Consider the following 144,179-nt stretch of genomic DNA (forward strand, 5'->3'; position numbering starts at 1 on the left):
AACATACTTTTGAGTCTATGAATGTCTTGGGTGTATTCATTCTTTCTCTCCCGCCCTCTTTCTGTCACTGTCTTAATAATCTTTCATTTTAAACCTTTCAAAAGAGTTTTGGTCATAAAGTCCCAATCTAACCTTACATGCACGGCATGTTTTTCTATTCTGAGATTCCATGTTCTGTATATTTCAATATTCTTATTTTCTCTTAGCCAATATTAAAACCATCCAACTGGAGCTAACTATGGACTTATGAGACTTTGAGGGACCACGTGAATTTTATTAAAACCAAATTCTTTTTATAATACTTCCCGATATTTTTAACAACACAGCTGAATAGGAATATACTTGTTATGCTTGTGGAGAAAGAGAAAATCAAGACAGATCAAAAAGATTAAATTAAATAATTTAAAAATAAACTAAAATAAAATAAAGCACCAGTTCTCTGAGAACTGTAGTCTAATTAACTATCATTAAACCATCATTTTATAAATGGAAACTCAGGAATATGACTCCTACTTGTGACTTCCCTAAGATTTGTGAATGGCAGCTCCAAGAATACAACCCAGGTCACCCAGCTGTAACCCAGTCCAGCAATTTAGCCCCTCCATGAATGAGAGTCTCCACTCTGCTGGGCATGAAGTGGTGGCTCTTAGACTCTCCAAAGTATTCAAAAATTTCCAACCAGTTCTCCCATCTACCTCACCCTGCAAGCCACAAGAGCTCATGGCCCAGGCCACATGTCACTTTGGGTGAGGTCCCAGTTTCACATCCCTCCCCTTCTCCATCCACCACACCTTTCCAACCATTAGTGGTAGATATAATTGGGGGTTTAGGTCTTGAAAGATTTCACTGTGGCTTCCCACATATTTTGGACTTTTAAAATCATCCACAGGGGAAGAAAAAATTGGGGGCCAAGTTGCCTTTAATACACATGTAGCTATTAACATAACTCGGAATGTTCCTTCTTTAAATAGGAACTTTTAAGGCCTCTTCTCTTTGAGGAATGCTTGGAAAGAACATGAAATAACAATGATGAAAATTCTTCCTGAGCTTCAGAGACCCCCGTCGTTGGCTGGCTAATCCCACTGTGGACATGCAACTACACTGTACAACATGTGCACTGCTTAACTAGGTAATTGTGCACAGATGATGTGGTCTGTGCTGAAGTTGGAGTAGTTTTTTTTTTTCTTGGCTCTTTTTCAACAGAATGAAATGAAACTTGAAAAAATGTGGCCAGTTTAAACAGGCTATTTTCAAATTATAAATCTATAATGCTTCTGAAAGTTTGCCTTTGCATCTGAAACAGATAGGTTAATTTCAGCCTATACAAGGGAGCATCAGCAACTAAAATGAATCTACTCATGGGTAATACCAGCATCAAAGGATGTGGCATTACAATAGGGAAAAATGGCATAGCCCTGGAATCATTCTCTTTACATAAAGTGGAAACTGGAGTTATTAACAACAACAAAAAAAAACTAAACTGGGCTTCCCTGGTGGCGCAGTGGTTGAGAGTCTGCCTGCCGTTGCAGGGGACATGGGTTCGTGTCCCGGTCCGGGAAGATCCCACATGCCGCGGAGCGGCTGGGCCCATGAGCCACGGCCGCTGAGCCTGCGCGTCCGGAGCCTGTGCTCCGCAACGGGAGAGGCCATAACAGTGAGAGGCCCGCGTACCGCAAAAATAAAAAACAAACAAAAAAACTAAACTATAGATTCTAGAGGGAAGCACAGTTAATTAACTGACTCCTTATTGAAGCTAAATAGCAATATTAGGAAAGGGACATATGTTTAGACTTTATTGGCCATATTTGATATCTGCACACAAGCAGAGGGAATAAAACCTATTCTTTCCTTGTCCTGATCTCCCTCTATTAGGCTACAGGCTCCCTGGGTAATAAGAAGTAACAATTACTATTCACAGATGTGTGGAGAGTCACTAAAATATATTACTTACTGACACTCTTAGTTTATAACCAAATATAATGGGGGTACAGTGTTCTCGTTATATAATCAGATTTTTTTTAACTGCAAGACAACTAAATCTTCACATTTGAAGATTATAGGTTTCAGCATAAGAAAAATCACTCATTTCTCAAAGACCCACCAATGTGCTTAAAACTCCCCAAGTGAACCCCAAGCTTCTTGCTGCTCCCCTCCTATATGGTTCCCCTGTCTTCCCACCCCTTTTTCCATCCCAACACCCAGGGCTTCTACCTACCCAACACATAATCACTTGCTCTGACATAACAATAGATGGATTTTTCTGGAAGTGTTGATGTCCACTCATCCCTTTTCCCTCTCTATAGCCCCAACGATAAAACTGCTACACATATTAAGAGAAAACAAAGCAAGAGTGGTGGAAATCCCTCCCAGAAAACTTCATCCATACTCAGACCCCTAGCTTTATTCTCCTTTTCGTCTGGCATGGGCATCCAAACCGTTATTCCAAGTGACAAATGATCAAATTCCTGCATCTCCAATGTGGGATTCAGGAATTTGCAGGTATGCTTCTGCTTCTAGGGGATTTCAAGCAGTTAAAAGCAACGAACTCCTTTTCTGCTCTCTGAAGAGTTTCAAAGGCAGACAGCCTCTAAAACTAAAAATCATTACCAAACCAATAAAAAAGGAAACCCTTTCGAATTTTTTAGGAATCCCTGCTATTAGCCTCTTCAGCTACCTACCTCCTACAAAGGATTTATGTCAGTGTGCAGAACAGGCACAGCTATTAGAAACAGAAGTGAGTGGCATAAAAATAATGATAATCACTGCCGATGTGTTTTTTAAATGATATAAATCAGGAGTGATGCGAAGAGGCAAGAGAAAAAAAAAATCCTATTTGGTGGCTGGAAATACTGAGCCTTTTTTTTTTTTGGTGAGCTGGAGTGTGCCAGCTTTTTCAGACGGGAGGAATGCTGAGTGTCAAGGGGTCAGGATCAATCCGGTGTGAGTTGATGAGGCAGGAAGGTGGGGAGGAATGCGAGGAATGTCCCTGTTTGTGTAGGACTCCATTCAGCTCATTGGCGAGCCGGGGCCGCCCTGAGCGTATAAAAGCCTCGGGCCGGCCGTCCTGGCCTCACAAAACAACTCTTCCCCGCCGAGAGGAGGCAGCCAGTGCGACTCCCACCGCCGGCGACCCACTGTCTTCAGTTCGACGGCAGCCGCCCAGGCCGACAGCTCCCGAGACAGCAGCCCGGCGCGTCCCGACCCCACCTCCGGCCCGAACCCGAGCCGCCAGCCCGGCTCGCCGCGCCGCGCCACGCCCGCCCCGCCGCCTCCCGCCGCCCGTAGCGCCCCGACCATGTCCGCCACCGGCCTGGGCCCCGTCCGCTGCGCCTTCGTGCTCCTGCTCGCCCTCTGCAGCCGGGTAAGCACCGGAGACCCCCCGCGGCGGCCGGGGCCGGGCGGGAGACCGGGAGGGACCCGGGCGGCGCCGAGGGGCGTGCGTCCGGCTGACAGCCGCCTCCCTCCGCAGCCCACCTCCGGCCAGGACTGCGGCGGCCGGTGCCAGTGCGCTGCCGGCCCGGCGCCGCGCTGCCCCGCCGGCGTCAGCCTGGTACTGGACAACTGCGGCTGCTGCCGCGTGTGCGCCAAGCAGCTGGGCGAGCTGTGCACCGAGCGCGACCCCTGCGACCCGCACAAGGGCCTCTTCTGCGACTTCGGCTCCCCGGCCAACCGCAAGATTGGTGTGTGCACCGGTAAGACCTACATACCCCGTCCCCTCCCCGCGCCCCTCGCCCCGCGCCTCCGCCACCGCCACCGGGGCGCCGGGGGACACTCGATGACCCACCACCTCTTCCCTCACGCTCACCGTCCCTCCGGAAAAGAAAGCCGCTCGAATTGCGTCCTTTCCTCAGGCTGTTTCCCTGGAGCCCTGCTCCCAGCTCGCATCCCCGACGCGCTTCCTGTTCAGGCTCGAGAACCGATGCTTGACCCCTGCACGTCCCCTTTTTCCCTTCCGCTCCTTCAGCCAAAGATGGTGCCCCCTGCGTCTTCGGAGGGTCGGTGTACCGGAGCGGAGAGTCCTTCCAGAGCAGCTGCAAATACCAGTGCACTTGCCTGGACGGGGCGGTGGGCTGCGTGCCCCTGTGCAGCATGGATGTCCGCCTGCCCAGCCCCGACTGCCCCTTCCCACGAAGGGTCAAGCTGCCCGGGAAATGCTGCGAGGAGTGGGTGTGTGACGAGCCCAAGGACCACACCGTGGTCGGCCCTGCCCTCGCTGGTGAGCTGAGTCTTCCTCTAAGTCAGCCTCGTGATTCTCGCCCCTGGGGCTGAGTCCTGACTTTGCCAAGGGCAGGGGGAAATGTCTTAGCCTGGGGTCTTACCTCGTGTTTGCGTTCCCTGCTCTCACAGCTTACCGACTGGAAGACACGTTTGGCCCAGACCCAACCATGATTCGAGCCAACTGCCTGGTCCAGACCACAGAGTGGAGTGCCTGTTCCAAGACCTGCGGGATGGGCATCTCCACCCGGGTTACCAATGACAACGCTTTCTGCAGGCTGGAGAAGCAGAGCCGCCTCTGCATGGTCAGGCCTTGTGAAGCTGACCTGGAAGAGAACATTAAGGTACGTTTTCTCCTCCAATTAACTCATAATCATGGAACAAGAGTGGACAGGACCAAAGTTAGGACAGGACCAAAGTTAGGTCTCTTACCACCCTTGTTATTATAGGCCTGTCATCTCCAAAAATATCCAACCATTGAACTGTTTTGATGGAATGAGATGTTATGTAATAGGAGCCACCAGTTTTCCACTCGGAAATCCTCCACAGTGTTAGTTCATTCAAGACATCCCAGAAGAGGCCATGTCTATTTTTGGAAAACTGGCAAATGAGACTCAACCTTCCCATCCTCAAAATATAAACAGAAGTCAGACAGCCCTAAGGCGAGAACACACAGAGGTTGAAGAAAGCCACACCCCTTGCAGAGTCATTGATCTTTCTCTCCTCCCTTGTCTTCCTCAGAAGGGCAAAAAGTGCATCCGGACCCCCAAAATCTCCAAGCCTGTCAAGTTCGAGCTTTCTGGCTGCACCAGCGTAAAGACATTCCGGGCTAAATTCTGCGGCGTGTGCACCGATGGGCGGTGCTGCACCCCACACAGAACCGCAACCCTTCCCGTGGAGTTCAAGTGTCCTGATGGCGAGGTCATGAAGAAAAGCATGATGTTCATCAAGACCTGTGCCTGCCATTACAACTGCCCCGGAGACAATGACATCTTCGAGTCACTGTACTACAGGAAGATGTACGGAGACATGGCCTAAAGCCAGAGACATGAACTCTTTAGGCTGTCACTTGAACTGATTCACATCTCATTTTTGTGTAAACATGATTTCAGTAGCACAGGTTATTGAAATTTGTTTTTCTAACTGGGGAAAAGAAAAATTCCCACCAAACTCAAAATCTTGTGCCTTATGACATTCAAACAGTCTGTCAACCCCAGACACTGGTTTGAAGGAAGTAAGACTTGACTGTGGGACTGCATTAGTGCATAGCACCAGCATGTATGCTAGGAGCAGTGGGAGGGGACCAATAGAAAGCCTTGTCATCTTACAGTAGTGATGTGCCTGCTATTTGGAGTGTCACTGGGAAGGAAGACTCACTGACCTGCCTGTAGCTCCAGTGACAGCTAGGATGTGCGTTCATGAGGATGAGTCAAGTTCTTCTCTAAGTCATAACAGCAGATTCAGCTCTGACCTTCTGATTCGGATGACAGTGTTCAGGAATCAGAATCCTGTCTATTAGACTGGACAGCTTGTGGCAAGCTAATTTGCCTGTAACAAGCCAGATTGTTTTTTTATTGATATTGTAAATACTGTGTGTATATATATATAAATATATATATATTTGTACAGTTATCTAAGTTAATTTAAAGTTGTTTGTGCCTTTTTGTTTATGTTTTTAATGCTTTGATATTTCAAATGTTAGCCTCAATTCTGAACACCATAGGTAGGACGTAAAGCTTGTCTGATGACTCAAAGCATGAAAGGGATATTCAAATGGAAATTCTGCTCAGAGCAGCAGTCCATCGAAACAGGATTTTTGCTGAAGGTGAGGCAGCAATGTCCTTGAAGTCTGATTTGTAGGTTGGAAATGTGGTAGGCTCACTTTTAATGTACAAATGACCTTTATTAAAAAATGAATGGCTCTGTATAGCTGATTGGTTTTTCCACCTGGAAGCATTTGTTTCTACTTTGACTATGACTGTTTTTTTGGACAGTTTATTTGTTGAGAGTGTGACCAAAAGTTACATGTTTGCACCTTTCTAGTTGAAAATAAAGTATATATTTTTTCTACAAAGGGCTTGGTTATTCATTTATTCTCTAAACATTTCTGAGTAAAAATGGAAAGCTTTTGTTTGTCTTAAAACAATTCACTTATAATTTTCTAGATATCTTTTATCATCTAATCAATTGGTTAATCCCTTCAACAGAACTTTTACATGAATACACATCACACTGAATCAGGTGTCACAAATTTGCAGGCATATACACTGTATTGAGTACACAGGCATTTTTTTGTTATCTTCACAGTATTTTATAAACACTTCAATGCTCTCTAGATTATTTCAGTCTCCACTAACCCCTGTTGTATTACACTTGGCCCTGTTTACATTTAATACCTCTCTGGCCATTGTAGGCATCTAATTTCCAACCTGTCATCACACAATAGCCCATGTGCCTTGCACATAGAAAAATTTTTTGAATTTGTATGCTCTACTGTAGATCACACACTAACTAGCCTATGTGCCTTGCACATAGAAAAATTTTAACTATTTTTTGAATTTGTATGCTCTACTGTAGATCTATTTCTAAACTTTAATATCTTACTGTTAAGTCTGGAAAAGTATAAAATCTCCACTAAAGTGGAACAACTTAATAAGTCTTATTTTGCATAGTTCTGCTTTCAGTTGCCAGAAAACAAATCACAAATACATGATGGCATAAGTAGAAAAAGAAGGATAAGCAAATCTTCCATTCATTTGTATCATAGAAAGTTGCCTTAAATTAAAAGCAACTCCTCCATTTCCCCAGGCTTTTCACTTTATCACATCTCAAAATCAATAATTTAGCAAATGGTTTGACAAAATGAAATTGTTCAAGAAGCCCTGTGTAGAAATGATATTGGACCTCACCAGGTCTCCACTGAAAAATCAACCGACATAAGTGGCAAACAAAAGAAACACTCCAGGGATGACTAAAAGCCCATTTTTTTCTAGATCAGAATAGCTGTGGATTCTAGGGGAAAAAAAATAGTTGCAGGCAGAAAAAGCCCTCACAGGGTAATCAGCAATGTTGTAGTGCCAGTGTCATTCTAAGAGACAAAAATACATCTGAAAATAAAGACTAGTTCTACAAAGAGTACCCATGCCACAAACCAAAGGGAAAGCTTCCCATGTTCAAAATGTGAAAAGTATTTCTGGTCAAAACATTGGACTTTAAGGATAAACCTACATACGTATACAGCAATGCCATCAGTAGCTGCACTCCACTTCCCCAAATAAGCCCACATGCAAACACACACACACCCAGAGCACACTGTTTGCTTTACATTTCCTTTCTGTCAGTTGACTCCTAGCTGCACAGATGAAGGGCCATTGTAAATGAGCCTAACTGTTTAAAAAGGAATTTGAGAATTCTGGGAAGATAGTAGTAATAACAGAAGCATAGATTTTAGATTTTCCAAATCTCTACATAAAAACAGAGTAACTAGATTACAAAATCAAAACACCATGAGACATATTTACAACAAAGTTAGATGACAAAGCATCCCTTGCCCCAAGATAAGAGAGGGGGAAAATCATCAACCACCACAAGACCCACACTATGTCAGCATAAATGTGAGAAAAAGCAAAGGCATGCAGCAGGGTATCTGATGCTTCTGAGAAAGGGAGAGCTCCAAAATATCCAACAGTGAAATATAGGAGATCAATCTGAGGATAGCTTATGAAACTGGTAAGAGTTTTGCCCATTCCAACAAAACTTAGAAACCAAGGCTCTCTCCCAAGGGAGGACTCCACATTCTTGGGAGTAAAATAAAAATTAAGCAAGTCAGAGACAGCAAAAACATTGAGAGAGAGGGTCCAGGTAAAAATGAGAATAGAAACAGATTCAAAATCTCAGGAAGCAAATGACCATATTTTTAATGCTGCATGAAAACAACCAAAGAGGGAGCTCTACGAAGTCAGAAAAGCTATTTAAACCAAGCCTCCTTCCTAAATAAAGTCCAGGAAAACTAACTTTACCTAAAACATAGAAAAACAAAATTATCAAAGCCAAATCCATAATGATAAAAATCCTCCAGAAAGTAAGCATACAGAGCACTTACCTCAATATAATAAAGGCCATATATGACAAACCCATAGCCAACATCATTCTCAAAGGTGAAAAACTGACACCATTTCCTGTAAGATCAGGAACAAGAAAAGATTGCCCACTCTCACCACTATTATTCAACATAGTTTTGCAAGTTTTAGCCACAGCGATCAGAGAAGAAAAAGAAAGAAAAGGAATCCAAATCAGAAAAGAAGAAGTAATGACGTCACGGTTTGCAGATGATATGATGCTATATATAGAGAATCCTAAAGATGCTACCAGAAAACTACTAGAGCTAATCAATGAATTTGGTAAAGTAGCAGGCTACAAAATTAATGCACAGAAATTTCTTGCATTCCTATACACTAATGATGAAAAATCTGAAAGAGAACTTAAGGAAACACTCCCATTTACCATTGCAACAAAAAAAATAACATACCTAGGAATAAACCTACCTAAGGAGACAAAAGACCTGTATGCAGAAAATTATAAGATACTGACAAAAGAAAGATGACACAAACAGATGGAGAGATATACCATGTTCTTGGATTGGAAGAATCAACATTGTGAAAATGACTATACTACCCAAAGCAATCTACAGATTCAATGCAGTCCCTATCAAACTACCAATGGCATTTTTCACAGAACTAGAACAAAAAATTTCACAATTTGTATGGAAACACAAAAGACCCTGAATAGCAAAAGCAATCTTGAGAAAGAAAAACAGAGCTGGAGGAAACAGGCTCCCAGACTTCAGACTATACTACAAACCTACAGTAATCAAAACGGTATGGTACTGGCACAAAAACAGAAATAAAGATCAATGGAACAGGATAGAAAACCCAGAGATAAACCCACGCACATATGGTTACCTTATTTTTGATAAAGGAGGCAAGAATATACAGTGGAGAAAAGACAGCCTCTTCAATAAGTGGTGCTGGGAAAACTGGACAGCTACATGTAAAAGAATGAAATTAGAACACTCCCTAACACCATACACAACGATAAACTCAAAATGGATTAAAGACCTAAATGTAAGGCCAGACACTATCAAACTCTTGGAGGAAAACATAGGACACTCTATGACATAAATCACAGGAAGATTCTTTTTGACCCACCTCCTAGAGAAATGGAAATAAAAACAAATATAAACAAATGGGACCTAATGAAACTTCAAAGCTTTTGCACAGCAAAGGAAACCATAAACAAGATGAAAAGACAACCCTCAGAATGGGAGAAAATATTTGCAAATGAAGCAACTGACAAAGGATTAATTTCCAAAATTTACAAGCAGCTCATACAGCTCAATAACAAAAAAACAAACAACCGAATCCAAAAATGGGCAGAAGACCTAAATAGACATTTCTCCAAAGAAGATATACAGACTGCCAACAAACACATGAAAGAATGCTCAACATCACTAATCATTAGAGAAATGAAAATCAAAACTACAATGAGGTATCACCTCACACCAGTCAGAATGGCCATCACCAAAAAATCTAGAAACACTAAATGCTGGAGAGGGTGTGGAGAAAAGGGAACCCTCTTGCACTGTTGGTGGGAATGTAAAGTGATACAGCCACTCTGGAGAACAGTATGGAGGCTCCTTAAAAAACTAAAAATAGAACTACCATATGACACAGCAATCCCACTACTGGGCATATACCCTGAGAAAACCAGAATTCAAAAAGAGTCATGTAACACAATGTTCATTGCAGCTCTATTTACAATAGCCAGGACATGGAGGCAACCTAAGTGTCCATTGACAGATGAATGGATAAAGAAGATGTGGCACATATATACAATGGAATAATCCTCAGCCATAAAAAGAAACGAAATTGAGTTATTTGTAGTGAGGTAGTTGGACCTAGAGTTTGTCATACAGAGTGAAGTGAGTCAGTAAGAGAAAAACAAATACCATATGCTAACACATATATATGGAATCTAAAAAAAAAAAAAGGTTCTGAAGAACCTAGGGGTAGGACAGGAATAAAGACACATATGTAGAGAATGGACTTGAGGACACGGGGAGTGGGAAGGGTAAGGTGGGATGAAGTGAGAGAGTGGCATGAACATATATACACTACCAAATATAAAACAGATAGCTAGTGGGAAGCAGCCACATAGCACAGGGAGATCAGCTTGGTGCTTTGTGACCATCTAGAGGGGTGGGATAGGGAGGGTGTGAGGGAGATGCAAGAGGGAGGAGATATGGGAATATATGAATATGTATAGCTGATTCACTTTGTTATACAGCAGAAAGTAACACACCATTGTAAAGCAATTATACTCCAATAAAGATGTTTTTAAAAAAAAGCCAAATGCATACAAAGCTTTATATGAAAAAAATAATAAAGGACAGAATAACATATCTACAGATAGTAAAAGCATGCCAGAAATGCATGCCCAGAAAACATGTCAAAACTATAACCTACTCTTTCAAAAGAACATTAAGAAAATAACACTGGACATAAATGATTAAAAGGTAATGACTAATGACATAAAATAACAACATAAATGAGTTAGTAAAACCTGGAATATGATGATAAAAACTCAAGAAGGAATTAGAAATTAAAGAAATGTTAGAAAAATAGAAGGAACACAAGAGTGAACAAAGACAACAGTTAATTCCTTAAGAAGAAGAGATAATGAGGAGAGAAATTTTTTTAAATAAAAAAAGAATTAAATGGTTTCAAGAAAAAGTGGTAAATATTACTGATAGGCAAAGAAGGTCCAACATATGAATAGTAGGAGTTCCTGAAGAAGAACAAACCCAAAAACTATAAATCAAGAAAACTGAACTAAAAAGTGATTTGAAAGTGATACTGAAAAGAAAGAGAGAAAGAAAGAAAGAAAGAAAGAAAGAAAGTGATACTGAAAAAGAATGCCATATACCTAATAAAATCAGCCAACACTAAGACATATTCTAGTAAAATTGCTTCACTATAAAGAAACAGGAAAAACTTTTGGGACATCTAGGCAAAAAGAACATGAACATTATAAGTAAAAGGAAATTAATTCATTATTCTGATAATGACAGCAACACTTCAAATCAGAAAAATTACAATAACATGTTTAAGATACTGAAGGAAAGAAAATGTGAGCCAATGAATTTTTACCCTTCAAAACTGATATTCAAGAATAAAGGACACAGATAAATCATCAAAACCATGTAAGACCTCAGGGCATATTGTTCCTATGAACACTTTCTGAGGAGCCTACCTGAGAAGAAGCTCAAAAAACAAAAATGTCTGAGAGATGTTAACGTAAGTACTGGTGGTGAGCATTAAATATAGCTTATCTTTAGAACTAAGGCTAAAGAGGAAAAAGTATAGTATACAGTGGCTATATACTCTGATAGTGTGGAGTGCAACCATAAAATGTTTGGGGAGAGAATGAAAGTAGCATATGCCACACACACACACACATTTAACTCCTTTCATTGGTGGTGGTGGTGGTGGTATTGTTATTCTTAGACTGTGGGGTGTGTAAGGTGAGATCAAGTAAATTAGCCATTATGGATATTCTAACACTATCCCAAGTGGTGGTGAGTTCCTAGGATTCTTAGTGAGGAAGTCAGAAAATACAGATGTAATATAAAAGTGATTAAGTTAGATTCTGTAGTCCTGACTTTGAATTAGAAATATCAGCGTAAACTTATGATGTATTTTATCTTTTAAAACACACACATGTATGTACATTTCTTCCTATGTCTGCTCACTGAAAAAGCTTAGCTACAATGACAACTAAAAAGCAATGAGCATCCCTAAGTCCAGATTGTGCTCTTGTTATTTTCCACTAAAAGAACCTAAGGCTTCTTGGAGAATGGCTGACTCCAGGACTGGGGCAGTAAATGTGTAAGATAAATACTTTTATGCAGGGAACACCTTTATATATTGGATAATAATGAAGTTAACAAGGACCATTAAGATCATACTGAAAGGATTCAGGAGGCAAATTGAAGAGACTCCTACTAAAGATGGGGCAATTTGAGCTTCTATGAGAATAAGAATTGCAGTGTATTAAGCCTATCATCTATCCTTAAATTGATTGGCTCATTATGATAGCTAAAGAAAAAGCCTAATTGACCACCTGAGAATATTAGGAAACCTATTCATTATACACTAAATGTAATACTTCCATGACTTTGGTTTCATATCTTTGTTCACATCTTTGTTATTCTACACAGCTCATGGTGCTTCAGAAGAGATTGGTTTAATCTGTACCAACTCCAGACATAATCCAGAGATGACTTTTGAGAGAAATAAATCTCTTAGTAGTATTCATCTCATGATATTCAATATAAAGTAATTTTATATTCTTTAAAAATAATTTTCTATAATTTTCCAAAATGAACATGCATTTTTTTATAATCAGAAAAAGTTTTAAAAAATAAATCTTTTAACTCCTCATTAAAAAAATCGCAAGAATATGCCCAAAAGTGTTAGAGTTTTTCATGATTTCAGATTTCGATAAACAGCTCACGATACATAAACAGATGGCTAAGCCATTCAAGTCACTATTCCTTAATGTGCCAGGTGCCCAGGAGCATGTGCAACACACATATAACCTCTAGGCTACATGTATTCATGTATATTAAGTGTATTCTCTTACCTCATTTTCCAATTCCATAAATAAATTCATGGAAGATTTTCTTCTGTAAATTTACAATAACTATTCTTTATCTCATGAATCATACTGATTATATTTAGACTGTTGCTAGGACTAAGAATAAAGTAAGCAATGTAAAATGTATTCTTAAAATACTGTCACATTCCAAATCTAAATACAGGATCCAAAACAGTAGACATGGAGACCCTCTTCCATATTAGATATTTAAAAGACAAAGAATAGTAAGAAATGTAGAATGTCACTGATTAATTCAAATTTATGTCTCAAGAATATAAAACATATGTAAGATTTGCATTAGGTCAACAAATTCTAATACAGTTTTTGTCAGCACAGTTAACACAATTGGGTTAATTCAAATTGGGAAACTGAGATCAAAATTTAAATTTATACTTCTACATTAACTGCTAACAATGTTTATATTCTCCATTTTTCAATCCAATATATATTTATTTATTCTATGTTTGAGATTGAAGTCCTTTAAAATGGAAACCGTTAGCATTAAAAAAAAGACAAACTATTATTATTTTATTCTTTTTTCAAATGTTCTTTTATATCATTCCAGAGGAATTTTTTTTTTTAACTAAGCATAGGCTCAACTCTTTATTTTTCTCCCCAATTCTTCTCTTCCTGGATTCTTTCTGATCTGTGGTCAGTATTTGTTGTATCCTCTCTAGTGAGTTACTATGAAATACTGAAAATGACATTAAATCCAAGGGCTTAGGAAATATTTTCTACATGACTGTTTTTTGTTTGTTTGTTTTTGCATTTTGCTTATTTGCTGGTTTTTAAACTTTACCCATAATTTGGGCTGATGAATCTCAATATGAAAACTATTTCATGTCACTGATAATTTGTAACTCTAGGCAAGTTTCCATGTTTATATTAAGGAGCTCTGAGAAGTCTGAGAAATTCCCAGAACTCCATTTGCATAAACACCTTGAAATAGGGATGTGGTGAGAGACGGGACATGTGTGGGGCATGAGCCAAACACTAAAATTGCCTAGATTTGAGGAGGGAGTTATGGGATTTATAATGTGACCATTGGGAGATACATTTTAAGGAAGACGGGAGCTTGGCTGGAAGTCTGGGGAAGTCAGTTCATGTGTTCTGCCTTGGTGAACAGCAAAAGAAAGTGGGAAAGACAACTGAAAATGGTGTCCTGTATACAGAATAGTGTACATATTCTCAGTTCTCTCATTTCTGGTTTCTGGTGGCTTTCAACCTTTTGGGATTGAGTCTTTGTCAATTTTCTAACTATCTTTTCCAGGTAGTCTTTCTGTTTCTCTGCTCCAAACATAATAGTCTAGTGACCTCCTACACCCAGAGATGGCTCGGCTAACTGGAGTACATAGAGGACCCCACAATGAGTAAATACCCATCAGTCCTTCAAGCCAGAAGCCCAGCATCTCTGTCTATGGGACTTTTCTACCAGGTATGTAGAGTAACCAATGGAGATATAAAGGACTTTGAAAGAACGGTGTGACATCTTAACTGCCCCTAAAGGGCTTACTAGAGAGCCTACTGAGATATGGGCTTGAGGAGTGATGCTGGAAGTCTAATGCTCCCATTAGTCACTGAGGGAAACCAGAAGACTTTTGAGAAGATGTATGGGATTGAGGTCCTTTACAATTAAATCTTTTAGAATTTAATGGGATTCCAAGGATAAGCTGTCAAGAGCTGTTGGCAATCTCTTGGAGGAAGGAAGGAAGAAAGGAAGGAAGACCTGCTGGGATGTGTTGCTGCTGGTTAGGATCTGTGACAATACGGGTGGCCACTGGAAGCTGCTGCTATGGAAATTCTGGCTGACCACTGTTGGAAGTAGTGGCCAAGAAGTGGTCATTGCCAAGAGCAACAGCCAAGAGGCTCTCCTGGGAGATGTTGACTGGAAGCACCCTTGGGTGTTTTTAATAGAGAGCTGGGTCCAGGGATCATCTGCTTGAAGAGCTTTTTGAGGGAGGATGTTGTTCGTTTTGTGTAAATATGCTTAGGTGAATCATCCTTGATGTTAGGGAAAAAAGAGGAATACTATTGGTCTTATTATGATCCTCACTAAAAGAACATCATAATTTCTCTCAAAATCAACTTCTCTATGTGACTCTGCATTTCTATTAATAGCACTATTAATCTACTTGTTACCCAGGTGGGAACACTCCATTATCATGGAATCCTCCACTTTCCTTTTACTCATACTCAAATATTTTAACTTCAATTTAGAAATTTATTTATAGAGAAAGTAGTCCCAGACCCAGTCATAAGGGCAGGCCCATGCTTTTGTGAATCTTACCTCCAGGAGCTCTATGAATATTGAAGGAAAATCCCCTCTTGCTTGACGCAGGGGAAAGGGAAAAGTGACCATTTAAAAATACACCAGAGCACTCTGTTCTTCTTAACAAGGCCAGGCCCAAGGAGAAATTATTTTACTAGAGCCTTACCTATTGGGATTTTGTTCGAGTCTAACCTACATGGAGGAAGGAAAATACTTAACTTCAGCTCCCTCTAGCTATGTGATCACACCAAAGGGGGGGTTACTGAAAGTACAGAGGCACAAGCTCACCAAAAGACTGAGGCCCAATCATAGGACTATAAAATGCTTCCCCTCCCCCAACACCTTACTACTACATTACTAAAGGCCTATTTACTGAAGTTCCTTTCACTCAGTACATCATGTCTACCTTTCAATAAAAAATTACAAAACATACTGAAAGACAAAAAACAAACAAACAAACAAACAAACAAAACAGTTTGAAGAGACTGAACAAACATCAGAACCAGAGTCAGATATGGTAGAAATATTGGAATTATCAGACTAGGAAATGTTTTTAAACTATAATTAATATGCTGAAGAATTTAATGAAAAAAGTAGACAACATGCAAAAACAGATGGACAATGTAAGCAGAGAGATGGAAATTCTAATAAAGAATCAAGATTAAATGTTAGAGATCAAAAAACACTGTAACAGAAATGAAGAATGCTCATCAGTAAACTTGACACAGCTGAGGAAAGAGTTTCTGAGCTTGATATGAAATAGATACATCCAAAACTGAAAGGCAAAGAGAAAAGAGACTGGAAAAAAACCCAGAATATCCAAGGATTGTAGGACAACTACAAAAGATGTAGCATACACATAATGGGAATACCAGAAGAGAATAAAGAGAGAAAGGGACAGAATTGATATTTGAAGCAATAATGACTGAGAATTTCCCATAAATTAATGTCAGACATTAAACCACAGACCCAGGAAGCTCAGAGAATACCAAGCAGGATAAATACCAGAAACGAACAAACAAACAAACAAAAATCCAAAAACTATACCTAGGCATATAATATTCAAACTTCAGACAATAAAAGATAAAGAAAAATTATCAGGAGAAGCCAGAGGAAAAAAATACCTTACCTATAAAGGAGCAGGGATAAGAATTACATCTGATTTCTCTCCAGAAACCATGCAAGCAAGAAGAGAGTAGAGTGAAACAATTGATGTGTTTCCAGCAAAAAGCCCACAAACCTAGAATTCTGTACTTTGTGAAGCTATCTATAAGAAAGAGCATCAAAGAAGAAGTAAGTAAAGTAAAATTAAAACTTTTGCTTTTCTTTAGTTGATCTAAAAATAATAATTTGTCAACAATATACTTATGTATGCTTATGTTTATGAACTAAATAACATCAATGATACAAGAGACTGGAGGGAAGAGTTAGGATTATTTTATTATAAAGTACTACCCGTGAAGTAATATGATGTTATTTGAAAATGCACTTGGATTATTTTAAATGTATAGTGTACTCTAGGGCAATTACTAAAAAAAGTTTAAAAAGAAGTATAACTGATGTGCTAAGAAAGGAGTGAAAATGGAATCATATAGATAATCACATTAAAAGTCAGTGTTCCAACCTATTAAAAGACATAGATTATTAGAATGAATCAAAAAACAAGACCCAACTATAAGTTCTCTACAATTAACCCACTTTAACTGTAAACATATATGTAACTTAAAAGTAAAGAGGTGGAGAAAGATAAGCCATGCTAACAGTAATCAAACGAAAGCAGGAGTAGGTATATTAATTTCAGACAGAGCAGACATTAGAACTAGGAAAATAAGGAATACAGAGAGGCATTACGTAATGATAAAGAGGTCAGTAGCCCAAAAAGACATAAAAATCTTTAATGTGTATGCACCTAACAACAGAGCATTGATGTATGTGAGGCAAAAACTTAATAGAACTATGAAAAGCAATAGATGAATCCACTATTATACTTGGAGACTTTTGAATCCTCTTTATCAGAAATGAACAGATCCAGCAAGCAGAAGATCAGTAAGGACATAGTTGAACTCCAAAGCACCATCAATCAACTGGATATAATTGACATCTATAGGCTACTTCATCCAACGACAGCATATTACACATTCTTCTCAAGCTCACATGGAACACCCACCAGTATAGACCATATTCAGGGCCATAAAGTATTCTTTAATGAGTTTAAAAGAATTGAAATCATATCATGTCTGCTCTCAGACTACAATGGAATTAAACTAGAAATCAAGAACAGAAAGATTTTCAATAACACATGGGTCAAAGAAGGACTTTCAAGAGAAATTTTAAAATATTTTGAATTAAATGATTCTCTCAGTAGGGCTTCCTAATGGGGCCCAAGCAGTCACTGGGTAGTTCTACTATGTCTTCCGCTTCTCTAACCTCTCAGATGCTTCAGTGAACAGTGGAAACTACTAAGTCCTCTTTTCCTTCTCTCTGAAATCTTCATAAAATTGTTAATTGGGTTGCAGTTCCCTCCATCTTATTCCCAGGTGTCAAAATCCCTTCCCACCTTAATGGTGACAGCTATTACTGCATGCCTACCTTCACAAATCTCTATAGATTTCTATTCACATGCCTCCAAACTCAGAAAATTCTAAACCATCTCCAGCTTTCCATTTCTGTCATTCTTATTACAGATTTCACTACTTTTGCCAGCAATATTTGTATGAGTCTGCTAACTAGTTTTCCTGTTCCTCCACAATTCTTCTTAATTACTGCCATCAGATTATCATCTCTGGTCACATAAGTTTTGTGCTCTGAAAAAGATGCAAAAGTTATTATCAAGGTAAATACCATCTTTGCAGGATGGTATTCAAGATCTACAAAATAACATCAAAGCATCTACTCAGAATAAGTTCATATTACTTTGTTTTTTGCTTTTTTTTTTTTTTTGATTGCATTGGGTCTTCCTTGCTGCATGAGGGCTTTCTCTAGTTGTGGCGAGCGTGGGCTACTCCTTGCTGTGGTACACAGGTTTCTCGTTGCGGTGGCTTCTCTTATTTCAGAGCACGGGCACTAGGCATGCGGGCTTCAGTAGTTGTGGCACGTGGGCTCAGTAGTTGTGGCTCGCGGGCTCTAGAGCTCAGGCTTGGTAGTTGTGGCACATGGGCTTAGTTGCTCTGCGGCATGTGGGATCTTCCCGGACCTGGGCTCGAACCCGTGTCCCCTGCATTGGCAGGCGGATTCTTAACCACTGTGCCACCAGGGAAGTCCAAGTTCATATTACTCTTGTACATACTTTTTATGCCAAAACCAAACTGGGCTTACCATAGTTTCCAAATAGTTTCCACATTTTGCCTTCATTCAGTCTAGTCCCTCTGCCTGGAAAATTCTTCCCCTGATTCTTCCATAATGTGTATGTGTGTAAATGCATAAATACATTTATATATGTCAACCCTACACATCTTTTAAAACCCTTCCCAGAAGTCACTTGCACAAATCCTTTCCTGGTTCTCTTGACCTATCAGCAGCCATCTTTTCTTTAAAACTATCTAGCAAACATTCTGTTTATATCTGTACTATGTCACTTATGTCAATTTTACCCACATTCTAGTTCTTTGCTGTCCAATAGACAAATGTGGCTATTAAACTTAAATGAATTAAAATTAAATAAAGTGTAAAATTCAGCTTCTCTCTCACATTAGCATTATTTCAAATGCTCAGAAGCCAGTGGCTTCCAGATCAGACAACGCAGATATCGCAAACATCTTCATTATCACAGAAAGTTGTACTTGAAAGCACCATTCTAGTTGTTCATAGATTTACTTTCTCTATCAACTCCAAAGTTCTTGAGCTCAGAAACTCAGCTTCGACATGGAAGATTCTCAATAAACATGGGTTAAATTAAATGGGTTATTTAATTATGTGAGTACATAAATATATGGGTCATATCTTTAAATTAATCAGGTCTCATGTTTATTTGTGAATAATTTAAAAAATTTAAATATCTTTTTAAAGAGTTGATCATTTGCATTTAAATTCCAAAGCTAGAAATGCAAGACAAATCAGGCATAATATATGTAAATAGCTTATTGAATGGATTGAATTCAGTAGAGTACACTTAGGAAATAGTTTAATTTCTCACCCATCCCCAAACCCCTAGCCATTACACATTTTTTATAAGTATCCTGATCCTATTTCTTTATATTTTAGGTAGATCCCAGAGATTTGGTTTATTTTTAGCTATTATACAATTTTTATATTGAGGTATTTAAAAAAAATCTATTCCAATCTAAATCAAAACTATAATCTGCATCTAATTTAAATATCTTCTCCTTCCAAGTAGGGAGCAAAGTTTGCAGGGGTGGTGGGGAGGGAGGTGGCACTTGTTTTCTCTTTCACTCAACTTGTTCTACTTCATTTTGCCTCATCTTTAACTTGTAGCTTCAAATTAAACTGCTACCAAGGCGCACTCAGTGATTTGCTTACCATCTTTTAAGTCCTTACTATTGGTAGTGCTATGCATTGTGTTAGGTTCTAGGGGAAATGCATAGGTGAGTAAGATGTGCTTTCTGCTCTCACAGACCTTAAAACCTATGTATAGAGTAGAAATATTTCCCAAATAATCACAAAGTAAGGTAGAACATGTTAAATTTCCCAAGTGTTGCACTGGAAAAAAATCCTATAGGAGAGGAAAGGAATGAAAATTCACTTTCTGCTGAGACTTTATGACAAAGGAACAATTTGAGTTGGGTTTTCTAGGAAAGATGAAATGTCTAAGGCATACATTTCTTAATGTCATCTCAACATCAGACAAATCACATATATTATGACCCAGCATGACATCCATTTACATCTATTAAGTTTCTTTCAGTGGCAAATGACCAAAAAACTCAATCTAGCCTGGCTTAAGCAAAAAGGGGATTTATTGAAAAAAAAGGAATTTAACAGAAAAGTCCTAGGTACACTGGTTTGAGACAGGACTGGATGAAAGAATTCAAAGTACATGACCAGGGTTTGGTTCTCTCTCCCTCTCTCTCTCTCCCCCCACCCCCTCCTTCTGCACCCCCTCTTCCTCTCTCTCTCCATCTCTCTCTCCAGAACTCTTCTTTTCCATCTTGTATTCTTTTGTCGCCTAAACAAGAGGTACCAGCACTTCTAGACCTACAGCCTTCTGGATTCACAAAAAGCTGTAGTCTTTGACCCAGAATTCCAGGCAAAATTCTGAGTTCTCATAAATTAGACCAGCTGAGGTCAGCGCTCACTCCTGAACTGGTCACTCATGCCAGCGGAAGGGAATGTGGAGAGTGGTTTAACTCAGGCGGACCTTGGAGTCTATGAGTGGAATCAGCCTTACCCAAGGCACCTGGGTTGAAAGCTGGAGGATGATGATTCCACCAGTGCAGAGATCAGCAAACTTGTTCTGTAAAAAGCCCCATAATAAACATTTTAGCCTTTGAGGAACATATAGTCTCTGTCTATTCAACTTTGTCATTTGTAGCTCAGAAGCATCCATGGACATTATGTCAACAAATGGGGATGGCCTCATACCAATAAAACTTTATTTACAAAATCAGGAGGCAGGCCCTGTACTAGAGAGAAATTGAATACAATTATCAGGATGGAAGTCAGGCAACAAAAAAAACAAACAGTAGGTATCTACGACATGCATAGTACAATATAGGTACACCTGCTTCTCTGAGTCTTCAGCCCTGCCCCCTCTTTATAATGAGAATCTTAACAGATGACTTTCAGGAGGCTGCTTTTCCTTTAAGTCCACCTGGCTTCATATTAAAATAGTCTACTGAGTGTCCAGGTGGCTCTTACAAATACTTGGAACCCAGGAAGAAAGGTGACAGCCTTCATGATAACAAGTACCAGTTCCAGCAACAGATAATATGCCTCTGGATACAACACTTTCATGTGCTAAGATATATAATCTCTCCCCACTGCTCCACACCCAAATAATTTGCTTCTTCCCCAGTCTTTTCCATGCCAGGTAATGCTACTGCCTTTTAGCCAATCATCCAGACCTAAAGCTGAGGTGTCGTCCTTGAATATTTTTCTGCTCACACCCCACAGTCAGCCAGTCAGCAAGATCTACATCCAAAATACATTCTGAATCTGACCCCTTCTTCCTGCTGTCACTGCCACAACTCCAGTCCACGTCACATCATCACGGTCCCTCTCCTGGATTTCTCTAACCACCTTCCCAGAGGTCTCCCTATGTCCTCTGTGAAACATGCTGGTGTTCTTTACTGCTTATTAATGCAAAAATCGTCTTTTTCAAATTAGATCAATAAAAGAACAAGGCGAATAATCCTCTTACTTGGAAGTGTCTACCTCCTAAACGCCTATATTAATCGGCTTTCCTGTGGTGACAAACAAGTCCCAAATCTCAGTGACTTGTAACAACAAATGTTTATTTCTCGCACAGTTCCACGTTAGTAGCTTTGCCTTGGCTGCTGTGGCTTTGCTCCATGTGCCTTATCATGCCAGGAACAGGGCTAAAAGAGCAGCCCCTCTTTGGGACACTACATCATTATTGAGTCCAAGGGGAAAGGGCAAGACGCAGAGCCAAACCACCCAACTGCCCTTAAAGCTATTACTTGGATGTGGCATTTGCATTTCCATTGGCTGAAACAAGCCACATGGCCAAGTTGACACGGTGGCCAAGTGTATTCAGCCCATAGGGTGGCTCTACAAGTCCTGTGGCAATGGGTGAGAATGCATAATTATCCTACAGGGAAGGGGACTGAGTCGTGGGTACAGTGATGTAACTACCATGAGAGTCAATTAACGTAGGTATCTTAAGTGTATCTTTCTTGCAGTAAATGATGCTGAATTTTGTAAAGTTTGTGGTTCTGAAACCTCCTGCAGTTTTTAACTCCTTAGTTAAGTCCTTGATGACGAGTTCAGTTTTATTCCTTTGTTTCTGTTCTGCCATGGGATACAAGGATTTAACCCATCCTCTCTCTTTCTAGACTGTCCTACCAACCTGCTAGATACTGAACTCAGTTGTCATCTTATGTAATCCTCCCAGGAATCTCTGAGTATTCAAATAAATGAAAGGTCTGAGAGGCTTATGAAGTTGCCAACTTTCTCACTGCTAGAAATTGATTTGTCCAGGATGTGAATTTCATGGACTTTCTAACACATCATGCTGTCTGCTGTGTGGACTTGTCTTATCCAGGAACAGAAAAGGCGGGGTATGGGCTGGGTGGAGAGGGGTTTTCAGGGTAATTTTAAGGCCTTGTTAGGCCCTGAGTTCTTTTATTATGGAGGCTTCACACTGCATCACATAAAACATATCAAAACAAATCTGCATCCTACACTAAATATAATTTTCAGCTGTAAATTTTTTTAAAAGGATGCTTATAATTTTACCTTTGAAGTTATTTGGCTACAAATAGCATTTGATTGATGGTTGACTATGATTTGTCAGCTATCACCATGTATACTTAGGAAGTATTTCAAAGTAAGAAATTCCAAATACCAAAATTATATTCAAAGGCAATGAAATTGGTATAAATACTAAATTTGACAATTAATACAGTTGACATGGTGCTATATTTGTAGATTTTAGTTAAACACTTATTACTTTCAATTTTCCAGTCTTCTTATATTATTTGGAGCCATACGTGTTTTTCTCAGGACTCAAATATTTTGCGGGGGGTGGGAGAGGGGTCTCTAAAATGCTTATAGGCTCCAGGATTTGTGCATACGCCGCCCAGTGGGTTAAAGCTTTATCCTAGAACTATTCTGGGTAGGGAAAAACACATCCTCAAAACGTGGAGCCCAGAGACAGAGCTTCGAGAAGAAATTAAAAGTCAGATATCATCCAAAGATCAAAGACTAGAATCTATGTGTGAGACAGCAGGACAAAAGTGAGAAATTTGAGATTAAACCTGAGGAATATGAGTGAATGGGAGAAGTGTGGAAAGAGATGCTTATGCAGTGAGATGCCTGCAGACACTGGTAGCTCCGTGGCCTCTGGGGAGGTGGGAGCTGCTGAAAAGCTGGCTTTTAAGTCCAGCACATTTTTGTGGTTGACCCAGGGCAAAAATGTGCCTTGAACTTTCTGGCCCCAAATGACTGCTCCCCCAGACTCCAGAACTCCTGCACTGATACCATTCTCACTCTCTCCATCTTTCCAAGAGATCTCTGTAGCTCCCCTTCTGGGCTCCTTGCAGGAGGCACTTCTTTTCCTGAGCGGCCCCAAGGGTTTCTCCCTCGGGCATTTGGCTGTCCTGAACTTTCAATGAAGGGTCACTGACTTTGATCCCAGGAAAGCCTAGTTCCTCTTCCTGATTTAACTTGTCCAATGGAAACTGTTCAGTTGTTGAGGCAGATTCCTTCTGTAAGTAAAGCTGCATTTCTGCTCCCAAGATTCAAAGTGATTTCTACATCCCACTCTCACTTTATTACTCTACAGAAATAACTCTATTACTTTTAGAGTCATGGGACCTCAAAAATTAATGGATTTCTCTTACTGTGATGGAGCATCTCAGCCCTCTGGTTTTTTCCATTTCCCATTGAATTCATGTTTCTAGTCTGAAGAAGATACCACTAGGTTTCCTCTTGATTTTGAAGCAGAGGTGATTGATATACCATTAGTAAAACTGTTTCCATAGCTTCTCTTTAATGATAAAATCAGGTGACTCTTCACCTAATTCCAGCAAGAGAACTTCTAGAATCTAATTACTGTTTCATATTTTTATAAAAATATTTTTTCACCTTCAGTACCTTGATTGATGAGGACCAAGATTATGAGTCTGACTCCCAGGTCTAATCTCATCCCTTCTTCATCATGGAACATAAGGATATTGTCTCAATCAATTTCTAATCACAGAGCTATTACGGAGGTGTCCGTTCATGTTAAAGAGATCTTCAGAGGAGACGTGGCTGCCTGCCTGGATTCTGGGCAGACTTGGAGGAAAGTTGAGGAGCTGGAGCAGAGCACATCACAAGAGAGATCTGATGGAGGGAAAACCTGGACCTGAGGGTGCTCTGGATGGCCCGCCCACCAGGACAGTCTTTAGGTGAGACTGACCTGCAGCAGCATCAAAGTCCACTAGCAGGGCACTACAGGGCAAGTGGTATCCCCTGGAATTATGCTGCATGCCATCTGTGTAACTGTATACTGTGGGCCTGACAAAGGGAACTGTGTCTGCTAAGAGAGAAATGGCATTGGGAGCAGGCCAAGCTAGCAGAGGGCAGAGCCTCAGCTGTCCTGGGCGTCAGAACAGGAAGACCATCCTCTGCGGTCTGGAAGTGATTATGCAGTCAGAGACTTCGTGAAAATAATGTTATTACCGCACCATCCAGAAAGGCAGCCACTAGCCACATGTAGCCATTGAGCACTTGAAGTGTGTCTAGTGTAACTGAAGAACTAATTCTTAAATTTTAATTTTTTTTTTTTTTTTTTTTTGCGGTACGCGGGCCTCTCACTGTTGTGGCCTCTCCCGTTGCGGAGCACAGGCTCCGGACGCGCAGGCTCAGCGGCCATGGCTCATGGGCCCAGCCGCTCCACGGCATGCGGGATCTTCCCGGACCGGGGCACGAACCCGCGTCCCCTGCATCGGCAGGCGGCCTCTCAACCACTGCGCCACCAGGGAAGCCCTAAAACTTAACTTTAATTAATTTAACTTTAAAATTGACATTCAATTCAGTTATTGGAAAACTTTTATGTATGACTTATGAAATGGAATAACTCAGTATATGAACCTATTTTTAGCTATAAATTTTATGAAATCTAAACACGTCAAATTTAGTGTCCAAATTGAGATGGGTTGTAAATGTAAATATGCACCCGATTTCAAAGACTAATGTGAAAAAAATGTAAAGTATATCTATATATATATAATTTTATATTGATTTCACATATAAATAAAATCAGTCAATATATCATTAATATATTTTATTATATAGATTAATATATTGTTAAAATATATTATTAATAGGACAAATTAACATATTTAAATATAAAATTTATATATTGTGTAAAATATATAATTGCATAAATATATACATGTAAAATTAATATAGTTTAGAACATTTAATATATCATTCCAATTAATTTCACCTATTTCTTTTTGCTTTTTAAATGTGACTTCTAGAAACTTTAAAATTACATATGTGACTCATATTTCTATTAAACAGTGCTGCTGTATTATGTATTCATGTATATCCTCTAGATTGTTAAATAAACATAATTTTTAATGGTCAAGTACTATGCAAACTTTTTAATAACGTTTTTTCCACTTCTCGACGTTAAGAACATTTTGTCATATGAATAGATATTCATCTACAACCTCATCAGGACTAAAATAAATGAGATCCTTGTTTGCTGGGTGAGCTTATTGCAGAGCAAATTATGAGTTGAATCTCCATTCCTTAATTAGACTTTTTCCTAAAATATTGATGGCAGAGAGCTAGTAGGTGGGGGAGCCCTGGACCATTCAGTGAGATGTGTTTTTAGGAAACAGAGTAGAGACTTGGATGAAAGGAGTGTTTGTAAGCTAAACCTTTCATATTACACTTGCCCTAGTTGCAGTAACAATAACAGACTATTGTCTGTCAGTAGTAGCTGTGGGCTATTCTCTCGTACATGCTTATCATCAAGCAATAATACTATTTTTAGGAGGTGACTCTGTAGAGTTGACAAAGCATAAAGTAGCTACAGACTGCCTCTAAGCAACCAGTATAAAACAGATTGATGGGACGTGCTGCATTTAAAGTCTTATAAGAGAATGGGGAATAATAAAGTCTCAAAATAGATTTTCCTATAAGAAACTTTCCCCTTAAATGTCAACTTTTGAAGTTCAACTCAAATATAGCAAATCTGGACTTCTCATACATAAAGAATAATTATTTTGTACATATGCCTACATATACTGGCATAGAAAGGCTTAGTTACTTCACAAGTTTCCAGATCCCAAATCAATAGTAAATGGCACCAATATGCCTTGCACGGTAAAAATTGTCCAGAGACAACATTCACTGTTAATGCTACTTCTCAGAGAAGTAGCATGGTAGTGTGGAAAAATCATGAGTTTCTAGTGTCTAAGACATTTAACTCCTGGATCGACATTTACGGTTGTGTGGCCTTAGCATGTAATTTAACCTTTCTAAACTTCAGTTTTCCCATCCTTAAAAAGTAACAATAGTAAACGCCTCCTTTTGTGAGGCGTGAATATCAAATTTAGTATTGCATTCAATGAATTCTCTCAATCGTCTATTAGGTAGCAGGCACATAGTAGCTGATATAAAGTAAGAAATCAGTAAATATTCTTTCTTTTTCATCTTACGTTACTTAAACATCTAATGTCATTACATTAGAGAACGCACAGGAAAAAGAGCAGAGATAAGAAGAAAATAGAAATCAAGCATGATACCCTGCCAAAACAGACTAATAGGGCTATATAGTCTGGGTTTTTTTCTCGTTTCATTTGCCTATAATTATTTAGTTTTGAAAGACATTTTAGTGGGAGTCTACTGTAGCATAGTCATTTGTTCTTTCCTTTAATTACACCAATATTTGTGGTCATCTGAACACATGTCTGGAAATTGACGATTGTCCGTCTGCATATTTAACCTTCATCTGCAGGGATGCCATACGAGGAGTTGAGTCTCTATGTTCAAGAAGTAAATAACGAAACAAGACCAAAGTATACACTTATTTTGACGGTGCACATCATATCAAACGTACTAAAATGCACCCACATTCCTAATTGAACATATAGATAATTATAAGAATTGAGGTTTGGTTGACTGATATATTGTTTTGTGTTGTAGATAGTGACCTATTTATGAATTTTGATTTACAGTTTGGCATTTTCTTTTTGTGACTTGTAGATGAAACTTTGTTTTTCAAATTACAAACGTTTTTGTAGGGCTTCACAATCTTATGTACCTGGGCAAGCACTGTATCAGAGTATCTAACAGATAAAAGACTGATTGTGTTGTGAGGCGGGGTTTCTCATAAGTTAGTGGAAACAGACTGTTGGTCCCCGCACCTAGAGTTTTTGACTCAGCCCATCTGGGTAGAATATGAGAATTTGCATTTCCAACAAGTTTCCTGGTGATGTTGATACTATTAGTGTAGCGACCACGCTTTGAGAATCATTAGTGTTGTGTTGTGTTTGTAACTACTACAGTGTAGACGATCTAGAGCAGACCGTTAGTGAGGGTACTGCACTTAAATAAGCAAAGATGTGTGAAGATATACAGGAGATGTTTGAGTTGTACTCAAACAGCTTACTGCGTGGCAAGAGTTAGTGTCTGAAAGACGTGACATTGGTACAGAGAACAGTGGAGTTTCAGTTTTAACAGTAATTGGTAGAATTCTCTTGGGAAAGTCACTTCTTTCTGGGTCCCGGTGCTGCCTGCATAGAGTGGGTTTTGAGTATCAGTAAATTACTAAATAGTAATCACTATATTAAAAAAGTTTTTTTTTCTTTTTTAGTATAAGTGAGAAGTGAAAAGAATGGGAGCTTAATATCCTTGAGAAAAATATACACAGTCTAAACACTACTGCAAAACAGGAGGGCAAGAATCTGAGTGAGAATAAGCTGGTTGGCACAGTGGTTGGCTGAGGCGAAAAGGCCCTAAGGACCTGCTACTCTGTCACAGCTTTAGAAAACAATTGCTGAAAATCTGAGAGTGAACTAAAAGAGCTGTAACCTTGCTGTCTAAATGAGGCTACCAGCAAGGAAGAAATATGTAGCAGTAAACAACCGTCCCTGGACCCGGCCGGACTCACGCTCAACAGCGACACCATGTGGCAATGACTGACAATAGCTGTGTTGAGGTACAGGGCAGATCTCTCCGCCTGGGGCTGGAAGAGGACTGACTCCCTTTGTATTAAATAATCCCTAGGAGTTCTTGAATAATTTGCTGAGAGGGTGAGGCCTCAAAAGAGAGACATTGGACTTTTTCAATAAAGGCAGTTGGATTTAAAGTGATTCCACAGAAAAATAAAGAAATGTGACTGTATTTGTACACTAAAAATTGGCGATTTGGTTCATGTCTGAACTATATTGTTTCTGCCATGAGGAGTAGAAGGCAGGACTCAGTCTTCTATATCTAAGCCTGTAGAGGTCCAAATAATCAGATAGGAAGACATTGTCACAGGTCCCATTCTGTTTTCATGTATGTCTATGGATGCTAAGGACGGCTTGAATGATGTTAGGTTTTAAGTGTTTGCCAGATGGATTTCTGTTTCTGAGCAGTAGACAACTTGAACATTCTCCAACCATGTCTAAACCTAGAAATTCTGGGTAAAATACAGCCAACAATCTTTAAAATGCATGGTTGAGCTCTCAAGAAAAGAAGGAATTCTATAGGGCCTTCAAATAATAAGATATTAAAAACTAAAGCTATGAGTGCAAAATAACACTGAGGTTATCCTGGGAGGGAAGAAGGTTCCAGCCCCGGGAACCGTAAGTCTGGGGTCTTAGCACTCACATGAACACAGCATATGAAGCTCTGATGCCAGGAGGTGGAGATGAAAATAAGACCACCACCCCAAGCTCTTCTCCCAGTAAAGCCAGAACATTTGAAAGGGTGGTCTAGAAAAAAAAAAAAAAATCAAACTACTAGCACAAGAGAAAGTTTTGTCTGACTGGATAGGAAAAAAAAGTCTCTTCTGGCATTAATAGTTGTGGGCTTTCCCATAAGTAGTTTGAGGTTTGAAGGAGCACTACTTATATAGTCTGGGAACCCTCAAGCTAGGAGATTAATATAAAGGTTAGTCCCAAAATGCTAATATCTTCAGTGTGCCTGACTAAAGCAAACTGGAAACCATTTTGGGGCGGCATATTCCCAAGTCAGGCTGTGGAGAATTTCCATGGATAAATATGTGTTCACAATTCAAAATTATAAAACCTTGATTAAATAATCTTTCATGAGGGAATGTTAGGGCACAAAAACAGGGATTTTAGACCCCTAAAAATTAATGTAATGGGGGAGTAGCATATCAGTTCGGGAGGGGTTTTGGGGTGAGAAATAGGTCTCTACTCTGTGCAAATGGCAATGGCTATGAATGGCTCCCCTGAGCTCTTGAGTTGAGAGGATTCTGAGGCCGCGTCCAGGCTCAGTGGAAAAGCCTGGTTGTCGTATGTAGTGTTCTCTTCTTATTGGAAAAGTTTGTTTGTCTATTTTATCTCTCTGGATCAGGGATTCCAGGGCCTAACAAGTAGTTTGCGATAATAAAGTGTGTAACTAAAAGAGACAAAAATAGCAGTGAAGCGTTCTCAGTCCTCCATAATGCCTCCCCCAACTTACTCCCTCCTACAAGTCTCCATTGCACTTTGTATATCCTTTAATTATAATTTATCAGCAACTAATATTAGAAGTGTACAGATCTGCCTCCTGTACTAGGCAGTGAGCTCCTTAAAGGAAAAATAGATGACGTTTCATTCAAATATGTATACCTAAGGCCTATCAAAGTACTTAGCACAGAGCATGGGTTTACTAAAAGTGTGCTGAATTGAACTGAGGGAGAGGAGTGAGCGATGGGGCGTAAGCAGCCACTTCATTCTTTATGCTGTCTTGCCAGGCAAACGAAAACCATTCACTTTATCCAAAGTACCAAAGAGGAAAAAACAAACAAAATTTGAATCACATATTTATTTTTGTATATCTCCCTCTAACAAACTCTTGATAAGTGATTGATAGATCAGCTTTTTCAAAACAAAGCTCTTTAACTCTTTGCTAATCTACCTGTCTTTCTGGAATCCCAGATTCTATGGCCATGGTAGTGACACCAAATGGTTAGATACATCAAAGGCAGCAATCAGCCTTCAGAGGACAGTCCCCGAGGGACACAGGAAGTCAGCTAATGGAAGGGTTAGCAGCCCAACTGCCTCATGTGCCACCTAAAAGCTACTATTTTTATTCCTCATAAGATATTTTCCACATCAAAATTGTTGCCTTCTTCCCCTTGATATATCTCTTACTTCCCAATTAAGTTTCAGGCTTTCTTTTTCTTTTCCAGTTTCAACCCCAAATTCCCTCCCCAGAGATATCTCTCCAAACATGGTTTTATGAGGAAGGCTAACAGTCCTGGCCTGGAGGGTGTTAACGGTACCTTTGACACGGGTGAGAGCACAAATGCCTCTCTCACCTCCAGGGAGGGCTGCCAAACAGGCAACCAGTTTAAAGAGATAGAACTCAAGCCCTTCCCTCCTTCCCTTCATTATACCCCACATCCAAAATCACTATGTATCACTCACACTCCTGTTTGGTCTGGACAAGGGAGTGACTTTGGCAAGGCTCTCAGAATATTCATGAACTCTGGCATTCCCCTTTGCGGTCCAGTCAACCACAGTGGATTAGTTCAGTTTCCCCTTTTCATGGAATATTAGGAGTTAGTGGACAAATTTGGAGACGTGCTGTTGAGAGATCAGATTATTAGAGTGGCAGAATCGAAAGAATAAGGAGGAAAAAAAAGCTCCACAGAAGATAAGGCATTTGAGCAAGACCTTGAGGGAAATGGATAAAGATACTCCATGGGGACAGGGCAGAGCACACACAAAGATGGAGACGATCGGAGGTGGCCATGGGGTACATCAAGGGTCATGGTTTGAGTAAAATGTAACAAATATAACAGAATAAATGAAAATGAGAAGTAAAAAGTGATGTTAATAATCTGGTTGGGGTCAGATGATCAACGTAAAAGAATTGCAAAGTTATTCTGTGGCAACAACCAAAACCACAACCATTTGAGTAGCTACTATGTGCCAAGTTCTACCATAGCCACTGAGGTTACCATGAGGTCTCAGGTATGGGCTCAAAGTCCCCTCTAGGAACCCACAGTCTAGTATCTACTCACTAGACTTTTGAGAAACACACATTATAAAATAAGGGTATTTTACCCTGTGGCATAAACCAAGTGTCTTAGGAAGCCAGAAGCATGGGGGGAAGTGCAGGGGTCAGAGAAGCAAGTTCAGTATTACTGCAGGAGGAGGTGAATTCGTTTTTTCTGTTTTTAGCTTTTGACCCTGTTCGCCTATTTCCCCTAGTCTCCAACTCTGGCAACCACCTATCTGTTCTCTGTTTCTGTAAGTTCAGTTTTTTTAGATTCAACATATTAGTGAGAACATACAGTGTTTGTCTTTCTCTGACTTATTTCACTTTAACAATATCCATCCATGTTGTTGTAAATGGTAAGATTTCCTTTTTTTTGGTCAAATAACATTCTACATTTACACCACAATTTCCTTCTTTATCCATTGGAACACTTAAGGTTGTTTCAGTGTTTTGACTATTATAGATAATGCTGCAATAAACATGAGGGTGCAGATATCTCTTCCAGATAGTGAATTCATTTTCTTTGCATATATACCCAGAAGTGGAATATCTGGATCATGTGGTAGCTTTATTTTTAATTTTTTGAGGAACCTCCATACTGTTTTCCATGGTGGCTGTACATTGTTATCTCTCGCCTTTTTGATGAGAGTCATTCTCATTGTGCTTTTGATTTGCGTTTCCCTGATGATTAGTGACTTTGAGCACCTTCTCACGTACCTGTTGGTCATTGGAAAATATCTCTTCAGGTCCTTTGCCCACTTTAAAATTGGATTTACTATTATTATTAATTATTATTGCTATTGAGTTGTGTGCTTTCCTTATATATTTTGAGTATTTACCTCTTATCATATATGTGGTTTGCAAATATTTTCTCCCATTCTGTAGGTTATCTTTTTATTTTGTTGATCATTTCTCTTGCTGTGCAGAAGCTTTTTAGTTTTATATAGTCCCACTTGCTTATTTTTGCTTTTGTTGCTTTGTGCTTTGCTTTAGGTATCATATCCAAAAAAAAAAAAAAATCATTGTGAAGACCAATGTCAAGAAGCTCTTTCCCTATATTTTCTTCTAGGAGTTTTATGGTTTCAGGCCTTATATTTAAGTCTTTAATCCATATCGAGTTAATTTTTGTGAGTAGTGTAAGATAGGGGCCCAGTTTCATTCTTTTGCGTGTGAATATCCAATTTTCCAAGCACCATATTGAAGAGACTGTCTTTTCGGCTCCCTTGTCAAATACTGGTTGACCATGGGAGGAAGTGAATTTAAATTGGGCTTTGGAGAGTGAGATAATCAGAGGTTTGGGAATTGATAGGATGTGTGAGCAAGACAAGAGGTATTGTTAAGGGACAAAGCAAGTGTGTTTGGATCAGCAGAATATTGGTAAATATTTAACAACTAGCTGGAAGAGATGGAAGGTACTGGTTTGTAACAACAGAAAATTTCTATTGTAAATGCTTCTGTGATAGACATTTCAAGCTACCAATGTAAAGTCAACCCACTTGCAAACTCTCTGACAAATTATCAATCCGCTTTTATGAGCCTACTGAGGCTGGACACAACACAAAACAGCCTGGTTTGAACATGTTGAATTTGAGGTGACTGTCAGACATCTAGATAGAGGTTAGTCACCTAGTCGTAAGAATTACAGGTCAACTGTTCCAATGAGAAGCTAAGCCAAAGCAGGGCCTTCAAAGTCCCACAGGTCTGCTGTACTGGGGGAGAGTGGCTTCACGCCCCTCTTCAACTAAAGTAGCTCAGCTCTAAATCTGTTTTATGCTTAAGCAGTAGGTACCACTTCACTAGTTTAGAGACACCAAATAAAACAGTGTTTCAGGTGATATTCAAGTTAAAAGATACCTTCAGATTAGCATTATGTCCCACAAGCCCTCAGAATTACCATTTCTAAGCAGCCTAAGTAAACTCCTAGGTCCTTCACGCTGATGCTTGTTACACTATTTCCCATAATCACTTATCGCCACCTGCTGGATGAAGAGAAGCAGCGCTCAAGGACAAATTGTATCTCAAGGACAAACTGAACTCTTAAGTAGCTATAGCTTCTGGGCTGTTTGTCCTCTGTCACTGTTGTTGTTAAAGCAAAAGCCAGTTGATAAAAGATAGTACAGACAGTTCAGAGAAATGGCATCTTCCACGGACATCTGCAGCCATCGTTGGCTGTTCTGAGAGCATCTACATGCCTGCTGAAGGTCTCTGCTGATTGGCCCAGACTTCAGTGACTTGTGAGATACAAGGGGAGGTACTTCTCCTACATAATACTCTTGCAAACAGTTCTTCTCAGTGGTCAGTGCTCTAACGGAAACTCAAAATGATAGGCAGTGCTTCCCAAGGAATTCCCATGGCATCTGTATATTTAGTTCATGAACATCATACGCCCTTAATATTTCCCAACCTGAAGGGATCCTATGGTGACATTTCACTGTGATCTAATAATATTTTAAATGTTTTGATTATCCACTTTATCCTATCAATAAAATGAGAGTCACCTCAATTTTTTGGCAAAGTGATTACGGCTTATCAATTCTACATAAACATAATGGCCAGGGCCAACTATAGCTGCTGACTTTTTCTTTTCCTACTTTAATCTAATTCATAATAATGAGGATTTTGTTATAAGAAGAAAAACAATAACCAAGAGAAAATACAAAAGATATCTTAAAGTAATTGGTCAGATAATTATTAATGTGATCACTGCTTTTCATATAATCACTGCAAGGTGAAAAATTCTACCAGGAGTATGAGTTTTCTTTGTATTGAAGGGGTTCAGAACAAGTCTCCCCAAAATGTGTCACTGTGGTGTGTGGATTATTTTGCACTAAAGGCGATGGAGAACTTGTAGATTCAAGAGAAACTTTTGCCCCTCCTGTGAGTACCTGGAAGAATTTAAATTAGGAGTTTTTCCCAGAATTAGAGTTATTGCCAGAGATCAGTTTTATTTGCGTGGCCCATCTGTGTGGCAGGGCAAACATCTAATTACCCAACATCTGCTTTTCTTCTTATTGTCCTGTGAATGACCCCCCTAACCTTGGAAGGCTCAGGCCCCTAAGCCATTCCTTAGCTCAGAATGGCATATAGACTTCATTTTACCTTTCTGTCTTTGAACCTCTCATGTATATGGAGTTCTCATATGTTCAAAATTAAACTTTGTTTTTCTCCTGTTTATCTGTTTCACATCAATTTGATCATTAGATGAGCTGAAAGAAACTTTGAAGAGTAGAGGAAAATTCTTTCTCCACACAGTATTATCTATTATTTTTTCTAATTGTTTTATATAAACCTACTGTTTTTATAAACAAAAAATGGATGCTCATCAGAAACATAGCAACTAACGTTCAGATTTAATCTGATTGAGAAAAATTAAATAAAATGGCATCTCTATCAACCAACATTTGTCAAAAAACCTCCACTTAACATTATTGTTAAAGGTGAAAAATAATGTTTGCTTGCTAGGACTGGGAACAAGGTAAGGACGCCCATTCACCACTGCTATTCAACATAATACTGTATGTTCTAGCCAGTGATATAAAGCAAAAAAGGAAATAAAAGGAATACAGATTGGAAAGGAAGAAATATAACTGTCCTCATTTGCAGATGATATGATTATCTACATAAAAAATTCCAAGAAATCTATTCAAAAAAATCCTAGAGCTAGTAAAAGAGTTCAGCAAAATTGCATGATACAAGATCAATATACAAAAACGAATTGTATTTCTATACACTAGCAATGAACACTTGGAGATCAAAATCCTAAATACAATACTATTTACAATTGCTAAAAAAAGAAAAATGCTTCGGTGTAAATCTAATAAAAGCATGATGAAAACTGTAAAATATAAATGAAAGAAATCAAAGACCTAAATAAATGAAGAGACATACTGCTGTCATGGACTGGAAAACTCAACATAGAAAAGATGTCCATTCTCTTCAAATTGATATACAGGTTTATTGCAATTTCTGTCAAAATTCCAGAAGATATTTTGTTGGTAAGGACAAGATTATTTTAAAATATATACGGAAAGGTAAAGTAGCTAGAATAGTTAAAACAATTTTGAAGCAAAAAAAAAAAGAATCACATGGGAAGACTCACTCTACCTGATTTCAACATTTACTATATAAGTTCAGTAAACAACATAGATCAATGGAAAAAAATAGAGAACCCAGAAATAGACCCACAAAAATATGCCTAATTCGTTTTTGACAAAGGTACAAAAGCAATGCAATGGAAGAAGGATAGATGTTTCAGCATATAATGTTAGAGAAATTGAATACTCACAGGCAAAAATATAAACTAAACACACATTTTGTACAAAAATTAATTCAAGGTTTTGGATCATAGATTTATATGTAAAACATAAAATGATAATGCTTTAGAAGAAATCACAGGAGAGAATCTTCAGGACTTAAGGCTTGGTGAAGTGTTCTTAGACCTGACACCAAAATCATGATTCATTTAAAAAAAAAAAAAAAAGGATAAATTAGACTTCATCAAAATTAAAAGCATTTTAATTTTGCTAAGTAAGTGCATCAAAAGTTCCTCACAAGGCCCTGTTAAGAGGTTGAAAAGACAATCTACAGACCAAGAGAAGACTACTTCCAAGCCACATATCTGATAAAGAATTCATATACAGACTTTTAAAAGAATTCTCAAAACACAACAGTAAAAAATTTAATTAAATAAACCATCCAATTAAAAAATGGGCAAAAGACAGGAAGAGATATTGCACTAGAGGATATACAGATGGCAAATAGGACATGAAAACATTCAACATCATTAGCAAATAAAGAAAAGCACATTAAGATCTCTATGAGATATTGCACACCTATCAAAATGGCAAAAATGAAATACTGACACCCAGCTTGTTGGCAAGGATGAGGGAAAACTGGATCTTTCATACATGACACGTGGCGATGTAAAATGGTACAGTCGTTCTGGAAAATAGGTTGGCAGTTTCTCAGAAAAACTAAGCATACACTCACTATACAACCCAGCAATTGTCCTGCTGGGCATCTACCCCAGAGAAATGAAGACTTATGTCTAAACAAAAACCTGCACGTGATCGCTCATAGCAGTTTTACATGAGATAAAAACTGGAAATAACCAAAATAGATGAATGTTTAAACAGACCATGTGCATCCATAAAAAGTATGCTACTCCGAAATTTAAAACAAAAAAAGAACTAGTGATATATGTAACAACTAGGATGGATCTCAAGGACATTGTACTGTGTAGCGATAAAAGCCAATATCAAAAAGCCACATACTATATGATTCCATTTATATAACATTCCTGAAATGACAAACTACCTTAATATATGTATATATCTCCTGAATTTGATTTACATGATTTACCTGTCTATATCTTTCTATTAGTTGTTATCTCTGGGGGCCAATGTCATCTTTTACAGATGAACTGTTGTTAGGAGTTAGGGATGATGGAGGGAGGAGGTGAGTGTGACTCTCCAGGGTTAGCTGTGGGAAGTCTGTGGTGATGGAATACTTCTGAATCTTGATTGCAGTGGCACTTACGAAATCTAAACATCTGATAAAATGACACAGAACTATGCACACACTTTATACCATTATCAACTTTCTGTTTTGAAGATGCAATCACTGGGAAAAGATGCAATCACTGGGAAAAAAGGATGCAACTTCCTGTGAGTCTATAATTATTTCAATATAAAGAGCCATTCTTGAAAAATCCAACTAGAGAAAAAAGAGAATGTATTAATGTACAATTAATAGATTAATATTTGTATGATCAGATTACTTCTTCTTAGTGAATTCTAAGGGCAGGGATCCCATTTACTAATTATACTTCTGCTGAGTCTCTTTATGCCCCAATTTTTATTCTCTAGTACACAGACAAATTCTATCACATTTATAACTCTTTACTGAATTTAATGATTTACGTGTCAATGTCACTCTGTTAGATGCCAAATTCAGTTCTACACCAGTGTCATCTTTGAAACCTGTGTTTACCACAGCTCCTGGCACCTATTAGGGGTTAAATAAAGGTTGGTGAATGAGTGAGCTATATCCAAATGAACTGTACGTTCATTTAAAACAAAATGGAAGAATGAATGAGTGAATAATTGCAGATAACAGCTATGGGAGTTTAGAGTCTCTACAGGAAATATTTTGGTAAATGAAAGCACCTAATCTTACAGGGAGCATGCTTATTCCACCAGTCCTGGTTATTTCCTAAAATGGAACAATTCCAAGATGGCCAGCAGGAGGCGAACTGCTCCTTACTTTAGTGCTGAAATCTACCAAGTACCGTGGCTACAGGAGTTTCCTATATTCAGTTTATCCCATGTTTACATTTACAGAACTAACAATGTTTCTAAAATGACACATTTTTTTGTTATTTTTGCTCCTGCTATATTTATTTTTGCTGTGAAGCATAACTGTAAACTTGCAAATTCCTCATCTACAATCAGGATTTACCACCTATCTTGTCACCATGTCCTTCCCCACCCCTCGATTGAAAAAAAAAAAAAAATGTGGTCAAACAAACAAAAACCACCTTACTTAAAATATACTGTGTTGGGCTTCCCTGGTGGCGCAGGGGTTGAGAGTCCGCCTGCCGATGCAAGGGATACTGATTCGTGCCCCGGTCCGGAAAGATCCCACATGCCGCGGAGCGGCTGGGCCCGTGAGCCATGGCCGCTGAGCCTGCGCATCCGGAGCCTGTGCTCCGCAACGGGAGAGGCCACAACAGTGAGAGGCCCGCGTACCACACACACACACACACAAATACCGTGTTAACCATTTTTAAGTGTACAGATCAGTAGTGGTGAATATATTTGCACTGTTGTGCGACAGATCTCCAGAACTTTTTTGTCTTGCAAAACAGATGCCCATTTAACATTTCCCTATTTCCCCCACCTACACACCACTGGTAACCACCATTCTACTTTCTGTTTCTGTGAATTTGACACTTTAGAAGCCCCATATAAGTGGAACCATACAATACTGTCTTTTGTTGACTGACTTATTCGCCTATGTCCTCCAGGTTCATATATGTTGGAGCATGTAACAGATTTTCTTTCCTTTTAAGGCTGAGTAATATTTTATTGTATGTATCGACAACATTTTGCTTATCTGTTCATCCATCCATGGACATTGGGGTTGCTCTCAGCTATCGTGAATAATGCGTCAATGAACACTGATGTACAGCAATGTGTCCTTTCAAACATGGAATCAACACTCGCACACAAATGCCTTACGTCTCAATTTTCAGCTCAGCCTTGTCCCCTTCAGAGTGTTTCACAAACAACTGGAGACAGATTTTGAAGAACAGCAACATCGTATAACACAAGTAGTCCTTTCTTCTGCCTTCAACAGTCTCTACCATTTCCAGCCTCTGCCCACTGCCTGGTTCCAAAGCCAATGTCACATATCTCAAGTTGGCCTTATGATACCATCCATGTTCAGCTATCAATTATATATTTTTGCATAAAAACCTCCCTAAGACATAGTAGCTTAAAATAATGCTTTAATATTTCTCATGATTCTGTGACTGATCAGCTGGGTGGTTCTTCTGATGGTTTCCTTTGGGGCCACTCATACAGCTGCAGTCATCTGGCAGCTCCATTGGGGCTAGAGGCCATCCTCTCATTTGGGCCCTTGGAACAGGCTGCGAGCTGAGCCTCTCTCCTACATAGTTCCTCATCATTCAGTAGTTAAGCACCGACTTCCTTACATGGTAGTAGGAGCATTTTCAGAGCCAGAAGCATAAGTGGCAAGGTGACCTCACTGGTGGACAACCTCATCAGTCGAGAAGTGTCACTTCTGCCACATTCTGTTGGTCAAAGTAAGTCACAAGGCTAACCCACATTCAAGGGATGGAGCAGCAAAGCCACATAGCAAAGAGGCATTCGGAATGGAAAGAGCCAACCATCTATTATAATGGTTAACTAGGGACATAATGGGAGGAAAACCAGTGAAACAGAGAAAGAGAAAATACGGTTGACAGATATGTGAAATCTCTTTGGTATGCACTAAATTGGAGAAATAAGTCAAAGTCTACAATTATCCAACATAGGATTTTTTAACCTAAGGTGAATTGTACCTTTCTCTGAGACACAATCTCTGAAGAAGGAAAGATCTCAAATATCCTAGAAAGTCTAAGACAACCTCAGTCCATCTTTCCTCCCATCCCTACACTCCCCTTGGACTTCAGAAAATTGGATAGGACATAAAATATTCCTCCCTGACACAGTTTAAAGGAAAACACAAACAACTCTCAGATACCACTGGAAGATGATTGCCTCATCTCAGAACAAAATAGGATGAGTAATATGAAAAGAAATGGCATTAAGCTCAGCAAATTAATACAGGATATAAAAGGTGGAAGGCTGGAAGGAAGGGCGGGAGAGAAGAAGGAAAGAAGGGAGGGAGGGAGGAAGGAAGGAACAAAGGAAGGAAGGAGGGAAGAAAGGAAGAGCTCATTACATCAATCCCATCTAGAAGAAAAACACAGGTCAAAAGAAATGTTTCCCATTACAGAACAGGTTAACAGAAATGTGAATCCAAAAAATAAAAATAAACTTAAGGAAGGTATAGTAAAACAATAGGAGGAGATTTTAAAAGAGGGGATAGTAAGCTCAAAGAAGTAATAATATAGAAATAATAAATTACAAATAAGAAAGAAGAAAATAAACATTACTGAAAAATGGAATCTGGGCCATGTAAGGAGGCTTAAGATAATCATAGTGTTTGAAAATATAAAACAAAAAGATTAATGCAATTATCAATAAGTTAATAAACTAGAAAGGATGTTAACAGTGGGTGGCTGCACCGGATGATTTGTTATTTTCCTCCTTATATTTTTTAAATTGCCAAAATAAAAATAAAATCTGTCAATTAGGAAATTGTTATTTTTTTTAAGAGAGGTTATAAGAAGTAGTGAAGTTTGGAGAGGTGGTCTGAAACCAATTTATTGGAGTTTCCAAAAAAGGGGAGAGGTTGGTGAAGAAATAACATCAGGAAGTAAAAACCAATCACTTATCTGTCCTTTTCCTACAGTGAGAGGAGAAGACTGAGGGAGCCAGAGGGAACAGATGCCACAGGGTAAATACTTTAGAAAAATAGAAGAAGGACACGTGCATAGTCAAAGCAGAGATGTGGAATCAGTTCAGAGGCAGGAATCACAGATGTGTGTGTGAGAAAGAAGCATTAATCATTAAGAAAACAAAGCCCTGGAGGAAGTGAGGAGTCAGGTCTGGGGAAAAAAAAAAAAGAATCACACTTCTTCTATGATGGATTAGAAGGAAGTTGGACCAGGTGTGCACACAGAAAACAGGAAGGAAGATGATAAAAGACACATGTCTTGTGCAGTATGGCAGAATTCAAGTCAGAATGGGCCTTTTGGAATTGTGTTAGCATCACCATGGCAGACAGCAATGTGATGAGGGAATGGCACATACACACTATTAATCTGTACCTAGCCAATATCCTTTGGTACTGGATCCTTTCTGCTGTTCAGACATTTATTACCACCTATATAGACATGGGTAAAGACACTTCAAATACTTCATGAATTTTCAAAATATTTTTTGCCTAAATGAATTTTACTGTTTTTTTCCAGATTATAAAATTAATGCATTATAGGGGAACAAGAAACTGAGGATCACCCCAAATCCCACCACTCAGATACAAATATTGTTAATATTTTAGGGCATTAACTTCCAGAGGGAACAATGAGAGGGGTGACACTGAAGAGGAGAGAAAGAGAAGAAAAGGAAGAGAAGAAAGAAGAAGCGGAAAGAGGAGGAAAAGGGATTTTATTTTTCCTTTCACCAGAATCGATAAATTATCATATGCTATTTTAGAAGCTGTCATTTTGAATTCCTATGGTGTGAAGTTTTCCACTTTAGTAAATTTAGATAAGCATCACTTTTTAAGAGTTTATTCTACTATATGAATATACTACACCATTACTGTTTCTCTAGTAATAGTCAACCATTTAGACTGAGCATTACTTTGTATCTTCCAGCAGTTGAATCATGGCTTCTTCAGAACAAATTTGAAGAACTATAAGTTCTTCATACCGAAGACTGAAGTGTTTGTGGACAATTTTTGGACTTTCAGAACACAGTTATCAAATTGCCGTCAGAGATGTCATAGCATCTTATGTTGTGCTGCTCTCCTCAAGGTCTGACTGCCTATAACTTTGAAACACTGGAGATCTGCATCTTTTAAATCTTTTTCCCACGTGGTAAGCACAAAAATACATTAATTAATGAATTAAAACATTTCATGCATTTATGTTTGCCCTTTTCATTTCTTTCCTGTGCATGTCTTAATCCAGACTTTTGCCCATTTTTCAATTGAGGGTTAACGTATCTTTGTTTTATTTTAAGTGCTTTTTTTTTAATTGATGATATGTTATACTATTAATACACCATTAATAAATTTATTTCAAGAACTGTTTCAGAGTTCAGTTACTGATGGAGTACAACTTGATGAACTTGAACATTTTCAATGTGTTTATTAAGAAGTCAATATGACATACTCCTTAAATGTATGAACTTTGCCAGGACCTGGGTTCAAATCCCTGCCAGGGATAACCCACTAGCTATGGTTAGATGAGTATTTTCACATTACAGGATTGTTGAGAATATATATGTAAATCATTTAGCACAATGTCTGGAACAAAATAAGTACCCGGTAATGGGTAGTTATTATAATTAACATCATATTTGATTGATCTCAAGATCTTTGTTATCGTAATAATATTACTGATTCATTGGTTATTTGAGAATTTAAGTTTAATCATTTGTCAACCTTCCATCAGAGATGGATGGGATGATTTCACCCGCCTCTAACACTTCTTGGTTCACTAATATCTTAGCCAATGCTAGATTCCATTGCCCTACATTTCAAAGATAGGAGGAAGGTGTAGGAAAGAGGAAAATCTCTCCTCTTTGGTAAAGGGACGTTGCCTGAAGTCTGTCTGTTCCAGAAGCTCCGGTGTGGTTGCTACCACCTACCTATTTCTTCCAGGCTGATTTGCTTTCCCCCACAGCAGAAGGTGTAACCTGGAGTTGATGAACATGAGAACTAAGATATTCTCCTGTATGAGATGTGAGGCTCCCTCTTGGGGCCCTAGCTGAACCAAGGCCCCCCCCACCGCCACCCCCGAGCTCGGTCAGCGGCTTCTTTCCCACTCAGGTTCGCGCTGCCAATAATGAAACTGAGTTTGGTGCAAGCAAGACAGGCTTTTATTCAATGGCCAGAGAATGGAGAAGGAGAGCTCATGCTCTAAAGGCACCATCTCCTCTAAGGGAGGGGAGTAAGGGAATTTTAAGGGTCAGACAGGTCATCAAGGCACTAGGAAAGGGGTGGAGATTTCCAGGGGAACCCCAGGCGTGCGCGGTCTTCCACACTCCTTTGCACACGGCACCAATTGTGCAAGCAGAGTACAAATCCCCCCGTTGGGGGAAGATCTTAGCATGGGGATGAAGCAAAGGTAACTCTTAGACTCCTCCAGGTTTCATCTGCACAGGTGTGGTCCTGTGGTCAAGTCAGGGCCGGGTTTGGAGCAGCTGACTGCTGTGTATCTCTCAAAGCATGTAGTACAGCTGCAAAGCACCTCTGCCCAACACCAGGTACTTTTGAAACAAGCAGAGATGAGTCAGGGGAAGTGTCTTTCAGCTTTCAAGTGTTGGTATGGAAACACAGAGATAAATCAAGGCAAGGAAAGTGGTGACATTTCGCCTACTTTGTCCACCATCTTGGATCAAGCCAGTTCAGTCTGGTTTGCCCCAGGCCTTTGTGGCAGCCTGTTGATAAAACGCAACTAGCCTGTATGGTTAAAAAAACAGTTTTTGCTCCTGGGGCCTGGGCTACATAGCATGGATGACACTCCCATGCACCTTCACCTTTCCCATTGAAGGTTTATGACAGCAGCTTGTTACTGGAGAAACGCTGTGTGCTTTATGGAGAGGTTTTCGTTTGACATGTCAAAACTCTGAAGAGTTCCTAGTTTTGTTTTCAGTTCACCAGACATCATACGTTCCACAGGATGTAGTCAATGAAACAACTGTGAACGACCCTTGAGAGGCATTCTTGATCTTTTGTTTATTATTTTTTAAAAAAATCTGCGTTGTGCACTAGAAACATATCTATAGATGAACTCTTTTTAAAAACTATCCCATTGAGGGCTTCCCTGGTGGCGCAGTGGTTGAGAGTCCACCTGCCGATGCAGGGGACACGGGTTCATGCCCCGGTCTGGGAAGAGCCCACATGCCGCGGAGCGGCTGGGCCCGTGAGCCTTGGCCGCTGAGCCTGCGCGTCGGAGCCTGTGCTCTGCAACGGGAGAGGCCACAACAGTGAGAGGCCCGCGTACCACAAAAAAAAAAAAAAAAAAAAACTATCCCATTGAAAATTCCATCTGGTGCTTAAAAACTAGGGATGCAAAGAATAATTAATTTCAGTGTGATTGTCCTCCAGCTGCATTTCTGTAACCTGTGATTCCTTGGCTATCGTAAATGGATATTTTGCTAGGATCGTCTCATTGGTTTTTATTCACCTGGGCATTTTTTAAATTGAGCAACTACTACGTGCCAGGCATTGTGCTAGAAACAGAGGATATAAAGATTATTTCTGTTCTCAGTGACAGATGACTTTGCAGACAAGACAATAGATACATGAAAGGAATATATCAATTTAAGAAACATGCTAAATACCAAATGAGAGTTATGTGAAATAAAATTCATATTTATGGCAAGACAGGAAAAATTTAAACATAAAAATTCTTTTTTGCCCTTTGTCCTCCCCTCTCCCCCCCACTGTGCATTGTGTATCTGCCTTATGCATTTACCAAACCTTCCCCTTCAGCAGGAATACCTGCTCAACCATAAAGAGCAACATTCTCCTAGCATCAACAAGACAAGTCCTTAGAAGATAACATTCCTTCTTAATCTTGTAAAGGATCACATGACCCACCATCATGGTACTTAGATCTGGATTATGTAAACTGTCAATAATACATCATTTCATGTACAGCCATCTGTCTCAAAAAACTTATATAAACTGTGTCTTGACTTTTAACAGGCAGAACAGTTCTCACAGCTTTCTGAGATGCTCTTCCCGGGTTATAATCCTCAAATTTGGCTCCAATAAAATTTTCCAATTCTTTCTTAGATTGACAGATTAATTTTCTTTGATGGTTACAACCACTGGGAGGAATGAAATCCCACAGTATAGAGTTGCACTCCTGGCGAAAGAGCACATTCAACATCACTCAACATATATCTCATCAAAGTTATAGCTTTTGGAGATAAGCTCAAAGGATACAGTCTTAGCAAATTTAACAGAAGATTACAGGCTGGGAGAAGTATAGATGATGCAGCTTCTTGGGACTTCTCATTTTCCTTATATGGTTTGTGGTAATGTGTTCTCTTTAGTAGACAATCCTGCCAGGCCCCTCCCTGGAAGCCCCAAGTAGAAGCCAACAATCCTCTTATACCTATAATCACATCACCTTAAGATCATTTTATTTCCTTTTATGGTTGCAGGTTGCCTTTAGCAAGCCATGTATTTAGACCTAGCATGGGGTGGGGGGGCGAGGCGGTGGGGGAAGAGAGGGGTTGGGGACAATCTCTTAGTAGGTCTCAATGCCATCTAGCAACACTGTGCCCAGTGGAACATGGGCAGTTGGGTGCAACTACCTAAGAATGTCTAGCCTTGAGGGCATGTGCTATTTATAATCTCCAAAGGCTAGGAGGGTATGATCCCATGATTGATTCCTTAGCAGGATAGAGACGAGGTTTCAAAAGGACATGTGCATTGGGCTGGAACTTAAGAGGTTGATAAGTACCAAGGGTGAGGCATCCCATCTGTCCTATTCCCCAGTTTATCTCTAATGCCTAAGTCCTTGACACAGAGTAAGCACAGCTTTGAAATTTATTGTCAATCTTGATCTGATTGAATCTAATCTAGTTGCAGTGTCTTAAAGTGTGCTATGAAGTTAAAAAGTGGCGTTATCTTAAAAACAAACAAGTCCACAAATAAAAGCCCCATAGATCTACCGGCCTGTTTGTTTTGACCTTAATAAAGGTGAGTAACTCTTCAAAAGAGTGAAATTGTGTCAAGGTATAGAATAGCTTATGATTGAGAATTTTGAGATTTTTTAAATTATGAAAATCTGAGCAATGAGATCTACTCATTGGACTGAGAAAATTTTGTTCTCATTTATTTAAAATTGTTTCAAGTTTTTATTAGCTTATAAACGTTCAGTTCTGAGACCTGTTTTGCTTCCTTTATTTAAACCCAGCGCAATGCCATCTAAGTGTAGGCATAAACGATTTTTGATAGTGAAAAATACCTGGACATCATGGGACAAAATTATCAAGAGATGTAAAAATCTCATTTCCTGGATGTTTATTGAATTGTTTTGTATCTCTATTCTGTGAATGCCAAAGTCGATTCTGAGTTCTGAATTTCTGATATATAATGAAATTGGATATGAGTTTTTAAAGTAATGTGTTAGATATTTTTATTAAAATCCTCAAATAGTCCCTTGAATTGAGGATTTGAGTGAAAGTATGAAGTTAAATTTAAAACAACCACGTTGGGGTAGGATTACACTGCTTCCTTTTGCCAGCCTATGGGTATAATACCTATTCCAGAGATTCCTTCATTTCTAGTACACTAAAACGTATTTCATACCTCTACGGTTTCTGGTACAGATATGATTTCTAGCAAATATCTTTTCTTTCACTCATTATTTATCTATCACAGAAAGGATAAATGCAAAAATTTTATGTTGAAAAAAAATCTATGGAAGTTACAAGTTGGAGACTTTCCTCCTGGTTTCAGACCATTTGAAATACTGGAAAGATATTTATATATGCCTGTCACTCGCTGTTACCTAGAAGTACGACTAAATGTAATTAAAATAACACAAACAAGGATATAGGTCACAAATCAGAAATGGTTAACTCTGTGAACCTGAAATGAACTTCAGATCTTTTTTCCTCCTCCTGACAACACAGCTGGAGTTATTTGTCTACAACCCTTGTACTCAGCACCAATCCCTGGAGAAACACCACCACCCGCCCTTCCTGACCCCACCCTCCAAACACACACCCACATCCAGGCAGGAAAGCAGCCAAGATTCTGTATATACAACTTTTATTTGTAAATTCACATTTCTTAGCTTAGAGACACTTATTCTATAGAAGTTTTTGGGTTTTTTTCCCTACCTTACAATATTTAGACTGGCCAAAAAATCAGGGAAAATGCCCTTGGACTACAGCCATGATAAAATTTAACCTGGTGCTTATGAAAGCACCCACACACCAAATTCCTGTGACAGGCTTCAGCGTGAAGTATAATCACATTTAGTTTCGAAGTTCAAACAACAGTTTCAATTACAGATAAACACGTACCCACAGATCCGGGCTGGACAGTTATTGCAGCTAATGGCAGAAAATAGTCAAGGGGGGGTGGCCGTAGTCTATCCTGGAGGACTCAGTGGTTCAGCTCTATCCCGGTGGGTCTTATCTCCTTAAACAGGACCAACCAGGCCAACTGGCCTAACCATGCTCTGCATACCTCCTTACCCTGCTAGAACCTGAACATTCGCCTTCTTCCCCCTAAGGTTTGCCCTCTTTTCTCTGATTCTTGGAAATATCTTTAGGTTTCACCTGATTTTTTGCTCTGCCATGAATAAACTAACCAGCTAGAAAATTATGTATGAGAGTTACTTACCTCATTTAAGGAGTACTGACTGGAGGCATGGCAGCAAAATTAGGGATAAATAAAGGTTTTGCTGTGCACTTGAAAAGGAAAGAATAGCCTTTATTGAAAAAAGTAGGATACATACATTTCCATATATGATCATGTGAATTTACCATTCAAACTGGGGACTAGTCACATGTCTTAAGTAGATGAAAGAGTGCAAGAAAGGGTCTCTTTCAAGACAAGAGGAAAAAAAAGGCATATTGTATAAGAGCAACTGAAAGCTAAGTAGGAACAGATATGGATGCCTTTTCCTTTAAAGAATCAGCCCAGAATTTATAGTCTGACATTTCTTTTAAGAACGGGAGATTAACAAAGTAAGAAAAATGAAATAGTTGTATATTGTAAGTTGGTCACAGTGACACTTGTAGAAAGTATCGGAAGTAGCAGTAAAGGGAAAAATGCCCCAAATGTATCCACCCAAGGGAGGCTAGAATGCCGTTTTTTCACCTATTCACCTGCAGAGCTCCAATTCATCCTTCACGTCCTAGCCCAGTCATTACCACCTCTGGGAAGCCACTGCTGATACTGCCAAGCAGCACCCAGTGCCTGCTTTGTACTCCCTGGCACCCTGCCCATGGCTCCATGATAACATTTACCATCTTTTAGGGATCATTTACACTTCTGCTGCCTCCTCTCTCTCACCAGGACTGGAAGGATTGTAACTTGCTTTTCTCTGTATTCTTGCTGTCTGGCAAAGGAGAAAGGCATCTTTCCATTTGATTAAGATCTGCTAAGATGCTCTATGTAGAGGCAGCTGTGTCTGCATGTGTTTTGAAAAAATATATAAAAATCAATGAGACACTTCTATAAAGAAGTAGATATCCTTCTGCTAAGTGCAGATAAAAATCTTCGTTATTATATATAAAACAAACATAGGAAGATTCTGAAAGGTGGAGAGGAGAAGGCAGACAGGCTAGGGATCTTGGGACCCAAGGAACAACACTGTAATGAGTTCTGCTGGGTTCTCTTTTAGTTCATATATGCCAGACTTGTTGCTGAAGAAGTCAGCAACCTGGAAATGTCAACGAGTACAGACAAAAAGAAGTCCCAAGAAAGGCCTGCTACCTCACCAGCCAAAGGACCAGAAGAGGAGTGGCCTAGCAAGGGAGAAAACAATAACTGCTCCACTCCAACTACACACCACATAAAAGACCATGATCCCACCCATGCCAGCAAAGACAGTGGTTTGCCAGGTTGTGAAAAGGTGCCCCAAGTCCTATGCCAGGATAGCATCAGAGAAGACTCAGTAGGAAACTGGTAATTTCATTCCCACTTAGTGATCATAAAGTTTTCCCTGCCACCCCTGTCCACAACATCAGTGGAGACCACATGGGGGCAGTAACAAGGTGCCCTGCACATCTCAGCCAGGGAAGCATCAATGGAGACCCAGTGGGAAGCTGAATTCTCACCCTGCCTCGTAACAAGGGTCCCCTCTTACCCCATGTCAATAGAGGCTGAGTAAGGAACCTGGCAATAATGAGACAGTGCCCCCTGCTAGGGTGGTGACAGAGAAAGTCAGCTAAAACAGAAGGTTTAAATAAGATCCATAGTTTCATACATAATCCCTAAAATATCCAGGTTTCAGCTGAAAATCATTCACTACAACAAGAACCAGAAAAATCTTTTTGAATGAAAAAAGACAACAGATGTGAACACAAAGATGACACACGTAGGAATTATCTGACAAGGATTTTACAACAGCCATCATAAAATCTTCAATAAGCAATTATGAACATGTTTGAAACAAATGCAAAAATGGAAAGTCTCAGCAAAGAGATAAAATTTCTCAGCAAAGAAATAAAAGCTACAAAGAAGAATCAAATGGAAATTTTAGAAATAAAAAAAACAATAGCTGAAATACAAAAATCAGTGGGTGGGCTCAACAGCAGAATGGATTAGACAGAGGAAAGAATCCGTGAACTTGAAGACAGATAGAACAATAGAAATTACCCAATCTGAACAACAGAGAAAAAAACAGACTGGGGGGAAAAAATGTACAGAACCTCAGGGATCTGTGGGACTAAAACAAAACCAATGAGACTTTCTAAATTAGTAAATAATTTTCAGATGCAAATTGTATTATCTAAATTAGGTCTTTGTGGCCCCTATGCTTTTGAAGAACAAGTATCATATGAAGGACAAATATAGATCTTTGTTGTATTAATATAGCAGTTATATCAGACCCAAGTAGCCTAAAAGTGAATGTAGCTTTTGAAAGTCCACAGGTTGGTACTAAAGGGTATAGTCTATGAAACAGAGAAATCAGGTTCATTTATCATGACTACCAAGAAGATATAAAATGATGGTAATACATTCTCTTCAAATCAATGAAACTTCAAAATGAACAGCTCAGAACAGTATAGCTCTGCTGCTGGTAGCATCATCTTTTGTGCACAGAGGAAAACATTCCTACTATCTGGAAGAAAAATGCCACCTTGCATGAGTTGACAAGCTCTGTGAAGCTTCACTAAGACAAGACACACTTTTAACAGTCTAAAATCACCATTTGGGGAGTTATTTCCAACCTATGTTAAATACCAGTGAGAAGGATGGGAATATTTTTCTTCTTTGGTACAAATGTTGAGTAAAATTTTATAAAAGGATGTACTCAATACAGGTCTTCCCTCAAAGTTTAACTTGAAAGAATCATTAAATCTGAAGAAGCCCACTCACAGTTAAAAAATAACACAGGATTACATACTTTGGCTTTTGAGGGGCTGTACAGAAAAGACCCTTTTATGATTAAAATTAAAATAAACTCCAAGTTAAAAAGAATCCAGAATCACTTTTAAATTCTTATGAAGAAACGAATGAAACATGGCCTATTCCAATCCTACTCATTAGTGTAGTGTTTGCCAGCAACATAGAAGTTTATTAATTATAGTAAGATTCAAACATCTGGTGTCCAGAGAATGTTCACAGCTACTTCTGCCCTTAAGAGAAGTAGAAGAGCAGTTTTAGGTATGGTCTGTCTTTATTCCCAAATCTGAACAATTCTTACACATTCAGACACGTGCGTGACTCAATAGGAACACTTTCCTACTGTTATGCGGAGGCCACAAGTTTCCCTGAGATGGTTGTGTATCACAAGAGGATTCCCAGTTCTAACTCTGGTCAACAGTCTCCAAACAATGCAATAGTGTAAATAGAGGATGTATAAAATAGAAGGTTCTTTCAAAAAGATTTACGGCGTGGTTTTGGAATAAAAAACATCAGCCTTCTTGGTTAAAGGTTGGCAAATGTGTTTTCAACTTTAAAATGTCTGAAATTGGCTCTTTTCTTTCTTGATAGAAGCTGAGTCCAGTGATGTGTTCAACATCTGTGATTCGAGCTCTGTGTCGCCTCAACAACTCTTCAACCCATGAGGATTCATGCTTCCCATGCTATGAGCGTGGGAAAGGAAGAAAAGTCACTGGAGAGCAGTCAATTAACCTTCCCTATGAACTTTCCATCTCCCCCATTTTAATCAGCCGTGACACCCTGGCTTTTAAATGGCATATACCACGAGAGTTGTTAGGCATAATCCCTGCTCTTGAGTAGCTCGCTATCTAATACGTACCATGCATGCTTGTTTAATAGATGTATCAAATCTGGGAAAAGTATATGTGGAACAGATGTTCCTCTATTACTTTGGTGCAAGAAACGTCAACAGTATGGGGTTAAAAAATGTTAGAAAACAGAAGCAACAGGCCATGTAGAAAGAATATGGAAATTAGCATAAAGAAGCTTGGATTCAAGTCCTGTTTCTACCATTCTCCTACCAGGTAAACTGAGGCAAGTTATTTAACATCTGAATCCTAATTCTCTCACCTGTACCCTCCTTACTGGGTTACTCTGAAGATCAAATGTAATGATGTGTGCAAACGCACCGTACAAACGCTAGCTCTCATCTGAATCAGTTATCTATGTGGTTGCGATGAAGAAAGGATTAGGGGAAGTGGTAAAACGCACTTTCATTTCTGGTGAGGCAGTGAAGTTTTAGCTAATACGAGATCAAAAAAGAATTAAAGCCTTATGCTCTGGCACATGGAAGCAGAGATGGTAGCTAAGGCAGGTAATAGGGATGGAAATCATACATCCATGTGTTGGTATACATTTTTCTGAAAATGGCTACTGGAGAAAGTCAGATGAAGAATATATCCACTGGCTGGTGTGCTATGATTATACTTTAAAGGCATACTTCAATAAAGGTTCATGTACCCTTAAGATATTGTTAGTTGGAAATGGCAAATATAGACGTTTCACATAAAAAGGAACAGACCAATAATTTCCACTTTCCCATTAGCCTCCAATCATCCACTACCCAGAATTGCTGTTCCACTCAGTCTCCTCCTCTGCAGCAGTCCTCACTCTCTGACTCAATAGACTACTTGGCCAGTAGATATCTGCCATCTGTTCCAGTATTTACAGGAATAAATAAAAAGTACACACAAGGGATCTGTTCTCTCAGGCCAATATCCAGCTAATCCTCAGTCACTATTTCTGTAAGTATGTGTGATACACCTTCAAATAATCCTCTTTCTGGATCACGTTCAATATTTAGTATCTTCTAATTACACTGCCATTATAGAATTTGTTAAACGCTTGTATTTAAGATATCGGTACAATAGCTTTTGGAATGTACAGATGGAAAAGGAACTCAATGCCTAATTCATGGCACTTAACATCACTGTGGTCAGTGAAATGTAAGCGTAAGTCTATTGCTGCCTTTTTTTGCAGGGGAGGGCCCAGAATTCATACATGGATTTAATGGCTAAGCCATACGAAGTCACTACGTTTCGACATTTTGATCTTACTGTTAGTGCTTTTAACAGACAAGAATGATCTTCTCTGAAGATATGTCATCTTAGAGGATCAAATTTAAAACCACCCTATAATGTCGAAGTACATGTACGTACCTGTTATGTTAGATATGACACACACAAACATATTTATGTATCAATGTTTAAGGTAAATTAAAAAAGGTTACTTACAGCACAGCTCTCACTGTTATCAGTCCTGTGAGGCAAAATGAAAGCCAAGGTATCTAGATTTTCACACTGTGAGGGAGTCTGAGATGTATCTTTACAACTTGTTAGCACAATGAAGAAGTGAGTTGGAATCAGAATTTCTTGATTACGGATGATTCTGCTGTTTCTGTAAAATATGGTAATATTCACTTTAAGAAAGAAATAACTATCTCCCTCTTATTGAATATTTCACTCAAGTATATTGTTAATACAATACATCCCAAAATAAAATTCAGTCAAATAATTAAACATACTGTAAGAAGCTAGTTATCATAATACCTCAACATTTTCTGCCAGATGGAGAAAGAAAAAGAATTAGAAGACAGCTAAACACAATCCAAATAATGTGATTTTCTATAGAAATTTATTAAACTTTGGATTTTGGGGGGTAATTCTACATTAACAAACTGAAATTGAGACACTAAAGAGAAAAATATCAATTTTGAATATGTACAACCAAGACTCTAAAGCATTACTGATAGCCTTTTATATTCTAGGCAGTTATGAACAGAGAGTGAAAGAGAACTGGTCTGGGACTCTTTTATTCTAGATCCTTCAGAGAACCTATGAATTCTCCTATGTTTTACCTGGATCTTCTTTCCTATCCCATAACTTTTTTTTTTTTTTTAATTGAAGCATATTCTCAAAGATGTCCCAAGTGACACTTTTACCTCATCTTAATTCTGCCATTTCCTTTGGTCTCAAAACTAGATTTGTTTGAAATTAAAAAAAAAGACAACCTAGATTTGTTTGGGTGGTATTTTAGCATCTTTCAAAATTTAAGGCAGTGGTATCATTGTTTTTAAACATAATCGTATGTGGAACCATGATACATAAAATAGATGGAAACAGCGCTCTGGTTGAAGCTGTGAATGGGAAAGGTATAAGTTCTCTTCTTTACCTGTTCTACTGCTGTCATCTCTGAGGCATTTACATGGGACCCTTATGCCTCAAGGGATATAGTAAAAACAACAAAAAGAAAAATGTAATTTTACAAACTAAAGTGGTCACAGGTGTATGTGTGTAAACAGCAATCCCTAAATCTGCCTGAGAGAGTGGTTCTCAGAAAGGGGCTGAATCTCAGTGGATGTTTCACTCTCTTTTTCTTACAGTCTGAATAGCAACAAAATTGCTCCCAAAAATCTTGTTAATTATTGTTTTAATAAAGATTAACTAGTCTCTAAAATGTTCTTCCCCTCTCCTTTATAAAAACAGCACCACTGATGGTTTCTCAAGAAGGTCACTGTATCATTCCCCTCCCGGCAGAGTTGGGTAAAAGCTGTGACATTAGACCAGGGGCAACCCTGGGGCACTACTGCTTTATAAACCTTCTGCTTCCTTGACTCAGGGTGCCTCCAGCCACTATATCATATCATTATATGATATATCATTCTTCATCTTCTAATTGGCAGTATGCAAGTTAAGACAGTATCTTAACAACAGCCACACAGAGAGATTTTCAACACTGATGTTATCTTCTTAACAAAGGCAGAGTTCAGTATTTAATAGGAACTACAGAATTATTCATCAGAGCTGAGTGGGCGATAAACGCTACTTTCATCTAAAAAATATTTAACACTGAGCAAAACATCAAAATTAATCAGATATTTCAAGGGGCTTCCAGCGTAATCAGAAATGTCATGTACATAAATATGAACAGTATCAGATAGAAAAGGTTCTGCTGACTCAGCTGGATGGTAATCTCACTTGAGAGCTGTTTTTAAGAGTAAATGAAATACGTTCTTACTGTTTCAGAGTCTCCAAGGAATCATAATGTCCGTCATAATCAAAATCAAAGACGGGACCACTGACAACATTGAGACCATTTCTTTCTTCAGCATACCTTTGCAGTAGGGTGCCATGAAAGTAGTGCCATATAACTGAAACAAGAAGGAAGACAGTATAGTTTCAAAAGAACAAGGTGCCATGTTGTCATGTGAAATAAATCAACACCATGATTCCAAATTAGCATTTGTCATAATTAGGGATAAAGTCAAGTTTGGCCAGAAATACACTGTTCAGCTTTGGCCCTTGGAAGGACTAACCAGCAAATGCTGAATTCAACTCTATTTCAGGCATCCTTAAACATGTGCATTATCATGAAGCTGTGATCACACATTATCATTAAGCATAAAAAGAAATCATGAACACAAACAAGGCGGGTTATTCAAATTCATTGTTAATATCTGAATTTTTTTGAAATACTCAAAAGCATTCTAGATGTAAATTAGAGTAAAAATTTCCTTGTATGCTCTATATTTTGAAATTCTATATATCACAAAGCATAAATGTGTATTCTTATAAGAGTCAAGTATTGCAATAACTAATAATGATGTAAAATCTATTCATTTTAAAATAAAAAACAATTATCAAGAACTTCAAAATAGTTAAATAGTACAATAGACTGAAATTTAATATATGTTAGTAGACCGTATTAGCTATATCACTTAGGAAGAACATTACATACTTTTTCCACCAGAAATGCTTGTAAACACTTAAGTACAAAGCATAATAATAACTATAGGAATATATCCATAAAAACTATAGGAATTTTTTATGTACTGGTATTCTCAAAGTTAAACAAACCTATAAGAACACATCTGATGTTTAGTCATTTAATTTAGAGCATCAGTCTTAGTACATATAAATCATACCTATAATTTAGGGAAATTCATTGAAATTATGAGATATAAGATTAAAATTTTTTACCTTGAAAACTCTGGTACATGGGCACTATATTAGTAATAAGCAATGCTTCAGAATATACTTGACTTGAACCTTTATTTAATTCTACAAAGAAAATAACAAGGTCAACTATTTCATTCTTCACAAATAACACCAGGAATTATACTTTCTCATGGGAGGCATTTAAAAACATCAGCTGAGTATCATCTTAAACTTGTAAAACTTTCCCAGGTACTGGGTCAAGGGGAAATGCAATGTGTTTGGTCAAGTCCCTTGAAAAAAACAAAATATTTGGATCTTTTCTTCTTCAAGATGAATTTATCAATGAAACAGAATCTTTAATATGAAGCTCCCAAATTAAACATATTCAAATTTTACCTCATTTGCCTTATTTCAACTAAAGTGTATAGTGTTAACAATCGTCTTTCCTTAAACTCTCTCAGAGTGAAAAGAAAAAAAGAGAATATCTGGCTTCAGAACAACACCTACTAACTAGAAAAAACATCACAGGATGTCTGCCCCAAAATGCTGTACAAGGCTTCTTTGTATGGACTTCTGGCTTAGACCTGTCTATTTTTATAATGCAATAGCCAAGTTCTGACTTCAGAAGCTTGCTCTGGGGACTCGATTGGATATTGAGTGTATTTGAGCACCTGGAGGCTTCTGAGTTTTGCCTTTTTAGGACAGATTCAAATTGTCTTCTCATTCAGATACAAGTCTGCCACTTGAAAACACAGAACACTTAACTTCCAAAAAGCCATTCCCTGGGGGCCTTGTATCAGTGAAAGAACAAGCACACTTAGGCTCTCCCTTTACCTAATTCTTTGACAAGTCACATTCTTCTTTTCAAACAACAAAATGATATCTCCTTCCTAAGAACCCTGATGCATCCTGACCTGAGTTTTCCCAAATTCTGTTGAAAAGAAATGCAGAAAAGTGAAGAATGTTCTACCTACAGTGCCTGCACTAAATCCATCACCCTCCAAACAAAAGTAAAAAGGTTTCCAAAACTCAAGTTTTAGACACTTGACAATTTTCCCTAATAGTTCTACCTCCCATTCACAGTTTTCACCAATAAATAAACAAGACGTACACTGCCCCATAAGAAAGAAAAGGAAATGCAAGAGACAGAGAAGATAAGGGAAAGGGAAGGTCAAAGAGGAAGAGACTTACGTGGTGGGGAAAGGAACCCATAACTCAGTTTAGTGTTATTTTTATAAAACGAACATTTATGGACAGGTCTAAGAGGAATTCGGAGATCCTGGTAAAGACAATTGGAAAAGTCTTCTGTAGAGAAACTATCCTGAAGAACAAAATGAAAAGGACCATCAGGGATCAGCCATACGGAAGGAAAAGAGAGAGTTTTATAAATAGTTAAAGGTGAACCACAACATAAAATCATGGAGTTCTGGCTGTCGGTTCATGTCCTTCACCATTTTCCATTTTTCTGCAAGAGTATTTATTCATCTTGCTTCTAACCGAAGTGTAAGAACTCTTTAAAATATTAGGGTATTAATCATATATGTGCAAATATTTTCCTACTATGTTGTGCTAATTTTGTTTATAATGTTTTTGTCTACTCAGTTTCAAACTTTTGTGTAGTGAATTGCTGATTTTTAGAGATCAGACTCTTTCATATCCAACACAGCCACAACAACAAAAGTAGTGGGGCTTAGGGGGTGGAGAAAAGCCACTGAACAGCAATTCGATATGAAAATCTCAGGAGTAGTGATGACTCTGAATTTTTGCAGCTTTCATTATATAAGAAGACTGAAAATTCAGAGTCCAAGAACACCATAATTAAGGTATTAAACAACAATAAATAGGATGGGGACCTACAAAACACTGGGTAAACTGCTATATACTACAAAGTCAAGTAAAATGTGTTTAAAGTGTTTGAAGATGCTCTTTAAAAATTAAAAATCAAATTAAGGTAAAAACATGTTAATATGTGAAATGTCTGTGTGTATTCAATATACCGAAATTACATATATACACGTCTCCCTATCTTTTTATTTAGCAGTCTTAGTGAGTAGTAACAAAAGCTCTGTTTTTATTTTATTTTATTTTTATTTTTTATTTTATTTTTTTTTTGCGGTACACAGGCCTCTCACTGTTGTGGCCTCTCCCGTTGCGGAGCACAGGCTCCGGACGCTCAGGCTCAGCAGCCATGGCTCATGGGCCCAGCCGCTCCGTGGCATGTGGGATCTTCCCGGACCGGGGCACGAACCCATGTCCCCTGCATCGGCAGGCAGACTCTCAACCACTGCGCCACCAGGGAAGCCCCAGAAGCTCTGTTTTTAAAATCTAACTGCTACAGTCAACTAAGCTCTCTCAAATCCCCTTTCCATCCCTTAAAGGCATCCTATAGCTTGCCAGACATTTTCAGTTTTTGAAAATCTGGTCAGCCTAGTTTAAAACTTCACTTCCAGATAAGATCTAAATCTCATCTCCTCCCCCCATTCTCTTTCTCAAGGCCTATTTCCTTCATCATTTATCTTTCTACCACTGCACCCAAGGGATGAGAGTGAGGCGGAATGGTGGTCTTATTCTGGGATATTTTCCCCTACTTCTTTCAAAGCCAAACTCTTCTAGTCTGGGTGGTAGACAGGATCCCTGACCTTTCCCTGGTTTGGTGTGGGTGTCTTCCTATAGGTGGTATACACAGTGAGGTAAGTGAACTTTAATGGCCTTCTCCATCACTGAGGACCCCCTACGATTTGGGCAGCCAAGGGAGATCCTTGTACTTACACAGATATGTATTTTGAGATAAATTGATTGTAAAACTGAGTTCATTAAATTAGAAACTAGAATCATCAAATATTAAAACTGAGAAAAAGCAAAAGCAAGGGAGAAATCTTCACTGCACACCCTCATTTCACAAAAGAAGTTTGCTCTGAGTGTCAAAGTCACGTAGCTAGTTAGCAGCAGAGCTAGAACCAGAATCTAATTTTTCTGACTCTTAGTTCAGTTATCTTCTAATTTGGGAACTGATTACAGAGCCAAGATTGACAGTGAGAAACTATGCTTTCAATGTTTTGCTTAATGATAATATAAAATAACCACACAGAGATAAAGAGGTGACAAATACTTGCATTTCTGTCGATGGTGTAGGCTGTCCAAAGGGGCATCAGGATGTCATGGCTGTAACCACTCACAAACTGGTGCTGGTAAAGCAGACAGACAGTGCTGTTCTTCCAGAGAACTCTGGGTCTTCCATAAGGTAGAGTGCCATGCTTAACGGCCTTCTCTTGGGTCATAGGGGGAAAATGAAACCACCATTCAAACATACTTAGTGTGCATGATATGATAATACATAATGATACACTGATCTAATTCTTTCCTCTACTTAATCCTATTGAAAAATTATTTGTAACTATAAACTAATATATAAATATAATATATATATAATATATATAATAATATAAACTAATGTATAAACTAATTACAAAGAGCAGAACTATAAACAATTTACAATAAAAGGAGTTCACTGCAGTTTTTGCCTATAAAGATTCTGAAAGATCAATGTAATACTAAGATATCACAAGACACTACATGAAATTGCTAGGAATTTCAGCAATTAGGACTTAAATTATATTACTAAAATACTTTAACATTGTCCTTATTACTTATTTTCCAGGATACACTACAGAAGGAAAATTTTCTGGATGATGTGTGTACCTGGAAAGCAAAAGTTCAAAACTGAAATGATGAGACTACACTAAATGAAACAACAATAGTATGTATACTGTTTACTGCCCCTTTTTCCAAGCATCAGATGCTTTTTTAGAGTTCTTTGTATACATCATTGAATTGAATTCTTATAGAGCCCTAAGAATTAAGGTTATATGCCCATTTTATCGATGAGAAAACAGCAATTTATAGGGAGTAAATGCTTTTTCAATGGACATACGGTTCCTAAGCTCATATTCAAACCCATATCTGCTCAGTTCCAAGGCGTCACTTTTCACCACAAAACTTTGCCACCATGGGGCCATCAGAGATTTCTCTAATCTGAACATTTACAGAGATTTATATAGAGAAGTTCTATATGAATAGAACTTCATTCATATAAATGAATGCAGAACTTCATTCACTCTGCATATATGAATGCATAATTCACCTTTTTATTCCAGCAAGAAAAAGCTGTGAGCCAAGTAACTTGAGGGTCAGAGACTGTGTCAAAGTGATACTAAATATCCACGTTTCATCAGCTGCCTGCATATTCTTAATTTTCATTCAAAAGTTATGAAGAAATAACTTTAGATAAATAAATCAATTTATACTCCCTTATAATTAACTAAGAATTAGGTAAGATAGAAAGCTAATGGGTATTTTAAATGGAAATCTGAGGATCTATTATTATAATAGTGTATAAACCTATAAATATCTTCAAAATCTCAAAACACTCCACTAAGTTCATAAAGAGTGATTCAGCTTCCACTAATTATATTACATGCTGTTTCCACTGTAAACACGCCTTCTTTCCTTATGATTAATAGTCTAGACTATCAAGCAAAGAAATCTCTCCGGTTCATCAGGTGGTCCTCCATTACCACCTTATTTTGTTGGTTATTCCCAAACAATGACCCAAAACTAATTCTGTGGTTCACATTGTTGAGAAAAAGCTTGCTTCCACATCCCAGGCTCAAGACCAAGCATGCCTTACCTTCTGCCATTGTCAGATTCAACTGTGTCTGAAAATCCACAATTGGCAAAATCTAAAAAATTCATGATACAATTTTTAAGGACTGAGAAACATGCTTTCATTTTGTAATAAATGAATTTTACAGTATTCCACCATAGAACAAAGATAAATATAAAATCATTTTGTGCAAGTGAAAGTTATTTTTTTTGAAGAAGAGATAAAAGAATAGGGATAACAGTTGCAAAAAGACAAAATTGTTAGCATAGCATAACACAAGTCATCGAAAACAAGAATGTACTTGCTGCTTTATAATTCTTATCTCTACTCTAACAGTCTTTATACAAGTCTAAATTAAACCTAAAACAAAATGGAAAGCATAAGATGAACTACTCAAATGTCTATTTTTATGGACACTATCAATTTTGTTCATAACTTGTCATATATTTTCATCTCCTTACAACAACTGTATATTATGATAGGAGTAAAAAAGGAAAAGTGTCATAAATCCATTTCATGCCAAAAACTGATATTTTCCCTCTAAATTTAAAATAGGTTGGGATGTATTTTAGAAAAGGAATATTGTGATTGGTTCATAAAAGACCTCACTGCTAGGATATCAGCACGGATTCTGGGATTCAGGACATTTCAGGACTCAGCTAGACCTCTCCCAGCCTGCAGCCAATTCAAGTCTCGACACAGGGGGATAAAAATAGAGCGAGAGTGCAAACACCCGGAGCAGGAAAAATAAATAATAAGAAGGTCGGCACGTGTCACTGGAATTGAAAATAAATATATGTTTACTCCCACTCATAAATTTTAATTTAATCATTATGTATTTCTACAACATATGCTATGCAGAGGGTGTTAAAAAATCATACCCACTGGGCTAAACTTCTTGGGACTACTTACCGAGGGATCACACGAGCAATCAAGGCTCTCCCTGGGGGCTCTCGTGAAGGGGCACTGGACCAAGGAGCGGAACTCTTTGGGATGCTTTGGGGTATAAACAGGATTCTTTAGAAGGTGGTTAAGGCTTCCATGAGTTCCATTATTAGGAGCTGGTGTCAAATTCAGTAAATCTGCATAATTTCAAGAATGGTAAATAAAGATTTACTTAGAAATTTCAAAACTAAATAAATAGTAGACTTGCACTACGAATTTTATCTTTTAAAGCCAAATCTATTTCAGGGTCCTTAACTCTTTACCTAAAATAAAACTATAACTCTGTCTCTCTTAGGTTGTAGAGTATTTATGACCATGCTATTCTCAATGGAAATACTGATACGCATGCTGTACTTCTCTATAAAAATTTCTAAATTTTAATGTATACAATAAATATAGTTATCTCCTGTTGAATGCTTATTATATGCCGATCAGTATGCTAATATATTTTTCTTACTTAATCCTCAAAACAATTTAATAAGTTACTGTCAATACCTGGTAGATGAGTACAGGCAGGGTCGTTTTACTGCACTTCAGAGACACTGCATTTTTTACAAATTGGTTTGGGGCAACCCCACATTGTCAGATGATGGTTAGCATGTTTTAATAATAAAGTACTTTTTAATTAAGGTAGGTACATTGTTTCTTTAGACAGAAGCTATCGCACACTTAATAGACTACAGTATAATATAAATGTAACTTTTATAAGCACTGGGAATCCAAAAAAATCATGTGACTTGCTTTATTACAGTATTCACTTTATTGCGGTGGTGTAGAACTGAACCCGCGATTTCTCTAAGGTATGCCTGTAACCAGAGTGCTTAGCTCAAGATTTCAAGCTACTAATGTAGTAGACCTAGGATTCAAAACCAGCTCTGTCCAAGTCTAAGACTCACGCTCTTGATAATGATGGCAAACACTTATACACTAAAGCGCTTAATATATGCCAGGCACTGTTTAAGTGCTTTAGGATATACTAACTCATTTAAGTATACAGGCTCTCACTAAAATAATTATACTTAGAACATATTTAAGGTTTTACAAATGCCCAGTATTGTCATCAGAAAAAGGAAGTAATATTTAAAATGCAATACTCAACCATAAAAGTACTAATTTGGAAGGTACAGAGTCAACTAAGAACATATTCAATATGTCCTCCTCCACTTCTATAACCCTGATATTGCCATCCATTCAACTATTATTGCTACCAGAGGATTCACCTGTTTTGTCTACCTTTCACAACCCCAAACTCTTTTCTCTGGCTTCCACCCTGATCTGGTTCAACTGTCATTTAATGAAGTCCAGGGCCTGGCAAAGTACTGGGCGCTTGGGATGTACAGACCTCCCTACTCTGAGTGTTGTACCATACCACTGTGCAGTCTAGTGGAAGGAACAGGTCAGTCATCAGATGATTAAGTTCTGCACATTTTTTCAATGGCTCTAGGTCAGAAAGGTGGAAATACAAGGGTCTGTCTTGCCGTATCATCACTTCCAGAAAGGTGCCCAACATGTGACCTACTTTTGATAATCCTATTCCAGCTCTGTGTTCAGAAGGGAGAAAAGATGCCTGTTCACACTTACCACACATTAAGTTATAGACTTCAATATTTTCAAAGGAGTCAACTTCAATGCCATGCTTGAATCCAGGTCCGTAGCCAATAAAGAGGGCCTACGTTGGCCAGAAAAGAAACAGTTTATCTACTCATTTCCGTTATGTATGGAGCTGGTCACCAAAGAGGTATTTTATATCTTCCCCATTGTACATATATAAACTGGTTATATTAAGGTAAGTGGAAAAATACTGTGCCCAGTGGACTTTCTAGGATATTATTTTAACCCCTGTTGTACTTTTAATCCAAGGACATCTAGGTTATTTTTCTTAACTGCATTATAATTCCTAACGTGACAATCAGAACAGAATGATGATGAAATCTTTTTTCAACTGTGAAATGGGATCTAAATCTCATTCTTCCCACCACACACAGTGCCACAGGGATCAAATCAGAAAATTATTATGAGTATATTTTGAAATTTTTAAAGTGCTAGGTAAATGGAAGGCATTATTATTTTGGGGGCGGCCGCACTGCATAGCTTGTGGGATTTTACTTCCCTGACCAGAGATTGAACCCAGGTCCTCAACAGTGAGAGCACGGAGTCCTGACCACTGGACCACCAGGGAATTCCCGGCATTATCTTTATTTAAAACATAACTATGATATCTTTTCACCTATTAAATTATTGGCTTTCATTTACTGTGGAGCAACATTCTTAATGAAGCACAAATACATACAAAATAATTACTAGAAATTTAGTATGAGGCATAAGTCACATTCATAAAACATGAATATAAATATTTAACAAAATTCTATTAATTTATTTAATGTCCAAAGTAAAACAGCTACATGAAATTATAAGCTTCATTAATTCTCATTCAAGACATACAATGACAGTCTATGATTTTTAAGTCTAAAACTTTATATATCAGTTTTTTTCTTCAGATGTAAACTATAATTTTTACTGTATAATAGGTTTACTCACTTGCATATTTGAAAATGCATTGTCAGAGCCGTGAAATCCACCTCCACAATATTTCCTTTCTGAAGGATTCCTAATTTTCACATAATATAAATTAACAATGTAAAGTCCATTCATAAAGCAAAACTGACAATCATGACATTATTTCCATTAATAAGGAGTAACTATTCTTTAATATTTTTCTTTAATATTTTTGTACATTTTTTAATATTCTTTGATAAAAAATAAGTAACTATTGTTAAGCAAATCAAAAAAAAGTAAATAAAACCACTTGTCTTTGAAAAGCATTAAGGGACAGCCACCTTTATCTTTCATTTTGTAGACAAATCGATTATAAGCAATATGGTATAAAGGAGAAAACCATTAGCATGGTTTTGAACCCTAACCATACTATTTACTCAGCTGTGACTTTGGCAATTTAATTTTCTTCTCATGGTTTCAATTTGTCATGCTGGGTTTATAAAAATTAAATGGTTTGTACTAAAGAAGTGCTTAGAACACAGTAGATGCTCACTAATATTAGTTCTCCCATGAAGGTAAGGACCTCCTCTCCTTTCATATTCTTTTTCTAAACACTGAAAGCACAGCTCTCTAATAAAGCAGAGACAGTGCAATTCTGTTGACTGAATTCTGGTTCCCTGCTTAGGTTTTGCTGGACAGGGGTATTTATCATCCCTGGCTTCCTGGCAACCATACAGAATTAATGATCAAGTTTTGAGATATTAACAATACGAACCATCCAAATAATTTGCTGAACACACCAATAAACTGAGGTTTATTAATGGACTAGTATAACAAGAATGAAAAAACAGCTTTGTCTAATGAAGAAGGTAATGGCTCATTATTAGAAAGAGTTTTGCCAATTATTTGTTAGACTCTGAAGGTATTATTAGGCATAACTAATAGGCAGAACTATTAGGCATAACTAATTAGGCAGAACTATTAGGCAGAAGAGATACAACGGCAAGTGGTTACACAAATGTGGAGCATAAGAAATAATCAAGACGGATGTGAGGGGACAGAGCAGTGGTTCTCAGCTGGAGGCGACTCCCCTCCCCAGGGGACTTCAGGCAATGTCTGCAGATATTTTTGGTTGTCACAACTACAGAAAAGGTGTTTTTTCATCTAGTGAGTAGAAGCCAGGGATGTTTTCAAATATCCCACAACAGACAGGACAACTCCCCAACCACAAAGAATTATCTGATCCAAAATGTCAATAGGCCAAGGTTGAGAGACCCTGGGATAGAGTGAAGAGAATCATATTTGTAGTTTTCATATAACGACATCATTGGAAAGGGCCCAATGGTTACCTTGAATTACTATAAGATCAAGCTAAGTTTACCTGGGAGATTGTCAGAACTTACAATGCAAGTTGCCACTGAGGGTCCAAATAGAATGTCAAGGGCTCAATCCTGTCACTTTTGGCAAAGTGCAAACGCTTGGGTAAGAAATGTTTCAGGTAAGGTTTGAAGTGCTGGTTTGGTTCCTGGCACTGAAATTGTAGAAGGCAAAGAAAAACCATTATTTCCATATTTTCTTAAGTGTAAACTTCCCTTGAAATTGCTTTCTAACTCCATATGAATTTTTTCTCACAAACATTTAATCAGTATGCCCAAGAAGTCACAGATGCAAATAAACTGAGTTCTTACTACCTATATAAAGTACAAGTTGAATATTCCCAACTACTGAATATTCTTATTTTTCTAGAAAAATCATAATTATTACATAAGAGTCCCAGGATGCTTAGATTGAGTCACTCGTTTACCTTTGTGTTACTACTGATGATCATATTTTCAAATGCTCTTATAACAATTTTAAGAATTTTCTTTAAAATTGTAAGAATTTTCTATCAAGTAAAAACATGTAGTATAGATAAATCAGCACTAGGACAAAAGCTGATTTTAAAAAATAGGCATAAGAAAGACTGGTAGAAAATACATCATAATGCTAACGGTGTTTATGGTAGTACAGCTATAGGGCTTTCCCTTCTATTGTTTTCAGTTATTTCTTGTACTGTCATATAAATTTAACAATATCAATAAATAAATTTTAAAAACCTACATTATTGGGGTATGTCCTTAAAGATCTTTAAAAACTACAGAGCATTTAAATGTTGGCCCAGATACTCAAAAAATCAGATTAAATTCTACAATCCCAAGAACAAATACTGAAACTTTCTTCTAAATATATTTTATACAAAACTAGTAATAACAAAGTAATGGGGGAAAAAAGATACTCACAGAAAGATTTTTGGCAATGCCTTCATAATTAACTGAAGGGGGGCAAAGATAAGAATTAATAGTTGAATGGTATGCTACCATTAGAAATAAAAATAATACAAAAAATATATAATGTCAGACTCAAACCCTATATTTAAATACCAAAGCTGGTTTCAAACAGATCATTTAAATCAGGGGTCCCCAACCCCCAGGCCACGTACCGGTACCGGTCTGCGGCCTGTTAGGGACTGGGCCACACAGCAAGAAGCGAGCAGCGGGCTAGCGAACAAAGCTTCATCTGCCGCTCCCTGCCGCTCCCCATCGCTCCCCACTGCTCGCATTACTGCCTGAACTATCCCCCCTCCCCATCCGTGGAAAAATTGTCTTCCACGAAACCAGTCCCTGGTGCTAAAAAGGTTGGGGACCACTGATTTCAATTATTATATATTAGCCATTGACAGGAATTAGACAGATCTTTAGGAACCACCCAACCTCCACTACCACCATGCCTGTGAAATTACGTCCTATTGTTAAGTGAAAAGGCAAGTTATAGAACATCAGTTTATCCATCTGTCATTCATATGTGTGTCCATTCATCCATCTGCCTGTCCATCTGCCTATCCATCCATCCATCTATCTATCTCTCCATGCATCCAAATATCTATCCATCCTTCCATCCACACATCTAGATCCTGTATAATGTCACTTTGTAAAAATAAAAATGAATGTGTTTTACATATACATGGCAAATACCTGGGAAGACACATCCCAAATCTAAGTATTTATCTCTAGAGAGAGGAACTGAGCTGTGAATTAGGGGGATTTAGGGTGGAAAACTGTTACTTTTTACATACTTTGATATTCAAGGATAATTCCAGAATTTCCAAATAAGGACATAGGGGGATTTAGAAGTGAGGGCAGGTAGAAGAGTTCTGAAACTGAATTTTCACAGCAAGCCCACAGTGTACTTACTTAGTGTACTCTGTGATGGAAACAGTAGCTGCCTAGCTCCCTACGATTCTTTTAGCTATACTTTACATAAGTTTGAGAAAATTATCCAGATAAAAGAATATGTACTCTCTATATATTTTAATGTGTGAGTGTAGATACAGAGATACATAATTTTTACTTGAAATTGGGAAACTTAGGGGCCTAATTGAGATAAGGGTGTGTGTGGCTAAGCTTAGCCATTCTATCCTAAACATCTCTGGGGACTGCCATTGCCTGTATAGTTTTATAACAGGTTTTATAACAATCATGTACTACTTTAATAAATTGTTTAAACACTAATTCAAACTTGTTATCGTACAAGTTAGTGTCTGTGCTTTGGGTTACTATGTTAATATATTTGCATAACTATTTTCCTGCAGGGAAATCTACTTCTTCTCATGAATATTCAACAGTATCTACTGAAACATATAGCACTGCATATACCCAAACCTAATCCAATGCTGATGACTGCCAGAAAAGCTCTTTTCTCTTTCCATTTCAAAGGTAATTGTAACAAAAAGATAAACAAAAACTGCCCTTAGTATTTGCGAATTACCAAGGATGGTAATCAAAAAGAGGGGTATAATAGAGGTGCAATCAGTTCTGAAATAGGCTTGACTTTCAAAAGAATGAATATTTAAAATTTCTTGGTAGTTTAGTTTGAGTACAACATGGGGTCAAGAGAGAATGTGAAATTTCTTCTTCTCTATTCAAAAAACACATTCTCATTGTTTTTTGGAATAGTTTAAGAAAGTCATTTCTGAGAATAGAAATTAGTTGCTTATAGAATTAATCATCTCTGCCAGCATTCCTCCTCATAATGGAATATTATCCTATAATATCTGTAAATTATTTTAATGAAATGACATTAATTAAAGTTCAATAAATGTAGTCGAACTTTTCTCTTAAGTTTTTATTTTTCTAGTACAAGTAATCTTGAACCCAACACAAGCAAAAGACACAACGATAACATAAAATTGTACCAAGTTCATCAAATAATATTCTTAGCCATGAATAACAGATAAGCGGTTAGACTTGTGCCCTCACATCTAGTTCCATAAAATCCCTTGGGTGCAGAAGATCAGCCCTGGAGATTTAATCATGAAAAGGAAATTAACTGATCCTCTTTAATTTAGAGACATAATGATTCTGAGGGACGTGTTGTGAATATAATCATATTCAAAATTAGCATAGAGATATACTTACATGAATAGTATTTATCTGGTACATCAGAGGGTCTCAATCGAGCTGCAGGTCCATATATAACTTTAACATTTTTAATATCCCCCAGATATTTACTCAGATACACATATTTCTTACAACTGCCTTGTTCCATGCCTAGGAGAAAAAAAATCCCCAAATGTGTTACAACTTTAATAAAAAACATTTAACATGTAGGACAGAATTTCTTTCCCTTCCAGAATTTAAATCAATAAACATGAGGTCAGCACTCATGACAGCTGAACATCTAATAGGTAAGACACAGAATTTCATGTATATCTACCACGTCACTTAAAAAAAAATCTTTTCCCTTTCCTTCATCCAAAATTAGTGTTTCTTCTTATTTATATATTACAGTAACTTTATGTGAGTGATGAGGAATATCACAGTTTTAGACTGAATATGAAAGCGTAGTTACTTTCTCAGAATCACCTAGCATATTAACTATGAGTATAAAACTCTCAACCTCATTCCAGGACTGGGGGCTTCTTTAGGATACAGCTTCTTAGGACTGTTTCTAGAAATAGTTTTCAGTAATTATTTCTGAAGCAAACAATAATAACAACAACAAAAAACAAACAAAAAGAACCTCTTTCCTATTTTCTTGTATATACATTGCTTTTACAGTCCCAAGGCTATACACATACATGTTCTAAAGGTCACAGTAAGTAAAAGTTAACTTAAAATATTGCCAAAATTAATACATACTGCTTTTAAAAGTCCGCTTTCTCATGCTAGAGAAAACAGAAGCAGCACATAATAATCTATTCAAATTACACCTAAAATTTTTAGAGTAGATTTACCAAAATTTAATATTAAAAAATTTGTTTTAACTCTCCAAGTTCCTGGTGTAAGCCCACCCCAAATCAGGAGATGAGTGCATTGTGGTTAATAGGCTCTTAGGTTTCTGTGAATTCTACGTTTCACTTGTGATTTATATTTAATGTAGTATTTTCTAAAGGCTTTCTACAAGAAATCACATTTAAAAGAAAGAATTAACTACAAAAGTCAGAGGAAATAATAAAACAATAATCAATCTAGTAAACTTCTGGGGGCACCATTTAACCTGAAGGAAAAATGATGCAAATTCAGGTTACCATGATCTGAGATAAGGATGAGGTTCAAACATCTATGCAAGTTCAACTCTTTTAGACCATCCATCAGCATGCCAACCATGTTGTCAACCCTCTGCAAAGCTCTGATGACCTAAGAAAGGGAAACAACCTCATGTCATGCAGTTAAAAGTATTCATGAAATGCTTCTTATAGTTCTATGTACTTAATTTTTTTAAATTAAATTAAAATTCTAGGAATACAGCCCATTGTTTCCATACAAACTGTATTATTTTGTATATGAATATCACAAGGACACAGAATGGTGTATGATTTTGGCAAATTACCTCTGGCTCTTCTCTCCTCCTCTCTCCGGGCAAAACCACGGGAGGCAAATTCTTGTGCAGTTTTGCCTGTGTCTTCGGTACCATATCAAAACAGTCTAACCTTTATCTATAGTCTGTGTATTTCACTGTATTATGAAACAAGCTCTTTCAACGTGGTCTTTCTTTCACTCAAAGATATCCAAGCAACATGGATTGGAATTTTTAAGTATGAAGATAAAGTGGGTTTCGATGAGCCAATAATACTAGCGTTTAACTGAGTTTATAAATTGATGAATATGATTTGAAGAGCGATGGGCTCGACCTTGACTGAAGATGAAACAGAAAAGCAGGTACTTTGGGAAATCTTTAGTGAACAGAAAAAATAGCACTGGTCTTAAAACTTATGTGATCTGATAATCAATTACAAAATGATCCTTAGACTTACTTGTAGCCAAACTGACCTCGACACAGGTCTTAGTAGTGAAAGGATAAAAATTATACTAGCATCTGGCTAATTGTTCGAACCAAGATAAGAACTACAGGAAACTTCCATTTGTCTAATTATGACATGGCTGCATTGACGGCCACACATCTCCCACCTCTAAGAAGGAGCATTTCTGCTTAGCTGAAGGACAGAATCAAAGCAAGGGCATGTGGGTTAACTACACTGAAGTTACTGGAGATAGGTTTTGATGGAAAGAGTACAAAGGGTGGAGTGTGAAAGGTCTCATTTGAAATTGAAAATATAGAATTTAACTCATCACTGGTTCAATTTAGCACTGTAGATAGCGTAAAACAAAACAATGCTCCCAACTCTTTTTGATTAAAGTGCATCTTTTGGTTTAATAAAAATGTGCTTAATACTCACTCTTTCCAGAAATCATGGATTCTTACAGAATGGTCTAGAAACCTGCTTCAAAGCAAAGTTCAGTGAGATATTACCAGGCTTAATGAAGTAATCATTGATAAAAATGTACTTACTTCACTGCTGACTGGTCCATAAGAGTGACCTGAAGAATCTGGTTCTTCTAAATACAGAGTGTAAAAGTGTGGTCTAAATCAAACAGTATCAAAATGTAATATTTTACGAACACATTGTAAAACAGAATAGAAAGAATAATTCAACAACTGATAGTGAATAGAAGTTAATACAACACTGGGGTAACATTTCTAAAATTGCTGAGAAATAATTTACATGTTTAGAGTTCTTCAAAATGTGGCTGTGATAGGACACTAAAGAGTTAATTTGGATATAAAACACCATAGCCAATAGCAAAGTTTTCCTGTCATCTATTTAAAATATTCTGATGTTTTTATAAAACAAAGGAGTATTTTATGACAGAAATTAATCGTCTACATACCTTTCATCTTTAGGAAGCTGCAGCCACTTAAGAACAGCTAAAATTCTTTCTTCAAATGGTACTGAACTAATATGAAAGATAAACAAAATGAAAACAAATCTGTGACAGCTGTTTGGGTTTAAGATATAAATGTGTGTCTCACTGAAAATTTCATTCAGAGAGCCTAAAACAATTCAAGGCATCAAATGTGTTCCAAGCAATGTAAGAGCTTCATCTGAAAACTTAAAATTGTTTTCTCGACAAAGAAACGAACATTAAATTTTACACATATGGAAGTTGTAGCCGGGTTTAAGAGATTTGCTTCCTATACTCTACCTGAGGATCTTACTCCTGGACCTGAGAATAGCAATTGCTATGGCATGAATAACCCATGTGTCAATACACTCTTCAAAGAGGACCTCATGAAGAACTCACTCATTGACGACTCTTAGTAAAATTGGGAAGTGGACACCTAATGAGCAGACAGTTCTCCAGGCAACGATTTCTGGGCAGAATTAACGACACCTTCCTGTGGGCACAGGATTTTGCTTACACGTCTCCATCAGAGTGCTTGCCCAACCTCCAGTACACTTAGTTGTACCTTGAGAAGGTCTCTATCAGACCTTGAGAAGCCAGAGAACATATATCACCACTCTTCAAATCCCCCAGGCCTAGGACAGTGCCCGTCACATAGAATCTCAATAACCATCTATGGAATGAAACTAACAGCAAATAACAAGGTGTCCGTGTGTACCCTAAGGAATAAACAACAGCATAAGGTCACCATAGAAAATCATTATGCATTTCTTGTTTGGAATTTATGAACTTTTCCTTTCGTCCCTCAAATACATTATCGTATTGATTTTATGACATAAATTTCCCAAGTGAAAGACGAAACTATTTTGCTAGTCTCCCTAAAATGATCCAAAGAGAGTTTTCCAGAAAAAAAGTTTCTGTTTTTTTCGTGGTACCTCATGGATTTTGAATATCACAGGGAGGTTACTCCAATCAGTTCTCACATTAAATGGAACGTTTAACAAAGGAATTTGAAAATGCAAATCCAGGGGTGCCATTAATATCTTCTTTTAAATAATATTTCCAGATACTAGAGAGTCACTCCTACCTGTGTCCCTTTAATACTTTCACCTCCTTCTCCTCGTTCTTTCTCCCTAGAGTGAAAATGTGCAGGACCTCTACTTTCACCAGGACTTCCATCTTATTCCTGCCCAAAGATCTGAATGCAAACTCTAACATGTTACCAGTGCTTTCTAGAAAACCTCCAGGAAAAAACTTGTCATAGTTTTACTGTCTATCTATCATCCATCTAAAACTCTTTAAGACAGAGTTCTTATTCTGACAGGTCTCATTTTTCAAACAACATATCATTTAAATGCGAGAACTCAGGCTTTGATAAGAAAATAAACAATTCTATGTTATAGGTCCTAGAAAAAGTACAGCTATACATACCCATTATACATCTTATAGATGTCTGGGAAAATTCCATTAATTTTCACATCTGATCCTGGCCAAAAAAACGTGCCCGTCTTCAGGCCTTGATATTTAGCCGTAAGCCAAATCTGGGGAAGCCAGTGAAGGAAAGTTAGGAAATTATGCAAGCATTCATTTCTTAGGAAAATATCTGTTCATGCAACCCCAATGCTTTCCTCCCAAATGCTAGAATGTTTTTGACGTTAATAAGCTCCAGCAGTTAGACTACAAAATAACAATATAATATGACTTTGAACAGCAGTAAAGAGAAATTAAATAATCAGAAATTAAATTAACCTAAAAAATATGAACAGTTGATAACTCCTGCAACTTTTATAGTCATACTTCTACTTAATAGGTTCCTTCTTTTTTTTTTTTTTTTTAACATCTTTATTGGGGTATAATTGCTTTACAATGGTGTGTTAGTTTCTGCTTTATAACAAAGTGAGTGAGTTAAACATATACATATGTTCCCACATCTCTTCCCTCTTGCATCTCCCTCCCTCCCACCCTCCCTATCCCACCCCTCCAGGCAGTCGCAAAGCACCGAGCTGATATCCCTGTGCTATGCGGCTGCTTCCCACTAGAATAGGTTCCTTCTTAAAAGAAGAAAAATTCATGAAAGGAAAAAGAAAAGAAAAATTTACAAATATACATATCTTTAACTTATTGACATTTTTGCTTATGTAACTAACATTTATTGAGCACTTATTATTGCCAATTACAGTTCTAAATAGTATTCTAGATTATCAATTCAACTAATCATCACAATAACTCTATGAGGTAGTTAACAGTATTTACAGTATTATTTACAGTACAGATAGGAGAAGATTGAGGCACAGAAAGAATAATTTACCCAAAGTCACACAGCTTCAAATGTCAGATCTAAAATCTGAATTTATAACTTGCAAATGCTCTTCTCCTTCCAAGAGGAATACCAAGACTATCCAAATAGACCTTATAGAATTGTCACGGCAATTTATAAAAACTCAAAAGGAGAGCACATCTAAGTCACAATCAGAGAGAATCTTCTAAGTTAGCAAATACAAACAAAGTCAAAGTTTACACCTGTAGAAACAGTCAGCTTTGTGTAGATCAAAATATTACCCCCAGACTACTGCTCTTCGCTACTAGAACAAAAAGGTAAAATCAAGCAGAAAAGAGAACTGGCTCAGCATAACCCAAACCCCACTCTGGAACAGACTACATAATGATACAAGCTATATTTAGAGTTACCTGAATTCATCTCTGTTTGCATAAGGATGGCATAAAACACAGTAAATGAAATGAGTTATTAAAAGCTCCAGGGAATGTGGTATTTTACTCTGCTAGAAACAGATAAGAATAATAAAAATAATTTTAATAGATAAAACAAACAACTCACTGGTTCTCCTTTGTACCACTCAGGATTAAATTTCTCTTTACTTTTAAGTGCAAAGTAAGCATTCCTTTGGGGATCATACATCTTATTGTCAATGAGGCCATGGGATTCTGGATAAAGTCCCTAAAAAATATAAAATAGAAGTTTTATGCAAGTTTTAAGTTTTTAAAGTTACAGAACAAAATCATCAAAGAGAAATAGACAACTTAAGCTACACAGAACTTAACCCAGCTTAAGGAGAGAAGAACAAAACAATGGGTATTGTTAAAACATAACCAACCACTCGAGATTTTATGGAGTATTTGTGTTTTAATTTATGTAATAGGAGAAAATAAATTAGGAATGATATGGATGAAGTTCTATATAAAGAAGCAGCCTAATTTTGAAAAAAGTACTGTATTGTCCTTTTGCATTGCTCAGTGAAACATTTCTTCAGAACAAACTCCTTTTTGGTTGGGTCCAAGAGTAGCTTGTACCAACACAAGCTAAAGTATTAATTCTCTGGCTTCAACCCTAAGGCCTAATGAATTCTACTTTTTTTTTCTGGATTCAAATTAAATCTCCAAACTTTGAATGAAACAAAAATAGAGCTGTAATCCTACCTAAAGTCAGGCAAAGTGGCTTGCTTAGAACTCATACATCAAGATGACTGGAAAGACAGCTGAGAACATGTGAGTGCAGACAGTCTGGGGCTCAAATAAAGTAAGATAAAAACTAATCAGAAAAAACAGGACCCAAAAATCAGAGACTCTTAAATTGAAAGGGAACCAAGAAATCATTTCTTGGAGTCTTTAGTCACCTCTTTTCACAGATGGGAAATGGAGACCCTGAAAGTAAAGTGACCTGCCCAAGGCCACAACTAGTTAGTAGAAAAGCTAAGACCAGAACCTAGGTTTCCTTGCTTAACTACACAATGAAAAAGAAGTTATTTTTTTCTGATCTGAAATCTACTTATTCTCTTGAAAAATGTTACATTTACATCTCACTTCTGTGAACATATAAAAGTTGAAATGCAGAGCTTACTGTGACAATGCTGTAGTGATTGGGGAAAGTTTTTGTTGGATATACTGGTCTCATGTTTTTAGCATATGTTCCACAGGTTCCTACAAGGAAAAAAAATTAAATATTTTTATTAAATACAACTAACAATCTGTTTCCCTCATTTAGCTTTGGTACCACAGACTTCTAAATAGTTCTAAAAAGTGAACCCAGAAGGGATTTACAACCATATAAAAATTCAGGGTGAATTACAAAGCAACATTTTGGACTCGAATTCAATGTTAAGAGTTAGTTTTTCTCTTACTTAGAAAATCATTAAACAAAATAGTTAAGCCAATGAAATAATTATCCCATACTTATCAATAACATTAAGTTCCAGATGGACCATAATGATTCTTGCTAGATCTTTGTCTGCTACTACTTGGTGGTAACATACTAAATTATAGGATGTAGTTATATTTTAACAACAAAAAACTGCACTAGTAGCTAAATCTGCAAAATTAAAACAAGAATGAAGCAGTAGCTGGGATGACAGTGTCCCACCCCAAAAATCCAATCTAGCTAACTCTAGACAAGTTCAACACTGCTCTAAAGATAAAAAGCATCTTCCGGCTTCAAGAAAGGACACAAGTCAAACTGTTGCTGATTTAGCCCTAGTGTCACATTCGTCTTCTGCCTCTACCATTGAAGAGGGAATACATAACTAATGATTCTAGCATATCAATACCTCATTGCCTGAAAATATTCCTCAGATTGGCATGTGTCTATCTATCTCACTGCCTTCCAAATAGTTCAGAATTACAAGCTACATTCCCCAGCTACCCAAAGAGAGGACTTAGTCTAACTGTGTATTGATTTCCTTTCAACTTTCAACTTCATGTATAGGTACCTACAGCTCCTTAATTCTGAACTCAGGTTCTGAACTCATATTTGGTGCTATGGAAACAAACTTTCCTCCTGATGATAACAAAGGGCCATATTCAAACCTCAAAGCTCATGAGCCTGGCTGGTAAGAACAGAGCCTTCCTTGCCCATGCAAGCTCTCTGCTAAAGACTTTTTTAGGTCAAATGATTATTTATAAAAACTATTTTCTTCCCAGGAGAAATTAGAAACTGAAAATTTTTAAAGTTCTCCAAATATTATTTTGGCTTGTCACAAAAGAAGTAGAATAAACGTACCTATGTATTTACTGAGAGTGACTTTGATGTTTAAACCAACCTCATATACTCAAGTCTAGTAAATAATGTTTCAGAGCTCCAGAAGAACACCAAAACAGTGTATTTACTTACTTCTAGTTCAGTCCAGCATTACACTGTGGCTACTTAAATACTGATCACTGATAACAAGCAATGTTCTACAGTTTTTATACCCATATTTAATTTTTTTTTCAGTAACAATGATGATACAAGTGATGCCCATATTACTGGTGGTTAATGTGATTTAAAACTTTGGCATTAATACTAAGAAAAGACAATTCTACTATTGCGTTAGTAACTTATACAATAATCATTCAATTAAGGCTTTATTGAGATAAAGAAGTTGGAAAGATGCTACATGATACTATAAGATAAATAACAAATATTCTATATCTACCCTACTAGAAACATAGCAGTTTTTGAAATGCTATTTTAGTTTTTGAAATGCTATTTTAAGATGTAATACATATTAGATAAATATATAAATAATTTTTCCATAAAAGGAATCCAAAAGTCTAAGAAAAAAAAAGTATATCTCGGGGCTTCCCTGGTGGCGCAGTGGTTGAGAGTCCGCCTGCCGATGCAGGGGACACGGGTTCGTGCCCCGGTCTGGGAAGATCCCACATGCCGCGGAGCGGCTGGGCCCATGAGCCATGGCCGCTGAGCCTGCGCGTCCGGAGCCTGTCCTCCGCAACGGGAGAGGCCACAACAGTGAGAGGCCCGCGTAACGCATAAAAAAAAAAAAAAAAAAAAAAAAAAAGTATATCTTATCTCATCCTTATATCTACAACTATCACCAAGGGATAAAAATCCTAAAATAACTACTATTATCGCAGAATTATTTAAAAGGCAGTTTCAGAACAATTACAATATTAAACACTAGTTCCTTATCATTAGGTTTAACTCTTTTGCAATTGAGGAGTTTAGTAAAACAGATTCTGCCAGTATTTTTCGAAAAAAAGACTCCTTCCTTAGTCTATCTCACTGAAACTGTGGCACTCCAATAGTAAACTCTGAAGTTACTCACTCAGCTTGCTAATAACAGGAAGAAGTCCGCCCCAAGTGTGTAAATATTCTGCCCTGAAACCATCCAAAGAAAATAAGAGGGTAGGAGGCATTTCAAACCTGGATAATGAGAAAGAAAGGAAAAAAAATTGTTTAAAGAAGAAGAAAGAAGACACAGAGCCAGTGAAGATTTTCCACTGAGGTTGGTATGTAATCTTAGGTAAACTAACAAGCTCAACAAACATCTTCATAAAGAATATTTTGTAAGCATCTATATTCACATATATGCTTTTATATTTTATAATATATATCATCAACTAGTACTGATTAAGCACTCATACCATTCTGAGCCACCATACAGAGACCATCATTTATGATTCCTGCTATTCCAAAAGCTAGACCAAAAGCAACTAAAATGTAATAATATTTTCCCAATTTGCAAGAGAATAAATGTTAACAAATAGCATGTTCTAAATTATGTTTCTTGTTTCCACTATTTTTTTTTCTGTAAAAGCATTTTCTGATATTGTCTCTACTTGAAACTAATAGATAGTATCTCATATCACATAAATTATATACAATATTTAGCTTTTAAGTTTACCATATTTAAAAGATATTAATATTTAATAGAGAAGTTGGTGAGGTATTTACTACAGTTAAATATATAAACAACAAAGAAATGATCCAAAGCTAGAAATGAACAAACAATGAAGGTACACACACACACACACACACACACACACACACACACAGATTTACATGTGTGGTATGGAAATCCAAAGAGGGAAGCAAAAAAAAAAAATGTATAATGATATTCCCAACAAAAGAGAATAACTATGGACAACCATTCCATGGCTACACCAAAACAGGCATGGTTCAGAAATTTTACAGCTTCTAATGACATCTGATAGACAGTAGGAAAGTCGTGCATCACTGGATAACCATGAAAAAACTTTCCACTGAAAGTTTACTCAGTAATTTAAAAATCTGAGCACAAAGATTTACCTTACCTTACCTTTTCCAACTCTACTGCCTCCCCAGCTTACTCTCATACCCAAACACAAATGGAAAAAGGAGGAAATTTGTGTATAATTTCCACTAACTAGTATTTGTACCATAGTTCTGCTGGGAAACTCTGCAGAATCAGCTGCATATAGTCTCAATGGTCCATGTCTGTATAAAATTATTTCTATTCAATCAACAGAAAACATAAAAACAGTTTGCTGGGCCTCCAGGTAAATATACGGGTATAATAATTTCCCGTATAATAAAATGTGTCCTAAATTACGGTCTTCTTGTAAAGAAAGAAGGACTTATATTTTCCACTAACAGAGTCAACATTACAATTGGAAAATAATAGTCAATGTTTAGAAGGAAAAGGAAGATTCAAAATTCATTAAGTGTAAAATTTCCAATATATCTTGGACTTAACAGACATCTTAGGATATATGAGAAGTCCTCTTTGAAAAAAGTCTCTTCTGTTGGAATTTTTTGGGTTTAGTTTTGGCTGCTATTACTGCTGTTTTAAACAGAAAAGAACTCTTCCATCCAACAGAAAACAAAAATACATATTTAAAAAACAAAAATAAATTATATACATAAGTAAGCTAAAATACAGCTTTAAAATGTTTAACAGTCTGGAAAAATCATTATTTTAAAGACATAAAAATATATTTCTGAAGATTAATAATTCAAATTATATGAATTTGAATTCATATATCTTTGTTCAAGTGGAGCAAATATGATTATGTTTAATACTGTCACCAAATTTCCACCTTCTGAATTCCACACAAATTTTTTTTGATGACCTTGTAAACATAAGGTATTATAAAAATACTCTAAATACAAAAATAACAAGTATAAATTATAAAAATTATGTAACATCTTCTCACAGACATGTTATCCCAACAATATATAAATGAACCAAAACACACAAAAAAAATAAAAAGAAGCTGTAATTTGCTGTAAGTTCAACTTGAAAAATTTCAAATGAATGTAAAGATCCTTCCTTCCTAAGAAGGAAAACACAAATACTTTCACCCAACACTCATGAATACTAAATATTTATGATCTCTCTTTTTTCCACTAGCTTCCAGAGTGGGGAGTCACGCCATAATCATCTCTACACCACCAGTGCCAAAAGAGGGCTTAACTAAAAATAATATTTACTGAACCAATGAATAATTATTATTTTTATTTGGAAAGGGAAAAAAATGGTACGCCTAAAAAAACTTAGTATCTCAGAATATAATCTCACCCTGCTGGACACTGTGGATCATTAATGCTGTCACATGTTTCTTCTGCCCAACTTTTCTCACCTAAAACATTTTCAAGAAGTACAATGAGTTAAACACACTCAACAGAAACAATGATTGTGATGCCTGTGAGACACATTAGGACAGATTCCAAAAACAAAATATGTTAAACAGATACATAGATAATATGGGACGTGATTCTAGGGAAACAAAACAAATAAAGGGAGTTATTCTGTTTCAAAATAAAAGTTAGCTGATATCAGGAATTTAAAAATGAATGTATAATTGCAAGACTAAAACATACTACTGCATTTGGGAGAACTTGAAGGCACCTTTTCCATTTTCAAATTGTTAATATTTTTAGCCAAAATTTACAACCCTCCTTCTATCCACCCAACAAAATCTTCTGGTATTAAATCCTTGATGTCTTAGTTCCTCTCATACAGAGCCAGGTTCTGTCAAAGAATTTCAAGGAACCCTGTAACACCTAGACGAGACATCATCATAACATCAGTTTACACAGAATCTTATGCCCTAACTTCACATCCACTCTCTCAACGCACAGTAGACATTGTCCTCACTTACTACAAAGGAACCTGTTATATAGTCAGCCAGGACCGCAAAAGTGATCTTTCCACAAGTACAGCGTTAAATATGCAGCTAATATCAAAAGAACATGAGGGGGTTGTAGCAGAAGAGTGAGTGACTACAGATAAAACAACATTGGCCATGTTAGATAATGGTAATTATTAAGCTGGGTGATGCAAGCTTCATCACATATTCTCTCTATTCAGGTATATCTGTTTGAAATTTTCCTTAATACCATGTTTTTAAAATATTTTTTCAGCTAATATGGTGGGTCAATAACTATGACTTCTAATGTAAAAAATACATCTGTGCTAAACCCCGCTAGGACCTAGGAAGATGTAAGCCTGCCTCTGAACCCGGCGAGGGCATGACCTCCTGACCTCGGCACACGGAGCCATGGTTGATGCAGCAGTCGCCCTTGTCCTTGCAGTCATCCGAACAGGAGCAGAGGCTTCGGGACAACCTTTTCTCACCACACCTGAATTTGCTGCAAGTCCATATCCGTTCTAGAAACAAATATCAACATAATACATTTCATGGTCCAAATTCAACATGTCCAAAGTGAATACAGAAATGTCTCTGGAACATGATCCATGAAGAGACAATGGACCATTTTCTAACCCTTAGTCAGTCACAGAACCTGCCACCACAGTGGTCAATCTGAACTAAGAGAAAATATGCAGGCAGTAATTATTATTCACTAAAAAGCCAGAATCTCATCATTTTAAAATGTAAACAAACGTAATTCTTATTATACAACTCCCATGTCCATCTTGGCTTCTTCCACCAGTCATTGTCAGAGTTCTCAAAATTTAATCTAAACCTGGCTCGCTCTCATTTAAATGTTATTCCATGTCATACGTAGAGAAGACCAAATCAAACAGAAAATTTCCATAGTCTGATGGTCTTACTTTGAAGTTTAAGTGGACATCTTAAGAACTCTTGCTTTAATAAGCCCACAGAAATATTCATATATTTTAAGCAGCCTTTTTGAACTTAGGTGAAATGCAAATTAGACTAAATAGGCTATCAGCATACATTAAAAACAGGCAGTTTTGCTATCCATAAAACTTTTAACAAGGCAAAATATGTAAATTTTTTTCTCTCAGAAAATATAAAGGCCAAATTTTTAAAAATCTCAAATGGGTTAGGTAAATCACATACCTAAAAGATGCAGAACTTTCCTTTGCTCTTTTACCAAGGCCCATGACTCCATCTTTTCCCCTGCATATTTTTACCTGGTTCTATACACGTCTCCTGGTAATCTAGACAGCAGTTTCCAAGGTCAACGCAGGCAACATCACAGCGACAGTTCCCAAATGTTCTCTCAAAACAGCGACCTTTGCAACTTTTAACTGAAAATATTGAAAGATGTTTCTAATCATTATATAATTACAAAGCAAACATCAATTAATACACCTAAGTTAGTTATAGTCAGGTTCAAATATTGTTTTAGAAAACACAGATGGCGTGGGCAATAAAGTTAACCAAGAATCTTTTCACAAATACATGTAGAAAGTGACACAAACAGAAGGCGGTAACCTTACAGAGTTTGCAATTTTATCTCTTGCCATAGGAAAAAAAGATGACTTTTTTCTTTTATATGTTATAAACCTTACTGGGGGTAATAAAACTGAAAAACTTTTGAATAATAAAGAAAAGAAAAATAAGAAGAGCTTGTTCTGAAGATTTTATGCAGAGTTCTCTAAAAAGTGATAATATATGAATATTTCAGAAAGACAGAGAATACCTGACTTACATCATTCTCAGTCTGGTGTAAAGGAGAAGTAATGTGTTTGTACATAACATGTTCTGCGGGACCCAGCTCCCACCATCACCTAGAACATCCACTGCACCTTCAGATCCAGGCTGTTCCCTTTGAGAAACTTTCCCAAACTCCCAGTCAAGGTCCTTTTTCCTTTTCTTAAGTTTGTATAAAACCTTACCCTTCATCTCAGTCACTCACTTCCATTTGTAACTAGATCATCTGGTTAATATCCCAGTCTCACCCTAGAGCACAAACTTCTTAAGAACAAAGACCACATCTGGAAGTTACCCAGTACACTGTATCCCTGGTAGCTAGCAAGAGCCTTGACTATAGCTGGTACTAATAAGTTTTTGTTAAATGGATAAATGGCAGATATGGAAGGAAAATACTTTTCATTAAAAACAATTTTACATTGTAACTCTTCACTAGTTACCTAGAATAAGCTAGGTTTTTATTGGATTACTAAAAAATCAGGGTGGTAAGAAAAAAAATCCACTTATAAAATAATGGAAGTCAAAAAGAAAAAAATGAATAATCCTAGCTCTTGACTGCAATGGTCTCCTGACCCAAGAAGACACTGCCACAGAGTTTAACTCTCATTTAACACCGGGAAACTAGGCAATTTCAAGGACATGAAATGACAATAATAATTTCTAGGGTCAAAAATATTAACTTTCCTGACCCAAGGGGGAAAAGCTATTATAATAATAGCTATTACTTGGAGCTCACTAATATGTTCCTAGTCATTTAAAAAATAATATGCATTCCATGTTGAGTTTAGATTAAAATTACTGTTTTCAATCATTCGGTTTTATTTTTACATGCCAAACTGAACTCAAGGGGAATTACTTTGGGTCTAAAGGCTACACAGGTGAACACTAAAGTCTATAGCTTTTTAATTTTATTAAACATTGACAGTTTGCTCTGAATAGTTGCTAACTAAATATATAAAATTACATTTCATTCATTTCAACTATAAATGACAGCTTAACAATCACTAACATTTTTTAAATGACTAATATCACAATTACAGAATAGTTGAACAGAAGGATTTGTTCAATTTTCAAAACCAAATTCCCTAGGAAGACCATCAGTGATTTTAACGGGGAAAAAATAAAAAACTACCTCAGAGCCAAAATAATGACTGCTACAGTGTACTGTGATTCATAGTTTTATTATTCATAGTAATCTTGTCAGTGTTGGCTAGATTTCTGCACTCAATAATATATATATATATATATATATATATATATATATATTAGCTTAAAAATATCACTGTTGCTTTGAAATGTCTGCAATTTTAAAAGACTTAAAAGCATGTAAGGATAAGTTTCTGGTTGCCCAGGGATGCTAATTGGTTACCTAGTAACCTCCAGGGCTAACTCCTTAGGGAGAAAAAGTGTTTGGGAGTCACTGGAGGAAGTCAGGGAGACAGGCTCCAAGAGCACAGCACCAGAACCTGTCAGCCAGCTGCTTGTTTGTGTATTTGTTCTTTATTTTTTGCTGTTTTGAGGTTTTTCTGTTTGTTTGACTGGTGGGTTGGTTTTTTGGTCATAGCCCCTCTTCATCATTATGGGATGAAGTTCTGCAAGTAAATAAAATAGTATATGGCTAAAATAATAAAAGAGCTTCAAGAAAAAGGCTCAAACCAGCATCAAATTTGCACTATCTATGGAGTACTCAAGGGATTAGGACATAACGCTTATCTCAATCACATTCTGAAAAAGGCTGACTAGTACCCCTACACACACACACACACACACACACACACACACACACACACACACAAAATTACTGTACTAATTACCTTCTTTGGCACAGCTTGGTTTCAACCCAAATATACAACCAAGGATTGTCGTTAACACACAGACTGACAATACCTGTGGAGAGAAAAAAAAAAAAAAGATGTAGTTTCCAAGCCCTTTTATTTCTTCAAATGTTTTATTTCTTTAAATACTTCTAAACTTGGTGCTGCTCTGTTTCCTGATCTGGTGCTGGTCACATGATGTGTGCACCTTGGAAAAATTCAAACTGCACATTTCTGCTTCAGGTACTGTTCTGTATGTACGTCATACTTCAACAACAAGTTTACTTAAATATTAGCAAACAAATCTGTGCCTTCCTAGGTTAATGTTGCCAGAAATTTCCCAGTGGATGTAAATGAATCCAGTCCAAAAACTTATAATAATTAAGGTAGGGAGAAAAGAAAACCTAACAATTTTCTACTTGTTAATCCATAAAAGGCAATATGAGAATATCAGATGCCTCTTTTAACAGTTTAATTACACAAACCTAAACACTATTCTCATATTCACTGTGACAGCTTGTGGGAATGAGCAACAGACAGGGTTGGACGACTACATCCCGGACCCAAATGTTACCACAAACTGGTTGTGTAGAGATTTGGAGCAGGTCACTTTAACATTCCAGACATCAATTTACTCACTTATAAAATTAAAGGGCTGGACTCCTTGGATCCCTAAAAATCTTTCCAGCTCTACCATTTTGCAACTTTCTCATTCTCCACTATTCTGGACTTTGACATTTGACTTTAACTAGATCATTTGGTGAATATGGTGTAAGTGATTACACCATATAACTCCCAAGAACAATGACAGAAGTTTATTTGTGAGTTAGAAAAAAAAAAAAGCAGAATAATCTACAAAATAGTCCTCAATATTTTTCAGTGGAATGGAGTTCCCTTGGCAGCTCTCTGGAATGTCACATTTCAGGACAATTCAATAAAATATTCATTGAGCACCAACTATGTGTAAAGACTATATTATGCATTGAAGGAAAGAATAAGAGACCCTCCAGGGAGCTTCTACTTTTTGGGAAAAGGCAAAAGCAACAGTACAAATGGTTCATATTTGGTAGACTCTAGTTGCAGAGTTCTATAGCTGTTTAAAGAAGAAAGGCTGGGGTGGCCGGTGAGAAAGAGATCAGAAAAGACTTCATAGAGGAAGGCTCTGGGCTGGACTCTGAAGAGGGGAAATGATGGCATGATATTGACAGGCAGAGCTGATGGAAGCGAAGAGAGGGCAGAGCAGAGAAAAGCCAGTATAAGGAAAGGCTTGCAGGAAGGAAGGCATATGGGAGGTAGCAGATGAATGATGAGCAGCCTACTTTGGCTGGAACCCAGAATATGAAAAAGGGGAATGGACACAGTATGGAAGGGTGGCGTGGCATTTACCCAAAGCCAAGATGAAGAGATACTAAAGACAGGAGGGATGGGTGAATGGCACAGGGTGGGTGGTGGGTAGAGGCTTTTTTATGTTTTCTGAACTCATTCCCTCCAATAAAACATACTGAGTATTGACTGTATGCTGATCTGTAGTTTAGATACTGGGTACTCAGTAATAAAAGAGACATGACCTCTGTCCTCAGCATGCCTACTGTCAAGGGACTGCAGAACTAAAGAGGAAGTGAATGGCAAATAAACTGAGGAAGCAGGTCTAACACATTTCAAAAGAAAACGAAGGTAAAGGAAAAAAGAGTGAAAGTACAGTGGGTCTAAAATACAACAGGGTCTAGGTCAGGTTCTTTTTTTAGGAAATCAAAAACCTAAATGTATATATTTCCATTAAAATAAAGAGCCATCAGAAGAAGAGCTTGAACAAATAAGTAAAGAATGGCAAATAGAACAATGTCGTAAGAGTACTAATGGATTCTCCTAAGCCTTTAATGGTGGTGTAAACTAACACAAACTTATGGAAGAGTAATTCTGAAGGATCTATCAAAATCAATAAAAACTCTCTTACTGTCAATTATAAATATATAGGGAAATGAAAAAATAGTAAAACGAATCTGTATTTAGTATCCTGTAATTTAAACCACGGAAAATTAAAGTTTTATTTCTTTGTAATAAACCTATCAAGAATAGTTTGAACAGTGTTTTATCCACTTCTCACAATACGGAGTGAGAATCTTTTATATGCCTTGGCAAATTGTCACATTCCTTTCTAAGTTTAGATAAGTTTCCAACGTTTTAACCTTTGTACTTTTAATACCATGAAATATCTCCAAAAATTCCATTAGTATGAATCTTTGTATCACTGTCACTTCCTCTGGGACGTCTTCATCCTTTCCATCACAGCCATGCTTCTCATGTCAATAAATTCGCTGTCACTAGGTTCCTTTGGCTGCTTATGTAGAGTCCGTTGAACAGCGGCAGTGTTAGCCTACCCACAGTCAGCTATCTCTTCCGCAACCCCATCCACATTTGATCTGAATTTCATTTCCAGCATTATCACTTTTCTTTTTTTTTGCGGTGTGTGGGCCTCTCTGTTGTGGCCTCTCCCGTTGCGGAGCACAGGCTCCGCGATGGCTCACGGGCCCAGCCATTCTGCGGCATGTGGGATCTTCCCGGACCGGGGCACAAACCCGTGTCCCCTGCATCGACAGGCGGACTCTCAACCACTGTGCCACCAGGGAAGCCCATCACTTTTCTTTTTTTAACTGCACTTTATCGGCCAATTCCCTCTTTCAATTATTCATTTCTATAAAATGTGATGGAGGTCTACCACTGGCAGATAGAAAAGCAACACAAGTACTTGTTTTTCTGTCTGTGCTGAACTGACCAACAGAGGCATAGTAACCAATCACTGACACACTTTAAAAGAAGTGACACTGGTCACTGACCATGATATGCATCTGCTGTTTGCATAGTGTTTTGTGGACTGAAAAAGCTAGTAGCAAAGATTGTACTTTGCAATTACTCATGGTCAATAAATCTTAGTTACTGAAATTTGAACCATGTTGTTGGGAGGCTGGTGTTATTTAATTAAACTGTGGGAACTGAAATTGTACATGTCAGAGAACCATGCAAAGCTAGCACTGCCTGTACTCTCACAAGTGGGCAGTAATATAGTATATAACATAATAATATATATATCCAAGGATGTTTAATTCAGAACTGTTTGTATTTGAAAAAAAATAAAACAAAACAGAAACAACCTAAGCTCATTATAAGAAACTGGTTTAAACAGTCAGGTTAATCATACAATAAAATACTCTCAGGGGATTAGCCTCAGAGATAGGTGGGTGAGAAGAAGGCTTAAAGATACAAAAACCAAAAAAAGCTGAGGGGTAGCCATAGGAAGTTGGAAGCAGCCCTTCAATCCTTCTCTGTAAGTAAGAAGCATCTATGGGGAGTGAGGAAGCCAAGGTGGGGCTCTGAAGTGATGAAGGGGGCTTAGGAGACCCCACGTGAAGGATGGCAGCAAATCAGTAGGGACAACAGAGATGGAGTCAATAATGGAAGAGTGAACAGACCCTCCAGCTCTGGGGGCCCAGCTTAACTGAGATCATGAATTGTTTGTAATAAGACCCAGAGGCCTGGAATTCCAGGAGTGGGAGTGGGGGAGTGGGGTAAAAAGATAACATGGCATGGGGAGATAGGAAGGGAGGGGAAACAGAAAAGGGAACAAGAGACTCAAGGTGTGACTGCAACAGCTGAACAGGGAGGGTTAGGACCACGTGAACATGGGTATTTGGATGGAGAACCGTGAGAAGTGAAGGATCGAGTGAGTGAAGGAGTGGGAATGAGGGAGGGAGTGAGGAAGGAAGAAGAACAGAAGTTATGGACTCTGAAGAGAATTTCAGAGTCTGAGTTCTCAGAAGTGGGACGGTTTGGAGTGGAGGTGAACCCAAAAGTAGAAACCTGAAATTGGCATAAGGTACTTGCTGGAAGTAAGAATACGAAAATGTTCTACTACTTTTACTAGTCATCGGAGTTAACTTTTGACAATGAATGAAAATCACGATAAGAGAAGTTATTTATATTCTCAAATTTATTGACTTACAATACATATTCCCTCACTGCTGAAGAAATTCAGTCATGAAGATGTATTACCAATAACCTTACTGTTCTAACTAAATATAAAACAAAACTTGTGAACAGTTCTGCTACAAATAAGTCTCATCTTGAAAAAACTATGAAAAGATTTAGTGGTAAGCAAGCATTTAAATTGCAACCATGAGTTTAAAGCATACATGATATATGAAAATCTTTGCCCTCTTGTTAAGCTACAGAAGAGGCATGCTGATTTTTTTAATCACCTCTTTGTTACTAAAAGATATTATTTAGATTTACCTTTTAGATAATGCATAGCATGAAACTGAAACTAAAGTATGACCATAGAAACAATCATTTCACCTCTGTAAAAGATGAAATTTAAATTACCTACTACTTTGTTACACAACACCCAATCAGAATAGTTTTTAGTAGGAAATTTCTCTCCAACGATTATCAGAGCTGTGAAATCTAATTCAATTTGAATTTTCTTCTCAAAGTAGTTTAATCCAACAATGTCAAAATCCACCATCCTTTCATACCTCTATAACAATTTAGGTAGTTTTCAAGTTTTGATATTTTCTTAGAAGCTATAGCCAAAATATTTTATCTTAGAAAACATGAAGCTTGGAGACATATAAGCAAAAGTAAAGTTGTTGGAATATTTTGCCTCTATGTTAGAACAATATTTATTTGGAGTATCCTGCTTGTTTAGTTAGAGTCCCTGAATCATTTCTTGGCCATTTAGTGAACCAAAACAGATATAAAGAAATCACTCAATTTTTTTTCTCACAAATTCCCTCAAACACAGTGGCATTAACATAATGAGTATTATTCTTTCTTTATCAAGTATTCATACAAATGTGTCTACTGGCCTTTGCTAAAGGCCAGAGATGCAAATGAAAGCAATTCCTCCCCTGACAGAGAAAGCATGTGGACATTAAAATGAATGATTACAATGGAACTGGAAAAGAGCTACAGTTGAAATATGTAAAAAATGTTAACATGCTACCAGCACAGTGGAGAGAAGAAAAGGAGAGAATGGTTACAAAAGCCTTCACAAAGAGAAAGGGGGAAAAAAAGGAGCTTCCCCTTCAATCAATAAACAAATGTTTGAGTGCCTGCAATATGCACTGGACTTCGATTCTGTGGAGAAGCACAAAATTAAAACAAAAAGAATTTGTGGTGAAATCCCTAATCTGAGTTGATAATCTACTCAGGGCAACAACTCTAGAATTTGTTGATGATAAAGACATGAGACAGTGAGAAGTAACCTAAGAATTAAACTACATAGTGACAATGTGTCACCCAAGCACCCATGCATAAGTACAGAAACTATTTTTTAACTGTACAGGCTAGCTGTGTTTTATCAACAAGATGCCACAAAGGCCCGCGCAAAACCAGACTGAACCAGCTAGATCCAAGATGGCAGACAAAGCAGGCTAATGGTCACTATTTTCCTTGAGTTGATTTATCTCTGTGTTTCCGTATCGACCCCTGAGAGCTGAAGGACACTTGCCCTGATTTATCTCTGTGTTTGTTTCAAAAGTACCTGGTGTTGGGCCGGTGGTTTTCAGCTCTACTGGGAGAGATACATGCTTTGAGTGTTACACAGTGGTCAACCGCTCAGAACCTGGCCCTGACTTGACCACAGGACCACACCTGTGCAGATGAAACCTGGAGGAGTCCAAGAGAAGAGTTACCTTTGCTTCATCCCTATGCTAAGATCTTTGCCCAGTGGGGGGATTTGTACTCTGCTTGCACAATTGGTGCCGTGTGCAAAGGAGTGTGGAAGACCGCGCATGCCCGGGCTGCCCCTGGAAATCTCCACCCCTTTCCTAGTGTCCTGATGACCTGTCTGCCTCCTGACCCTTAAGATTCCCTCACTTCCCTCCCTTAGAGGAGATGGTACCTTTAGAGCATGAGCTTCCCTTCTCCATTCTCTGGCCATTGAATAAAAGCCTGTCTTGCTTGCACCAAACTCAGTTTCGTTATTGGCAGCATGAACCTGAGCGCGGGAAAGAACTCCCTGAGCCAGCCAGGGGGCCTCAGTTCAGCTAGCGCCCCAAGAGAGGGGCCTGGTGTCTAATTCAGTAACAAATCTATGCAATGGTGCTTTGTGCGAAGCCAGGGAAGTATAGAAAATAACACCAGTCTGGGAAAGAGAGAATAACAGTGATTACAGTAGTAGCCATCACTTCTACAGAACAACAGCAACTATCCCTTCGGTAGTACTTCCTATGTGCTAGGCACTTTTCTAAGAGTTTTCTATCAAACCATTTAATCCTCACAATAACACTGTGACACAGATTATTGTATTTACCCAGTTTAAGGAAACTTAGCCACAGAGAGGTTAGCAACTTGCCAAGGATCACAGAGTTGATAAGTGACATGGGCAAGATTAGGACTTAAGCAGTCAGATTGTAAAGGGAGTGGGGCAGGAGGTGGGGACACGGGAGTGGCTGAAAGGTGGCTGTGGCCTTATAAATCCAGTGACTGGATTTATAAATTCTAGAAAGATCCTTTGGTGACACTGTGAAAGGCTGTGCCATAAGCCACTCACCTGCCTGTCTTCTCTCAGGAGATGCTCTGTCCTCCTCTGGGTCTTTCCAATTACTGCAGCCCTGACCATGCTCTGGGAGATTTGTTTATCTGTGTGTCTTTGACTGGACTGTGAGCTCCAGGGAGGCGTGGATTTATTGACTCATCTCTGTATTTTCTAGGTCTAGCAGAGTGCCTAGCGCATAGATATTCAAAATAACTGTTGGCCTGAAAAATCAGTAACCTGATTTAATTAAACAATTTGGGGGAAAACTATAAATCTCCCCCTTTTCTTCATCTGAGTTGACAAAGTCAATCAGTTTGTTAAGTGCCTTTATATAAAGGGTGCCTATAATAAATATAGGGGAAAAGCATTTTTTTAGGAAATGGACAACTGCTGGATTTGGTATTCAAATGTGACAGATGCCTCTCCAATTTGAAGATGAATTAGCTGACCACATTGCCTATCAGTCAGTCCTCTGACCTTTTACTCAGGCAGCATGCTTTCTGGAAACGACTCTGTGGGAACTCGGACCTATGCGTTGCTGGAGTCTTCGGGGGATTTCCTTTCCTAGAGGATAAGGATTAGATCCTAATGCAGCGAGCGCAGTGCCAAGAAACTCCCACCGGCGGCTCAGAGGGATGTCACGCTCAAAGATAATGTCTTGTTTTTGAAGAACTTTGAAGTGTTACAAAGTTCAGTGTAGAAGTTAGAACAACTGCTTGAGTGTATTGAGAAGTTTTTTAAAGACAAGGTTCTAACTTTTGCTTGGCCTCTTATATACTCAGTATCATTTTAGTTACATTTGACTTAACTGAAGGTTCTCCCAAATGGCAGTGAAATTTTACGTGAAGCAATTTATATAACTGGTCAAATGAAAAGGGGGAAGGAGAAACTACGCCCTGGACAAGCACATCACTTAGAGGTAAACCTCACGCTCAACCTCTCAGTGAAACCTGAACACGCTGAAGAAGTTGACATCTACCTGGCAGAAAGGGGTTCTGTTTCAAAACGGCGAGCGTTCAAATCCCACCTCTGTTCATTCCTTTTTTTCAGCATTCAACAAATATTTCCTGAGAAGCTACCACGTGTTAAGAAGAGTCTCGTGGGCTTCCCTGGTGGTGCAATGGTTGGGAGTCTGCCTGCCGATGCAGGGGACGCGGGTTCGTGCCCTGGTCCGGGAGGATCCCACATGCCGCGGAGTGGCTGGGCCCGTGAGCCGTGGCCACTGGGCCTGCGCGTCTGGAGCCTGTGCTCCGCGACGGGAGAGGCCACAGCAGTGAGAGGCCCAAGTACCGCAAAAAAAAAGGAAAAAAGAAGAGTCTCGTGCTGGGTATACACCAGGAAATGGAAACATTTCAGTGCTTTCATGGAGCCATGGAGCTTACCTTCTTGTGACTTATAGACAACCACCAACTATGTGACTTAGAAATGTTCCATATCCTTGCTAAACATTATTTTTTATCTATGAAGTGGTGATAATACACACCTCAAAAAATTGGCACAAACCTTGGACATAATTTACAGAAAGTACCCAGATTGGTGACTGGGACACTGAGGTACTCCATAAATGACAGTTCCTACTAGGAATATCCAACTCACTTAGAGCACTGAGACATTACAGATTCTTCCACAGGAACAATATAACCTTATCAATGTTTAATCAAACTTCAGGGCATTCTTTCTTATTTGCTGTTAAAAGAAATGCCATAAACTAGTATACTAATATTTCCCTTTTTCTTGGGGGGGGTGGTTAATTCTGCAGTAATCTGTTTAACAGTGGTTGAAGACCATGCACTGGTAAAGAAAATATGTCAAAAAGGTGTAATAGAGAAGAAAAGCAAATTATTATTTTGCAGGGAATGGCTGTACTGGTAACTTTAGTTGTACCTATACAGCAGCTCTCCAACCCATGCCACTGAAAAAGGGATCCATGTAAACACCTATCTGTGTATTAGAGATTACTACAGATTCATATCTGCACACTTAACAAAGATTAGCTGTGGATTGATCCAAGCACTGTGCATATAAAAATCTCTAGAAAAAGTCTGAAACAAACACCTTAAAGTATATATACTTCTCAAAAACTACACTTCATCCTAAGGCAAAAAAATTATGTACGAATATTTAGATACAAATATATACATGCAGTACTATTTATAACAAAAAATAGACATAGGTACAATGTCTAATAATAGGAAAATGGCTAAAGAAAATATGGACTATGTATATGAGTATTATACAGCCATTAACAGTTATGATTTAGAAGAATATTTAATGACCTGGGGAAAGACACCGTTGAGTATGAACTGCAAACTATAAAACAGAATAGGCAATATGGTGCTAATTTTATGTTATACATAATACATAGTTTACAAATAGTCTTATCTCTGGCTGATGGGCTCACAGTGATTCTTGGTACTTACCTTTGTTTTCCAGTTTCCACAATGAACCCATATACTTTTAGAATCAGTATACTGGAGAACCCAGGGGGCTAGCATGGATACCAGTGACCCAGAGTAAAGTTTACCTCATTCTGGCATTTTAGTGATCTTCAGCATAACAGGAAGTCCTCCCTGCCCACTTCCTCTAAGCAAACTCTAATCAACAAATTCTGCCTCCATTTAACCTACCGAATCCCTCATTCTTAAATATCAATGAATCACCATGATTCACCAGTCATTGGAGGTAAGCCTACAATATGAGATCAACAAAAAGAAAAGGTCTAAGATCAACACAAAGGAAAAACAGGAAGGAGAAGAGAGAAAAACATTTGAAACAAACCCATCTAAATAGTATTCTCAATAGGATTCAAGAAGTTACATACAAATCTTGAAATCAAAAGGCTCATACTACTAATATCAAGTAAGCAGAATAATAAATCAAAGGCTCATACTTATTCACATCACTATAAAATACCAGAACACTAACAGTAAAAAGATCTTCAAGTGAAAGGCTATGCCAACTTCACGTCACGATAAGCAGTAAAGAAGTATAAGATCAGAGTTAGTTTTTCCTTGAAGGATAGAACTAACTGTGGAAGCTCACTGGGCCTAGAAAGGTCTGTGCAAGAAGTTTATTAACTTCTGGTTCAATCTCTTCATTGATTATAGAATTACTTAGATTCTCTAATTTTTCTTGACTCAGTTTTTCTTGGAATTTTTCACTTCATCTGCAGTTTCAACTACGTTGGTATAAAGTGATTTACAATAATCACTTGTTATTTTTTCAGTGTCTGTAGCACTGAATTTGTGTTCCTTTTTTTCATTCCTGATGTAATTTGTGCCTTCTCTCTTTTTGGGGGTAATCAGGCTCACCATGGGGGATCATACCTTTTCAAAGAATCTGCTTTTTACTTTGTCAGTCTCTTTTTTATTTTACTGATTTCTGGTCTTATCTTTACTTTTTTCTTTCCTTCCATATCCCAGGTCTAATTTTCTGGGTTTTCTTTTATTAAGTTGTTGATATGGATGCTTAGGTTTTAGCTTTTTTAGATTTTATTCTCTTTTAATATTACTTTTATTCTAACTTTTCAACCCCTAAGACATTGTTGTTTTATAAGTACATTTAGGTTTACCCAAATATTTACAAGTTTATGCATTTTAATGCATTTTTTCCTTTACACTTTTCATCTGGAAACATCTGGAATCAGTTTCCTTCTGCATAAAGAAATCTTTAAAAATTTGCCTCACGGCAGATTCTGTCCGTGTCTGTTAGTATATACATGTCTTTATTTTATTCTCGTCCTTGAACGGTATTTCTGCAGGGGATACAATTCCAGTCTGACAATTGTTTTCTTTCGGCACAGTGAAGATCTCATTATACTATGAGAATTCAGCTGTCAGTCCGTCACACTTGAAGAAAATTTATCATTTTTCTCCTATACCTCCAATGATTTTTATTTTTACCTTTGTATTCTGCAATGTTATTGTGTTGTTTTTTGACATATATTTCTTCTGCTTACGATTCAATGAGCTACTTGAACCTAAGGACTGATGTCTTTCGTCAGTTCTAGAAAATTGTCATCTCTTCAAATACTGTCCAAAATAAAAGGGAAAAGGGATAATACTATCAGTAATCAGGAAACCTAGACAGTTTTTCAAAGAACCAAATAAAATTTTTAGAAATAAAATGAAAAATAAAATGAACTAAATTAATTAAGGGATTAGGCTTCACATCAGAAGAGATGTAGTGGAAGACATAATTTGTGAGCTGAAAAATAGATCGGAAGACATTATCTAGCATGTATCACAAAGAAAGGTCACAAGAAATTATCCTTCTAATTCAATTCACTATTATTTCTTCCATATTTTCTTTAAAAAGGACAAGAATTTTATAATCTGTGTCTGATAACACTACCATCTGAAGCCACTGTTTGTTTGCTTCTGCTGTGTGATACTTCTGCTGGTTTTTGCTCATGTTGCCATTTTCTTTTGTGTGCTTAGTTGTATTTAACTGTGTTCTGTTCATTGATGTTAAAAATTTTCAGGATTCTTTGAAGCTGAGGATGATGGCGTTTTCCTCCAAAAAGGATTTATGTTTTGCTTCTGCCAAAAACATTGGGGAAATTTCAAGTTTGAGACCACCTTCACAACTTGAGGTAGGTAAAGTGAGATCAGCTTGTATATATCTTTATATGTGGAGGATACGCCATAAATTACACAATACCTATGTCCTCCACAGGATGTTCCAACTTCATACAACATATTACATATATAAGATAATTCACTTATAATATAATACATAGCTTATAAGGTATATAAGCATGCACAATTTCTTCATAAAATGAAATTATGACTTCAAAACCATATCTCAATTTCTGATTTCTGACAGTTTCCAAAAACATATCTTTTATATCTCTGTCTCTCTGGCCCATGCTCAACCTCTTCAATTTCAATTTAAGAAATATTAGTCCCTGCCAGTACTATTCCAGGAAATATCTCATATGACAACCGTATTAAGCTGAATGTCCTTTACCCTCACAATTACATCAGCATTGGCAATTAAGAAAATAATGATAATATTTATTCTCTTATTGACAGGTCTCAATTAGGAGTCACAGAAATCATTATCACAATACCAACTTATGACTAGCATAGGCTGAAGATTACAATGACAGAGGGAAGAAGAGGTGCTAAAATAGAAGTGTAATGGGGGAGTCATTTTATGAAGTTTCAAGCAATAACTAGCAATTTCTTAAACTATAATATACACACACACACACACACACACACACACACACACACACACACAAAGAATGACGACAAAACCCCCAAAATATCCAGGGTCTTGGTGATCAAGGCCATTTATCAAACCACTGCTTATAAGAGTAACTAGAAGGACCAGTCACGAGGCTAATGACAACATAACGGAGAGGAACACCATGGTGGGTTCCTTTGACTCTGGACAGATCCATACATGTGGGGTAGAACGTGTCACTACCTGCGCAAGCCCAGCTGCTAAAGCACTTCTAGGACCTCTGTATGAGTTATAACCAAGCTAAGATCACAAGCCATAGCACTCCCCCTCAGAGAGACTCTTACTTCTATGGATAGAAGGAACCTCTGCTCTGAGGATACTATATTTTCCACAAACTTTATAAAAGGGAAAATATTACCTTTAAAATGAGAGATGCTAAGACAGGAGTCCACAAAAACAAGCTTCAAAGACATATCACAGAAATTTTGGTTAACTTTCTAAGGAATTCATCATTGACACAATTTTTTACAATAATGATTAACAGAATTGCTGGATGTATACCATCATTTCCAACAGTACTTCTTCCAATTTATGTCAGAAATATTGCCATGAAATCTGGCACATTTCTTAAGATACAAACTACTTCTCATATTTAGTGAATGGGGGAAATCAGTAGCAGGCTGAGTTTAATAGACTTTACCAAAGTGAATTCTAGTCATGAGTAAAAAGAAATATATTCACATTGAGAAACTACACACTCTTCCTTGGTATTCTTTTTTCTCATATCCTTTTAAAAAAGAACAGAGGAGAAATAAACTTAGAAGGCAGTAGAGCAGTTTTATGAGGTACAAAATATCATTAAATTAATATTTAAACATTTAATGTAATATTTATGTGATTATTATTTTAATACTGGCTCTTAAAGGCTCCCCCCATCTGTCACTCAGAGGTTCTGAGCTTTTAACCCTTTCCTAAGTGAGAAAGAAAGATAATGGCAGACATATTTTTTTACCATTCAGATATGACACTACGTACATGAAATATAGAGAAGATAATGCCCTCAATCAAATGTAAATCTGTTAGGAGTCGCTGATAATAGAAAGTGCAGTTCAAAACAATTATCTTGAATAAGCACAGTACTGTACACACTTGGTTGAACCAGTCTCCCGGGCAGATAAAACTATGAGGGTCTTGTCTAAACTCTAATAGTCCAGAGAAGGGTTTTGGCACTTTTAATATTCAAGCAAATAGTCATTTCATCATTTCCCTAATTTTCAATGAATTATCCTGGTAAAATAAGCATTTGAAGAAAAGTCTCAAAGAAAGCTCAAATTAGTGGCCCATGGGAGCTAGTAATGATAATTGGAAAATATTTTTTAAATGGAATATCAAATTAGAACTCTAGCTTAAGAAAACAGAAACAATGTTAGAACTTTACCATAAACTGTAAGGAAATTATTTAAATTCTATCCATTTTTGGTTAAAAATATAAGTCTGGCAAAATTGTAGCCCTAATCTCAAAGAGACCAATAACTCTCATGCCTTTATATCCAAATTAAGATGTGAGTTACTTCTGGAGCCTTGTGATATTGAGAAAAGCATGTTATCTATAGCCCCTTTATTGGGTTGGACTGGGTATTTTCTCTTCTCCCTACTAAATCTAAAATATCTATGAATCTACTTTCCCCTGACATTTGATCTTACCTTTATTTGGATCACCCCTAACCCCACATCCTGTACCCTCCTCTCTTAAGGAATATTACCCCAAATATATACATGTATTAAGATTTCTTGTTGAACACAGGCCATTGGAATAAACTATTAGGCCTGTCATCAGAAGTACCTGAAACACTAGCCTGCAAGCCTTACTTTCCCAGGTGAAGCAGAAAGGGGGTCGGAAACTCACCTGAGCCATATCCTCCGTATCAGAACTTTTCCTGGGGACCCTGCAAGGCCTCCAGAGAACTGCTTTATCTAGGCCAGTAATTCTCCTTTCCTATAGTGTTCATTTTTTCCCCCCAGTTTTATTAAGAAATAATTAACATATATCACTGTATAAGTTTCAGGCGCACAGTATGATGGTTTGATTTAAATATATAGTGAAATGATTACCACAACAGGCTCAGCTAACATTCATCATCTCATACAGATACAATAAAAAGAAAAACATGATCATTTATTTTTGCTTCCAAAAGTACCAAACATTTTCAAAGGAAAAAACATCCAGTACTTATAACTTCTGCTTGAGTGAGCAAATCACTTCTCCCAGATCGCAGTGACTGCTTTCACAGACATTTCCCTCTGAAGACTTTCCTTCACAGACTTTTCCCTCTGTTTCCCTCTGAAGTTAAAGGTCAAAGGATAAAAGTCCATTTGGTAGTTTAACGTAATGGTCTCAGCAGAGATTCAGCTTTGATGGCGAGCTTCCTTCCATGACTCCCACACCCTCACTGAATCTTGAGATGCAAGCAACTAATCAACAAGATCAGTAACAGCAAACACCTCAACACAAAGCAGGATCCTCTTAAAAAGCTGGTGGGTAACTCCTGAGATATAGCCTCCTGCCCCTAGAATTTCTATTTACATCCACCAATGGGTAATGCCCACAAGGGATCACAGAATTATTAAATATCAACGCTGTTCTTAGTCTGATGGCTTATTTAACCGTTTTCTGTCTTCAACAGGACTGTTAGTATTGAAAAATACATTTTTGTGGCCTCTCTTTAATCTTCAGAATTACCTTAGCTTTTTAAGAAAAGCAATCTATTGAGAAAAGAGATCTTGAGGGAAGTATACAGTAAACTGGATTTCTATCTCTTGCCTTACAACAAAATAACATCTGAAATAAATATTTAAAGGTTTAACATGAAATCACTAGAAGAAAATACAGGCAAATATTTTTATATTTTTAGGGTGATAAATACCTTTACAAGCATGGCACAAAATCCAAAAATTACAATGGAAAAGCTGATATATTTGATTTCATAAAAATTAGGAATTTCTGTAAAAATTCCAAAAAAAAAAAAAAGAACCCCTACCACAAGAAAAATCAGGGTGGGAGAAACTAAGGTAAAACTTTCCAACATATGACAAAAAGTTAATTTCCATGATAGGTTATGAGTGTATAAAAGTTAAGTAGAAAAAGATAACTCACAATTTTAAAATACCAAAAGTAATAAACCAGATATTTCAGGAAATAAAACAGCTAATAAAAATGTCATACGCCTTCACTAAAAATCAAAGAAGTATAAATCAAAGAGTCCCTTTTTTACCCAATGAAATCGACAGATGTTAAAAAGATTGATAATTACAAGTGCTGGCGAGGATATAAGGAGAGACAGGCACTTTCACACTGTCTTCATAGAAGCATAAGTGTCTTTCTCAAAGGTCATTTAGATGAATCTATCTAAATTCAAAATGTACTTATCCTCCACTCTTGCAATTCCAAATCTCTTAACTTATCTGATAGAAAGGTTCACATAAGCAGATGAGGATATGCACAGAGATATTTATTTATTGCAGCATTATTTGTAATACCAAAGACATGCAAATAACCTAAATTTCTGTTAATAAACAACTGAGTTAATATAATGCATTATGGTAAACCCAAACAATATAAAATACTATCCAATTACTTTAAAATTATGTAAATCCATCACTGAAATACTTACTCTTAAAGCCTTCAGCCCCCTTGCTGGCAGTCTACTCTGAGGCCATCATGTTGTGAGTAAGCCCAGACTATCCCAGGCACAGAGACCAGTGGGGAAGTCCTGAAACTATATGAAGTGGGAGAGAGATGCCTGGCCAGCATCTAGATGCTCCATTCCCTGTTGCAACTCCAGCCACCATCTGACTGCAACTGCATGACAGACCCTGAGCCACACCTGCCCAGCCAAGCCTTTCCTGAATCCCTGACCCATCAAAAACCACTAGGGGCTTTTGAGTCTACAGAGCTGATGACCAGATGCTGAACAGAGATGAATTTATCAAGCTGGTAGTACTAACCAACATGGCTTCCTGACCACATGAGAACATGCTTGCTTTTCTTTCTCCCAGACTTTATGCCTAAACCATTTCCACAGCAAAATGGTAAATGAAGGAATCTAATAGCTGATTCTACTGAAAGTGCACAGCTGGCCAGCTTCATTCAGAGGTAAGCACCTGGTTCTTCATCACTTCACAGAGAAGGGAAATGTCTGGAAACTATTCCACAGAGTGATAAAGGGATGTGAGTGGTGTGATGTGTACTTTTCTCCCTTTAGTAAATGCACAGAGAGTTTAGGCATATATGTTTACATAAGTCCACTTCTAATTTTCAGGTGGAAAAGTGGACTTTTGGTTACACTCACTAGTTTTATAGCAGCAAGAATGTTAGTAAACATTTAGGGGGAAAAAAATAGGACAAGAGGAGCCTAAAAATCCTATCCCAGAAAATAAGGGGAGGCACACATACACTCACATACAGACACACACACACGCCCACACAATCATGGGGTATGTCAAAAGGTATAAACTCCCAGTTACATAATAAATAAGTGATAAAGTGCTGGAGATGTAATATACAGTATCGTGACTATAATTACTAATACTGTAGTGTATATTTGAAAGTTGCTAAGAGAGTAGAACTTAAAATTTCTCATCACAAGACAAAAAACTGTAACCATGTGTGATGACGTTTTAGACTTTCAGATTCATCTTCTAGCACCAGAAAGTAAGGGAGTACTAAACACATATACACAATGATAGGGGTATGTCAAAGGGACACAGGAGCCAACTCCCAATGGCCAAAGCTGGAATAATTTTGAGCAAAAATATGAACAACATATTATTAGGTTATAATCCAAAGTGTAAAATAAATATCAATGAGTTAATAGTGATATAAATAAATGATTGAATAAATTAATAAGAGTAGACAAATCTCCAGTACAGAAGAATTCCAAACAATCTATGTAGATACCCCACTCTCAAGGTGAAACAGAACTCTCTCCTCTTTAAGTGTGGGCTGAACACAGCGACTTCCTGCCAAAGAGTACAGAATGGAAAGGCACAAAAGACAGTATCTTTGAGGTGGAGAATCCTGATAGACACTACCTCAGCCAGGTAATTAAAGTTAACATCATCGATGATTAAGTCACATTAATAGCATGGACTCTTGATATGGTACGTTGAGAACGACACTTTACCTCTGTAGTCTGTCTCCCGAAAGCACGTGATACTCGTCTCAGCATGAGGAAAACATCAGACATTCCACGAATATACACGACCAGGCCTCCTCAAAACTGTCCAGGTCACCAAAAACAAGGAAAGTCTGAGAATGTCTGAGAAACTCAGCCAAGAGGAACCTAACGAGACGTGACATTGAAATGTAACATGGTATTCCTGGGTTGGATACCAGAACAACAAACAAAAAGGACCTCAGGAAAAAATTAAGGAAATATGAATGAAGTTTGGACGTTAGTTAATAAGGCTGTACCAACATTGGTTCATTAGTTGTGACAAATGTACTATACCAATACAAGATGTTAGTGACAGGGAAACTGGGTGTGTGGTATATCGACACTGTACTTAGCTTTGCAACTTTTCAGTAAACATAAAACCATTCTATAAATAAAAAGTTTATTTAAAAAGGGAAGGAAAGAAAGAAATAGGCATGAATCCATATTATTCCACCACAAAATTTCCACTGTTTAAAAACGCTGAAGGGCTTCCCTGGTGGCGCAGTGGTTGAGAGTCCGCCTGCCGATGCAGGGGACGCGGGTTCGTGCCCCAGTCCGGGAAGATCCCACATGCCGCGGAGTGGCTGGCCCGTGACCCATGGCCGCTGAGCCTGCGCGTCCGGAGCCTGTGCTCCGCAACGGGAGAGGCCACAGCAGTGAGAGGCCCGCATAGCGCCAAAAAAAAAAAAAAAAACAAAAAACGCTGGCTACTTTTAATTTTTAAAAAAATGCATGCACACACACATAAATGTACACAAGTTTTTCTATACACATTTTTTAAATCAAGAAATTATTCTATACATAATTTTGTTTCTTTTTTGCATGTAATACTATTTCATAAGCATTTCTTATTTTATCAATAAATTCTTTAAAATATATATATATTATTAAATTTAGGTAGAGCCATAGGTTGGGATATGGACCCATTTAAACAATACATGGTACTGTTAAGTGAAAAAGCTGAACCTCCGCTTTATATATTTCAGTACTATATGATTTTTAAAACTAAACAATGTGCAGACACTGCTTTCACGTCTGCTGCCGTCAGTGATGGAGACTGTGATGAGCTGCCTGGATTTGCTTTTGGGAAGGAAGGAATTACTCCCCTGGCTGCTGGGGGTGCCAGCTGGCAGGGCCTGCCTCAAACTGAAGAGAGCACCTGCCCAATGCCACACCCCTTCCCAGGAAAGCCAGCTCCCTCCTGGACAGCTCTAAATGGTCATGCTAGGAGGAAGAGTTCACGGAGTCGGGGGAGGCCTCCACTGAGAGACTGCCTCACAGCTCACCTCACCCTCCCCGCAGTCCTTTTCCTTCCATAGGAGCTGACCTCAAGGGCACACCTGATAAAACCCCTGGGATGCCAGTCTCCATCTCAGAGTCAGTTTCCTGAGAAACCCAAACTCTGACACTGTCTTTCTCCTGAGCTGCTATCTCAGAGAAAGGACATCTTAGTAAATATCAGTATATTGCCCAGGCTCCCTGGCTCCAGCATCAGACCAGGATAAGCCAATGAGAAACACTGACAGAAGATCAGAGGGTGGGAGGATGGGAGAAGTCAGAATACATCTTCCCTGTTCTAGCCTCAGACAGGACCCCTGGCAGGGGCTGCATCTCTCCAGAGTCCCAGCTCCTACAGGGAAGTCCTGGCTGCCAGCTCTGAGTTTCATCAGCTTTTCCCTTTGCCTTTCCTGCCCTCAAGGTAGTACAAGCTTCTTTCTGGTACTATTCCCTGGGTTGCCACATTGCCATACCATCCCGTTTGGCTTTCGGCTCTTCCAATACTTGACTTTCAGCTCCTCCAACACCTTTGTAACTGGTTTCTTATATTAAATTCTCTTGATTAAATTACCAGGTATGGACTTTTCTTCTTCTAATTGGCCGTACAGCAAATGATCAGACATCAGATATACACATACACATACCCCAAGGCATAAACGAAGCTAAATTAAATATAGGCAAAGAACTTTTCATTCTGAGAGTTTACTTGTTTTTAATTCTCAGTCTCCTAGATGCAAAACATATTTTAATTAGATCTTGCTTCAGCTGGATCTCAAGGGGAAACAACAAAAGCACTGCCAAAATCATCCTGAAAACAGTTTGTTTCATTAGAAGCTACAATCAAGAAAGACATGACTCACTAAATAAAAGGAGTATTAAGTCATTTTAGGAAAAATGTTTTAAGTTTTGCTTCAGCTCATATGACAGGAAAGAGAGGAAACCAGTTTATTAATGGTACAGGACAGCCCTTGCCACCCTCACGTGGAGGATGAAACAGATGGACTAAGAGGTAAAGGGCCATGGGCTTTGTCTAAACGACATTGTTTTTCTTGCCTAGGCAGGTTTCCTGCCTATGCAGGTGGTACGTCAGAGATGAAGAAACACAAAAAGAGAAAGAACATCATATTCAGTTAAGTTTATGTGATTGATTTCTAGTTTTTTTCTGAAACAATTTTTGGAACATAATGACTAGAGCACCTTGCATTTATTCTTGAAAAATGAGCTCAGTGGAAATAGACAACAAAAAGATAACTTCCAGGAGCTTCCCTGGTGGCGCAGTGGTTGAGAGTCCACCTGCCGATGCAGGGGACACGGGTTCGAGCCCTGGTCTGGGAGGATCCCACATGCCGCGGAGCAACTGGGTCCGTGAGCCACAACTACTGAGCCTGCGCGTCTGGAGCCTGTGCTCCGCAACAAGAGAGGTCGCGATGGTGAGAGGCCCACGCACCGTGATGAAGAGTGGTCCCCATTTGCCACAACTAGAGAAAGCCCTCGCACAGAATTGAAGACCCAACACAGCAAAAATAAATAAATAAATAAATAAACTCCTACCCCCAACATCTTCTTAAAAACAAACAAACAAAACCCTGCTGTGTCCATACAGCATGATTCACTTTAAAAAAAAAAAAAAAAAAAACTTCCAGAGGATTTTTGGTATTCTCCCTGAGGACAGAATAGGATTAACAGGGAGATTAAAATGACCATTTACTTTCTTCAAAGATCCAGTGGTTAGGTACTCAATCACAATTACACTCAATCACAATTACAGTCGCAACTTAAAGACAGAACTTAAAATCTGGTAATGGATACAGAGGTTTATAATTTAGGAGGGAACCATAATTTTAGAAATGTGTCACCATTTAATGTGTATATTTAGGCTTCAGTCAACAAAATTACATGCGTCCAATTGGATAAGGAATCTTAAAATTATATTTGTAAAAACATTCACAACTTAGCTCTCTTTTTTTTTTTTTTTTTTTTTTTAATTTATTTTTATTTTTTGTGGTACGCGGGCCTCTCACTGTTGTGGCCTCTCCCGTTGCGGAGCACAGGCTCCGGACGCGCAGGCTCAGCGGCCATGGCCCACGGGCCCAGCCGCTCTGCAGCATGTGGGATCTTTCCGGATCGGGGCACGAACCCGCGTCCCCTGCATTGGCAGGCGGACGCTCAACCACTGCGCCACCACGGAAGCCCTCACAACTTAGCTCTCTTAAGCAACTTCTTTTCTTCTAACAAATGTTTCTTCAACAAACAACATTTGTTTTATGCACATTTTCATTATTACTTGCTGGAAAAAAACATAAAACACCCTATGATATCACCATCTTTGGCATGATTCAATTCAAGTTTTTAAGATGATAAAATGTTCCCTCTGTCTGTGCTGCCCTACAGGGTGGTACCAGCACATCACTGCTGAGTACTTAAAAAGTGGCCAGCATGATGAGGAACTGAATTCCTTTTTACGCTTTTGAACTTTAATTCATGCAAATTTTAATTTGCATAGTCACATGTGAAACTTAAAAATCTAGTAGAAAAGAGAAAGTAGTTATGAAATAGCCAAGTAAAAAAATAAGACGGTGCTCTTTCTACACCGACATGCTCTCTTTAATTTGTTCTTGCCGCTAAAGCTAAAATGACCTTTCCAAAATGTAAATGAGACTTTGTCACTATGAACAAAAGTGGAAACAAAACCAAGCAAACAGAAAAATATGTCAGTGATTTTCGATTGCTCTTAAAACAAAACCCAAAAGCCCTAAGATGGTCTGCAAGGCCCTGCCTGGACCTGGCCCCTGACTACCTTTCCTGCCTCATCACCCATCACACATCTCTCTGCCTACCAGCTACCTGGTCATCTCCCAATTCTGGGTCACACCATGCTAACTGCTACCCCAGGCCCTTTGTATGTGCTGCTGCCTCCCTTCAGAATCCTCTTCTGCTCGCCTGTCACTTCCTCCTGGACACCTTCGTAGGCCTCTCTGACTAAGCCAACTCCCCCTCACTACCCTCTCTCACAGCCCTGCATATAATTTCTAGGCAACACCAATCACAGCTGCAGTGAGAGACACTCTTGCAGGATTTTTTGATAAACATCCAGTCCTGTGGGGATGGACCATGAGAACATGGAGTAAGTCTTTCCTCTCCCCTCACCACCATTTAGCCCCCAGCCTCTTAACCATTACTGCCCACACAATAGGAACTCTAAATATTTGCTGAAAAAGTTACTAACCATAACCATAATAATAACAATAACCCCTAATCTAGCCTCTACTATCTTTCAGGCACTTTTCTAATTAGTTTACATAGATTAATTCATATAACCCTCAAAACACACCTGTGAGGGCTTCCCTGGTGGCGCAGTGGTTGAGAGTCTGCCTGCTGATGCAGGGGACACGGGTTCGTGCCCCAGTCCAGGAAGATCCCACATGCCGCGGAGCGGCTGGGCCCGTGAGCCATGGCCGCTGAGCCTGCACGTCCGGAGCCTGTGCTCCGCAATGGGAGAGGCCACAACAGTGAGAGGCCCACGTACCGCACACAAAAAAAACAAAAAAACCCACAAACCTGTGAGGTAGCTACTATTATTATCTCCATTTTATAGGTGAGGAGACTGAGGCATAGAGAAGTTAAGGGACTTGCCCAAGGACACACAACAGTTACGGGCAGAGACAGGATTCAACTCCAGCACTCTGGCCCTTAACCTCTAAGCTCTACGGCCTTTATATGATTAAGTGGCAACTGCAGTTAAGTGATCCAGGGACAGGGGATACAAGCCAAAGAGCAGTAAAGGAGCGTTTCCTTTGGGAGGATAAATTCAGTTGGATTCCAGCGGGTACCTGGTGTTGGGTGAGAAAAAAGGAGGTGAAAGACCACTTCTGGGGTAGAGAAAAGAAATGGTCCCTGTAAAGTGTATCTGGTGAACAGCAAAAATCTGAGCTGTAATGGAAGGTGTGTTTCAACACAGCTGGAACTTTTGTGAGACAGGCATCTTGAGACCCTTTCTGACCCTCTAAATTGGAAAGTACCACCAGACCAGAAGCTGAAAAATAACCTGAACCCTTTGAACTTCTAAATCCAAGTTATGCATATAACATGTGCGAGTCCCCTACAACATACGGGACATAGAGTCCCTTGAGGTGTGGGCTCCATACCAGACTCACTCACCAGCCAACACGTTTGCTCCCTTCTGCCTCACACAACTGTGCCAATTAAGCAGATAAAGGGCTTAACATAGGGTCTGACATATAGTAAACTCAATAGAGGCATATGGGAATTCAACAAACACACAGCACTTACTATGTGATGGGTCTGCTCTGAGTGCTTAACAAATATGGACTAATAAATGGCTACACATATATGTCCCAGGCCTGCAGGATTGCTATGAATGGATGAAGCTGTAAGTGTTAAGCCCTCAGTGGTAACACTGTTACCTGAGTGACGATAAATAAGGCTGAAAAGAAGAGTGCATTTAGGAGTACACAATTTCCCACATGTGTTGTGGCAGTCTCTGAGAAATTCTGAGTGGAAACAAAGTGCAAGGAAGTAATTATTTTCAGAAAACTAATAATTGAACCATAAGAAGAGACATAGGCAATGGAGATGGAGTTGAGGGAAGAATAAAACAAAAACTGTGTCCTAAAAAATATTTAAATTCTTGGGGAATGATTATGTCTGAGGTATGAGTGGAGATGCTTTCAAAGATTACCCCATGAACTAAAGTTGATAAAAGTCTCAAAATCCCATTCATGAAAGGTGCATTAAAAAGCTGTCTAGCAGGACTTCCCTGGTGGTCCAGTGGTAAAGAATCCGCCTTCCAATGCAGGGGACGCGGGTTCAATCCCTGGTCGGGGAACTAAGATCCCCCATGCCGCAGGACAACTAAGCCCAAGTGCCACAAATACTGAACCCGTGCACCTCAAGTAGAGAACCTGAGTGCCACAAACTACAGAGCTCAGGCACTCTGGAGCCACGCGCCACAAATAGAGAAGAGAAAACCTGCACGCCACAACTAGAGAAGCCTGCACACCGCAAGGAAGAGCACGCACGCTGCAATGAAAGATCCCACATGCATCAACGAAGATCCTGCGTGCCACAACTAAGATCTGACACAGCCAAAAATTAAAAAAAAAAAAAGCCATCTAGCAATGGGAAAATCTCATAATGGAAAATATAAGTTAAAAAAGAAAATAGAACAGTATACGCAGCATGATCCCATTTTTGTTAAAAAAAAAAAAAAGAAGTGATACATACATATAGAAAAGTCCTGAGAGAAAAAACCAAAATATTAATAACAGATAATAACAAGTACACAATCTTTATTTTCTCCTTTATACTTTTTTTATACTTTCTGAAATTTCTGCAATACGTAGTATCTTTATAACAAGGGGAAAATATTATAAGCTCTCTATACAAAGATTTAAAACCTAGAAGAAATCCACCTAATCCAAAACTCTCATATTATGGTCACAGAAAGTGAAACAACTGCTCAAAGGTCACACAGCAAATAATTCTTGTGACTCCAGGTTTAGTACCCTTACATGACCCATCTCTCAAGATCTTTGAAGCTTCCCAGAAAAATCAATGTTCTCTTTTCCTTTGAAAGTTTCCAAGAAATGACAAAGGCATAAATACCTTCCTATGTCAACATTCTTCACATTTACTTCCTGTGAGCTGATCAGTAAGGTATTTAAATAGTGTACAAGCAGAGCTGTTTTGTACTGTTTCTCTGGTTAATCCAAAAGGAGATAAGATCAACAGTCTATTCACAGTGCTCCTAACCCACACCCTTCCCACCTGATATACTTCATTCACCTATTTCTCCTGGTCTCAGAAGTTTCTAATCTAAATGGTGCGGGGTGGCACTTTATAGGAAGCCAGTGTGTTTGGACGATGAAGTATCATGGAGTAAACTCTGTGCCAAACACATCAAACCTAACTCAATACCTCAACACCACTTGAAAAAGCCCTGGTCTTAAGACTCCTTTGTTTTGGTATTATGTCAAGTATATTGTAGATTGTTGAGAATGTACTGAAGTGGAAACTTGGAATTGAAGAGTTCTATTGATGGAGCAATGTAAAGTGAAATCTACTTGATATTCTGATAGATGGATGGTTGAATTGGGAAGAACATTGTAGTGTTATCAGATCACAGCAAAGGCAGAAGACTGGCACAGCGGACAGCAGTAAAGAGCAATTAAAGGACAAGCCAAGGCAGGGTAAGGAAAGGCAATTAAAGAAACAAACAGACTGTGTATGAAATGTCTACTCCTGTAGACATGACAAAAGCGGTGGGGCTACTTTAATCAATGTGCCTCTTAAGTTCAAGGTAGGAAAGGGGCAAATGCAACCAGCCGCAGCACCACTTCCACACAACGCTAACACAGTTGAGGTCAGTAAGGAATATTCAGTAATTTTTTTTTTTAAATCATAGCAACATGTATGAAGTCAATGGCAGGATAAGGGTTGACTGGAACCCCCAGCCAAAGAAATCCAGGTTGGGGCGCCTTCTGTGCCTCCTCATAGCCCTATGGAGTGTTCCTCAAAGTTCAATGTGCAGACACATCCCTGGGGATTGTGAAAATATAGATTCTGGTACGGTAGGTCTGGGGTGGGGCCCAAGAGTCTGCATTCTGTAGAAGTTCCAAGGAGAAGATGCTGATATGCTAGTCTACAGACCACACTTTGGGTAGCAAAGATGTAAAGTGTCTTCTGAATAAGGAAAAATTTTAAAATTCAGTAACACTGAAGCTTATCAAAAATAACAAGAAAATGACCACTTATTCGGGGCACACTATGTGCCACTTTGTATACTTTATCTAATTTAATTCTCCTAACAACACCTAACAGGGTTTTATCAAGCCTGTCTTATGGTTGTGGAAGCTGATATTCAGGAAATTTAAGTTATTTGCCTACCTTCAAAAAGAACAGTACCCGGATTTAAATCCAATTCTGTCTGACTTCATTTCTCAATAAGCTACGGCAATGAGATTAAGAGAATAATTATACTAGTCTTGTAATCTTGGAAAGCCCCCTTAATTTCTCTGAGCATGATTTTTTCATCTCTAACATGGAGATAATGGCAGAACTGTGGTTTGGACCAAACCAGGTGGTAGATGTAAAAGTATTTTGAAATCCATAAAGGACCTTACCTAAATAAAGATACAACTGTTGTAAATAGCTGATTCTTTTTATATGTCTTAATTTCCTTTCCCTCTCTCCCTAGTACTAAAAATAGTATTGAATGAACACACCTTTCCTTAAAGCAGATATTCTCAAAACTGTTGGTTTCAAAATCCCTTTATACTCTTAAAAATTACTGAGGACCCTAAGAAGACTTTTCAGATAATTGTGTACATTCTTATTTAAAACTAGACTAAAATTCTTAGTTATAATTTCTTAAAGGTGAAATGCAACATGAAACTTGAAACAATATTAATGAACTTTTCATACCATTATATTAAAATTCATTAGTCTATCTTGCAGTTTGATTGGAACTTACACCCATGCATAATTTTGTAAATCATCCATTGGTCCTTTGGAAAATATTGGTTCACTGAGCTACGTATTTCTTTCAAATGTTGACACATGTCATTGTACCAGATGAAAAAAATCACATTCCTTACTATCTCCATCTATTTCGTCCGAAAAATCTTTAAGGATTGGGACGCTGTCAAGCTTACAGTGGCAGAAACAAGTTCTCCAAAATTTCGAGTTTTACCTAAAAGATCGAATTTTGTCACAGGCAGCAGGTACCTCATTTTGTTTTCCTGGAAGTGACAAGCTAATGCTTCTCATTTTTGCGAAAGTGTGTGTCGAATACCTAAGTCTGAATCACTGGTCTGTCAGTTGCTCTTTCCAATAAAAATGGTGTTCCACGAAAAAGGCAGCTAGTTCAGCTCACAACTCAAACAGCAGCTCGACTGCTTTCCCTCCAGAAAACAACAGTACTTCAGGCTGCAGCAGACGTGCTAAAGGCAGACTTCCAATGTCGTCGCACAGAATATTAAAAAGGAAGGTAATTTAGATTCAAATTTAATAAAATCTGCTTCATTGAGGACATTTTTACTTCTTCATTAAGTGAAACTGGGCTTTTTGGTTTTAACTGCAGATGCATGAGGACTTGTACAATTGGTGCCACTGCCCTGATTCCTGCTGAGGAAGCAGTTTTCCGGCAGTGTGAACGGCAGCACAGTGAGAAGGGTGAATAATGTCTATCAACGTTCAAACGGTTTAGGCTTCACAGTCCCCTTGGAAGGCTCTTAGGGACCCCTCGGGGATTTACAGACCACACTTTGAGAACTGTTGCTTGAAATACTCTGGGGCTGAAGCTTTGTTCTACCTGTCTTGCCTTTTGCTTCTGAACATATTTATCCAAAATCACTTACAGGTACTCTGGAGTAATATGAAACTTTATTTGGAAAAAAAAAAAAAATCACATAATAATAGCTAAATTTATTTTATTGTATAATAGCATCATAAAAAAACTGTTGAGTTTTTCAGTTCTCTCTCTCCATGAGAGACCAAAGGCTCCAGATGCTCGCTAATGCCAAAAAACTTACCAAGGGAAAGAAATCAGCTCTAGGAATAAACTATTGGGTTGGCCAAAAAGTTCCTTCGGTTTTAAGTAAACATAAAAGACATTTTTCATTTTCACCAAGAACTTTATTGAACAACATATTCATTAACCGAACAAACTTTTTGGCCAGCCCAATACTTTCTCAGGACTATTCCCTGAAAACCAAGATAGAGTGATCTTTAAGGGTCTCAAACCACATCAGTGATAGGATATTTGCCACCTAAATCTGTGTCAAGTCCTAGGGTATGGTGAGAAAATGACTGACCCACAAATGAGATACGCTTGAGAAAATTCACTCACTCCAAAACGACTACCATGACCCTATTTTCCTGTTGTAGTACATCTAAAGATATATTAAGAAGGAAACTCAGATTAAGAAGGAAGTCACTTTTCCCCAAATCTGTATACTTTGGAAGCTCACGATAACATGATTATTGACTTCACACTGATAAAAGGGAAATAAATGGGGGAGGGGGGGTTAGCCATTAGTCCAGAATAAAAATCCGTAGTTAAAAGTCCTTTCAGTTATCATAGTTCACTACTTACAAATGATGTGACATATGCCTATAAATTTAACCCACTGTTTCTAGAAGTGGAATAACTGAACCAACTACATCTGAACAACTTGAGGTACTTGTTTAAAAAATACAGATTCTTTAGATCCATTCCTACCTTAGTCTGCTCAAGTTGCTATAACAAAACGCCATAGACTGGGTGGCTTAAATAACAGAAATGTATTTCTCACAGTTCTAGAGGCTCAGAAGTCTAAGATGAAGGAATTGACCAATTTGCTTCCTGGTGAGGGCTCTTTCCCTGGCTGGCAGATGGCTGCCTTCTCACTATGTCTTCACATGGTCTTTCCTCTATGGGAGGGTGTGTGTGCTCAGATCTCCTCTCTCTCTTCCCCTTTTTACAAGGCCACAAATCCCATCATGAGAGTTCCATCCTCATGACCTCATCTAAATCTAATTACCTCTGAAAGGCCCCACTGCCATGTATCATCACATTGGTGGGTTGGGACTTCAACATATGAATTCGGGAGGGACACAAACCTTCAGTCCATAAGAATTTCAGATCTTCTAAATCACAATCTCTGGGATTGGAGCCCTGGAATCTGTGGTCTTTTAACAGTTCCCAGCTGGTTCCCATGCACCCTAATGTTTAAGAAACACCTCTGCGAGCCTCAGTTTCCTTACCTGTAAACTAGGATTGACTGTCACCATACTTCCCTATTTCAGAGTTGCTGATATGCCAAGGATCAATTAAAAATATATGAGAAAATGCTTCTGAAAGTGCAAAGTGCTATGTAATAATCATCTGAACTTTTACCGCCTACTTTTCCACCGAACGTTATTCTAAAAACCAAAAGTGGGAGGATAAAATGAAAAATACTATCGATAATAATGTTTTTGTTTGTTTGTTAATGAAGACTCTCAGGGAGGTGGGAGGGGGCCCAGCACAAGACAGACTGACTTAGATGGAACTAGAAAGGATTTTCAGAACTGATTTCTACATCACTGACCTTATACTTGCTTAAAAATGACATGTTTACATCTTCCCACGCTCCCCTACCTATGGATGCTCAGCTTGATTATAATATTTTTCTCATCTCTGAATTTGCTCAAGATCAAGGTAAAATTAGTATCTCACCTTATGAGATGAAATTTAAAAAAAGAGAAATGTTAGATTTTAATAGTGGTATTCTTTCACTAACTATTAAGTTATTTATTTCTTCTAGCATACTTCATATTTTAGACAAATGTCACATTATTTGATTTCTATAATGATATCGATAATATCTTAATTCTTGGAATCAAACCTCATACAATTAAAACACTCAGGAAACAGAATGTTCCAGTTAATATTTAGCTGAACATTCGGGTCATTCTTTTGAGAAGCCCTTTTAAATATATTATTATACTTTCTTTCCTTGGTAAATACATAACTTAGCTCTCGTTTGATGCCAAAGGGTTTTCATATTGGGTCAGCACTCTGAGTATCAGTTCTTGTTGCACAGAACTTAGAAGAGTAATCTGTGTTCTGCCTTGGGCTCATTTGCTAAAAGGTTTCTTGTTTATTTTTGTTGTTTGGGGGATATTTCATGGTTGATGGAGGCATGTTTATTTTAACCAGAGGCAGATCTCTAATTACAAGTTGTATTCCAAAAGGTTTTTGTTCCTGTGTTGTTTGAAACTTGAAGTGGCTTTCCCCCTACCTACCCTCCCCAAAAGTTATGAATCATGATTAAGTTCTTTGGCTTGTCTAAAATGTCCATAATATAGATGAAATACATTTGCTATGTCTTAAGAGTAACACAGATATTTTGCAATGGAAATGATCAAACTCAAAAACAAAACTGAATTTAAAACTATTTTCATTTGCCTTTAATACTGATATCTGAGAAAAAGAGTTGCCTGGAGGAAGATAAGAAGCTGATAAAAAAATTCCTATAAATATTCTAAAAAGGCTAATGGTCCCAAGATCTTTATTATACAAAGTGCATAAGGTCCCTCAACATGGCTCTAGCGAGAGTCATGATTCACAGTCATGATTAGGATATGATAGGGCAGGAGACGGCAAAACTGAGTGCCCAGAGGTAACTGAAAAAGTGGAATAGAATGGAAAAAAAAAAGGGTTGAAAGGGTGCCTGTGTATTCCTAAGAGGCTGCATGAAGTAGAAACAGCTGAAATATAAATGGTGAGAGAAAGACCAGAATATGACTCAAAGCAGAAGAAAGGGAGTCACAGAACGCAATGCTGAAGAAAACAGTTCCCTACAAGAGCCACAAGGACTGCATCTGGGGTGTGACAGCAAAGTCACCAAAACAGAAGATGCCTTGGTATAAGCAAGGGAGACCCATTTGTACCTGAAGGACGGCCTTATTTGTACCTGCCAAACGGCTGCACCTGCCTTGTTTCTTTCTGAGGGCGTGCCCAGTAGCTAGATCTTGATTCTGAATCCAAGTTATCATGGAGGCCCTGCTGGCCTCTTCGGTATGCTGGCCTTAGTTGGGAACTTTTGTTTATCATTCATTCACTGCCTCTTCTGTCTCCCTATGTGCTAAACAAATGATATTCCAGTTTGATCTTATCCCTGAATTGATACCCAATGTCATCTCTATTAATGCATCTATATTTGGATTCCTGACTTTCAACTGGCCATATGGGTACGTGGTTGTGTATTTAGTCTTCCCATCTTGTCCTTTTCCAAGTCAAAGTGTTACTCAGTCTAAGTAAAAGTGCACTTCATTCATTCGACCAAAAGCTGACACTGAGTGTGGGGTACCATCTCAGGCCCAGAAGTAAACACAACAGTCTTGCTGGGTTCCTAGAAACCTTGGGTACATTTTATTAGAACACGTGCAACAAACACCATAAGGGGAAAACAGGAGACGTCTCTGGCCCCTAAGATGTTCTGGTCATTTTTGAAATAAAACGCTCAACTATAGCTGGACAGATATAACATTTTACAAACCAAAAAGCAATGTCAATTCTGAGTCAGATTAAGAGCAGAGGACTGTCTTGAATATTCTCCATGCTGTATTCTAGAAATAAGATGATATGATGCAAGGGGGAGAGAAAAGCTAACAGAATTAATAACTTTCACACTCAAATTTCTAATAAACAAGGCAACTTCTGCCACTTACAAAGAACTCTTTCATCAAAAGGTGAGAGTTGTCTTCACTCACAGCCACCCACACACAAGGCTCCTTATGAACACACACACAAGTATATGTATTCATGAGGACAGCAGAAGGTCACAAACACAAAATTGTGCTGTGGAAGAGCTTACTGTACAGTGGAGAAGTGTACTGCAACGTGGTTGAAAATACCTGCCAGGGAACAGGAAAGTTATTTCAAATAAATGTCCGTGGCCAACCTCAGTGGAAGCTGACATTTCAGTTCAAAACTTAACTTGGAACCAGTAAAGGCATCCAGATCTAACATATCTACTAAAGCATGTACTTATTTGCCCTTCTGGGGTTTTCGACAGTCTGGCTCAGTGCCTAGGCATGAATACTTCCAGAGCCCAGGGCCAAAGCCTCCAGAGCAGAGCCTGTGGTCTTCCTAGGGATCAAATGGGGAGAAGCCAGCGTAGGGCGGGATCATCCCTTCTGCATCTACTCTCACATACCTCCGGCATTTAAGTTTATCTGAAACACTTTCAGAAAAGTGCAACAGTCATGTCACCACTGTCTATCTCTCCAGAAGGCAACTCTTGTGTTTATCCTACTAGATAACAACCGTGTGGCTGAGGACCACCTCAGTGGTTGGGCTCTTGTAATCCCAATCCCAGATGCAACTAGTCAACCCATTTCTTCAGGTTTATGAAAAGGGTGCTGATGTTTCACCTGAAAAAGGAATCCCATAATTACAGCTTCTCTCTAGAAGACATGTCCCAGAGCTCTCTGATGACAATTGTCAAGCTCCTCTTGGAGACTTTTCCCTTTAGAAGTGCATCATTTGGGAAAGTCTAGAGGGAAGAAGGGTATTGAAGTAGGGAAGGGAAAGAAGAATGGGTAAGAGGTTTCACTTTCACCTGAAACCATTAATTAAGAGTTTCAAAAATACAGCAATGAGTTTTGGTGTACATTAATGGCCCACTGTATTTCATCAGAAGTCATGAAGTAAGAATTCTGTCCAATTCAACGTGTGTTACAGCAAGAGACCCCTCCTAATGGCATAAAAAATATTCATGATTGTCCTACTTGTAAAAGTACTAAAGACACTTCCATGTCAAAGCCCAGAGTTGCATCATCAGAGCATAAAGAAATGCTTTTTGACCAGCTGACTGCAGGTGTCAAAGACTGAAATGCATGTTCCAAAGGCAGATCTCTGCTGATACCTATTGTGGATTTATGGGTAAATGAATAGGAAAGATTTTAAAATGGAATTTAGCAACTGGCAATTTACCAAACTTTCAAGACTGTAGATTGGCACGTTGAAGTGATTTCACACGGGAGTTACAGATTCGACCTACAATTATTGAATGCCTGACAAACACTGAAAAGTACTGATACTAAGTTAAGTGATAGTGTTGCAAAAGCTAAGGTCTTCCATTGACAAAAACAAAAAAGGTGACTCAAAAGACTAAAACTAAGTTCTCATCAATATCAGGTGTTCTTAAACAGTGATATATGATGCAGAAATGTATCTTGAGATACAAACGGTATGTGTTTTGGGACACTTACCCTTTGAATCTTAGGCTTATTTTTAAGTACTAATTATATGACACCATCTCTTTAGTCTAGGAATGTTGGTTCCTCAGAGCACTGTATTATCTCTACGATACCCAAGACATAGTGAAAATGGAAATGCTTATGAAAGGAAAGATTTCAAAAATCAGAAAAGATATCCTCTACACTGCATTGTTTAATCATAATATGTAAGTGATTATATGCTTTAAGGTACACTATACATAGAACTGTCACTTGCATATAATACAGTAAAATGATTATATCTCCTTGTACTTTTCGAATTTACTCCTCCACATGCAATGTTGCACAGTGACCCTCACAATAATCTTATCTGATGCACATAGAAGTGATGTTGTCCTCATTTTAACATAGAAGAAATTGAGGTTTGGGGAGAGTTATAGGAGGCCCTAGCAATTAATAACGGCCATGAAAGCAAGAACCCAGGCTTCTGACTCTCAGCCCAGCACTTCCTACCATACATGTAGAATGAAAAGCCACCCCACAATTCATAAAATTGACTGTGGATCCTGCAACTGTCACGACAAAATAGCAGAGGGAGAGTGAGTACTTCTGTTAGCAACAAAAACCGTGTAACCTATGATTGAAAGAGTAGACGAAGAATCATTAACTTTTCTTCACATTCACATAACATGAATATTGACGGAATTTCTGAACAGCTGCATGGAAATTCCTACACAGAGCCAAGAGAAAAAGTATTTTCTAGAGTTACTGATACAACTTAAAGAGCTCTGTTAAATTTTTTCAAGTGGAATCGGTTAATGTAAGGAAAGTCATCAATACTGCACCCCGATTCCTCCAAAAGAGGTAAAAAATTAAATTAAAAAATAAAATTAAAAAAACAAAACGAAACAAAAACACCTTGTCGGTCCTTCCTAAGACCAACAAGTTTCGGGCTGGTCATTTTTCCCCACGAAAAACCTTGTGCTCTCTTGGGGCGGGGGAGAGGTGGGATTTCTAAAGATCTCGATTTTTAACAGCCTGGTTTCATAAACAGGCCCTTCTGAGCATCAGTAATACAAGTGAGAGTGAACTATTCCCTCGGGGGGAAGAGAAGGCTCGGCGGTGATGAGCACCGATAAAGCCGGTAGAGGAGAGCGAGAAGGCGAAGAGGAGCGGCACAAAAGCTGTCTCTCTCCGGGCCCCGGGTGCTGACCGCGCCCGCTCGGAGCGCAGGAGCGGGTGCCGCCCTCCCCGCCCTCCCGCGCGCCGGGCCGGCCGGGACCTACCAGCGAGAGCACTTTATAGGTGTTGGGGTCCTTGGCCGTGCGGGCGCGCGCCGCCTTCTCCAGCGGCTCCTCCCCCAGGTCCATGGGGGCCAGCAGGGACGAGGCCGCCTGTGGCTCCCCGGGCGCCTCGGCTGCAGAGCCACGGCCCGGGTGGCGGCCGTTCCCCGCAGGGCCCTCCCGGGAGCCGCGCCCGCCCTCGCCGCCGCGGTTCCCAACCCCCACGGAGCCGTCACACTCCATCGTGGCGCTGGGCACTCGGCTTTCACTGTCCCGCCGCGCCTTTAATAGGCTCCGCACGAGCCCCGCCTCACCCCGCCCCGCCCCGACCGCCGCGCCCGCCCCTCGCCGCCAGACCCTTGGCTCGGCCCCCGCAGCCCGGCGCTGCGAATGAGGGGAAAGCAGCTCAACGCCCCGGATTATTTGGCTTCCTGTCTGATGGCGGTCGCTCTGCGTGTGGGTTATTTTGGGTCCTTTACGTGGGCGCGTCTTTAACTCCCCACCTCCCACCCCCCCAGCCTTACCCGCCTCGCGCCCCGGCCACCAGCCTAACACTTGCAGGAATCGCCCTGCGTGGTCTCGCGGCGCGGGCCGGACTGGAACTGCAGAGCGTGGTCTGCAGAGGGCATGAGATCATGGGGCCTCAAAATAGAGCGTAGGAGAGGGAGGATCCGGCCTCCGGGCCAGTGCAGCTTCTCAAAGGCGGGAGAGTGCAGTCAGGACAGACCTGTGTGTTTCTGGATGGACAAGCAGAGACGCTATGGGGTCAAGCGTTGAGGGAAGCGACCTTTGTCTCCTATGTAGAAACAGACAAGAATTCGCTCAAAGCCCTGCTATCCGCTACCTACGCTACTCAGGACTATCCAACCTTAAAATACCTGAATTTACAAATGCACACATAAAAGAGATATAATCTTCTGTGGTTTCTGTGCTGGGGGCGAGGGCTGCCCTTGCTTTATTTGTTTATTAGTTCTTTTAGACCTTATACATCGAAAGCTTCAAAGTGTCGGCGCTGCCCTCTCCTGAGATTGCCGCCAATACTTGTTAGCAACGTCAAAAATTTCAACAGTCTGGAATACTTTGATACTTTGTTTTTGAACTAGGACACGAACAGTAGGCTATAATTCTTGGTGGGTTTTGCTTCACCTTTGATTCTACAACTTTTACATTTCCGTGCATGATCATCAATTAGAAAAACCACAAGTGTGTAGTGACGTGAGTCTTGGTTGTCAAGCGGAAGACAATGACTTTCCATACCCGGAACTGACTTTAGTGACCAAGGAAAGTTATACCATCCAATATCAATTAATTTTCAATTCATTTTGATTTCAGGAATATATACAGATTTTTTTTTAATGAGAATGGATGCTTAACAGATATAAGGTGTGTGTTGTCCCCTTTAAAATAGTTAACTTGGGATGCTCTCCATTTATATTGCTTGATTGATTCATTCATTCTAATAATGAATCCTTCAGTTCAATCTCTTGGCTTCCAAAAATGTCAGTGGTCTCCAACAGTATCAAAGATGCACAGAAGTATATCATTCCCAAGTGGCTCTCAGTCTGATCAACCAGGGTGAAGGCAGTAAACAAAAACCCAAATTATATATGCATAATAGAATCACACATGGGATATTACGAGAACTTAGTGGAAAGGGTAACTGACATCTGGAAGAAGTAAAGGCCTTCCCTCAAAGCACTATTGAGCTCTATTTTTTTTTTAAATTACCTTTGAGTCAGCTTTCAAACCAAACCACCCAAGAGAAACAGCTTTTCACTACCACATACACATTTTTTTACCCCAAACGTGGCTCTAAATTTTCCTTTGACTGTTTCCAAAAATCAGAGTCAAGGACAAAGATTTACTGAGACTGGTCAAATGAGTGTAAAAACTTCTAAAAGCAACTCAACAGAGTCATTCCAAAGTGGCTTTGAACTTGAGAAAACAAATGAAATAAGTGTATTGTCTGCATCCCAAGTCAAAAAATAATTTTTTTGCGGTACGCGGGCCTCTCACTGTTGTGGCTTCCCCCGTTGCCGAGCACAGGCTCCGGACGCGCAGGCTCAGCGGCCATGGCTCACGGGCCCAGCTGCTCCGCTGCATGTGGGATCTTCCCAGACCAAGGCACGAACCCGTGTCCCCTACATTGGCAGGTGGACTCTCAACCGCTGCGCCACCCGTGAAGTGCCCAACTGGGACTTTTATGGGTAACTATAAAAATCCAGTTGAAACCCTAAAATTAGAATAAAAATGGATCAAGTGGGCCACTCATGTTGTTTAGCCACACACTGAGCTATAGACAAGTCTTGTCTCCATCTTGTTTATATTCAAAATGATCTGAGGGACAGCTTCACACTCCAAAGTACAATAAGGTCAAGAGACAGAAACTGCAACAAAACTTCTCTGGTTAGTGTAAAGGTGAACAATGAATGTGTCATTCAATGATTGAGAACTGTAATCTAGTACAGCAGAAAAGATGAGGGTGTAAGATTTTATGATTCCTTAAGTTGTACTGTACAAAAATATGTAAACACTTGCCCCTTGGTGCCTGAAACTTTGGATATGAGGAAGGCCAAAACAGCAAACACAACCAACTTGTTATCTATGTTTGAACTATGACTTCTCGAAATTGAGAAACAGCTCTCTTCTCAGCTTTTAAAAAATGAAATATACTATAGAGTAATTATTTTAGCACCGGCTCCAGAGCTTCTCCAGCTGAAATCCCTCCAATTCTCCAGTGGAACATGGAAGACATCTAGCCCAGTCTAAAATGAAAAAACAAGTTTCTTTCATTTTTATGAGATCTAGAAAAAAAAATTTTTTTCCATGGCATTAATTTATTTTTAAGACTTTGCCTGACTTCCTGATTTCTCTTTCTTTTTTGTAAGTGCAAAAATACTTCCCCTGGAAGAAGCTTGGATTGCAATGTGACCATGTACAGCGTTCAGGAACTGTCTGAGCCTTGGTTGCCTCATTTATAAACTGGTGTTACAAATAATAACATAAAATTACACTAGTATCTCTAAATGTCAACAAAATGTTTTACATTTTCCCAACTTTACATAAACATTTAAATAGATCCGTTCCATATTTAAATCACTCAATCCCTACCCCTAAGAAAGAGAATAAAATGATTTAATTTTTACATAAATTATGCATGATTTAAATATTTAAATATAACTATAAATGATTTAAATATAACTTCTGGGAAGGTTTGAGAGCTCCCATTGGATATATGCATCTGCAAAGGGAGAGCCCATGGGATCAGGAAGGGATACTGACCCCTCTGTGATGGAGAAAACACACCTCGTTGTCAAGTAACAAAGTCAGTGAAGTGAGCGCAGAAAGTGAATGCAATTGAGTCATAGAAACTGTGGAAAAATGGCAAATGCAGACCCCATCTAAAGGGAACTGCTGTCCAGTCTTCACTTTTTGGTTGTCCACGGCCTCTGCCACCCCACATTGTCTCTATTATACCTCATGTCAAGCAAAACCTGGGGTTGCCAAGTAATCTGAATTCATGCCTGCCCTTTTGCTATTTGTTTTCTCTATGCCTCATGTTTTTTTTTTGTCCTTCTGTTTCTCCTTCACTTCTTTAAAATTGTATTTCAAATATGTTTTATTATACCATGGTAATTCCTCTGTTGAATTTTACCTTTTCTAAAGAGTTACTTTCTTAGTAGTTGCTCTAGAGGTTATAATATGCATCTTTAATTTACCATCTACTTCAGATTAATACTGACTTCATTCTGGTAAAATATAACATTGTTTTCTGTAATAGATCTCCATGTTCTGATTCCTCATTTCTGCCATTATTATCATATGTATTAATCTATATGTTATAAAGCCAATGATGCAGTGTTATAATCATTGTTTTAAACCTTAGGTTTTCTTAAAGAAATTAAGAAAACAGAGTATGCATACAGACACACACACACACACACACACACACATACACACACACACTGATTTTTTTTTCATGAATCTGATTCAAACTTTCTTGGTTCCTTGCAAGTACTGTAATTTTTAGTTGAAAATTGGGCTTGTAGGTAATATGTTATAGCTACTCTGGATTCTGATTATTTTTCTGAGAATTTTTTCTTTCAGTACTCTCCTGGACTTAAAACTTCAGATTCTTCCTGCTGTTTTCTATAGATTTTGCCATTTTCACGCTCCGCCATCACCTCACGAAATCAAGTCTGCCCCTCTGATGGCTAAAGGCTACAAACTCCCACTGTTCTTATCCAACCCTAGCAGTTTTTCAAGAGTAAATGCTTTCTCAACTTGTCTGCCTTTGGTCAGTTTACGGGACCCTGAGATGATTGTTAGGGTCATCTTATCTTTGACTATAAGGCCCACTGGGTAACTCCACTGGCTCTCAACTCGGGTAACTTCCACATCCCCAAAAGCATGCGAGAAATTCAGTATTGCTCCCTTCCTACAGTAGAGCCAACTTTCATCCGCTACATCAGATTCTGCCTAGCCACACGGTGTAAACATTTTTCCTTTGGACGAAGGCCCTCCATATCGATGAGGGGAACGTTCTGCCCACAGAGGCCCAATCAGGAAGTAGGGTAGAAGCATCTCTGCTTCAGGCTTTCTATTCAATCTGCTTAACACTTACCTTCCCATCCAGGATTTCAGCTCACAAAAGGTAAAGCCATCAGAAAGGTGTCTAACTGAGCACTTCCCTCTCACCCTTCTCCTTTCCACACTCCACAGAAGCCAAGAGTCAACTTTCTCTCATTGCAGTGTAGCAGGGACTTTTCATGCATCATCTCCTGAGTTCTGTATTCCCATGGTTTATAGTCCGCTGAACATTCAAGTCTTTCAGGCTTCACACTTAATTTGTTTGTGAGAGCTTAAAAAATTTAGAAATTGTTTTGTCTCTTAACAACACCTGGCTTTGAAGTAGGTGTTACGTATCCTTGAAGTAGGTATTATAATTATATTTTTGCAGTTGAAAACTGGTAGCAATTCCTTTATCTTTGTATATTGGGCATAATAAAGCCAAGGCTGCCCACCTTATCTTCCTCTCCCAGCTCTGAGGCAAGTGGATAATTCTAGTTGGTCAGGTATCAGATCCCTCACACAGAAAAAAAAAATTTAACTCACCATTCTCTTCAAAATTATTATCCATATTTACCCCCACAAGTATATAATCACATATAACACGTATATAGGAAAGATCCTGACATTTTTTTGACTCATCAATATGAGTCAAAATGGGGAATCCCATTTTTTCAATATGGGGAATCCCATTTTTTCTGTTGATGTGGTCATCAAAGCTGGTTAGGTATGATCATGGGACACACAGGACCAAGCCTGAGACAAGCACATGGCTTTCCTTCTCATTCATCTGAGAGAACATTTGCTACAAAGATGCCATAGTTGCAGGATAGTCTAAAATCTTGGGAGACAAGGAGGAATACTGCAGCTGTGAACCCCAAAGAGTAAGAGTTTCCTCTTCCTCACTGTGCTGGTGACATCATCCAGAACGTCAGATGCTTAAGTCTGGCCCAGTGTAAGACAGATTTGTTCATTCTCATAATATGGAGAATAGTGGGGGGGAAAGCTTTGTACTTCTTTATACCTTAAGCCACCTAAAGCCAAAATATTGGAAAAACAGTATAAAAAAAGATATCTCATATTTTATTCCAGTATAAACTTCTAAAAGATAAAAATTTGAACATGAACACATGCACAAAAACCCCTCAAATGCATATGAAAAAAAATATAGGTGATTATCAAAAATTACCTCATAGCTCCTGGTTTTTCAAACAAACAGTTTTTAAAAGAATGAATAAATCAGAGAGATGAAGTATGATCTTTCTTAATATACAAGGGACTTTATAATCATTTAAAGTTAATGATATTTTGAAAAACTTAAGTATTTAAAAAAAATGACAAAAAACCCAACTCTTTTTATTAAAAAAGAAAGGCACTTACCAGAAATAGAAAAGCATATGGCCAAGAAAACATTCAAAGCATTGCCCTAACTAATAATAGGCAACTGCCAATCAAAGGAATACTATATTACCAATAAAATAAAATTAGACAAAACATATTAAAAATGTCTTTTCATCATATTAATAATGGGCAGCTAAGGACTGTTATATTTCATATAAAAGAAACAAACATAGTGAAGAATAGAAATTAATGAAATCAAAACCAGAAAGAAATGGAGAAACTCAATGACACCAAAAGATATTTATTTGCAAAGCTTAATAAAATTGATAAGCCTCTAATTAGACTTGTTGGGAAAGAAACAAATTCCTAATATTGTGAAACAGGTGGCACAAACATTACATATTCTACAAACATTAGGAGGATAAGGGAATACTATAAACAATTTTATGTGAAATTCTAGAAGGACAAAACTGTAATGACAGAAAGCAGGCTTGTGCTTGCTAGGATCAGGGTGAGAGGAGGAAATTGACTATAAATGGGCACAAGGGGACTTTTTGGAGTGATAGAAATGCTCTACATTATGATATTGGTGGTTATACGACTGCATATGTCTGTCAAAACTCATTGAATCGTAGACCTAAAATCAAAGAATTTTAGTATGTATCAAATGTACCTCAATAAAAGTGATTTTTAAAAATTAAAAAAAGGAAATCATGCAAACAGGGACGCCTGGAAAAAGATGATGGATCAAATGGGTACATTTGCTTTCACTTTCTCCCCAGACCATACTAAGACAAAAGAATGCCTTTTTTAAAGGCATAAATCCTCGGGGACAAAGAGAATTGGCAAGACATGACGAGAATAACACAATAGTGGATGGAAAAACAGGTGGACACTTGATAAATGCTTTAACAGACCAAAGAAAGACTAACCCTAAACCAAAAGTGAAGAAAACCAAGATGTAACCAGACGTATGCAAAATGGGCTACACCAGGTACTTCTGTTAGAGGCTGTGAAGGTAGGACTAAAAAACGGGCAAATTGGTTCAAAGTCTGTTTAAGAAGCAGTTAGAGGGCCAGATCTTCTCCCCAGTTCCATGCAGCTGGTGGCTATCTCTTCCCTCTTGTCAGCAGAAAACTGGAGGTTTATTTTGTGGAGAAAATAAAACAGAGTCTTTGGACTCTAGGGCTCTAGAACTGAAAGGCGAGAAATTACCATATCAACATATTTGGCTAATTACCATATAATTACCCAAAATATATATTTAGTGTGAAAAATAGGTTGCAAATATGCATACTGAATGCTAACCCGCCTGCGCTCTGGAACACACATTTATTGATTACTTACTGTATACCAAGGACTGTACCAGAAACGTGGGATAAAGAAAGAAAAACAAGAATGGTCCAACCTCACGAGAAGCTCCTAGCCCAGTGTGGAAGCCAGAAATAGTCACAGTTAATTGTAATACAGTACGTTGAGAACTATGAAAGGGTAGCACAATGTATTGGGAGCCCATAGAAAGGTACCAATCCCAAATTGGAGGGCTATAGTCCTTATGACTATCATTGCTTATACCTCCTGTAGTCTACTTTAGAAAACCTATTCTCCTGAGAGCCACTAGAAAGGACAGCCTTACATATCCTGGGACATGGCCCTGCTCTTGTGGTCACGAATGATTTGATCAGACGCCTCACAGAAATCCAGCCCATCCATTCACTCTGCTGACCGGGGTTTTCTCTGGCTTGAGCTCTAAGGTTTGCTGTGGCTTGAGAATTTTGCAATCAGACAGAGCCGAAAGTCACGATGTAGAAAGAGCAGCTGACAGAGACCACGCTGGACTCACCGTGCAAGCTGAGTCAGCAGAGGATTCTGGTGGATACAGAAAGGGAAGTATGGAGTGGGCACTTGGAGAGAAGCAGAGTCAGGAGAAAACGTGAAGTGACCTCCTGATTTTCAACACCCTAACCCACTACTGGTGTGGCTCAGCTCTACCTTACTTACTGTCTTTGGATCTTACCTGTTGTATTCTCAAAAGAATGCCCCTCCTTTTGGCCATGATCTGATTTTAGTGGGTTTATTTTTCTTTTTTCTTTTTTTTTTTGGCGGTACGCGGGCCTCTCAGTGTTGTGGCCTCCCCCGTTGCGGAGCACAGACTCCAGACGCGCACGGAGCTCCATGGCTCACGAGCCCAGCCACTCCACGGCATGTGGGATCTTCCCGGACCGGGGCACGAACCCATGTCCCCTGCATCGGCAGGCGGACTCCCAACCACTGCACCACCAGGGAAGCCCTGATTTATTCCTTATTAACACAGTCACGTGTACACATACACACACGTGTCTCTTTCTATCTCTATCTACATATTTGTCTATTGCATAACTACAGAAAAAGAATTCAACTGTAAGAAAGTTATTTGAAAGAGCACATAACTTTGTTTCTGAAGCCACCATCAAGACTTCAACAAACTAAAATACTCAGCAAATTGATTTGATCTGGAATGGAGACCAGCAATAATCGTATCAACTATCATTTTTTTTTTTTTTTTTTTTTTTGCGGTACGTGGGCCTCTTGCTGCTGTGGCCTCTCCCGTTGCGGGCACAGGCTCCAGACGCGCAGGCTCAGCGGCCATGGCTCACAGGCCCAGCTGCTCTGCGGCATGTGGGATCTTCCCGGACCGGGGCACGAACCCGTGTCCCCTGTGTCGGCAGGCGGACTCTCAACCACTGCGCCACCAGGGAAGCCCTCAGCTATCATTTTATTGAATGCCACCATATACTGGTCACAGTTCCGGGGACTTTAGTCATTCATTCATTTTTTTCACCTCTATTTATTCATTTATTCACTAAATATTTGTTGAATCCCTGCTATGAGCCAAGCGTTATTCTAGACTCAGGGTACATGAGTAAGAGAACATCAGTCTCCTCAAGGAATTTAAGAGTCTAGTGAAGGGAGATCAATAATAATCAAACAAATGCTGAGAACTATAATAAAAAATGGTAATAAACACTATGGTCAAAAAGTATAAGAGGGCGGAATATAGAACTGGAATGTCTGAACCAATCTGTGGTAGGAGTAGGATGTGTGGTCAGTGAAGGGGTCCTTGAGGATGGAATGCTTTCACCGAGATTTGAAAAATAAGGAAAAAGTAGAAATAAGACCACAGACCTAGATGATTTTGGAATATGGCTTTTGCTAGTTGTGTAAGATCTGTGTATAGGAAGAAATGAGATATATGGACTATGAGTCATAAACTGGAAACTATTTGGACATCAGTTCTTAATCCACCAGTTTTATGGGTTCCCTTTTTTAAATGAGAATAAGTCAAGATCCTCCCCCACCACCCCGACAATGCCAGAAATAGTTTGGTAATTCAGAGAACAGGGAAGCACTGGAATTGACAAGTTAAAAAATAAAAAAAAAAACTTGAAAGGGATGATAACAATAATATACATTTGAAATGTGATTCAGGTATGTACATTTTGAACATAGGAAACAGTAAATTAGAAAATCTATTCAAATATCTATTTGAAAATAAGGTTTTATCCCAGTAAATGAGGTGTTATACCTCTGAAAGGAGATTTGAAAAGAAAGCAAATCACCGAATGATGTTGAGGAAGGAAATCAATAAAAATATTTCTTATTTTAACTTGAGTTCTAAGACACTCTAAGTAACAAGTGATCTATAATAGGTTATAAGGAAATTGAAAGTTGTGCCTTTTCTCCTCAATCTTACACAGTTAAACTTGCAAAAACCTTTCAGAGGAACGCGTGCTTGACAAAATGAAAAAATACCCCATAAAGATTCATCCTGGTTATTTTTACACTTTCTTCAGACTAGAAATATTTGAACCTCCTCACAGATTGTAAAATGTATCAAAATTTTATTTCCGTAAATTATTATGTGTCTTTCCAACCGGGGTTGGGGGATGCGGAGTCTGTAGGTCACAATGTTAGGCCTTCGTCCTCAGGGAAGCGATTGGCCTCCCAGCTGGGAGCAGAGGTTGCCACGTGAGCAGAATGGGCAGCCCTGCTCTCTAGCAGTTGCTGTACTATAAACAAGAGTGAAGCAATCCCAAGCAGAGATGAAAAGAACTTTAAGGGTTCACTCCAGCATGCTCTCCAGCTCCCTGGTTGTAAGCCATGACTGGGACTGGCTGGGAAACAGCTGCTTGTGACAGACCTGTCTGGCAAGCAGCTGAGAGATGCTTTTTTTTTTTTTTGAGCAAAGGCTTAAAGCCAATGATATCTCTAATAGACATTGATACAACTCCAGGTGGCCCGTGGAGCCCGTGGCAATGTGGCTCTATTATATGGAGAAAATAAATGATGACAAATAATAAAACAATGCCAGTTACCACTCTGGGGGCCTTTACAATACGCTAGGCACTGAACCGCGCAATTTGCAGACTGCTTTTGCTCCCTTCCCTTCACTGTTTACAAGACAGTGACAGCTAGAGAGCTGTGCCCTCACCCTCCCTCCCTACTCATGAGGCAGTTCTCATTATCTGTTTACTCTGAGGAGACTGAAAGGTTTTCAGTAGTTTCACAAGATTTTATTGTACCAAGGAACCGCATTTTTAAGCCAATCCCCTGTGGATGGAGTGCGATATCAGGCTGTTTCTAGTCTCGCCACTACAGACAATGTTACAATGAATATACCTCTGCATACACCTTATTTCCCAAATGTGGACCACATTTGTAGAATATACTTAAATACATGGAAATGCTGGATTGTCACTCCTTTTCGTTTCTAAAGATCCTGGCACATGGCCCTTACATGGAGTAAACGAATTTACTCTCCCACAAGCAACGCGTGTGTTCCAGTCCCCACCCCCAGCCTCTCAATTTAGCAGTAATAACTGCAGTCCCTTATTGATGCCTATTATAATGCTGGACGCTGTTTTAAATGGCTTACATACATTAAGTCGCTTAATCCTCACAAAACCCTAAGAGATAAATACTATTGTTATCATCGCCATTTTACAGATGAGGAAACTGAGGCAGGCAAAGATTAACAAATTTGCCGAAGGTCAGCCAGGCAGCTTTGGATTCCAGGGCCCATACTTTAAATTCCCACATTCTATGGTTCAAGTTTTATTTTTGTCAGTCTGTTGGCTGAAAAGGGGTACCTCACTGTAGTGTTTGCATTTCTCAGATAATGAGTAAGATTGATATTCTTTATATAAGAATTTGCTGTTCTTTTTTCTGTGAGTTGGCTGTTTACTCCTTTTGTTAGTCCCCTTTTCTGCTGGGTTGTCGGTTTTTTTCTTACTGACCCATAATATAGTCAAGATCTTTTGACTTTACTTACGACTCTTGCTTATGATTTTTTTCCCAAGCAACATATGATTTTTGTATGTAGTCATATTTATTGATCTTTTATAATTTCAGGGTTTTATATCACACTTAGAAAAATCTTCCTTCTAAGCTTTTTTTTTCTTTAATTCTCCAATGTTATCCTAGTAACATTTTTGTTTACGTTTTTGCATTTCACTCTTTGACCCATCTGAAATTTATTTTGGTAGGAGATATGGGTTTTATTTTTCAAATGGTCACCTATCTTTTTTCCAGAACCATTTAATGAATACTCTATTTTTCCCCTACCCATTCTAGTCACCATTGCTGCTTAACAAACCACCCCAAAATTAGTGGTGTAAATAAAAAACCATTATATTGTGCTCACAGGTTCTTTAGGTCAGGAATTCAGAAATGTCACAGGAAGAAAGCTTATTTTGCTCCACAGTGTTTGGGGCCTCAGTTGTAAAGAAGTGAGGGCTGGGGTCACTGGACAGCTGGAGACTGGAATCTTCTGAAGGTACTCTCACTCATCAGTTGATACTGGCTCTTAGCTGGGACCTCAGCTGGGGCTATTGGCCAAAATGCCTCTTTGTGCTCTCTCATGTGTCTACGTGGGCTTCCTCGGAATATGGTGGCTGAATTCTGAGAGCAAACTTCCCAGGAGAGCCAGGGGGCAGTTACTGAATTTTATGACCTAGCTGGTAAGTCATGTGGTGTCACTGCCACATTAGGCACGAAGCCCACCCCATGTACTGCCTAAGAAGTCAGTACAAACTTACCCCTTTGACTAATACAAAAGGAATATACCTGGAGGAAATAACCCCCAAATGAGACAGGGAGTGGCAAAAACAGAACATAGTAAAAATGTGTTAGTGTTCAAAAGCAGAATGAAGAATAAAATCTAATGGGCAATAAATGAAAAATAAAACAGATTCAAGGAAAGGAAACACAGAATCCACCTCTAGAAGTGAGGTGTCAAAACCACATTATATATATATATCTGCCCCCAGTTCCTAGTGTAGAAACACTAGGAGTATCTCTTGTTCTAATGAGTTGACGCTGGCTGGGCTCCTGGATGGGGGCTGGTCACCAGAAGGACCAATCCATGACTAGAAGCTTAGAATTTTCAGTCCTGCCTCCTCACTTCTCTAGGAGGGGAGAGGGGCTGGAAATGAAGTTAATAATTGATCATGCCCACGTGAGGAAGCCTCCATAAAAATCCCAAGAGTGTAAGGTTTAGGGAGCTTCCAGATTAGTGAACACATCCATGTATCAGATGGCACCCCACCTCCACGAGGACAGAAGCTTCTATGCTCAAGACCCTCTCAGACCTCACTTTATGTATCTCTTCATCTGGCTGGTCATCTGTATCCTTTATCCTATTTTTGATTAACTGGTAAACCTAAGTAAGTGTTTTCTTGAGTTCTGTGAGCCTATGTAGCAAATTAATCTAACCAGAGGAGGAGGTCACAGGAACCTCCAATTCATAGCTAAGTCGGACAGAGTTTTGGGGTAACCTGTGAACCTATTACTTGCAATTGCCATCTCAAGTGGGGTTGATTGAGTCTTCTGGGACTGAGCACGTAACCTGCGGGACCTGATACTGTCTCCAAAGAGACAGTGTCAGCAGTGAGTTTTACCGTAAGAGACCCAGCGAGTGTCACAGAATTGCTTGATGTGGGAAAACCCCACACACATCTGGTGTCAGAAGTGTTGTGAGGACAGTAGTAGTGTGAGTGTAGAGGAGAAACCTAGGAAGATGAGTGTAGGCTTTTCCTACATGAACACACAGAGAGAAGACAATATGAAGGCACAGAGGGGAGACCATCATGTAAAGCTGGAGGTTGGGATTACACAACCGTAAGCCAAGGAACACCAGTGACTGCTGGGGGCCACCAGAAGCTCAGAAGAGGCAAGGAAGCATCACCCTCTAGAGCTTTCAGAGAGAGCACGGACCTACTGTCACTTTGATTCCAGACTTCTAGCCTCCCAGAACTGTGAGAGAATACATTCCTATTGCTTTAAGCCACCCAGTTCATGGTACTTTTGTTACAGCAGCCCTAGGAAACAAATACAGCAGCCTTATTTTATTGAACCTATCCCTGACAGCATTCCCCCTTCACGATAACATTCGCTACCTGGATAAAAGAAAGCAGAAACTAGTGAGCTAGATGAACCAGGATCCTGCATCTGATGAGGCAAGTGGAACAAAATGGAACATCCCTTGGTCAATAGGGATGAAAAAATCCAGGGTCAGTGGCCAGGCACACCTGGAGAAGGTGTTACAGAGGGCACACGTGGAAACGCTTGAAGAACACGCACAGCCTTGGCATGAAATGATGATCCATATTCTCAAAGTATTCAGGTTGCCCTAGTTTCTACTGCATCTCAGTGTTCTCTCTGCTCTCCTACCCTCCTAGGGCTGTCACATCTACACTCTGACAGCTTATAATGTCCTGCATCCCCATGACCCTGGGACTCCTGGGTTGTCCTCCTCAGGGTTCTGTTTTCAGAAAACTGTGCTCTTACTTAATATCAGTGACATGGTGGCCCAGGAATTGTCACCAGACGTCTAATCTACATCCATTGTAGAACTAGGTCAGAAATATGTTTAATCTCAGCAGGCCCATCAGACCTTCTCAGTCCCTCAGCCTTCCCACCTCATGGTCAATCTGCCCACCTTGCTACCTATTTGAATCTCTACTATTACCATCATCACCACCATCAAGGCCCTTACACCCATTTTTTATTGGGCATCATCCATGCATCAGACAGAGAGATATTGGGAGCCTGCTACATGGCTGGCACTGGGAATGTAGCAGCGACTGAAAGAGACACAGATCCCTGTCTTTCTGGCATTTACATTTTAGTGGAGGGAATGCAGACAACAAGGAAAACAAATAAATATGACATCTGGTATATTAGCAAGGGGTCAATTCTGTGGATATAAATAAGTGGGGAGAGAGAGGTGGCTGCAGTTTTAACCATGGTGGCCAGGGAAGGCCTCACAGAGAAACTGACAATTCAGTAAAGACCTGAAGGAGAAGAGGGAGGACATCTGGGGATGAGTGTTGCAGAAAGAAGGAAGTGCACAGCCCTGAGGCTGGAGCCTGCCTGGCCAGTCCCAGGGATGCTGGGGAGGCCAGTGTGGCTGGAACAGAGTTAGTGAGGGAAGATCAGAGCAGATGGGGTGGAGGAGGTAAAGATGATGGGTCCTGGAGGTGAGAAACAATTCTGACCATCCCCAGATCCCAGAAACGTGGAGCATTCCTCTAGGGAGCCCTCCACGGGGACTTTATATCCTTTAAACCTGAGAGCAGCCAGAGGATTTGCTGTTCACTTCTAGACATTCTGCCCTCCATTTGGAACCTCTGCCAATTTAAGGCAAAACACTTATGCATTTCTTGGTTCCTTCAATGACAGTTACATTGATAGGTTTTGTCAGGAATTGTTTTGCTCACAGTTGCCACAAAGATAGAAATTTGTGGAGATTTGTTTGCTGTTGACTCTTCAGTCAATTAATTCAAGGTCAAAGGAAGTATACAGGAGGGTTCACAACCAGAGACATATGCATTTTTCAGGCACGTCACTAAGAATATTGAGGTAAGATAGTGACCCACAGAATATGGGAAATGTGGTGATGCGTTCTAAAAGGAACACAATGGGCTTACATCTGTTGCTAGGGATCCCCAGTGCCTAGATCGCGTCACAAAGATGTTTCATACAACTTCTCTGTATTAAAAGCAACTATTTAGAACATTTAATCTGTACCAGATGTTTTGATAAGCATATATTTTTACATATATTAATCCATAAAAATGTCTGATGTATTCTATTATGCCATTTTAAAGATGAAAAAATCGATGCTTAGAAAGTTACAGAAATTTTCACTGCGTTGCTATGTGTAACTGCCAAAGGCACACATTTTCATTCACTCTGCAGAGGGAGGCATGGAGAACTGGTAAAATATGTTCAAATCTCAATAAGCAATACCATTATCATTAGATAATGATACCAATATCATTAGATCTGTCTGTGATATTTAATCTATCAAGAGTTTATTCCCTGATGGATTTCTCTGATGGATGAGGGAGACATTCCCTTAGGAGCTGGGTGTAGGTCAGGAAAGCTGTAGGAAATCTTGGCTTGTTCATGTTTTACAGGCCCACGAATTGGCCTGAAAACCTTGGAAAAATAGATACAGACACATTATCTCACTTTTTCCACACCAGGGTCCGGTTTCAACCACGGTCAGAATTGTGTGCTTCAGGAAAAATCACAGAAATAAGCTAAATGAACTGAGATACGTCGAGGTACACCGTTGTCCTGCTGGGATTCACGCAACACTGCTCCTCTGGGATTTAGCTGCACTTTCCTTATCTCAGGATGAGGAATTCAGAAATGTCTAAGAAGTGAAACAAGTAGGATGTACTTGTTTCACTTGGGCCTTGGCCATTCCTTTCTTCAAGCTCAGCAGACAGAGGAGTGGTTCTGAGACTCCAGAAAACTCCCCTGTGGGGACACTGGTGAATCCAAGGACACATTGTTTTCTTTCCTCGTGGTCGAGTCCCTCAGAAGCACACAGAAGGCCAAGTATCTCAGAATCCAACCTCCCCATGGTTTCTGCATCAAGATCCTCCACCCACTTCACCCCACACTATTTCCTTGTTCACTTACTTCAGTACCATCTACTTAAATCCATAACGTTTACATAAAGTGAGTCTTTCTTTACAAGCTTGTAGCATTCTAGAAAAGTTCTGATTTGCTTATTTGCAATTTTTATAAATCTTATTAATGTTTTTCCCTGGGAGGCACTGTCATTTCAGACATGCCATCTCACTTGAGGAGGACAATTTATACGTATACATGTATCTTTTTGATTTATATATGCAAATATTTAATATACATATATTAATTTACAAGCTATATTAATAGTCACATGTCCTGATGCCTCAAACTTGTCGAAATCTCACATCTAGGACAAATATAATTTCTGATAAAATTGTATTTTTAGTCTTGAACTAAAGTTGGTGGATACTTCTGGTAAAATAGCGTGGCAATGAGATTTGAAAAATTCAAAAAATATTTTGTTCTTATCTCCAAATATTTACAGATCAACATCCCTCTTCCAAATTTAAAAAAAAACATCATTCTTTTAACAAATATCAATTCATTCAACAAATACTTATTGGGTGCTTGATATGTGCCTTGAAACCTACCACCTGCCAGGCACTACTGAGTGACCAAATGAGCACCAACAAAGGTGATCCCTGCCCTCCTGGAGTTTAGAGTCTAATGAAGGTGCTAATAAATGAATCATACCAACAATATAATTATAAGCCAATAAGGACTATGGGGGAAAGGTACTCGGGGCTTACCAACAATTCCAATCATATATATGGTAAATGACTTTTATTGATAAACTGTATTAGGATGCATAAAATTGATTGAGATGTACCCAACTGCTTACTCAACTACTGCATTTTGATGTCTGATCAATATCTGCACCTCAACGTGTCAAAACTAAGCTCCTCGTCTTCTCCCTAGCCTTTTCTGTTTTAGCTAATGTCGACTTTATCCTTTGAGGTAGAACAAATACTTTGGTGTCATCTTGACTTTTCTTTCTACTTCAATCCTTTTATCTAATCTTTCAGCAGATCTGTGGCTCTATTTTCAAAATACATGCAGAATCTGACCACTTATTCCCTCCACTGATCCCACTGACGTCTGGGTTATCAGAATACAAGTGATATTAAATCTTGCCTGGGTTTTGCAATACCTCCTAAATGGCCTGCCTTCTGCATCCTCCCTGTTAACAGTCTGATCTCAATGTGGATGATGTAGCGACCCTGCTCAAAGTTAAGGTGGAATGTATGACGCTTCCGCTCAAAACATTCCAGTGCCTCCTACCCACCCATTAAATTCACAGCCCAACATGGAGCCTCATTTCCCCTCTGACCTAACCTCTTGCTCCTCTGTCCTTCACTCCCTCTACTCAGCATCCTGACCTCCTTGCTGGTCCTCGGACTGGACGGGCACATCCCTCTCCAGAGCGTTTGCTCCCACAGTTCCCCGTGCCTGGAAATCCTTTCCTCAGAGATCTGCCTGGCTCTCTCATTCCGTCACCTTCCAGCCTTGGCTCAAATGCAACCTTTCCAATGAGGCTCACTCTCTAATATGGCAACGGGCCCTGGCTCGCACTGCCCAGCATTCCTGATTCCTCTGTTCGTGCTCTTCTTTTTCTTTTTGCCCCAACACTTAGCACCTGTTAACGTGTATATAATTTCATATGAAATTATATTGTTTCTTTTGTCTGTCCCTCCCGCTGGAATCTAAAACTCATAAGGGCAGGAGACTTTGTCTTTATTCACTGATATATCCTAAGCACTAAAAACAGTGCCTGGCACCTAGTGTGCATTCAATAAATATTTTTCAAATAGATAAACGGAAGTCAGTAGGCAGGGTCATGTAATGGATGAGCAGAAGCCTTGAGAAAGCAAACCTGAGTTCTTTTTTTTTTTTAGCGGTACGCGGGCCTCTCACTGTTGTGGCCTCTCCCGTTGCGGAGCACAGGCTCCGGATGCGCAGGCTCAGCCGCCATGGCTCACGGGCCCAGCCGCTCCGCGGCATGTGGGATCTTCCCGGACCGGGGCACGAACCCGTGTCCCCTGCATCGGCAGGCGGACTCTCAACCACTGCGCCACCAGGGAAGCCCCAATAAATGTCTTTTGAATGAGAAAAAATTCCCACCCTCATTGAAAATAACACCCTGTTCTTTTTTTGGAGACTGGTAAAAAAAGGCAATGCCATAAGAGCAGAGCTGGATCTCCAAAAAGCATTTGATAACACCTTTTATGGGAAACTAATTACGTAGTTATCTTCTCAGCAGACTGAAGGACGAGTCCCTGACCAATGAATGGTGAAATGTGTAGGTAGACTCTGCGGCTTGATGTAGATCAGTAGCACACTGAGTGAACCAAGAGAGTGATTTCGATCTGCTTTGTTAGAGAAATCCTGTTCAGAAAGGATAGAAAGGCCACCTTCTGCGGAAGTCACCTCACCTTGGGTACTGAGTTCAGTTCCAGGTGCCAAAATTGAAATGGAAAGAAATATTGTTAATCTGAGGACAATACAAAGATGCCGAGGAAGTACAGAGACTCATATCGGGAGTGACTGAAAAGAAGAAAGCCCCACGTGTTTGCCCTGAGAGAAAAGAAGGATCAGCGGACACATAATAGCTGCCTCTATTATAGAAAGGGTGCTGCCAGGATGGGCTGGAATTTGAGGAGCAGGCAGAACATTTGGGGCCCATCTCTGAGTAGGCACTCCTCAGGTACATTATCTCATTTAATCCGCATATTTAGCATTAAAGTGCCTGATCCCTGATGCACACACGCACCTGACATCTCTCCCCAAGTACATCGGGAACACTGCAAGTCACCACTTCTGTACATCCAGGCTCATCTTCCAAGGCTTTGAATTACTGCTTTTGTATTAACAGAATCTCATTGTTTGTAAAATTTCCACGCAGTTAAAGTCAGTGAGGATTCCAAAGAGGAAGAAAAAAAGTATTTTAGCCTGAGAGGCAAATATTTAACTGAGAAGCAGAGGTAGAGAAGCCACTCCAGCCATCAAAAGTGATTTCAGAATCTGAAAGGACACGGGTTGTGTGTGCCACCTGAAACGTCACAGGTAGAAGCCCAATCGCACAGAAAACTGTAGACACGTAGCACTAACCTGTGTACAAGGAGCTGTTGGCAGATTTCCTAAATGGGACTTTAAAACGTGGGGTCTGCTTTGAAAATGAGAAAAATTGGTGTGTCCGGATGGGAAAGTCAGTTAGAGTTCTCCAGTTCGATAAACATTTCTGAATCAGGCTTCTGCTCCTTTAAGAACCATGCTTACCTTCAAATTCATTTTGGTTTATAGAAATCCTCCTAAATAGCAATGTTCATAAAAAGAGGAATCCTTTCAGGGAAGCCTCAGAAAATATATGAAAAGGTTCTTTGAAAGCTATAACATTTTGCAACTGACTTTCGAAGAGCTGCTGCCAGCTGCAGTAATCAGTTTAAGTAGATTCAACGGCTTTTCTTTATTTTCAGTGTTTCATAGTTCACTTTTTCCTACTATTCTCAAATAACCTAAATATTCTGAGCTTTCTGGTATTCGCTTTACCAGGAAACTGACAGCATGAGAAGAAGCATTCTTTTCTCCCTGGTAACGTTCCCAGCAGATTTCTGCACATCTGAAGCTCTGTGGTTAAAGAACATAGATTTATAGGCATAAATTTTATGAACTACTCAAGAAAACAGACATCCAAACATAACATCCATGAAACAGTAGTGCTGTTTGACATACTATGGTTTGGGGTTTTGGAATAGAAAGAAGTACATTTACTGAAGACATAAGTACCTAGATGACTCCACTGGAGGGGAGTAGGGTGGTCACATTCCCCAGTGAGATGGAGTCTGGTCATCAACTCAGTCCAGTCTGTCCTTCCACCACCCCTCAAAACAGAATCAGGCCAATCCTGAACTCCCTCACAGCCGTTCTTTGCTAATGTCGACTTTTATTAAATACTTATTATATGCCAGGCATTTAAGGACACAATTGAATTTAGTCCTCACAGTGACCTCTTGAGATGAGTACTGTTTTTATCCCCATTTCACAAAGACAGAGACTGAGGCTTAGAAACTCTGCTTAAAAAATTGCTGGTAAGTAGTGACTCAGGCTCAGAGCCCTAGTCCTTCACTGTTACCCTAAAATGCGTCTCTCCGCCTTGTTCCTTCTGCATACACTGGGTCCACGGATGCCTGAAATTAATCGGAAGTGTTCTAATGAAAAGGAAAATCCCAGCTAGGCAATGAGTTAGTGGAACCTGAAATCTCTGGCCACTAGAAACAAAAAGAACCCCCTGGCAGGAGTATCAGAGAATACCACGTGTGACATCAGTTATTCTGGCAGGTTTACCCCCCAGCCTTGGCTTGAGAGAAGAGCGCAAGGCTGGCTGCCTAAGCCCTGAGAAAAGAATCTAGTCTTCGGAGCACAGGCTCCGGACGCGCAGGCCCAGCGGCCATGGCTCATGGGCCCAGCCGCTCCGTGGCATGTGGGATCCTCCCGGACCGGGGAACGAACCCATGTCCCCTGCATCGGCAGGCGGACTCCCAACCACTGCGCCACCAGGGAAGCCCAAGAATCTAGTCTTTTTCTGTTCATTTTTATTTTTTTTAGGCTTCTGGGCTTTGGGAATCTGCCCACAAATCCTGCAAACAGCCTTAGGAGACCTGTTGGCAGCACCCCTAGGAGTTGTTAGCCAAAAGCTTCCAGATCGTCTCCTCGTCACCGAGACTTGTCCATTGGGAGTAGCTCAAAGATACTCTTTCAACCAAGATAATTAGTTTAGCAAAAGGGAGCCATTGTGGTTTGGAGAGCTCACCATTGATTACTAGGTCGAGATAAAGATTGTTCTCTCCTTTTTTCCCTCTTGAGACCTTAGATAATAAAGCACTTTTGACCTTGTGCAGTAGAGATCTTCTTTCCCATTGAGAATAATGTGGGAAGGAAGGGGAGGGAGGCGGGAAAAAGTACGCGTCCATTGTACTGCTTCTCGGCACTTGCGTTTACCCCATCAGCCTTCACTAAACCCGCAGGTATGTGGCCCTCACCAGTAGTGTCAGGGGAAAAACATGGCAATCCTAAGGCCAGTGATGGCCCTGAAGGGGTTCGGTACATGTCACCCCAAAATATGCTGCTTTGACATACTGATTATTTTGAGTGGAAAGCACTCAGGAAATAGCAGGTACAAAAAGGGTTCTGTGACCTCATTTTTCTACCTAAAAGCACATGATAAAATTTCCCATGAGGGAGGTGCCCACCCTACACCAGGAAGAGAAGAACATCTTCATCACCAGAGACTGGTGTACAAACAAACCTACTAGATTAACCCTTATCTTCCATTAGTTCCTGCATACATTCTCTATCGCTATCTCACAATTTACTCCCCCTAGCCCAAACCCCTTTGTCTTATTGTATTCCTACAATTTATCATTCTTTGCTTAAAAAGACATATAAGCTTTGGGGTCCAATGGCTTCTTCTGGTTGTCATTTTCCTTTAGAAGACACCCGTATACACATAAAAATATGTATGCTTTTCTCTTGCGACTCTGTCTTCTGTCAATTTCAGTCCACAGAACCTAGGCGGGTAAAAGCAAGTTTTTCATCCCCTATAGCCCTCTTGGGATGCATGGAAATTTTTTTCCCAAATAATTTGATGACATAAACTAGCCAAAGTTATAAAATGCCTCTTTAAACTACTTTTCTCCTTTTTTTGCCCTTGTGTATTCTATTCATGATCATTGAAGAAAGTTTAGAAAATATAGATCAACAAAAAGAAAATAAGTAAACTAAAACCACTCAAAATACCAGTACCCAGAGGTAATTATCATTAATAATTTCGTGCCAATTCTTCCAAGCCTTTTGTATTCAAATATAAACATATAAAAGTTAACTCTTTTAAGAAGTGTCAAATCCTACACATGGTTTTGTAACTTGCTTTTTACTTAGCAATAGATCTTTTCATATACAAATTAAAATTTCTCTTATTTTACTGCTATCTATACAGATGAGCATACCATCATTGATTAATTTGTTCAATATTGTTGAACATTTAGGTAGCTCCTCATTTTTCACTATTACTTTAAGCGACAACCCAACAGCATCATTCATACCTTTTCGAGCACTTGCCAATTATTCAAAATACATTGCCAGACTCAAACCAACACATTTACTGAGGTTTCTGAGACATTGTCCTCCAGAAAGATGATCTCCAACAGTTCACAAGCAATGTTTGAAAAGTGCCATAAAGCCTTTTCAAAGGGCAGAGCAAACCAATGATCCCAAAAACAATCCTAGGAGAGGGAAGAGGCAGATCCACTGCTTTGCCAGGAAGCCCTTCCACTGGGGCTCTGACAATTCACTGAGATAATATAAATGATTGTCGCTCTGTTGCCCCCATCCCAAGCTTGTAAAATGAGAAAGCAGCAGAGTTAGATTATTATCCAGAACAATGGAGAGTCCCGGGGGCCTTCTGAGAAGGCATTGCTTCAGTGCGCAGCGATGTTAAGAAAACAGAGGAAAAGCCAGCATTCGGTGAAAAGCTCGGGGGCAGCAGCTGATAAAAGCTGACAGTTTGGAGGTGCAGAAAGTATTTATTAATCAAATACTCATACAGCACTTATTATGTGCCAGCCACTCTAAGTGCTCTATAAATCTCACATCATGTAATTCCCCTAACAATCCCATAATAAGGCAGATACCACTTTTAGCCTCATTTTTACAAGGAGGTTAAGTAAATTGTTGGGGATAGTTTTCGAGTCCGTGAGTCTTAACTACAAAGTAATGTTGCCCGTCAGGGAATGTCCCCAGTCCCACTAAGAGCATCTCCAACTGCTTCCACATATACAGGGGTGGTAAGCATTCAATTTTCCAATCAAGCAGGAAGCACCGTTTAACTGGTATTGCCACAGTAAAAACAACAACGCAGTAAAAACAACCGAACTTTGTACACAAAAAGCCACTTAATACCTAAAATAACTAAGATAATTTTAGATAGCAACATGTTCCCTGTACCTGATTTAGCCCTGGTTTCATTTGTCACTTACTAATTTTAACTATTTATTTGTCTGGAAAGATTCGTTTTTCTTTAATAAATCATAACTGGACTATGTAAGGTCTTATACTTTGCAAAGCCCTGTGACATATCTCATCTCATTTAATCCCCAAAACAACCACTTTGGAAGGTATTGAGGCTTAGAAAGGCTAAGTGACTTGTTCATGGTCACTCAGCTAGATAAATAACAGAGGCAGGACATAATGCATGGCTTCTAACTACTTCCCCACTCTGTCCTATCTACTAGCATCCATAAGCCTGCAGCAGATGTTGAAACTAAGGAAAGATGTGAGGCAGCATGCTACTAGGTTAAAAGATATAGGTAGTTATATAGATAGATAAATATCTAGACACACACATCGTAATATTTTATGTATTTTGAATTCAACCATCTGGGGAACTCACCTTCCAGAACGCAAAACCACCTGGTTGGTCTATCTATCTATCATCTATCTATCTATTTATCTATCTATCTATCAATCTGCTCACCAATAATCTTTCTTTTCCAAGCCCCACAGAACTATTCTTAAATTTCACACATCGCAAGTCTTCTGGATTCTTTTCTCTCTGCAGTTGACAGAGGAAGTTAAGGCCACTTTTCATTCATTTATTCATATGTTCACTTCTATAAACCTGCCCTGGTGTCTTCTACACAACTTAGCAAAACATTCTCAGTCTCTTTCGACATAAACACACACACACACACGCCCACAGGTGCACGAATGCACCTGTTAGTTGCAGCTAATTTTTGCAAATTTAGCTACACATTTAAAGCATATTTGTCATATCTTATCCAACATACCTAGGTGTTACTTAGCAAAGATGTTTCTGGTTAGCTGGTCCTTCTTACTGCCTGAAAAGGGAAGTTATTCTTTTTCTCTCTAAACTTCCCTTTTCTTTGATGTGCCGACATTTTACTGCTTCTCTTCCTCTTTGTTTCTCTTCCCATTTCTTGCCCCTTAAATATCAGAATTATCATAAAATCTGTCCTGGCCCCTTTATCACTCTAATGTGGACTTCGTGTGTGATCACTTTCATAGATAAAACTGAAAACAGTGTGCTGATGGCTCACGAATCAGGAACACAGAACTCTCTTCTTGACCTCCAGACCTTTACATCCAATGACCTCCTGCATATGAATAGGCCACTGGAACTTTAAATTCAGCATTTCTAAAACCTAACTCACTCCTTCCCCCAAATCTCCTTTTCTTGTATCTCTAAGAGACAGGCAATGTCATCTACTCAAGTCAAAAAAACTTAAAGTCACTCTTGACTCCTCCCTTTCCCTCAGTTTCCACTTCTGTTTCCCACCAGAATAAACAACTACTATATCCAATTAGGTCTATTTCCCTTCTCTTTTTTGCAGTATGCGGGCCTCTCAACAGTTGTGGCCTCTCCCGTTGCGGAGCACAGGATCCGGACGCGCAGGCTCAGCAGCCACGCCTCACGGGCCCAGCCGCTCCGCGGCACGTGGGATCCTCCCGGACCGGAGCATGAACCCGTGTCCCATGCATCCGCAGGTGGATTCCCAACCACTGCGCCACCAGAGAAGCCTTTCCCTTCTCTTTTATTCAATCCTCCACTTGCCTACCTTTCCAGGCCTTTGTCATCTCTCTCTGGGAAAACACAATAGCAGCCTCACCTCTGCTCTATGCTTTCCAACCAGGACTGACAATTCTAGCAAATAAATATACAAGATGCCCAATTAAGTTTGAATTCCAGATAAACAATCAATATTCTTAATGAAAATATTTTCCAAATATTGATGGGAAGACTATAATTTATCCAGCGATCCTACAAACACATCTTCGATATTGTCATCAAAGTGAGCAGAAAATTTACTATGGTATTCCTGGCTTAATATCCTCAAACATTCCCCATTGTCCACAAGATTGTCTTTGGCATGGCACACAAAACTGTCCATAACCTCGCCACTCTATACCTCTCCAATTTTTCTCACCTATCTCTCCCTTTATTCACTGTGTTGCAGCCTCACTGGCCTCCTTCTGGGTCCTAGAATGCATGCAGCTCTTTTCTGCCTTGAAATTTGCAGGTCCATCTACCTGGACCACTCTCCCTCAGATCTTTGAATGGCTGCCTGACCCTTATTTTTCAGAACTTAGCTAAATGTCACTCATTCATAGAAACTTTCTCTGGGCATTCTATCTATAGTAGCCCCTGGTTACTCTTCACCTCATTCTTGTTTCTTTTTTTGATAGCATTTCACAATCTCAAAGTATCTTGTTTATTTGCTTACTAGTTTATTATATATTCATTAGAATATAAATTCTGTAAGAGCAAAGACTTTGCTAGTTCACCACTGAACTCCCAAGGTTTAATACAGTTCCTGACACATAGTTGGTGTTCAATAAATATTTATAGAACAAATGAATAAATGCATACATGAATGAGCAAATTAATGAACAGTTAAGCCCTCTAGCCATGAGTTTCTTTTGACTCTTTGCTTATGCCCTGTGCTTCATGCCCTGTCTTAGTCAATTCAGGCTGCCAAAACAAAATACCTTAGACTGGGAGGTTTAAACAATAGAAATTCATTTTATCACATTACAGAGGCTAGAAGTCCAACATCAATGTACCAGCATGGTCAGGTTTTGGTAAGAGCTCTTTTCTTGGGTTATAGATGGTTACCCTTCTCACTGAATCCTCACATGGCGGAGAGAGAGAGAGTGAGCAAGCTCTCTGGTGTCTCTTCTTATAAGGTCACTAATCCCAACATAATGGCCCCACCTTCATGAACTCATCCAAATCCAATATCTCCCAAAGTCCCCACCTCTAAATATCATCACATTAGGGATGAGGGCTTCAACTTATGCATTTTGGGGAGACACAATTCAGTCCAAATCATGCCCCACGTGTGATTGCCTCTTTTCTCTTCTGTGTGCTCAAGAATCACCATTTCCATAGACAGATTTCAAGTAAAATAAATCACTTCTTCCTTTGAATCTCGCCAACATCCTATGCACCTGTAGTGCTTTACTGTAACTAGTTTCATACATGACCGTCTTCCTTTCTGAGACTTATAAGCTCCCTGAAGGTTGTACAAACACTTCATTGTGCCAGACATGTCTGGCACAATGTCTGGTACGCAGAAAGAGTTCAATAAACATTCACTGATTAAATACATAATTGGATGAATGAATATTAGCATCTAAGAAGGCAACATAATGTGACTAGGCCTCAGGGTAGCCAGTATTCATATCATAAAGCTCATAAGAGCTACTCACAGAAGATATATTCTTTCATTCCCTCATAGTCTATTTATAGCTAGTTTTCATGGTATTAATGATTTCCAAGTCAACCTGTATTAGTTTGCTAGGACTGCTGTAACAAAGTACCACAGACTCCGTAGCTTAAACAACAGAAATTTACTTTCCCACAGTTCTGGAGACTGGAAGTCCTAGATAGGATGTCAGCAGGGTTGGTTCCTTCTAAGGGCTCTGGGGGAAGAATCTGTTCCAGAACTCTCTCCTTGGCTTGTACATGGCCATCTTCTTTCTCTAACTTCACATCATCTTCCCTCTGTAAGTATCTGTGTCCAAATTTTCTTTGCTTATAAGGACACCAGTCGCATTGGAGTGGGGCCCATCGTAATGACCTCATCTTGACTTAATTATACCTGCCAAGATCCTATTTCCAAATGAAATGACATTCTGAAGTAACAGGGATTGGGGCTTCAACATATGGATTTGGGGGAAACACAATTCAGCCTATAAAACAATCTCTGTTATGCTAATGAGAAAAATGGCAGGCAGGTCTGGTCTAAGCAGTCACACAACAGCAGAAAGAGAAGTGATATCCAACCACCTGGAGGCAAGGGAGAGAACATGGTGGATGTGGGGACCATAAGGGGTGGAGGAAGAACAAACACAAGGCATTAATAAAAGGATACCGACCAAAGGGCAGCGTGCACTGCTGTTCATGAAAACACACAGGGTCTTTAGGAAAATATTTGGTTATGTGTAGAGTAGCTTATTCAATGGAGCAGGAAAGGCTGTAGTACATTTTATAAAGCAATCCTTCAAGTATGGTTACATGCTTTTAAATATTGCTTCTTAAAGGTAAACCTCCAGGCACGTGAAAAATTTAGCTACTTAAAAATACTCAGCCCCTCAGTGGTCCCATTGTTTCCTGATAACTTCCATCTTAAAGTAAATTACCACCGATCATAGAGTAGAAACGAGAAAAACCAAAAGATCAAGTAGTTCCCTAAAATGGGTGAAAATACCAGGAACATACATTCAGGTGAGAACCCATATGTGTGAAATAAGACACATTATACTCTTTAATTCTTGTTCTTGCTCTTAGCTTCACTTCTTTGCCACCCACCTTCTAGGACATCCGCTTAAACATCCTGGAAGAGTGAATCACCATGTGTACGTAAACCCAGTATTGGTTTCCTGGAAGTCTGGCAGGTGACTCATATTTCATAGATTTTGCCTTTAACAATTTCATTTGGAAAGAAGTTTTCATGTTTCCCAAATGTACAGTGTGTCTGTTAAGAAATTGAAACATGGTAAAAGAATGCATAGCTTGTTAAAACTAAAAGGTGTTATGTTATATACTTTTTGTAGCATAAGATATTTTCACATCACCATGTTGTCTCTATATTCATTTCTTAACCACAACTACTATTGTAATTGCATTAATTATGGGAATGCTAACTGTTTTAACAAATATCCCAAAATATATAAGATTCAAACACACTGTCTTGATTATTTGGGATGGCTAAGCTCCTCCTTTGGCAATCCTAACACTTTCATATTTGAAAGTGAGTCAAGTATAAGGATATTATATTCCAATTCCAGTTAACAAAGAGAGAACTCTTTGTATGTTGGATATTCCCAAATTCTTTCCTCAGTAGATTAGGAGATTTGGATTTGGTCTGAATTTCTTTATATTCCTGAAATCTTCTTGTGGAATTCTTCAACTTAGACCAGTGTCTGGACAGCTAGAATTATGGTGAGCACTGCAACATAGTGACAACAAAGCTTACCTATTTCGTGTGCCATAGGCCACAAATAAATAAGAATGCTCTTTGGAAAACTTCCAAAGGGGTTAATTTCTACCTCTTGGAAGAACCAAGTGCTTCCATTTATGTAAGATTGCATTTATTTCATAGTATAGAAAGAGGTTTAATAAAATATTGTACGTAGAGCACTTAGCTCAGTACTTGGATATAGGAGACAAAGAATAATACACAGAATATGGCCTTATACAAGCAGCACTTGAAGGATATACATTCAGATATTATCAGTGATTTGCTCTGCTTGGTAGTATTTTGAGTATTATTTCTTTTGCCTCTCTATATTTCTCTGTTTACAGTAAACATTTATAGGTTTATAACAAGTAAAATTAAAAAGTTATTTTTAGCTTTTAAGGTAATATTTTAAATTCCATGCTAGTGTTTATTAATTCATCTCTCTTTACACCTGAAGTTTCCCTGTTAAGTGGATAGTCCAAAATACCCATTTGCAAAAAGGGTCCTATTAGCATTACGAGTTTAACATGTGTTTAAATTTTTGTTAGTGACGCACAGAGAGAACCATAAAGCATACATGAAAGAAAATACTTTCTCATCAGAAAGAAGTCATTTTTTGCTTCAACATTCTAGGTTGGAAGACAAGTATTAATAGCAGATAACTTGAAAATCATAACAACATTTTCAATTGAGAGATGGATCACTGCCTGAAAGTCTAAGTAACCCAGGTGTGCCTGAAATTCTGTGGAGGCTTCTGTTCTCACCCTGTGTCTACTCTGAAACTAAACTCAGCTCTTTGCCACATCCCAAAAAGAAATCCGACACTAAAATTCATTCATAAGTAA

At 38.7% G+C, this 144,179-nt stretch overlaps 2 protein-coding genes across 2 annotated transcripts; one reads left to right on the forward strand and one right to left on the reverse strand.

The window, feature by feature from the left end:
• Positions 1–3,077: 3,077 nt before the first annotated feature.
• Positions 3,078–6,289, forward strand: CCN2 (cellular communication network factor 2). Its single transcript, XM_032651712.1, has 5 exons — positions 3,078–3,361; positions 3,470–3,692; positions 3,965–4,216; positions 4,348–4,559; positions 4,957–6,289. The coding sequence occupies exons 1-5, from the start codon at positions 3,296–3,298 to the stop codon at positions 5,251–5,253; spliced, it is 1,050 nt and encodes a 349-aa protein (XP_032507603.1). The 5' UTR covers positions 3,078–3,295; the 3' UTR covers positions 5,254–6,289.
• Positions 6,290–46,142: 39,853 nt separating this feature from the next.
• On the reverse strand, positions 46,143–115,713 carry ENPP1 (ectonucleotide pyrophosphatase/phosphodiesterase 1). The gene is made up of 25 exons (XM_032651681.1): positions 115,463–115,713; positions 82,227–82,299; positions 79,890–80,006; positions 79,032–79,157; positions 78,066–78,126; positions 75,831–75,928; positions 73,631–73,710; positions 72,611–72,730; positions 71,206–71,315; positions 69,760–69,825; positions 69,380–69,452; positions 68,118–68,226; positions 67,006–67,137; positions 64,831–64,862; positions 63,955–64,082; positions 62,594–62,663; positions 61,637–61,724; positions 60,023–60,192; positions 59,135–59,186; positions 57,561–57,715; positions 55,639–55,768; positions 54,490–54,570; positions 53,528–53,660; positions 51,745–51,907; positions 46,143–50,154 (listed from the first exon to the last, which is right to left on the reverse strand). Exons 1-25 carry the CDS (start codon positions 115,700–115,702, stop codon positions 49,984–49,986), a joined length of 2,778 nt encoding a protein of 925 aa, XP_032507572.1. The 5' UTR covers positions 115,703–115,713; the 3' UTR covers positions 46,143–49,983.
• Between the last annotated feature and the right edge of the window lie 28,466 nt (positions 115,714–144,179).

Source organism: Phocoena sinus, chromosome 12 (genome assembly GCF_008692025.1).
Source record: "Phocoena sinus isolate mPhoSin1 chromosome 12, mPhoSin1.pri, whole genome shotgun sequence".
Lineage (NCBI taxonomy): Eukaryota > Metazoa > Chordata > Mammalia > Artiodactyla > Phocoenidae > Phocoena > Phocoena sinus.

Excerpts from the sequence above, each read along its gene's own strand:
- CCN2 (XM_032651712.1), top strand. The coding sequence starts at position 3,296 with ATGTCCGCCACCGGCCTGGGCCCCGTCCGCTGCGCCTTCGTGCTCCTG. Across the intron at positions 4,217-4,347 it reads GGTCGGCCCTGCCCTCGCTG|CTTACCGACTGGAAGACACG; the intron begins GTGAGCTGAGTC and ends CTGCTCTCACAG. Across the intron at positions 4,560-4,956 it reads ACCTGGAAGAGAACATTAAG|AAGGGCAAAAAGTGCATCCG; the intron begins GTACGTTTTCTC and ends TGTCTTCCTCAG.
- ENPP1 (XM_032651681.1), bottom strand. The coding sequence starts at position 115,702 with ATGGAGTGTGACGGCTCCGTGGGGGTTGGGAACCGCGGCGGCGAGGGC. Across the intron at positions 64,083-64,830 it reads GCATTGCCAAAAATCTTTCT|TGCCAGGAACCAAACCAGCA; the intron begins GTGAGTATCTTT and ends CTACAATTTCAG. Across the intron at positions 59,187-60,022 it reads ATTGCTCGTGTGATCCCTCG|ATTTTGCCAATTGTGGATTT; the intron begins GTAAGTAGTCCC and ends TGAATTTTTTAG.